The following is a 136505-nucleotide window of genomic DNA, read 5'->3' as shown; positions in this document are numbered from 1 at the left end:
TGAATGCAGGTTTCCATCCACCACCGTTATGCGATTATTAGGAGTTGGTTAATCAAGATAAGCAGAAGCTTCAGTGGACGTTAAAGTCACGTGCTTCACGTATGTCATCATTTATTCGCTAAATCTGTTTCCATTGTCACATTTTGCTTTTATCGAGACATTTTGCTTTTCCACCTCAGCCAAGTGCAAAAGCTTTTTTTGCGATATTTCAAAAATGTTTTCAAGTTTTCAGCGTTTTTTTATGCACAAATTGAAAATGCACATAAATACAGGAGGATGGAAACGCACCTAGAGAGAGTCAGTATCAAACAGACAAGAAGAGAATACATGATGATCAGATTGGAAGAGAGACACAACGACAGACAATCGTGTTTCCAGTTATTCTTTTGTAAAGATCTCCATCCACACTAAAACACCTGAACAACAGAAAAAACAACTAAATATCTTCTTCGTCTTCCCGTCTCTCATTTACATATTATTATGTTTCTGTTGTCAGACAACTGAGCAATCATGAAATAGCAGTCTGATCAGGACTGATGAATGTTACCTGTTAGCCGAACAGTAAATTCTACGCTGCTGCACTGAGATGTCAATCAAATCAATATTTCATGATTGCAAAGTCGCATCACAAAATCAACAAATATGGGTTAATTAATTAATCAATTTAAAATGAAAAGGTGATAGAAAGTTGTTGAGCAAGCCGGTACTCACCGGTACGCAGCACCAGCAATTCTGCATTTTACTCTTTGGCGTACTGTGAATTTTTCTTGCAGCAAAAATTATATTAAACATAAATGTAGCCAATAATTAATTGATAAGTCGTGACATAAATTAATATTTATGTTTCAATTTGTTTCTTTATTTGTTAATCTTTTTTTATTATTTATTTATTCTTCTGTTTAATTTCCCTTTTATTTATTTATGTATTTATTTGTATTAATTTTAAATGTATTTATTTATTTTTGCATTTATTTTATTTATCTATATTTTTTCTATTTATTTTTAAATCTGTGTATTTATTTATGTATTTTGAATTAGGGTTAGCTCAGTTTTCCAAAGATTTTCTGGCAAAAGCTCTTTTTTTTTATCCAGCTTAAAGTGGACATACTCAGAAAAAAGGGAAGGAAGAAGTTAAAGAGAAAGTGGTGACAGGAGAAAAAAGACAGAGATAAAGATGAGACAAAGACAGTGATGAATGATGGAGAGAGTGAAAAGGAGAGATGGGAATTCCTGAAGAAGAGAGAAAATTAATTTGCATCTTAGTAACTCTACATGACACTCAGTCTTCTCATATATACATACACACACATGTATATACATATCATTCCCGGTTTGAAGATTTACAAGGTCTTGATCAAATTCAACATGTTAATTAGTCAAACTAAATTCCTCCATGGAAGTGTAGCACTAATTTCAAAACAGTCTCACAACAGTTTGTGAAGTAGTAACGGAATTGAATCCATTTGCTTTGTGTACATGGACACGAATTTCCCTAAACACGACTTAGTTAGGTTTAGGAAAAGATCGACTTGGTTAGGCTTAGGCAACAAAACTACTTAGTTAGGTTTAGGAAAAGATTGTGGTTTGGGTAAAAATAACTCCTGAAGTGCCGTAACTTAAGTATGGAAGTTACGTGACAAATAAATCAACTTTGACTTCTGGTGTCACTAGGGACATGAACACTTGTCTCCTGGGCAAAAGTTCTGTGTTTTTTGACCCACCCATCCACCCCGAGCTCCTCCCTATGCAGCGTTCACCGCTCTCTATACTTCCCGGTACACAATTACGTGGATTACATTTAAATTGATTTAGTGCTGACCATCATGAAAAAAAAGTGAAATTCATGTCCCTGTACACGAATCAATACATTACATTTTGTGACTACTTCACAAACTGCTTTGCGACTGGGCTGCTAATTTAGTGCGAGGCAATTTTTGATTGCAACACCCTCCGCCCTTCTCCCTCCTCTCCTCTCTCCTCTTTCCCCTGTTTCCTGTCTGTCATCTTTTTCCTCCATGTTTTGTTCTCTCACCCCACGCTGCTCTCATTAGTTTCAAACAAATGGATTCAGATATGCAGTACGTGTATCTGTCCTGCTATTTTATTGTTTAATTCACAGCCCCGACTCTAAATTCAACCACTTATTAAGCATGAGGTTTGAAGTCGGTGCTTTTCTTAATGCCGTCTCCCTGGACAGCTGCTGTACGTCTGACAGTGTAAAGAGAGGCAGAGAGAGTTACAAGAGAGACAGAAAGGGAAGACACAAGGGGAAGCTGTCACAGACTGAGAGACAGAGAGGAAAAAAAATAAGTAGGAGACAAAGATACAAGTCAAGAGGAAAAAATGAAATAGCAAGAGCCTGTCATAGATGGAGAGAGAAAGAAACAATGCAGAGAGAAAAGGTGATAGCTACAAGAGAGAGAAAGGATATGAGACATTCCCTATCTGGGTATACAGTACATCAAGTTATTTATAGTGATTTGTAATGCATTATATTGTACAATGTGAATCTACATGCAGTGTTGAATATATGGCATGAAAGCTCATTGAGTGGAACATTTTTTGAAATGATGCAATGAATGGAAACATTAACTGAAGCTCACGTCTGTGTGTTGTCACTAAACTGTTGTGTGTAAGACATTGTAGGTAACTGCAATATGCTGAAGAGCCAACACCTGTATTATTTTACCACGATAAGCATGCTACTTCAATCAGTTATTTGGTGCGCTGTTGTCAGCTTTTAACCTTTAAGTCCTGTTTTTGCACATTGCTGAGCTATGAACTGTGTATACAAGTACTTTTGATGCATTTGTTTTTCCTTTCTTTGAAAGATTACTTTTTGGCAATTTCCGCCTTCATTTGACAGAGGACAGTGTAGAAATGGGAGGATGGGAGATGGGAATGACACGCAACAAAAGTCCCAAGGCCAAAGTCAAACCCGGGACGTTGTGGTTATATGGCATGCGCTGTAACAATAAGGTGTATTTGTGTTCCTTGCTTCTATTTCAATTCAAAAGATCTTTTCTTTCCCTTCATCTATTTTCATTTTGTAAAATGTCATCATTTGCAGATGATGTGGTTCTGTTGGCTCCATCAGACCGTGACCTTCAGCACGCACTGGGGTGGTTTGCAGCAGAGTGTGAAGCGGTTGGGATGAGAGTCAGTACAAGTCTGAGGCCATGGTTCTCTACCGGAAAACGGTGGATTGCGTTCTCCAGGTTGGGAGTGAGTCACTGCCCCAAGTTATTCATGAGTGAGGGTATAATGGGGTGGGACATGGACTGGCAGTTCGGTGCGGCGTCTGCAGTCAAGAGGGAACTGAGCTGGAAGGCAAAGCTCTCGATTTACCAGTCCTTCTACGTTCCGACCCTCACCTATGGTCATGAAGAATGAAAGAATGAGATCATGGATACAAGCGGACAAAATGAGTTTCATTTGTAGGGTGGCTGGGCTCGGCCTTAGAGATAGGATGAGGAGCTCAGACATCCAGAGGGAGCTCGGAGTAGAGCCACTGCTCCTTTGCGTCAAAAGGGGCAAGCTGAGGTGGTTCGGGCATCTGATCAGGATGCCTCCTGGACGCGACCTTTTAGAGGTTTGTCAGCTGGTAACAGGCCCTGGGGTGGACCCAGAACAGGCTGGAGAGATTATATATCTCCTCTGGCCTGGGAACGCCTTGGGGTCCCCCAGGATGAGCTGGAAAACGTTGCTTCGGGAGAGGGATGTCTGAGATTTTCTGCTAAGCCTCAAAAGCCCCAGCGAATCGACCCCAGATAAGCATAAGAAAATGAATGAATGGGTTGATGGAAATGTCAACACTGTTGCTGTTGTCATAAATTGTCCATTAGTTGCTGTTTTACTAGATTAAAGCATGAATTATGTCCAACACAACTTGCCATGTGTTTATCAGAACTTGCAAGACTGTGTCATGTGTTTGAAACATTTAGGAACTCAGGACAAGATTTGCGGTCATGTCTAGATGGTAACCCACAGTTTGTCAACACCTAACCTTCACCAATTAAGGTCAATGCCTAACCTCAACCATTTGAGGTCGATGCAAGTTTTTCACAACTTGTGGGTTCCTTCTAGACACGACCCAGTTTTACTAAGAAAATGACATAGCTCAAATGTGCGCTGTTTTTCATTCATTCATTCATTCATCTACAACACCCCATCCACCATTACATTTCATTACACAAACCAGATTTTGTGTTCATTAGTTATATCCTAATTGCTTCATATTCCTTTCTAAGATTTGATTGGTATAGGCCTATGTTTAATGCATGTTTCTGTTCTCCACTGAAACCTTCTTTGTGCAAATCCCATCTTTGAATTTTCACCACAAAACTGACAGATGCAAATTGTGTGAGCTTAGTAAATTTAGACAAATACATAATAAACTGTTCTGTTCTCCTTCTAGTTAAATACAATTCAATTTGTTTGAATCATTTGAAAACACAAACGACGCGCTAACTGCGGCCCTGTTTGATAAATACATCATAGCAAATCTGGCCCTCAATTCAATAAAAACACATTTGATTGTGACATAGGTTTGTATGAAATTGCCTTGTCAGATAGTCAGAGACAGGGTGGAAAAATAGAAAAATCAAGAGGAAAAAAATGAAAGAAGCAAAAAGTTGTCAGAATCTCAAACTACTTTGGTGTTTGACGCAGGTTAATGAACAAGCGCGTTCCACCCACGTTTGGCCCGTTCACATGAGACTGCAGCTGTCACAGGTTGTCATCATTCAGAGACCTGAGTCTGAAACTGCAGCTCCGTACACTTCACTGCTTAAACCACAGTACTGCATAGAATCACACAGACTTAATTATACAAAATAAGAACCAAATTTAAGTGTCAGTTTCAATTTTCTCTCTCACAAGATAGTGCTAGACATTATGAAACTTGTTTTTCTGCCACGAAGAAGGCAGATTGTGTGGTTCCCCTTTGACTAGTGTATAGTGTAGTGTAGTGGCCCTGACACAGTACATGCTTATGCATATTATCTATAAAAAAACAAACACCCTGCTTTACCTTCCCTGTAGGCCTAATCTCAGTTAGAGGACATTGTCAAGACCATTTGAGTTAACCTTGACTGAACTCATCCTGTCATTAAAAAAACATTCCACTCCAGGAGTTAGGGGAGCAAAGGTCAAGGCCTTAGTGTCCTTACGTTATTACTGTGGTCATAAAACAATCATGTAGAGAGAGCAGTTACAGTCAGAAGGAAAGAGGGAATACAATTAATTGGGATGAAATTAACGTGAAGTAGTCTACTTCAAAAAGTTGGAGGAAATAACTGCTGAGAGACAAAAAAACGTCTACGTCTAGAGACTATAGCCTAGGCATTTTTGGACCGGAGGAACTTCTAGGAACTTAGCTCTAAGAAGCCCCATTTTATTGTCTCCGCATCGCAAGAACTAGGAATTATCATAGTTCTTAGAATAGCGTTTTGATGGAGTTTTTTAGCTAAGACTAACCCAGTAGCCCAAAGGCTAACCGAGTAGCATTAAGACTAACCCAGTAGCCCAAAGGCTAACCCAGTAGCCCAAAGGCTAACCCAGTAGCACTAAATCTAACCCAGTAGCACAAAGTCTAACCCAGTAGGACAAAGTCTAACCCAGTAGAACACAGCACACCCACTGAGCCGAAGAACGATAGCCGATTCAAATTGAAATCACAAAAGGTACTTTCATGACCCCTATTTTGCTTGTGTGATTATGATTGATTATTTATTCTTATGTTATTAAAAAAAAAAAAGCTAAGAGTGCTTGTGAAACATAACGATCGTTCATATTGGCGGTGCGAATGCAAACAGAAGAAAAGCCCTTGAAGATGTAATTCTCTCCCTAGTGGGCAGTTCATCTCAGGGAGTCTCCAGACCTGTTTGGTCCGAAAACGCCTAAAGTCTAGAACACAGGAGCCAGAAGATGATCACTCACAAGTCAGAATAATAGAAAAAAATGCACTTTTGAAATTATATTGAACAAAATGAACTAAATGTAGTGCACTGTTAAAGCTTCTTTTTTTCCAGTGTATATTAGCCCAATTATCTGCTGTCATTTGTGCTGATTTAAAAGAGCTAAAGTAAGGAGCTTTAATTTGTTGATCGTTTTGCCTGAGAGAATAATTGACCTCTTATCTCAAATAGAAGCATTTAAAATCCGACTGAAGGGATTTGTGGCAACTCTGAGATTCTTTTCTTTCTTTCTTTTTCTATTTTGATAGATAGACTTTTTTTTTCTAGTGTCTTCTCGAGTTCCTACAAAGCAATGTCACGCAACTTACATTTTACAAAGATCCCCCACCTGGACTGACTGTACAGGCGACGCTCAATTCATCAGATATCAAAGATATGGAACTGAAATGGATAAGTAACTGAGATTTGGGCTTGCTGCGTTTCCAAACACCTTTTCATACCTGTTAGTGTTGAACGGTGTGCGTGTGCGCGCTGCGGGGGTTTTGTTTGGCTTCGCCGTTGTAATCCCCTTTGCGGCGTGACGAGATACAAGGGCGAGAAAGCCTTGCAACCTGTGGGACGTACAGAAGACTCTGCAGGTAATAGCTAGTTCATAAAAATGTTGTTTGGATTCACCCTCTCTGTTTGTCTCTGCTGTCACGCTGCATCGCTTTCGTCATGCCTCTTTCTGTCTTTTACCCTATGTCGACCCTCTTCTCCTTTGTATCTCCTCTCTATTGTCCACTCGTCTCTTAGTGCCTTCCTTCTTCTCTCCGCCCGCCCCTCCCATCCTCATCGCTCCAGTTATTTTCATTATTCTTATCCCCATCTGCCCTTTCCTTCCCTCCCTTAACCTCTCTATCATTTGTGCATTAGGTGTTTGTGGTGTCTCCCCACGGCCACGAGGCTCATTAATAAGGGATGTTCAGAGAGGCTCAACGGAGACGAGACTGACCCGCAGCCACTTAGTGCAGGTTTTAACATGAAGCGCACACATTCACCAGGGAGGGGGAAGGGTGTGTCTGAGGCTAAAAGTCTGTGTTTCTGAAAAATAGAGCAGAGTAACAAAATAGGGTCAGCATACAAAGAGAGTAAGAGATGGCTGGGAGTAATGTGTATGAGAGCAAGTGACTCAGCTCTCAACATCCAGGAAATGTTGGTTTCGACAAAGAACCTCACCGTGTGTGTTCGTCTTGAAAAATCAGCTTCTTTTACAAGATCCTCACACACTCACAGAGTGGCTGTGGAGGCCAAAAGTTCACAATCATATTAAGATAGCGACTCACTGACGGTCTGACCTGCAAACGCAAGATGAATGTAGATGGATTTTTGAATTAAAGAGTGTTTGATTAAACTTGACTCACCGGTGATGTGTCAAAATTGAGTGCATTTAAGTGCCTGTGGGGGCAAATAAGCCCTGCGGCCCAGTGTAGAGTAAGGAAATAAGTGGCTTTAGTGCTTCTGGGTGGAAAGGGTGGGGGTTGGGTTGGGGGAGTCATAAACCCAGAAGTGAGCTTAACTGCATCTGGCAGGTATCGGGGGGACATTATTATTATTTTTTTTACCATTTCTGTACGCAAATTATTAATTTGTGTGAATTTCTATGTGTAACTATGTATAAAAAACAAATATATACTGTACATACAAATTACAGTTATTTACTGTGATGTCTTTGGTGTCAATTTTCTCAAATGGCAGCTACAGAAAAAAGAAAAAAAAACTCCCATTACTTTCTTTGCAGACAGCCCCTTGTGAATCCTATCTGTCCGTATTCATGAAGAACAACTCAGCAAACAGTGCAGCGATGTGAACCAACACTTGCCTCATGTCAGCTGATTGTTCAAGACCTTCAGGTGTGAAATGTAATGGTTTATTGGGGGTAAGCCCATAAATAAATCAACCTCACCGTCGTTCCCATTACCACCAAGCAACTGGGCTTCTCACCTCGACAGATTGGACACAAAGAAGAAACAGGGAAGGAATGGATGATTGGTTTTGATGGATGTACTGCAAAATATGAACATATGGCAGTCATACTCTCCTAATACTATTTCCTGTTCATTCATGGTACCCAGTTGAGGAATTCTACTAACGTTGATGATCCCCAGACTTTCAGCCTAGCGCCACCATGAGGTTGACATTTGTGGCTTCTTTGTGAAATGTACAACTCTGTACTAACTTTGGTGAAAAATGGAGGGTCGTCCGGCATAAAAGTTGGCTTTGCTGGCAAGGCGCTGTGGTGGCCAATCATATACCAGCCCATTTGCACGAAAAGGTGTATTAATGCCATGATAATGCGCAAGGCGTTTAGCGTGCAATAAGTACGCCTTCCTTGATTTAGCGTGTCATTTGTACGCCATGTATCTTGTACTGACTGCAATGTAAACACATCTACGTATAAATGCTACGGTAAGAGTGAGTAACGTAATATAAAAAGCACAAAAGAGCATTTTCGATGGGCAGTCGGGGAGGTGGATGGGTCCAACAAACATCGGACTTTTAACCAGGAGACCATTGTTGACCGGTGTTTTGTTTTGTAAGTTACGTTAGTGACATTTGTCATGTGACGTTTGTGACGTGTTTTCCGTAGTTGTGTTACCTTGATATCCGTACATATTTTACTTAGTTTACGTACTTATTTTTAGCCCAACCATGACATTTTTCCTTACCCCAACCAAGTGGGTTTCTTGCCTGAACCTATCTGCGGACGTTTGCTTGGCATACAAATAACACACGAAAAGCGGAGTACAAATGAAAAGGCTAAAATGCGTACTCATGACACACGGAATGACCGTGTAATGTCGTGGTATTTATACGCCTTCCCGTGAGACCGGGTTGCGTGATCGGTTATAAAATCTCTCCGCGCTGGCCGTGCCATTGTTTTCCTATGGGGAGAGCGGTGTCGCCCAACCAGGTGGAAGCGCTACCCTTGGTGTGGTGTTGCCAACGAGTGCTGCGCTCCAACTTTTGACCTCGGTTGTCGCTGACCTTTCAAAGTGCGACTAATGAGACTTGAGCCTTACCATTACCAATGCAGCTTCTTGCATTCTTTTAACGCAGAGCTGTTGTCGGTCTGAATGCCCACTGCAGCTTCCCAGAGTTTCTAGCATGAATCTTAGTCTAGTTAATTGATAAATCACTACAACAAATGATGTAGCACTTGTTCAAACTATAATACCTGCAACTTTGTTCTTTTGACTTCCATGTTTGTCAGGCCACCTGCTCGATATAGTGAATAAAAGCAAAACTATTCAAAGTGCTTTGCAAGGGAACTCATGAAAAATCCACTGAATAAAAACAAAAAAACAGTCTGTTTGTTTCAGATCGTTCCCTTAACCCCCATCTTTCTTTGTCTCAGTCTCTATCAACTCCGCTCTCTGCCAGCCTCATTAACTTGGCCTTCCCTCCCTCTTCCTTTCTTCTGCTTCTTCTCTAGCTTTCAGCTCCTCTCTCTGTCTGTCAGCTCCAGTCTTTATTACCTGTCCCTCCTCTCGCTGCTCTCCTACAGTGCCAGGTTGATCCAGTAAAACATCTGTTTCTAAAAAATCTGGCACCGTAAACGGCCTCTAGCCTCTCGGTCTCTTTACGAGGGCACTCACTCTGAACTAACAGTGGCAGAATAGCACTCTGAGGTGTTGTCCTCCCTCCCATCCCCCCGCCTCCTCTGTCGCATATTCCTCACTCTGAATGGAGAGAGAAACAGTACTTTGAACGCATCGGCATCTCCTCTCCTTGCGAAGCCTCCCTCCTTCTCCCTTTGATTTCTTCATACCTCTGTGGCCTTCTTGCTCCCTCCTTGTCCTCCCACATCAGTCCCTTTATTTGTACTATAGACTCTCCTCTTAAGTCCCTGTCGTCTTACTCAATCTCGTCCTCCTCCCTTCGTTTACACTTGTTTATTGTTTTACAGCTGCTGTATTTGGCCAAGGACCTGGCTTTGGCACCTCTAGGACAACAGATGACCAGCTGCCTCTGGCACAGTGGGGGCTAACATTCAGTCTTTTCTTTTACTTTATTCTTTTTTTCCCCCCATTTCACCTATTATTCCCTCATCTATGTGTTTTTATCTTTCAATCTTTCTGTGATTTTTTTTATCTGATTTATGACTTTTGGTAGCACTTTATGATAACCATCATTTATAATTGGTAAATTGATAGTTAATTAAACTCAGTTAATAGTTATTCTACTGTTAACAAACAATGACATGATAATGAATGAGTTTTAAGTAATGCTATAATTTATGTTATAGTATCATTAGTTTGTGTAATATGAACTCATTAGTTTATAAATGATGTATTGTATCATAGCTGATAAGAGATGATACTAATTACAATGTGATACATTTACATTAGTTAAGATTTCGATTTTGATTTTTCGATTTAAAATCGGAAATATTAAACATGTTCAATATTTACGATTGTATATACTATTGTGTGTGGAAAAACCCCAATGACAGCCGATGACGCAGTCATGTGGGAAAGAACGATAGCCAATTGAGAAACAAGCTGACTGAAGAAGGAAGGACAACCACCGCCGTCATGGCGGCCGCGGATAATGCAAAACGCAAAGTATAAAGTAGTAGGATGGACCTCAGAAATGGAGGACCAACTTGTTAATTTGTGTTATTTAACATGTCTCCATGACTTTATCCATCCATCCTTTATGAATTTTCAGTACAAAGTAGTGCAAAAACTAACATTGCGGATTCCTCCTGCCGGTCGTCCGCCATGTTTGATTGCCAGAGGTTTTGCGAGATTTCTGTTATTTTTAGTCAGGACTCATGTTCATGAATGAATCTGTTAGTGTGTGGTGTGCTGTTTTGGCCCAAATCTGTTAAGTACAACAATGCCAGTACTGTAAATACTGAAACTTCCCCAACTTAACTATTAGTTAAACTATTCTTATAACCAAATGACTATGGATTGTTTAATTTCAAGCTTTTGTGCCTAAAAGTAATGTTCCCATTATTCATGTCTACGATACATATCTGCTTTTTTATGCAATTTAGTTTTGAGATATCCTTTCTCTCTAAACTACTTTTTACTCTCTTTAACTCTCTCTTTATTTATTTATTTATTTAACAGACAATGGCATTTCCAATACTGTATTATAGGAGCCATTCAATTTCCATTCTCTATCCTCTCTTCCTTCCTCTGTTCCTTCATGCTTTTGTTTCTCCCCCTGTGCACTAAAATCCTTCTCCTGTGAACCGTATCATATCTTTTCCTTTCCCTACAGAGGGTTACAAACCTTATCGGCCTTCTCAGAGTTTCCAGATACCAAACAGATGAAGAGCAAGCAGTGGCAGTAGCTGAATTTAACCACCCAGCGCGCAGTCCCTTTGTGGCTTCTGCACCAGTCCACTCAACCAGTGAGGTGACACGTCTGTACTTATTAAACCAAATGACACAGGAAAATTGCTGGGAGCAAATGCAAACACGATGCATTTGTCCAAGTAATCACATTGATGTACTCCTGCTTATTGTACATTCAGTTATTCAGAGGAGGTCTGTGTGGGTGGTTTTATTTTGCTTTTTTATTTTTTTGTCTCTCTGGAGCTCATAAATCAAGATGTAAATTAAAGCATGGGCACCGGGTGTGCAGTCAGGAAATACCATTGCATTATCTTAGCAAGTATTGCTCCATGTAAATGGGAATGAATTAGAGGAACGGATGGCTTTTGGTGCATTACAGATGGTACTCTGAAGATAAAATTATATGCAAGTGTTAAATGATTAAAATCCAATTTTCCATTATAGCTATTGTGTAAAGCATGGATATGTGTAATGCAGATACAGATTTTTCACTTGTCAAACAGAATGTCCATATCAAAACCGCACTGCTTTGCATATCCTATACCTAGAGTGTCCATTGCACCTTTAAATATTAATGCTAAAAAGATATCAATTGGTTTTATTCTTGTAGAAAAGAGGATATTATACACCTGCAGCAGTGAAGCATGAGAGTTCATGTTTGGTAATACATCTATTATAACAGCAACAACTTACGAGATCTCTTTTGTGAGATTCCTGTCCAACTTTTAATGGTTGTGTTGTGTTCGGTTTATGATGCAAGTCGCACTGAGAAGCTCTGACTTTTTGAGGAATCTAACGTTTCTTCTTCTGTTTGGCAACATAAACAGACAATAAAGAATGGGATTTGTCTCCCCTCAAAAATGAAAAGCCTCTAACGTTCCTTTCTTCTTTTTGTGGATTTACAGCCTGCTTTTACTAAAACTGCAGACAAACATCTGTTCCGTGTCTGGAAGCAAATCAATAGCCGGTCTATCTGCAATTAGTTACAGCAGCAGTAGTGATATAGCGAGCTTAAAGCCTCCCAGACGCTCTACTGCACTGGATGACTTCCACTGTTAGAAAATCTACCCCAGGAGGAATCAAAACAAGAGAATGCACGGCTCTGAGAGGAAGAGGTGGATAGAAAGACTTAAAGAATTACGCCAAGTGGGCGAGGAGAAAAAAGCTTTTTCAGTCCCTTTTCTTTAGGGAACCAAGTGAAGTAGATGTCTTTGGTCAACCCATAAACATACAGTACAGAGAAGCAATGATTTGCACGCTGTAAACACTGTATAAACAGCAGCGTGAGTACAAGGACAAGGTGTAAAGTTCAGTCCAGGACATACTGTACCTCTCTTCTATAGAAGATGTTAATGATGCTGTGTGATGTGCAGAGAGCAATAGGGCTGTTAGACTGTTTATTCAGTTCAGTTCAGGTAAGGGTGGATTCAGTGCTTATGGTACATAAATATCCTCTGCCTCAGCTGTTGCCGTCTGCTGAAGGCTCTTGCAGTCTGAGGTGTTACTATTTAGTATCAGACAGTGATGCAGCTGCTCAGGATACTCTTTGTAGTCCATGACGATGGGTGAGGGGATGTTCACTTTCCTCAGTCTTGTTTTTTAATAGTTTTGAGGTGATGCTGACAGTCTTTTTTCTAGGGCTGTCAATCAATCTAGACATCTGTTCAAAATGTAACTTAAAGGGAGATTTGTCAGGTATTTAAAACTCTTATCAACATGGGAGTGAACAAATATGCTGCTTTATGCAAATGTATGTATATATTTATTATTGGAAATCAATTAACACAAAGAAAATAACAATTATCATCCAGGAACCCTCACAGGTACTGCATTTAGCATATACAAAATACGCTCAAATCATAACATGGCAAACTGAAGCCCAACAGGCAACAACAGCTGTCAGTGTGTCAGTGTGCTGACTTGACTATGACTTGCCCCAAATTGTATGTGATTATCACAGAGTGGGCATGTCTGTAAAGGGGAGACTCGTGGGTACCCATAGAACCCATTTTCATTCACATATCTTGAGGCCACGCCATTATTTCCTCACCAAAATTTAGCACAAATTTGGAACGTTATATATAGCGTCCTTTGCGACTGGATTCCTTAAGTGTTCTAGTTTCATATGATACCAGTATTTTCTGGCTTTAAAACTGAGCCAGCTACAACCTCCGAAATATCGATTGCATTAATTCGTTAAAGAAATTAGAGCTGTTAAAACAAATTTGTGTTAACACGTTATTATCACGTTAACTTTGACAGCCCTAGTTTTTACATATAAAGCAGAAGTAATATAGTGAGGTAATTTGCCTTCCAAGGAACATACTCCTGGAATGAAGCCCAGCAGGCCTGAAAACTTTCCTCAGTTTCTTTAAACCATGACCATGATCATTCCGTAACCTTAACCAAGTGGTTATTAATGTAACCATGACGACAGAAGTCCTTTATCCTAAACGAAGTAGTAATTTTAACCTAGACCATGTTCTTTCCCTGAACCTAAGTCATGTTTGCGCTTAAACGTTCAAGTCTTAACAAATGATGGCATCCTGTCGACAGTGGCATCAGATCAGAAAATGCTTTTTATGTGTTGTTCCAGAAGGAAGTTACAAACAACTTATTTTGTTGTTTAATTTGGAGGATTTGCTCTCACATGTCATTGTTGTCCAGGTTGGTCGGGGCCAGGTGAAGGGCAACTGCTATGGTGTCATCTGTAAAACACTTGGGGCAATAAGCAAACTGCAGGGTGTCCAATGAGGTGGGAAGTGTGGCCTTAATGGGACTGACCCAAAAGGCACTTATTGGTGGTGATGGTGTAGGTTTTACGGGCCTACAGTCAGTAAGGCAGTTGTCTTTTTTGGCTCTGGGAGGATGGTGGTGGTCTTGAATCATGCAGGGACAACGGCCTCACTTGGAGAGATGTTAAAGATGACTGGAAGGACATCTGCTAGCTGATCAGTGCATCGCTTGTGCACTTGACCAAGTGCATTGTTGGGTTCAACGGCCTTATTTGGGTTGAATCTGGAAGGTCTTCCTGATATCAGCTGCGGACTAGCAGAGTCCCTGGTCAGTGGGGGGAGGGATGTCTCCATCCCAATGTAGAAAATTGGGAAAATGTATGCATGTTTTCATCCACTACTGTTATGTGAATATTGCGAGTTAAGCACATTGAGACAAATGGCTGGTGGAGCTGATTCTCCAGTCGGTGCCATTACACCACTACATAAGAAGAGGGCACAACGAGTCGAGGTGATAACAATAGCTCCAGTCAAAGCTCAAACTATGGACAACTATGTGGAGAACATGATGGAAATATGACATTTCTGTTTGTTTGACATACTAATATGAGGAAGGTTACCGTCCTCTCATCGCTTTACATAGATCTAATTTTTTTCAGCTCTCCAGTGGAAGTTTAAATCACATGCTTCATGATTTATTCGCTGATACCATGTTTTTCCATTCCATTGTTTTTATCCAACTTTTCCAGCCAAGTGAAAACTCTTTGCTGTTATTTTGAATCTTTTAAAAATGTTCGGCATTTACACTCAGGTTTTTTTTAACACGTAAATGTAACGGTTCCACTTATGGGCTTCTTTTACTCTTCAAACCATGCTCAAAGGTCAATCAGTGCATCTGGGAGGGAGGCATCAGGCTTTGCTTGTCTGATGGCTGATATCTCTGATGGAGAGTGAGTGTCAGTCAGAGCTGGACTGGTTTGTCGAGAGAATGTAGGACAGTGAAAGTGAAACTGATGGGAGAGTTTGTTTATGTATCAAGCTGAGGTCCTGCTGCTCTGTTAGTCCACTCCTTCACTTTGATCTGCCATTATCCAACAGTATCCGTTGGTTTTAGAGCACGGTGACCAAATGCACATACGTGGATGAATTCCCTCTAAATACAGGCTACAAAACAACAACCGTTCCATGATTTTTATGGACCGGGAGAGAACCAGTGTGCCAGAGAAGTTGTTTGTGCTGGATATTTATGATTGTTCATAAATAACAGGCTCTTTGTCTGCAGAAGACTCATACTGCCAGGAGTGAGAATGACTGGGCAGAGGGTAGCTGGAGGTGTTTCACTGCTGGACTATTTTTAGCAGATGGAGGTGTTTTATTGCTTACTACTTTTAGCTAGGAATGTAAACTGTAAAGAAGTAAACTGCCAGGGAAACAAAGTTAAATAGGACACAATATGTCTGCTTTACATATCTATCTGTGTGTCGATCTAATGAAGATCTAAAGAATGAAGACGACAAAGTGAAACGAGAGAGCAGAGAAAAAAAACCTGAAAATAACTCACTGACAAATTAAAATATTCATCGATTCCAGCTACTCCCCCGTCTTACTTTTTCTCCTTTGTCTTCATTTGCTAAACAGTGCTTCAGTGCTTTGCCCACCTGACTTTTCTGCATTCCACAACACTAGAATACGTGTCAGAGCGTGAAGACATTGATTTCTGCTGAAGATATGAGAAATGGACACTGTGGACTTAACCCACATAAATCATCCTGAGCAACTGATTCATGACTTGGCATCAGGCAGCAATAGATAGCCTAACAGTCAAGACACACTCAGAAAGATGTGGTCACACCCACATAAGGCATTTTCGTGACAGAGGAACTTTCTCATAGTTCTAAGAACCCCCATTTTTGTTTACTAGAAAACACGGACAAATGAACGGACATTGAAGTCCAGAAGTTAACTCGTTCATGAGCACACGCCTACTGAGCCCAAGAACAAGGGAGAGACGCTGCTCAGTGCAAACGTTAGCACAAAGCATACCCACTGAGCCTAATAGTCCTGACACACCAAGCTGACGGTCGGCCATCGGACAGTTTGGGGCTGTCGGTGAGCATTTGTTGGCCTAGTTTTTTTTGGTGTCTTCCACACCGTCGGCTCCAGTCTGCCCGTGTTGGGGTTTTTTCGGCTGATTCAGGCCGCCCGTCGGTGAGAGAAATCACTCTGATTGGCTGTTCAGCTTAAAGGATCAGTGCACACAAGGAGAAATGGATGCTAGGAAAGCAATCTAATGATTAAAGTCAAGAGGGCACACAAAGAAGGCTCTTGTCATTTTTCATCTTCATCTCATCTGATCATTCCAATACACGGATATTAAGACGATGACATGGTCATCTGGAATGAAGCTAAGTGAGTGAGAGTGGTGTGAAAATGGTCGGCAGACGCCGCTTTGTTTCATGTACGTATCATAACAACGGCATGTATATTCGCCGTCCTCGGTCTCCCTGTTTCCCTTTTTGAATGACAAATACAGACTACCGCCGCCTGCTGGGGATCAGTGCAACTTTTTGGCCAGGACAAAGGCAACACAACTGGTGGCCTTCGTTGCCGCTAGTTCTTTGACGTTGGCTTGGTGTGTCCCCAGCTTAAGAACGAGTGAGAGCCGCTGCTCAACAAGCTAACACAGTAGCACAAAGGGTAACACATTAGTACAAAGGATAACCCTGTAACGTAAGCACAGAGCATACCCACTGAGCAGAAGAAGCCGATTCAAACTGAAACCGCAACAAGTACTTTTGTGGCGGCTATTTTGCTTGACTTTATGTGATTGTGGCATGCAACAGAGTTGTTAATTTGTTCTTATGTTACTGAAAAAAAGCTAAAGAGTTTGTAGCCGTTATGCATTTCAAGAATAATTGTGTGTGTGGTTATTCTGTAGCAGTCTTGTGTCATTTGCATGTGATGTAATTAAGGTAAACCCAGTGGACCGCCATGTTTAATGGCTCTGCACTCTGAGAGGCTGCACTTTTATCAACACAAGTTCTGCTGCCATCAGATGGCTTTAATGAACTGAAGGAGAAACTTTTCATAGTATAAAGCAGCAGTATATACAGTATATATATATATATATATATGATGATATGTAAGAGTCAGTCATAATCATTCATAGATAAATGCAGGCCGCTTTACCGCCGACCCTGCTTTAAACACATTGAACATGAATATTTTATGCTGATTTTAAACACATGGTGTGGTTGGAGAGTGATTAATTAAAATGGTGTATTTACTTTTAGCATTATTCCACCGTTGCTGTGCATTTGCTGCAAGTATTTAGTTTGCTTTTTTGCTCTGTGCTGGACACCACACAAAAGGGTGCAGAGTGAATTTCAAGGTCAAGGAAATACCAAACTGGTTGTTTGCGCCCTTGTTTTTCTCTGTCTCTCTCACAGAAACTCACACATTGAACACAAATCCCAAGGGACCACGAAGCTTTGATTAGGATTCCACCCTTGGGGAATCTTTGTTTGGGAGTTAAGTGGACTAACAAGAGGAACATACATACACTGTCAGTCACAGGAGAAACAAACAAGCACATTTAGCACACTTTAGAAAGCAAGTATATGTAGGTGGTGGGGCAAAAAGTCAGCAGCTCCATCACTCAAAGCTACCTTTCACTCTCCAGCAGGCCAAAGGTTCAGCTTTTTGTGGACAGCCATGGTGATTAGCTCCTCAGGCTCATTAGTCATGCATATTTAAATCGGAACATATGCTGCCCCTGTTTTATTTGCATTCTTAAGCCTCGGCAGGGAAGGAGAAGATACATTTGCATACTTGCAGCAGCAGCCCACCAGAGATGGAAATAGCTGCAGACCCTTTTTTTAGAGTTTGTGTAACCAACAACATCATGTGGTCATTATGTTTTTCACACTCTCCTTCCTCCCCCTCCCCCTCAGTACCTCCCTTTTTTTCTTTCCATTGCCCACTCGCTCTTTAATTATGTGGTATTTCATATTTTTTTGTTTTACAAGAGCAAAGAAAAAAACAAACATGTAAGACAGTTTGAATTTTTGACTGATGGAGTTTGGATGGGTTTAAAAGTTTGTTTACTCTTCAAGATTTAGTCAAATTCACACTGTAAATCACATCCAGGATATTGGCACAGTTGTTTTTTGAAAGACAAGTTTCTTAGAGACGACTAGACAGTAATCATTAATATATATCACTCCTTTAGCCGGACAGCAATGAAAGCAAGTTGTTTTGTCAATAACCGCTACGCAATGTGAAATAAGTGTCACCCATGCTTAAAGGGATAGTGCGGGTGTCCCATGCGCGCTCGCATGTGGCTATGCTGTTCCAACACAAACTACACGGAAGCACCAAAACCGCAAAGTTATATCTAGTGAAGCCCGTCTTGCAAAAGAGTGTCAACTAATTCTGCTCCAGCTCCCTGACTGCGGCCAGAAGACAGAGGGGAGACCGTAACCCTGGTCTCCAGGGCCGGAGTCTCTGCTCCTCTGCCTGCCTGCTTGCCTTCACTCACACACCGCGCTCGTTCTCACTTGCTACACCTCTCACGTGCATGCGCGCACACTACACACTGCAGAAAAGTTAGTTTAGCTGAGAATATCTAGTGGACATTTGTGCAGAAATAAATGCTCTAGCTCCTCCAGACCAACAGAAATGTCCTGTGTCGTTTCCTGCTGCTGAGTGAATAGATTGTGCTGCGGAGCGAGTAACGTTATCGTCTCCGACCAAAACTCCGGTTTCTCAACTGTTCCTTCTTACCACGGTCGGGAGGCTGAAGCAGGAAACACAGTATTAGCATCGATTCATGGAGAGACCTTCGTCTGGTAAGCTAAAATTACTGCCAAGCAGGTGAAATATAGATTGATATTGTGGTTTTAGCTGACGTGTGTCGTTTCACTGTTTTGAGCGATGCTCGTTCATGTCTATGTAGAGCAAGCACAAGCGCGAGTGCGAGCAACAGGATGCTGACTTTCGTTGACTTAATGGCCGCAGGTGTCGCTGTTAACAAGCAATTTCTCATTCTTACATAGAGTCCCTTTAATAAATACTTTGTAAAGCATCTATAAACATTATGTAGATAGGTAATACGTTGTTAATGGTTAATAATTGTTTCTGTTCCATCTATCCATGTAATGTTTATAGATGTTTTACAAACAATTTCTTAAAAGTTTGCAAATCATTTGGTAATCTTTAACAAATACTTAATATATTATACACATTGTTATTGTGTTTGTAATAGTTAAATTGTTTAATAATGATACAATAAGTAATCAAATAATTATTTCATGTTACAGAAACAAATTATAAAATAACCATTTTTCACCATTGCCATACCATTACTAATATTTAGTAACATTATTAATAATTTCATTGTTTGTTATTAGTCAAATTTACCATTGATAAATGATGGTTATTATAAAGTGTTAACAAATAATAAATAGTGGAGCTGCTCAGTGGCCAGCAGATCAGACTGTGGTTGTACTGGGCAGCGTTCAGATGTGAATGTGTTACTGTGTGAATGTGATCAGGGTGTTCCTGAAAAAGAGAGCATTGCTCTCAGTGAATCCCCCCTGAATAAATAAAGGTTTAAAAAAAAAAAAAAAGTTCTAAACATCACTGCAATACTGTTACAAGTAATCAGTTCATCTCACACCTTGAACACACGAGAGTGGCAACTTACTTGTTGTTGAGTTCCAAGTTAGTGAGCACATAGAGCACATATTTATAAACACGTTATCCGCTCTTAATCTTTTATCCTCAATTCGTCTCATCTTAAAAGAAAGAATGAAATATTTGTTTTCTTCTATCTCATCTCGTAGAAATTAACAGATGGTTTGGGATGGATAACAGTTTTAAAGTTACAGTTTCTTCAACATGTTTTGTAGACGAATATTTTTTATTTATTTAACCTTTATTTAAAAAAATAATTGTTCTCTTAATTTTTTCATTCATACCCCCCATTTTTTAATCCAGTTTCTGGTGGAATAATTTTTTATTTTAAGTATTTTGACTTCAGAGTTCCTACATGTTTATCAAACGTATGCTTCCCACACACACAAACACACACACACAAACACACACAAACACACACACACACACACACACACACATACACACACACTGACTGCTTGATTTCCCCTGTAGACACGATCAAGAGCTGAGATTTATGAGTTGAATAAGAAGATGACATAATTCAAATGATGTAGTTAATTAAACAAAAGGTTTCAGCTGTCATCAAAGCGTGGTGCAAATTTCGACAACAGAACAAGCATTCAGTCTCCACAACATGTCATCATATGTCTTATATCAAGAAATGAGCTGCATACCCGGCTGTCATGGGAAATAATGTATGCACATACAGTAGAAGGTTATTGATCAAAGCAGTGATTTAAAATAGAGAGGCAGAGACATGCAGAGCAAAGGAGAGAGAGGACGACAGAGACAAATCTCTCTGCAGCACCTTTCTTTAGTTTTTCCTCTTTGCTGTTATTTTGCCATCTCGGCTTTGATCAAAGTTTCAGCTTTAATAACAACACATTCTCACTCCCAACTCGTCAAATACCGCCAGTGCCCCTCGGCGTCGGAGTCCGACACATGGGGTACCCCTCTTTTTTTTTTTTTGGAGGGACCAGGGATGGCGTGTCAATAAATGCTTGTCACAGGCATAGTGTCCTTTCAAAATAAACTTCTGTTTTCACAGGAAGTGAAGTTAGGTTAGGTAGGCAACACAACCACTTAGGTGGGGTTAGGGAACGGTCGTCGTTGACGTTAACTTCATTGACTATAAACTCACGGGAAAGACGATAACGACGAGTCACGTGACTAGCGACTGACAAAAATAAGTCAACGTTACTTTTAGTTTCACATGGGACACGGTCTCCTGATTGAAAGTCTTGTGTTTGTTTGACATCTAGGACCAACCCAGGCGGTTCTACTAAGAACCTTTTCATACTCCTTTCTATATTCCATAGATCTTTCTCCACCCTAGCCATGGTTTTAGTTTAACAGGATAGCCTGGGGCCATGGGAACCACGTCCAGCAGCCTTGGGCCTCATGGTCCTCCTAAATGGCCGGGGCACATGTGGTGCAGCACGACCCACTACTATCAGGGTTCACAATCACAGTTTTAGGGGGTGTGACTCAGAGGAACCATGCTTTCAACAATCCTTGAAGAACTCTTTCTTCCAAAAAGGGTTCTTTGGATGAAAAGGGTTCTAAATGGAACCCTTTGTCTTACAAAGAACCCTTGAAAAAAACTTTCTTCAGAAGCAAATGGTTCTGGGTAGAACCTTAGCCCTTCAGGAAGAACCTTTTTGAAACCCTTTATTTCCAAGAGTGTATGGTTAAGGTTAGGAAAGATGTTGGTTATTGCAAATAAACTATGGTTAAATTGTGGTTAAGGTTCCACATCTTGACGGTCCACCTCACTACATATAGGGAGGACTACTTCCTGCACGAGCACTGAATGGAATTGGATGCAAATCGATCAATATGGATGTCATCCATCGGGGGTACAGCTGCATGACTCGAAAACGTTTACACCTGCTGTTCTAAACACCCAGTGTCTCATCTATCTTTCTTGGGAACAATCCTTATGGCGCATGAATCCATTATATTTTTCAGCAGCCATACAGTGACGAAGAAGAACTTGGTAATTAGCACAAGCAACGATAGCTTCCATGGTTGACCCACACGAAAATGCTAAAATGCATTCTCACGACACGAGGAAATGTCGTGCTATTTATACGTTGAGATCGGGTTGGTATTCCTTGGGTTGATCTGACAAAGAATAAAGTGCAAGATACCGGAATTTATCCTCCATCAAAGAATGCGTGGAACATATGGCACACTAAAAAACGGACGTGTGTGATAATCAATGGCTCATGAGGGACATGGGAACCAGGGGAAAGAGCCAGTCTCTTTCAGAATAACAGGCAGTTGTGTTCAAGTACCTCACACATTCATAGCCAGAAAGCATTTTTTCTCATCCTCCAGCTCTTCCCTTTCCTTTAGTCTTCTTTTCAGTTGGACTCTGACTACTTCTCCTCACTTTCTAACACATTGTGCACCTTTCTGTTACTCTCTCCTTCTCTGTCTCTCAAGTCACTCTTTGTCAAGCCTCTTTTTCTCTCGCCAACCCCTCCGTCCCCCCTTCACTTTTTCGCTCACTTCATCTCAACATCTCGGCCGCTCTGTCTGCCTTTATCTGTCTCCCCTCTCCTTCCCGCCGCACGCCTCTCCCTTTCATCCACTCTCCAATTATCTGCTGTTTCGACCATCTTTTCCCCCGTCCAATCTGGCAGCGCAGAATGGAGCAGCAGCAGAAACAGACATTGCGGACTGCCCACAACTTCGCCTCCTTTGATTCAGATTGATGTCGAGCGCCGTCGGGTCAAAATCAGCGCCCACCACTCTTCTGGCGGTACTTCACAAATGGAATGAGGCAGAAAATTATTATTCTTGTTTTGGAAGTTGATTGCTGTTTCAAGGTTGGGGATTCAGTTTCACCGCCAGAAAGCATTTATCAATTCTTAAACTAAAGCCCCTCTTTGGTTGCTTGATAGCTGATGAATCATGCACTTCAATATGATTCATGTTTTCTTTTGTTGGGGATGCAATAGCATTTAAATATGGACTCTCCTGTAAGGCATTCATAGTCTTGCACTTGGTTGTGACAGAAATTGTTGTTTGAAGCCTGAAAAAAGAGAGCTCGAGAGAGAAGTCCAAACCCTGGCTCCGTGCAGCTCACCAATCACACTATGCAGGGAAGATTGTGGCCGACCCCTCCCATCCTGGACACCATCTCTTTCAGACTTTACCATCTGGCAGGAGGTTAAGGTCCATCAGGACCAAAACCTCACGCCACAAAAACAGTTTTTTCCCCATGGCAGTAGGGCTCTCCAATAACCCATCCGCCCCCCTGTGACTGTCTCCCCCTCACACACACACTACGGCCTCCCCCCCACCCCCCCTCCCTACCCCGACACTGACTCTCCCCCTCTCTCATACACTCTCAATACCACCCCCTACAGTATCCCTCTCTCTCCCTCTCTCTCCCTCTGATACCTGATTGTTTTGTTTGCACACCGACAATATTTGCACTATCTGTTTATACCATGTTTATTTTTATAGCTTATTTTGTAAATTGTACATTTTTATTCTTATTTTATTCTAACGTTTTATCTATTCTTTGTTATTATACTGTTTGTCTCGCACCAAAAAGCCAAAGAAAATTCCTCGTGTATACCCCTTACACCTGGCAATAAACACCTTTCTGATTCTGATTCTGATTCTGATTCTGATGAAGTGGGTGTGAATGTTGGATTATTGGCTTTGGAGGGTTCCAGAAATGGTTGGACACAACTGCCTTTAATCCAACGTCAGAAAGGTATGGGGGGGAGGAGGTTTCTGAAGTAATTCAAAGATCCAACAAGCACTTCTGAAGACGCATAGTGGCAGCTTAATGGGTAACTTCCGTATTTTTAAACCTGGACCATGTTTTCCCATGTTTTTGTCTAAGTGAGTAATGGGCACAACACTTTTTAAAATTGGTCCATTATTGAGGGATAACACTGTTACTGGCAGCCGCTGAACAAGCTGTCATGTAATCCTTTGGGGCAACCTGGCACCGACATTTTACGTTCGCTAAAAGTGCTTGTCTCTGCCAATGACAGACTCAGATTGTTATTATAAGTGTCTGACAACATAATGGAAAGGACCCTACAGAGAAATATTTTGCAAGTCATGAAAATTGCAGTTTGTCGTTGGTTTGTCGTAGTATCATTAAGTTTCTCTCGTCTCGCACATTATACGTCACCAACATTATCTAGCTAGCTGACTTAGCTATGTTCCGTGCACATATGTAACGTTATCTTACCTGATGTGTCTTATCCAGCGACTCCTGGTCTTTTTATCAGCCGGGTGAGAACGAGCGAGACCCGTTGCTCATGTTAGTACATCTCAATAAGAAACACACAGGCAACGTAGCTGCAGAGTGAGAGACGTCACTTACGTGACTTTTGGGTGTGTAGTTTTACGTATTTTCACAGTCTGATGCGACTTCTTTGACTTGCAAATGTATCTTTTAAACTGAAAAACATCATATGAGTGATTCATGGGGCAATTCAAACAGGATCAAAACATAATTTGTTTCTCGCCGTTTACCGTTCATATTTTTTTCGAAATAAGGTTCAATGGTGGTCCACCGGAAGGGGCGGGACTTCGCCTCTATATCGCAGTCTGTATCACAGTAATGAGACTCAAGAGACTCAGTAAACATGGCTAGTGCAGAGTAAAGTCAGAGCAGCAACAACACAAAGGCAGAAAGCGGCAGGAAAACAAGAAAGTACAGTGGAGAGGCAACAGACAAGACCCATTTAAAAAAAGCTCAGTGAATATTGGCAGCCTTTCCTACGCTGGCACCACCTGAAGGAGACAAAAGGTCTGAGAGTCAATACAGAGTTTGTTTGTAAATGCTTTTTGACAGGTAGGATGCTAAGTTTTTCTATGTATCATGCTGGCAGTGGTGGAATATCCCACAGAGCTCATCAGACAGTTTACCAATAGGATTGACAATAGTTGGGGAGGCTCTTGCCCAAGTGGGAGTAGAATACTTTTTTTTTTTTCTATCTATTTAATTTCTACCCCTCTTAGTTCCTCTCATCTCTGTGCTGTTGGTAACACTCCAGCAAACACTGGCCAAGTTTACCAGGCTTATAAATGTGGGCTTTTTTCTGAGCTGTGGCATATCTATGCAAACATTCCCTGCATACCGATACATGTTGACACAACCCACACACACACACAGACACACACACATACAGTAGGTACACACATGAACAGGAACACACACATAGACACTGACTGCATTATCTCTCCCTCAGCCCCGAGGGTTCTCGTGTCTGTACGTACCAGGTGATTGCTCCAAGTTTGGGCAAATACAGTTACTCCATGCGGAGACCGTTGGACACAGTTGAAAACCAAAGGGTGGATTCATACAGGATTTTACTAAGAACCCATTGGTCTTAAGAAGAAAATTAACTGAAACATCTTACTACAAAACCTCACTGATGCATTTTTTTGGGGGGAAACTGCAGTGCCACTGAATCTGTATTTGAAAAAACCTTCATTTAAAAAACACTGCTAATGAGTACAACATAACACATGATATTAGCAGGGTGCCAGCGAGGATTTAAGCCAGTGCCCCGGTGAGCGGGAGAGCAGTGTCCATGTATATATGCATATTGATATATATATATATATATACTTTTCCTTTAATTAACCGGACAAGTTCTTATTGAGATAAAAATATCTCCACCAAAAGGGCAGCACAAAACATTGTTGCAACAATAAATACAAACAACATAAACAGACATTTTGTTTTTATTGCAGGAGCATTTCAATATAGGCTCGTTATATGCATAGTGTCCTTTCAAAATAAACTTCCGTTTTCATAGGAAGTTAGGTTTAGGCAACACAACCACTTAGGTAGGGTTTCACACGGTACTCGAACACCGGTCTCCTGGTTGAAAGTCTTGTGTATGTTGTAACGCAAATTCATTTTTAACGGCACTAATTTCTTTAACGCATTAACACAACTTTCAATTTTTAGGTTATAGTGGGCTCAGTTTTAAAACTAGAGTGACAAAAGTCATCATATGAAACTAAAAACTAAGGAATCCATTGGCATCAACCATGTCCTACTAGCCTGTTGAGAAGGAGGATAAATAACGCTCTAAACTTGCGCTAAATTTTGGCGAGGAAAATCTGGCATGGCCATTTTCAAAGGACGCCGTTGACCTCTGACCTCAAGATTTGTGAATGAAAATGGGTTCTATGGGTACCCACGAGTCTCCCCTTTACAGACATGCCCACTTTTTGATAATCACATGCAGTTTGGGGCAAGTCATAGTCAAGTCAGCACACTGACTCACTGACAGCTGTTGCATATTTGAGCATATTTTTTATGCTAAATGCAGTACCTGTGAGGGTTTCTGGACAATATTTGTCATTGTTTTGTGTTGTTAATTGATTTCCAATAGTGCATAAAGCAGTATATTTGTCCACTCCCATGTTGATAAGAATATTAAATACTTGACAAATCTCCCTTTAAGGTACATTTTGAACAGATGAAAAACAATTAATTTGCGATTAATCACAATCAACTATGAACAATGTTGATTAATCGCGATTAAATATTTTATCGATTGACAGCCCTAGTAGACATGAAACGTTCTTTTTTTTCCAGAAATGTTCACATGCAATGTATCCCGTGGTTTGCAGAAATGTACACTGTCACGATTTTTCTGGGGACTGGGTTGCATCTGCTCGAACACACACACAAACACAGACGCGCACACACTTGTTCGGCTGATAAGGCTCTGTGGACAAAGTGCAAAACAGCCAAACTTATTTTCTCTTTCAGTCTCTCTCGTGGTCTGTGTCGCCTCGGCCCTTTGTTTCTTCAAGGTACCCACTTTATATGTCTTCCTCTATCTCTCTGCTCAGTGTGTCTCAGCCACTGTCTCCCTCCCCTTATCAGCTCCATTCCACACCAGCCTCGCTCCCTCTCCCTCTCTTTGTTACTTTCTCTCTCGGCTGCGCTCGCTCCCTGTTTATTTTTACATCTCTTATGTCGTCTTGCTCATCCGTAACCTGACCTATACAGCCAGCAGCTGTCTATCTGCCAGTCAGAAGCTACTCAGCCCTGCCCTAATATGTCGCCTGGCTTGCTGCTTTAGCAACAGCGGGAAGACTAGTATTATTAGAATTACAGTAACAGTGGCAAACAGTGTTTGAGGCAATCAAACTGTCTACTTACAGACTGCATGATGTGATGTGTAAAGTCACAGACATGCACATGCTCATACAAACAGAGGAGGCGTGTGTTGTAAAGCATCACACAAAGTGGCAGCTGTAGCAACAACATTATGCTGTATGTTAATATATTTTGCACTGTATTGACTTACACAGAGACAACCATTGGTAGAGTGATACAGGTAATGTCTGTATTCTGTAATATGTAAACCTGAATACAATATTGATTACATGAAGATGTTGTTCATTAGTGGGTACTGGCAGACTGTATAAGTCAACAACAGAGAGCAGACGGAGATAAAGAGAAGAACATAAGAATGTTTAAGTTTACGAGGGCATAGACAGCAGCTCACTGGAGCTCACTGGAGCTCACTGAGTGCAACATGGCACTAATATTCAGATTTATTTCCAGAACCAGAACTGCGCTACCGCTTTTGTCCACAGGGACCGCCAAAATCAACACAAAATTAACCTGTGTGCCTCACGAGGGACATTTTAGGTTTTTAAATGTTTTGATCACTCTGGCTGTGTTAATGCATATGGCATACATTTTTTCTTTAATTTTGGAAGTTCAACCTCAGCTTCTAAAATAAGTCTATAACAAACGTATTAGCCAAAATACAGACACTCAGACAAAAATGGCCCAATTGAAACCCATTAATACCACTTTTTTTTTTCCCACGCCCATAACAGCATAAAATCATGCATTCTATTATTTCCGGCTTTCAATCTAGAGGCATGGCTTCAACATTTTTGACTATTTTCCACCAGATTGAGCCAGCTTGCCCTATATGGGGCAAATACATGCTATTGTTCATGGTTTCCACAAGTGGCATTGCTGCTGTATTATGGAGCATCAATGCATCAAATGGAGCATCAATGCATCAAAATTAATGTTTTTTCTTATCATTGATATATCCCCTAAAAAAGTAAAAAAAAAAGAAAAGAAATAAAGTAATAAAAAAGAAATAAAAGGGTATTAAAAAATCCCCTTAGCATTTAGTATACAGAAAATAATTTTCATATCATTTTATTTAATAAAAAAACAACAGTGGCATTTTGTAAACAAACATTAACGGATATTTGGTAGTGATGATCAGGATTGAAGTTGGTTAAAAGATCTAACTCAGTGAAAGTGGAAAATAATATTTGTATATAATTTTACGGCATTTTTTGACACAGACCTTTTTCATCATCAGAGCAACTTTTTTTTTTTAAAGTGAGGCACAAGAGTTAAAGTTCCTCCTTTAATCTGCCTATTATTTTCTCGCTTAATCGTTTTGCCAATGAAAAGTGTAAAATACTATTCAAACTATTAAGACTAAAGCGATTAACCAATTACGAAAACAGATTTCTGTCAATCGAGTAATTGATTAACTGACTTATAAGATACTTATACTTATACGTACAAGATACATTTATTTAAAATTCAGATTAGCTAACTCTAGCTACAGTAGCTGGCTAATATAAGCTAATTATAACCGTAAAGCCACTTACTGAAGCTCAGCCAATGTTCCACTTTGCTATTCAGTGTGGAAAATCCCAAAGCACTCAGTAATGCCATACGATACTCTGATTGACTGAAGAAGTTGGACCTCCAGCATGGTATAAGCATGTTCAGTTGAGGTCACAGCACAGACAGGGTTGGTTGACATTTTCCCACTGAGGTCATCTAAGCTACAGTTTAATGTCATCAACATACTTGGCCAATAATGCTGATAACCCTATAATGTTGTATAGAAATGGAAGAAACCTCAGGAGGAGCAACAGAAGAGGGATCCCTCTTCCAGGATGGACAGACGTGCAATAGATGTTGTTTGTACAGAGTAACAACATAATGAAAATACAACTTAGACAATCCATATGACAAAAAATAATACATGTAATGTGAACATATGTGAGAAGGATCCAAGAGGATGTCAAGCAGCTTCCCGGTGTCGCCAAACAGATAGAGCCAGAGCGACACAGCCTCCTCTCGACGCCAAACAGGTAGAGCCCGAGCAACACGACCTCCTCTCCACGCCAGATATGTAGGGCCAGAGCAACACAACCTCCTCTCCAGCATGGAACCTTGAGAGAGGACCAGATTTTTGTTTTTAATTCACAGTTGCCAGTAATGTAAACGTATGTTACCCATGCCAATAAGCCCCCTTGTGATTGACAGCTGCCTCCATTGAATGAACAGCCAATAGGAACGCTCTCTCTCTGAAATTACCTGTGATTGGCCAAAGTCTCCCGTCACGGGCTTCATTTTCTAAAGCCTGAAAACAGAGCCATGAGGAGGTGCAGAAGTCTAGTTTTCGCTCAGAACACTTGAATTACAATATGCTGAAAGGGTATTATGACAGAAATATTCTGCCTACTGCCACTTTAATGTTAAGAGTCAAGTGATTTGGAGGAGGGAAATCAGGGAGCTGCATGTTGGACTCTGTGGCGTTTATATTCTCCCCTCCCTCTACAAACACACACACACACACACACACACATTCCAAGACCACCCATACTGCGGTGGCCAGGCTGGAAGTTAGTCCTGTTGGCACCTGGTGTCACCTTCCCTCACCATGTCTGCTTCGAGACACATAACGCTTAACAACATATCTCACCCCTCCCACCTCCAAACATCCTGCCACACAGCATGTACGAGAGACATACTCGCTCACAAATACTTGTGATACATACATGGATGCAGGCACACAAGTGTGAAAATGCAAAAATACAAGCATGAAACACACGTACTGTACACACACACACACACACACACACACACACAAACAGGCACAGATGCAGCAGCAATGCGAAGCAGACAGAAAAAACGAGTCTCTGCAGTGGACTTTAATGAGCACCGCAGTCAGACAGCAGTTAATAGTCATGCTAATCTCTAAGCTGCTGCCTCCATCCCTCCATTCATTCTCTTCTTCTTTTGTGTTGTCTCTCTCTCTCACTCTATTTCCCCTCTGTCTCACCCCTTCACTCTTGCTTTCCTCCTCTACTCCCTGCAGTTATTTCTATTTCTCCCCCTCTCAGGACTCCCGCCTTCCCCCATGTCTCTCCCTTCTTCTCCATCCCCCCTTTTCTTCAACTAATTTCCTCGCTCTCCCTCTGCCTCCATCACTTCCCTCCTTATCCTTTGTTTGCTCTCTACTTCATTCTCTCATTGACGTATTTCTCCCCTCCACTCTTCACTCACTTTTTTTTATTTTCCTTCTCTTCTCTCATCTCCTTATGGACGAGCACTCCTCAGAGGCCTCTCTGAAACACAATGTCAGCTCTTCAGGACAGACGGTGTGTGTAAATATGTGCGCGCGTGCATGCTTGTGTGTGCATAAAATAGACAGCTTGGCTTGACTGTTAATCGCGTGTAGCTCATATACAAACCACTTACTGACCGCGTCTAAGGCAATTTGGAGAGAGGAAAAAAAAAGGGTAACGAGACTCGTGAAAGGAGAGATGCAAAGTACTTGGATGAACAGATGGATCGACAAGCAACACAGTGGGGAGCAAATAAGGAAAGGAGAGAGGAAGAGATTGAACATTAATGACAAGTGAGCAGCTTGAAAGGAACAGAGAGGGGTTAATTGTAATGCACGCTAACAGGGCTTCTCAAGGGCTTCATACATATTGAAAGCCAACATTGACAAAGCGCGTCACATGTAGTGCCATTGTTTACTGTTGAAATGTAAAATACAGACAGCTGATGCAAAATGAAACAAGAGAGGACAAGTACTGACCCCTGAAACAGGTTTTCCATTCAGCCATTATCTGTAACCACTTATCCTGTACAGGGTCGCGGTTGGCTGGAGCCGATCACAGCTGACATTGGGCGAGAGGCGGGGTACACCCTGGATAGGTCGCCAGTCAACCGCAGGGCTGCCCCATAAACACAGACATTGATATTCACACAATGCAATTTAGAGTCAACAATTAACCTAACCTGCAAGCCTTTGGAATGTAGGAGGAAGCTGGAGAAAATCCATGCTAACCTGCAAAATGAGCATGCAAACTCCACACAGAAGGGCCCCAAGCCAGCTGACACTTAAATTAGTGTGTTTGATATACATTTTTAATTAGGGCTGTCAATCGATTCAAATGTTTAATCGTGATGCAAATTAATCACACATCTGTTCAAAATGTACCTTAAAGGGACATTTGCCAAGTATTTAATACTCTTATCAACATGGGAGTGGGCAAATGAGCTTGCTTTATGCAAATCTATGTATATATTTATTATTTTAAATCAAACAACAACACAAAACAATGACAAATATTGTCCAGAAACCCTGACAGGTTCTGCATTTAGCATAACAAATATGCTCAAATCATAACATCGCAAACTGAAGCCCCAACAGGCAACAACAGCTGTCAGTGTGTCAGTGTGCTGAATGGACTATGACTTGCCCCAAACTGCATGTGATTATCAAAAAGTGAGCATGTCTGTAAAGGGGAGACTCGTGGGTACCCATAGAACCCATTTTCATTCACATATCTTGAGGTCAGAGGTCAAGGGACTCCTTTGAAAGTGACCATGCCAGTTTTTCCTCGCCAAAATGTAAAGTAACTTTGGAGTGTTATTTAACCTCCTTCTTGACCAGCTAGTACCAACATGGTTGGTACAAATGGATTTCTTAAGTTGTTGTTCCTTCTAGTTTCAGATGATACCAGTTTCTTCACTCTAGCTTTAAAACTGAGTCCACTACAACATCTGAAAAATCAATTAGCGGCCAGGCTAAATCGCAAGTTGCGTTAATGCGTTAGAAAAATGAGATGTAACTTTGACAGCTCTATATTCAATAGATCCTCACAATCCTGACAATTTGGTAGTAGGCAGTCAAGCTCCTTGCAGGTAATTTAGGCTATAGCATAGGTAGGCTTATAGCATCAGTGTAACAACATAATTGTGCCAAGAGACAAGGCACCCACTCACTCACTCATTCAGGTGGATGAAACTGCTCAGTTCTCAGTGCACTAAGCCAATTCATTCAAATTAGAAATATTAGAAAGCGAGCACCCCCTCGAATCCGTCCGAAATCCTTTTGCTGCATGTCCCCTCTCTCTCTCCCCCTTTCATGACTATCACTATCTCTGTCAAATAAAGGCAAAAAACAAAAAAAATCATGTTAAAAAAACAGGAAATATAAACAAGTTTAGACATATTTTGAAAAATATGCTGACGGCATGGCTAAAAATGCCAGGGAACAAAATCCAGGCAGCAATTGTCACAATGTAATTGGAAAACAATCTAGTAGTAGACTGACATAAATGGAATTTCTGGGAGGCAGCGTTTGTGATCATTGAATGTGACATTGGTCAATTTGTTGAACTTGTCCCTGTAAAAATAACTCTAAAATACATGTAATCAGATTGCACTTACTGTTCCCCAACTTTTAAAATCCCTTTAGGGCACAGACACACCAAACCAGCATCAAACAAAGTTTTGCGATGAAGGCCGACAATTTCATCGCCAAAAAGTTGCACTTTAACACACCACAAAGACCATAGCCACCGGCCAACTAACACGTATGTTCTGTGCCTGCATAACAGGAAATAACTCTCCACACCAGTAGGTTACAGTAGTCTGTATTCATCATTCAAAAAGGGAATCGGCAGACCGAGGACTGCGGATATACAAGCCGTTGTTTTGATACGTACATGCAGCGTCTGCCGACCATTTTCACATCATTCTCACTCACCACTTAGCTTCATTCCAGATGGCCATATTGTCGTGAAAATATCCGTATATTGAATTGATCAGATGAGATGAAGATGTAAAATGAGAAAAGCCCCTTCTGTTGACTTTACTTGTTGGCTTGCTTTCCCCACTTACGTTTCTCTTCTCGTGCACTGATTCGTTTAAGCGGAACAGCCAATCAGAGTGCTTTCTCTCACTGACGAGCTCCGCCGCCGATTCAACATGGGCAGAGTAGAGCCGATGGTGCAGCGACTTAGGAAACCATCATAGCATAAATTCTGTATATATGAATATACTAGGGCTGTCCAAGTTAACGCGATAACGCTCTAACTTTGACACAATTGTTTTTAACGCCATTAATTTCTTCAACACATTAACGCAGCAGTTTTAAAGCTAGAGTGAAGATCTCTTTCTATCTCACAGTAGCTTGTCACGAAGGAGGCTAAATAACGCTCCAACTTGCGCTAAATTCTGGCGTGGAAAAACTGGCATGGCCATTTTCAAAGGGGTCCTTTGACCTCTGACCTCAAGATAGGTGAATGAAAATGGGTTCTATCGGTACCCACGAGTCTCCCCTTTACAGACATGCCCACTTTATGATAATCACATGCAGTTTGGGGCAAGTCATAGTCAAGTCAGCACACTGACACACTGACAGCTATTGTTGCCTGTTGGGCTTGAGTTTACCATGTTATGATTTGAGCATATTTTTCATGCTAAATGCAGTACCTGTGAGGGTTTCTGGACAATATTTGTCATTGTTTTGTGTTGTTAATTGATTTCTTATAATACATATATACATACATTTGCAGAAAGCAATCATATTTGACCACTCCCATGTTGATAAGAGTATTAAATACTGAATACTAAATACTTAACAGTTGAAAAATTATTAATTTGCAATTAATCGCAATTAACTATGGACAATCATGCCATTAATTGTGATTAAATATGCTAATTGATTGACAGCCCTAGAATATACACATAGAGCTTTTTCTCATTGCTCCTCTGCCTGCTGTTCCTTGTCTATGTTGCCTCTTGTCCCAGCAGTCGCAGTCCCATTAAATAACTGAGTTGGCACAGAAAATTCAGCGTCTTCTCTATTTCTCTCCTCCCACACTTACATGTATAAAAAAGACTAGTCGGAGGGGGAGAACACAGTTAAGACATCTGTTGGAAGCCTGAATCCTAAGTGCTACAACACTTACACTGTCACTACATACAGCACATTTGAGCTAAGTTTGGTTCCTTGTGCTGCCACACTCTTCTCACTAAGCTCCACAAGGCCATGGGGAGCATCATTGCCTTTTCATCAAAAAACAGCAAGCCTCAACCATTCGTTTCTTTTCACAGAACAAAGCAGCCTAATTACTGGCCTGAGCTTGCTCTCTCTGTCTCATCCCCTGGAATAGACTCAACATTCAACTTTAATCTCCGTAGAAATCAGGGCCAGTAGTTGTGACTCAAGCCAATATTGCTCTTTAAAGCCTACAGCCCTCAGTGTAACCTCAGCTTTAATAGGTAGTGAGTGTTGACAGCTGGAGGGATTTGGTGCTTTGTCTGAATGGTTATAGTCTGGGGAGAGATCAGTCTCTCTGATGAAGCTAAACGGGACTCCTATTACGATAAAACACGTTAAGTAGCGCTGACGACAAAATAAATGAGGCCATATGGATTGATTTTGGTTGTATAATTTCCGACCCCTTACATGAATTAAACAGAGTTGAGTATAGGAGGAGGGGACCAACACGACTCCTCCTAAATGGCCTTGGATGAAAGCTGTGATTAAAATTTTATTAACAGCGAGCAATGACCTGTGAAAAACCTGTATTTTTCTGTTGGTGTGAAGAGATCGTCACAGGCCCTTTTCAGACCTGGCAATAACATGCACCCTGAGTTATCCGATCACAAGTGGACCATTTGTGATCAGATCAGATCTCACTTCCCCGCTCTTTATGCAAATAAACACGTAGTAAACACATGGCTAATACAGCAGACGTTGCAACGTAATATTGCAGTAATGTCAGTAGTGATATCCTACATATTTGTGAATGCTGGTACATTTTATCAACATCAAAATATACGGTTATTGTACCGGCGGACCTTCATGCTGCCGACACGGCCGCCTTTCCCAGGCAACAGCGGGGTACAGAGCTTCAGAGAGCCGGGGATGAGAGCGGACGAAAACACAGACACATCTCCGACAGTATGATAGCAAAGCACTGTGCGTGCCCAGTCTGATACTCTGTAGATATGAAGCCTATAGAAAAGATATATTTTGATAAAATATAGTTGTAACGACAGGATACAGTAGAACCCAAACCACAATCTTTTGCTAAGCCTAACCAAGTTCTGTTGCCTAAACCTCACCAAGTAAACCTAAAAACGAAGTAAACCAACGCTGGAAGTTTATTTTGAAAAGACACTGTATGCATGCAACGAGTGGAAACTGTACGTTTCCTGTGAACACGGAAGTTTATTTTGAAAAGACACAGAATGCTTATAACGAGTGGAAACTGTACGTTTCCTGTGAACACATACGTTTATTTTGAAAAGACACTGTTTCCTGTGAACACTAAAGTGTATTTTGAAAATTCACTACGCATGTAATGAGTGAAAATTGTACGCTTCCTGCGAACAAGGATGTTTATTTTGAAAAGACACTGAATGCATATAACGAGCAGAAACTGACATGCTGTCCAAAATTGACGCTAGAGGGGTACCTAGAGCGTCATAGTTTGAAGCGTTGGGTCACTGACCAAGCGTCAGTATTTGGCGTGTTGGGAGTGAGAATGTGTAAGATAGGTTACTACAGTAGCTATAGGGTTACACTTATGGTACTATAGGGCTACCCACTATGGTATGACTTCTCTCATTACACTGTTCAGAGGGTTACTGTGACATAGCATCACCCAGATGTAAATACTGTAGAATGTTATAGACAAAATCAAAAACATGGAACTAATTAATTGCAGGTGCAATACTCATAAAATAAAAATTCAATTTGGTAAACAATTGGGTAAATCCTAATAAAATATGGTATTGGGCAGAAAAGTAAAGTATTCCTTAGGTAAAAAAAAACACAACATTTTCTCTTCACTTTCACTCCTTTCTGTGTCTCTCCTCCGCATCCTCTGTCTTTATCCTCTCTCTCCCAATATCCATTTTACAATTCAGCAAAGCTTAATGTCTTTTTTTCCCCCCTCTCGTTTACACCCTTAATTATCAATTCTGTGTGCCGGTGCTCATCCCCTGCAGCGTACTGAGAAGTTGGGCCGTTACATTCAGAGATGGAGGGTGACAGAAAGAGCGATGGTGAGAGATAAAGACAGAGATGATACAGCGCGAAGAAGAGAGGGAAATGAGGAAGATAAGAATGGATAAAGAGGAGGAAAGAAAGGGAAAAGGAGGCAGAATGTGCTGTACTGCATGGATGTGAGCGGGACATGCTGGAAAATTCCCAGAAGAGCTCTCCAGCGTGCACGCACACACACACACACACACACACACACACACACACACACACACACACAAGTGGCAAGGGAAGGAGAATGTAATTAATAATCACAGTGGGAAGCGTTTCACAGCTAAGTGAATGCATTTCCTCCTTAGACTCTGCATGTGAATGTGTGTGTGTATTCTGTGCTTTCTGTGTGTAAAGTGTGAACACACAGTCATATGGGTGCATATTTGTGTATGCGAGCTATTCATGTATTTCCTCTTGTGACATTTAATCCATGCTAGTCACCTTGTTTTCAGCTTGCTAACCAGTCCCAGGTGTTACAGGAGACACAGACGGAACCAATTACTTATAGCTTATTAAAAATACTCCCTTAGGGACTGTAATATAGTATCCTACAAACTAAGTTTACTTTGGTGGATGGTAAGTACTCTTATCAGATTTGCCCAAAGTATCAACAGCTTTTCACTATGGTAACCACTGGGGGAGCAGTGGAAGAGTTATCTAAAGCCCTATCGAAAAAACTAATCTATAATAATGATAGGAAGGACATAATTTGATTTTTTTTATGTCTTAGAGAGTGGATAATATTTCTTCTATAATTACGGAAGTAAATATACTTTCAAGACTAGGTTTGTAGTTTGACTATTTTGAATACTCATCCTCGCCAAGAGGCACAAACACACCACAATCTATCTGACTCAGCACAGTGAAGTCTCTCACATTGTACAACCAAAGATTTAAGATGTAAGGGTGTGACGTCACAAAAATGCTGAAAATGGAGGCAAACAATTGTGTGACCTGAATATATTAGATGGAGGTTCCAACCCTCACCTATGGTCATGAGCCTTACGTATTGACCGAAATAATGAGATTGCAGATACATGCGGCCGAAATGAGTTTCCTCCGTAGGGTGGCTGGGTTCAGCCTTAGAAGATAGGGTGAGGAGCTCGGACATTTGGACGGAACTCGGAGTAGAGCCGCTGCACCTTCGTGTCAAAAGGCCATTCGGGTTCAGGCATCTGATCAGGATGCCTCCTGGACGCCTCCCTTTGGAGGTTTTCCTGTTATGTCCAACTCGTATAGGCCCCGGGGTAGACCCAAAACACACTAGAGAGGTTATATATCTTGTCTGGCCTGGGAACACCTCGGGGTCCCCCAGAAAGAGCCGGAAAATGTTGCTGGAGAGAGGGACGTCTGGAATTCCCTGCTAAGCCTGCTGCCCCCGCGACCTGGCCCCAGGATAAGGGGAAGAAAATGGATGGATGGATGGATGGACGAATATAATACATTGGATTCTGTGATATTCATACAGTTAAGGTGACTCTGGTCATCTAGCATTGAACAGACTGTAAAATGTAACTTAAATATTCTCTTCCTTGTTGGTGCACTGGTGGATTGTGGGAAATGGTGTATTTGCATTTTTAAATCAACTACTCTTTGGGGTAGTTGATATACTCTTAACCCTTATCCTACCAACAAGTTACTGTGAGGAACTTTTAACTGGTTATGAAACAGTCCCAATTTAACCGATGCCTCTATACGACCTACTTAAGTAAACGAGACCATCAGCGAGAAGATTGGCTATTCTATATAGCTATTCTTAATGCGTGTCATCTGTGCTACCGGGTCGGATTCCGGACGAAATCATGCCGGTTGACCAGAAACTCCTTCGCCTTCTCCTTCGACCTGCAGTCGGAGCGCCGGCGGGAGGTGACCCACATCTATGGTGCTTAAAGCAAGCGATAACGCAGATTTAATGGCCTTTACTGCTGCGTTTTCATAAATCAGTGGGAAACAAAATGTGCACCTCATTTTTTTACTAGATTTGTGGCCAGGAGTATTCACTTGACTCTTGGAGGAAATACAAAATAAGGAATGAAGTATTGGAGGGTATGTTATGTGTGTCTTGAGTCAAAAACTTTTGAATTACAGTAGTGTGCCCAGTGCCATGGTCAGGTGTTTACACAGCACGATACGCCACTTGGTTTAATTGGTCACTTAACAGAAAAAAAAACATATTTGTTCACATCATGAGCACTCCTCTCTAGTTAAAGGTTTCTCAATTTTCAAAATTGCTCTGTGCTTCAGTCGCCCTGTGCAGTGCTTTTTCATAGTGGCCTCTTTCCATCAACCTCTACAATGATTATCATTAGAAAAAAGTGCTGGCAATTTAAAAAAAAGTGGATGTGTGTGAACAAACACGGTCTCGTGTTCTCTTTCTTTCTTTCTCTCTCACGCAAACACACATACGAATGTTAGGGTGTTGGAATGGAGTTGTCTGTTCTGGAGGAGTGATTAGACTGTTGTCATGCTATTAAATAGGCATTATCAGTTGCTATATGCCCAATAGGTGTGGGTCATTAGGGGCCTACGACTTTTATCATCTATTCACATGGCCGATTACTGAAAGAAGGTATAAAAGAACACAACAACGAACCCTAGCGACCATAGAAATAATGTCAGGAGCAGAAGGGGAAGTTGTGCACTGTAGTATAGACAGCATGAAACTCCATAAGGGGTTGAGGTTGGGGCCGATGGATGGGATACAAAACACAGGGTTTTCACCTAGGAGACCGGAATTCGCGTCCCGTGTGAAACCAACAAAACAGAATGTTTTTCCCTAAACATAATTAAGTTTTTTTTTTTTGCCTAAACCTAAAGAAGTTATAGTTTTTTTGCTTATATCTAAAGAAGTTGTAGTTTTGTTGTCTAACCCTAAAGAAGTTGTAGTTTAGTTGTCTAAAACTAAATAAGTTATTGTTTTGTTGCCTAAACCTAAAACGCATCATAACTACTTCACAGACACAGAGCGGAGAGAGGGCCTCAACTCAACAACGCTACCTCATGACAAGTAACCGCGGCGGTGCTACTTTTGGCTGAGTTTTCTCTACCATTCTCCAGTAAACTTGCGGCGGCGATGTGCTTTGAGTTCAGGCTGGTGCACGCCAAGAGTAGAGTATGAGCATGGAGGCAGGGAGGCATCTGATTGCTTCTTTCCAAGCGGACTGCGAGGCGGTGATTGGTAGACGTTTTTACAGGATTACAGCAGCTATAGATGATGGCTCTTTTCTGGTCCTTTTTCAGAGCTCATAAGCAATGGATCGCTGTCTGGGTGTAAAGACCATTTTACCAATATAACAAATAGTGTATACTGGTTAACATCATCAACCCTGCCATTAATGTTTTTCTTTTTGCTTAATTTTAAAGAAGCCTTTTTGTTTTTTTCGTTCAAAACATAATGTTTCATTCAGTTTTACAACATGTTAGAACGCGTTGCTTTTAAGTTTTACTTTCACTATTGACCCACATCTGTGGTTCTTATAGCGACTGATAACGCCTATTTAATGGCCTGTTAATAGAAAAATTGGGTGCGGAGTGTGTGTGAGTGTGTCTGTGTGTGTGTGATTGTGCATCACATCAACAGTCAGACAGACATTCTTGTGTTGGTGAGAGAAATTAGAAGGAAACAGTAGAGCAGAGAGCTTTTGCACAACATTTACATCAGTTTAACCTCAGCTGGACCAAGTTAACGTGGAAGACTTTCTATTTGCTATTCATAAACTGCAACCTCGGCTGGCTACAGTTAACATTATGAGCTCATTTTGTTGGGTTATAGCAGCAAAAAATTAATAAGACCATTAAGTGGGTAAGCGAGTCTCAAAAAGTCGATGAAAAGATCTGCAGTTCAACAAGGCAAAGCTACAAATCTGCTTCATTATATTGTTTTTTTTTTCATTTCTTGCTCCTTGCCCTGTAGAGAGCACATCTCTCCAAAACCTTGATGCAGTTTCTCCTCTCACTGTTCTGACCCTGGCTGTTTAGGGAAAACAAGACAAAAACAAAAAAATAAGAAGCTCTTTCAGAAATATACAGTTTACTCTGAATTCAGCAAAATGTTGGAAATACCCTGGTGTAAAGTTCCTGCAAAACTTTCAGACCATCACTTTACTAAAAAGCAGGACTTTGCAATTTTTTATGACCCAGCCCAACAGGCACAGGTGATGTGTGTGTGTGTGTGTGTGTGTGTGTGTGTGTGTGTGTGTGTGAGAGTGAGATAGAGATAGAGAGGGAAACCATGCAGATGAGAGAGACAGTTTGTACGTTGTAAGTACTATGCATGCATGTGAGGGATGATTGTGAGAAGGATACAGAGTTGTAATGGTAGTTTTTTCACTGCACTCTAATTGTGTGTGTGTGTGTGTGTGTGTGTGTGTGTTCATTAGAGCGAGAGCTGCAGCAGAAGAGTAATGCCTTCTATCTCCAGAGGCAGACTGTCTGAACAGTGAATATCTCTGCGGATATATACAGTCTGCTCTGTCTGCACAACACACACACTACACTCTAAAGCTGCCCACACATGATCAGCGGTAAAATTGCTCTGCACTGGCTGTGCCATTGTTTTCCTGGGGAGAGCGGTGCCGGCCGACTAGGCGGAAAGCGCTACCCTTTGGCTCAAAGTTCAAATTATTTCAACTTTGACTTTGGTTGCCGCTGACCTTTCAAAGCGCAACCAATGAGATAACAGCTAAACTGTTGTTGTTCCCTAGAAACAGTGACTTTAGAAACAGTACCTTTGTGCACTTTTCGATGTCATATAGACGGGTTTCTTGTATACAAACATTGCTGGTTGTGCGTGCGCAATCAGAGGGCAAAACCGCTTTTTGCAGCCAGTCACGAGATTGTACTCAACCGTCGGAATCAACGTAGATTTTGCATTGTTCGTAAATTCTTGTTACTAGACAATATCACCTGTTATGAAATGGGTAACGTTAGATCAGGCATAAATGTAATTTGACCTGGGGTACCAGGGTCTGTTTGGTTGACACTCCGGTCAGAGTTCAAGTTATGTGAGTCCCTCTTGATGGACGCTGTCAGACACCTTTTCCCTTAGCGATTCCTCAACAGGTACAATGTTAATATAGAACTGGACCTATACAGACGTCTTCCCTAGATTTGTGGCCAGGAGTATTCACTAGACTCATGGAGGAAATACAAAAGAAGGAATGAAGTATTGGAGGGTATTGTTATGTGAGTCTTGAGTCAAAAACGTTTGAATTACTCATTGCTCAGTGCCATGGTCAGGTGTTTACACAGCACGATACTCCACTTGGCTTCCCTTCGTTGCAGCAATTTAGAGCCGCAAAGACATGTGATCCCCTCGGAATATTAAACAATTTCAATCTATCTTTTCTCTCTGCTTTGGAGCTTGGCTCTGCTAGACATGCCGTGCTTTCTGCCCCCTAGCTGCGTGCACATCTCTGTGGTGACGTAGCAGATAAAACCTGTCTATTATACCTGCGCTGCGCTTTGCCACTGCAAGACTCTGCGCCTTGCCTCGCGACGGACAAAAAGCTAATTTCTTATCATGTGAAGGCAGCGTTACATACACCTCTTGCTGTGATACATCTTTACAACTACATTATTTTCCTTCTGTCTGTCTCCTCAACTTGGCTGCTTTACAATTGTGTCATTATGTAAAGGCCACCATGGTGCATCCACAAACTGTCTGATAAAATAAAAAAAATCAAGAAAAACAAGCATCAATAATGTTTTGTCGCACAACAATTGCTGCAAAACAATGCCTTTGAACAAATCGGCTAGTGGCAGGAAATTGTAGTTTATTAGGTGGCCCCTAGGGGTGAATATATGTAACTCTAGTGTTTATGTAACTACAGGGATGTGAAATAGGATGGTGGGGGAATATGAGGCAATAATGCTCAGCGAAAGCCTTCCCCTGATACCTCGTGAGGAAATGGAAATTACAAAACTAAAACAAATTGCAGCTTCTTGAGCATTCATCTCACACACACACACACACACTGTCTCTCCATCGCTTGCCCTCTCAGCTAATCTTCTCTGCTCTAATACGCGTGAGGTCATAAAATCTGATTTGCTTCCACTCCTCTACTGAGAGCCACTAATTCCCAATTTTGCTCTTCCTGTCCATACCGGCGTTCCTTTCCATTAATTGAGATTCTCTCTCTCTCTCTCTCTCTCTGTCTCTCTCTCTCTGAGTGCATGCTGGAGTGGAAGACGGTGAGAGCGTGTCTGAGCGTGATTGTGTTTTCTATCTTTTGTTTGTTTGTTTGTTTGTTTGTTTTGTTAGTTTGTTAGTTGGTTAGTTGTTAGATTTATAACTGTAGTTTGAAGTGTGTTCGGCTCCGGAGCGGTGCCGACCGGCTCGGCTGGGAGTCATGCCGGCTCTTGGAGTCGGAGGCGGGGGGCTGGAGAAGCTCACCCGCCGGCATGGAGTTAAACTCTGTCCAGCTGTTATCTGCTCCGTTGAGGATTGCAGTTTAGCAATCGGAGAAATGGTCGGTTATGGCAGTGTTAAGTCCGCATCCAGAATGAATAATGGAGTCGTGATTTTTCTGGACAGCGTTGATAAAGTGAACGTGGTTGTTGAACAAGGTGTGGTGATTAAAGACACCTTTGTTCAGGTAGTGCCGCTGGTTAATCCGGCCAAAAAGATCATTCTGTCAAAAGTCCCTCCATTCATTAGTAATGAAATGTTGCAGAGGGAACTGGTGAGACATGGACATTTAATGTCTCCAATTAAACTGATTTCTCTGGGCTGTAAATCTCCACACCTGAAACACGTGGTTTCCTTCAGAAGGCAGGTCTACATGATTCTAAAGAACAACACTGAGGAGTTAAACTTGATGTTGAAGTTCAGGGTGGAGGAGTTTGACTACATTGTTCATGTGTCTTCAGGAAGAATGAAATGTTTTGGCTGTGGAATGGAGGGTCACCTCATCCGGACCTGTCCACAGAAACAAAACGCTGGGACACATAATGGTGAACCTGCAGCACAAAGTCCAGAACAAGACAATACTCAGAGTACACACAGTACACAGCAGACTGAAGCTGAGCAGCAAGGGGCTGCTGGTTCTGGGGCTGCTGGTTCAGGTTCTGGTGGTCCGGATGCGGCTGAGCCGGTCTCTGCTGGTTCGGGTGCAGTTGGTCCAGTCTCTACTGGTCTGGTCTTTGCTGGTTCGGGTGCGGCTGGTCCAGTCTCTGCTGGTCCAGTCTCTGCTGGTCCAGTCTTTGCTGGTTCGGGTGCGACCGGTCCAGTCTCTGCTGGTCCGGTCTCTGCTGGTTCTGGGGGGGCTGGTCCAGTCTTTACTGGTCCAGTCTCTGTTGGTCCAGTTTCTGCTGGTTCAGTCTCTGCTGGTCCAGTCCCTGCTGGTTCTGGTGAGGCTGGTCCGGTCTCTGCTGGTTCTGGGGGGGCTGGTCCAGTCTCTGCTGGTTCAGGTGCTGTTGTGGAGGTTACTGATCAATCACATGCTGACGGTATTAATAGTGACACAGTCGACACACAAACTGAAACGAAGGAGGCAGAATGTTCTCTGGAGGAGGAAAGTGAGATGTTGGTGGATGAAGACTCTTCTAAAGAGAAGAAGAAGAGGAAGGTGACTAGTGACGAGGGTCAGTCGTCTGGTAAAGCGAAGAAGACCTCTCCTCAGAGTGAGCTCAGCCTGCAGTCAGGTGAGAGTGAAGGTGATGAGGAGAGTGATGTGGAGTCTCTAGCTTCCTCACAGACGTGGGCTCACAAGAGGAGTGTCTACTCTTTAACCAGTATTAAGAAGTTCCTGCAGGACACTAAGGGACTCAGGAATGTTAGAGTTGAAAGCGTGTTCCCTGATTTACAGCTCTTTGTTGATTCAGTGAAGGTTTCTCTCAGAAGTCCTAGAATTTTTGGGGAGAAAGCTTTCACTGACCAGGAGACTTACCGTATAAAGAAAATAGTTCAAAAGATCAAAAAACAGTTCAAAGATGATGAATAAATCTGATAGATATTCCTTTTTTTTCTTGTTTTGTTCACTTGCTTTTGTTTTACAACTTTTTTTCTATGCCATGGGGGACATAAGAATAGGAAGCCTGAACATAAATGGAGCAAGGGATGATGGGAAAAGGGCTTCTCTTTTCAAGCTGTGTTCTATTAAAAAGTTGGATGTTATTTTTATACAAGAGACACACAGTACCTCTGATAACGAGGCTGACTGGAGGAGAGAATGGACTGGTGAAACCTTTTTAACTCACAAAACCAGTAACAGTTGTGGTGTTGGAATTCTTTTTTCCAAAAACTTTATTCCTCAGTCGGTAGAATGTGAAGAAGTTCTTAAAGGTCGTCTGTTAAAAGTAAGAGCAGTGTATGAAAATGTAAAGATGGTATTTATTAATATTTATGCTCCAGTTGTGGGAGCAGAGAGACTCGTGTTTCTAGATGTTTTAAACGATGTGATTGAGAAGTGTAACAGCGAAGAATATGTCTTCATCGGTGGAGACTTTAACTGCACTGAGGACAGCAGGTTAGACAGGAACCATGCAGAGCCTCACGCTGCCTCTCGCACTCGTCTCATTCATCTCATGGAGGCTCAGGAGTTGTGTGATGTGTGGAGAGGCTTTCACAACAAACAGAGACAATACACTTGGACACATGTTAAGGATCATTTACTGTCTATGGCCAGGCTTGATCGTTTTTATTGTTTTAAGCATCATTTTAATGTTTTTAAAAGTTGTTTGATCAGCCCTGTTGGCTTTTCTGATCACTCGCTTGTAACAGCCTCTGTTTTTATAAAATGTGTAAAATCCAGTAGTGCTTATTGGCATTTTAACACGGCTTTACTGGAGGATAAGAACTTCAGAGAAACTTTTAGTTTTTTTTGGAAAAATCACTAAAAATATGAAACATGATTTTGTGTCTTTACAGCAGTGGTGGGATTTTGGAAAGGTCCAAATCAAACAGTTATGTCAACAGTACACTCAGAATGTCACAAGAACCTTGACGAGTTCAGTGAAAGCTCTGGAGTCTGAAGTGGAGGAACTCAGAGACTTAGCTGAGACCACAAGAGATCAACGACACATTGAGACACTTGAAGTCAAAAAGTGTGTGTTGGCCAACCTGCTGAGTGTCTCAGCTCAGGGGGCTCTGGTTAGGTCCCGCTTTCAGAATGTAGCCCAAATGGATGTCCCATCACATTTTTTCTTTGGTCTCGAGCGTAAGAATGGACAGAAAAGGTTCATTCACAGTTTAAGGTCTGACACTGGGCAGGTTCTGTCTGATCACACTGCAATCCGAAAACATGCTGTCAGCTTCTACAGTAACCTGTTCAAATGTGAACACAGAGAGGAGCAGGCTGTGTTTCAGAGCTTCTGTGCCGGTCTTCCTCAAGTTGAGCAGCAGAGTAACATGGAGTTGGAAGCAGCTCTCTCATCTGATGAACTTTATGCTGCTCTGCAGAGCATGCAAAGTGGGAAAGCTCCTGGAATCGATGGTATACCTGTTGACTTCTATAAATCTTTGTGGTCGGTGGTGGGGGGGGATCTGCTGGCAGTACTGAGTGACAGTCTTGCCGGAGGACATCTGCCGCTTAGCTGCAGGAGAGCGGTCCTTACATTACTGCCGAAGAAAGGTGACCTGCAGTTCATTAAAAACTGGAGGCCCGTGTCTCTGCTCTGCTCTGACTATAAGCTCCTCTCTAAGGTGTTGGCAACGCGGCTGAGCAGAGTGATGGAACAGGTGATTCAGTGTGATCAGACCTACTGTGTACCGGGCAGGCTGATCACTGATAACATTATTTTGGTTCGAGACCTTTTAGAGATATGTAAGCTGTTTGGCCTCAAAGCTGGATTTATATCAATAGATCAAGAAAAAGCTTTTGATCGTGTCGAGCATGAATATTTACGGCTCACGTTGAGTGCCTTTGGTTTTAGTCCTGGTTTTATTGATACAGTTAAGGTTTTATATTGTGACATTCAGAGCGTCCTGAAAATCAATGGTGGTTTGAGCGCTCCGTTTCATGTTCAAAGGGGAGTTCGACAAGGCTGCGCCCTCTCTGGCATGTTATATTCTCTAGCCATCGAGCCGTTGTTGAACAAACTTAGATCTGATCTTAAGGGGCTGATTATTCCTGGTTGCAATACACCTTTAAAATTGTCAGCCTATGCAGACGATGTGGTCATCCTGGTGGACAGCCAACAGGATATTGACACGTTGGAAAAAAACGTTGTTCAATTTGGCTCAATATCCTCAGCTAAAGTTAACTGGGACAAAAGTGAAGCTCTCAGTGTTGGTGGACTAGAGAAGAAGCTCAGTTTGCCTGGGGGGTTGATTTGGAGGACGGAGGGGCTGAAATATTTGGGAGTGTTTTTAGGTGATCAATCATTTGTTTTTAAAAACTGGGAAAATGTTCTTGAGAAGGTCAGAGGTCGTTTAGCAAAGTGGAAGTGGATAATAACAAAAATGTCATACAGAGGTCGAGTCCTCATCATTAATAATTTGGTATCGTCCACTTTATGGCATCGCCTGTCATGTGTTGACCCCCCACCTGATCTGCTGTCAAAGATTCAGGCTCTTCTTGTGAACTTCTTCTGGGACGGACTGCATTGGGTGCCTCAGAGTGTGCTGTATCTGCCGAAGGATGACGGAGGACAGGGCCTGATCCATCTGAGCAGCAGGGGGGCTACCTTCCGGTTCCAGTTCCTACAAAGGTTCCTGTGTGGTCCTGCTGATTTAGTGTGGAGGCCGCTGGCTTGCACCATTTTGAGTCAGCTAGGTGGACTGGGACTGAACAGATCTTTGTTTCTGATGGACTTAAAACAAACTGACATCAAGGAATTACCAGTTTTCTATCGTGGACTGTTTAAGGTGTGGAGCCTCCTTAATAAAAAAAGGCTGGGACATCACAGCTCAATGTACTGGCTGCTCCAGGAACCAGTTCTTTATGGGACCCGTTTCAGTGCAGTCTGTCAGGTGGGGCCGACTCTGCTCAGGCGGTTCTGTGAGTCTAATGTGGTGACTCTGGGACATGTAGTTCAGCTCGCAGGTGCAAACTTGGACAATGCAACTCCTCTTGCCTGTCGCCTAGAGGTGAAATCGACTCGAGCTATCTCTCTTCTGCTCAATAGATGGAGAGAAGCTCTCACAGTTAGTGAGCGGACTATGTTACAGCAGTATTGTGACGGCTCTGTTAAACCTGATGATAATGATGTATTCCCTTCAGTGAACATTTTCCCAGATTTTAAAGACTGTACAGGATTGTTTTTAAAGAGTGGGAGTTCCTCTGAGTTTTCTTTTCAAGATGCAAATGGAAAATTAAAGTATAAAACTTTTGTCAAAGTTTTGCACAGGGACAAATTAAATGGTAAAACTGACACTCCATGGAGAGCTCACTTAGGTCTCAGTGATAGTGTTGGACCTGAATGGAGAGCGCTGTATAAACCACCATTGGTCAAAAGAACTGCTGACCTGCAGTGGAGGGTTATACATGGTATCGTGGCTGTGAATGCTTTTGTCTCGGACATTCATGACTGACATCAGAATTAATGACAATTTTGCACTCATCGTGAGACTGTTTTTCATTGTTTCATGGAGTGTTGTCGACTGCTGCCGCTGTTCACAATGTTGGGACAGTTTTTTGGATTGTTTGGGGAAGTTTTCACCAAACTTGTTTTCATTCTGGGATACAGATACTCTCAGAAGAGTAAAGACAAATGCCAGCTTTTTAACTTCATTCTGGGGACTGCAAAGATGGCCGTGTATCTGAGCAGGAGAAACCGAATAGAGAAAGCGGTGGATGATGATGCTGTGTTTGTGTTTGTAAAAATGGTGAAAGCTCGTTTAAAAATAGATTTTAATTATTACAGAATGATGAAGGATCTGGAAAGATTTTCCAGTGTATGGTGTCATAAACATGTGCTTTGTCATGTTGTAAATGACGAGCTGTCCTTCAGAAATGTATTGACATAATTTAGATTCTGTGAATCCTTGTTTTAATGACGTGTTGTTCTTGTTAAATCTTGAATATTTATTAAAGTAGTGTTAAAATTCAATTCTCTCTCTCTCTCTCTCTCTCTCTCTCTCTCTCTCTCTCTCTCTCAGACATTTGCATAACAGCTAGTTTGGCACGCCCTCAAACAAAGCTAGTTAGAGCAAAGGTGGAGTGGAGTCCGAAGAGTTTGGTTCAGTTGACCAATCACAATAGTGGTGAAAAAAGGTATGAGAAAAGTAAAGCTTTTTTTGAACATTAAAACATGTTCTGGTCGAAACCCAAAATACAAGAATGCACCTGAAAATAAGCATAATAGGTCCTCTTTAAACTGTGTTGCCAAGTATTATGGTAGGCACAACAGGGAACGTTTGCCTCTGTAGTACTCTGGGATGGTTGAAGACTTAAAGAGTCATGTCACGTCACTCTATTTCAATCAGGAGAGACCCTGTATCGATTGAACAATAATTTATTACATGATGCATGATAAGAAGAATAGTGCAACGTCTTTGGCGAATAGACTCCATCGTGACATAGTATATAAAAGGGTGTAGTGATGCTGTGATGAGATTAGGTATATTCCCCCTTGGAGTCTAGACACTGGTGGTGGTGGTGAAGGGAGTAGCTGAAGATCCAATGTAGGGATGTGGAGCAGGGCTGGGCATTGAATATGATGAAGACTGGAGGTGATGGGGTGGAGGCTGGTTGCATCGAACCGCACTGAAATGACAACTGACAGTGGCAGAGAGTTTTAAAATCTGATTCAACGATATGATTGGCTCAGAGAGAGCGTGGCAGAATCTGTTTGGTTATCTAAGAATGAACCACCCAGTCAGCTGATAGAGTAGGAGCCAGTAGAGATGAGAGAGACAGAAAGGTTGTGAATGAAAGAGTGTAAAGACGGTCTGAACTTTCGCTTTAAGCTTCATATATATTATTCTGTCCTCTCTTATTCTATTTTCATCTTGCCTTTTGTCCCTTTTTGACGTCACACAAAGTAACCGAGTCAGCACAGCAAACTTCAGTCTCTTTGTTTTTGCCTCTGCTAACAGGACACACTAAGACCAGACTCATCAGAGCATGAGTACATAATTATAACGTTTGGTCCTGGCCTAGATTTGATGAGCACACTGATGATTTACCTTAAATACATTTGTAGCAGCGGTGGTCCCACTGGGAATCAAAGCTATAATGATGATAACAATGCTTTATTTATAGACAACACAAACTCTCTGTCTCTTTTCCCACATTGGCCTTTTTCTTTGTCTTTCTACAGGTGTGCAATTTTTGTGGTCATATAATTGTAACTTGTACCATAATTGTACCTGTTCCTGTTGTGTAATTGTAGTTGTTGAGACTGCACTGGTCTAACATGCATTAGAGTACCTATCATTTCATTTTTATTTTCAACAATACTTGTAATTGTTGAGGATTGTTGATTGTGCCTTGAATGTCTACAGTTGAGTATAACCAGTGTTGTCTTGTTTCACTTGTTTCTTTACCAATGTCTTTGTGAGATTTGCTCTCTCTTGGGAATTATTTCAAGTTGAGGTACTGAGCCTTGTGGTGATGATTGGTGATGATGAATGCATTCTTTTTGGAATAATGGGAGATGTTTCTGTCATTATTTTTAGGGCTGTCAATTGATTAAAATATTTAATCCTGATTATCGCAAATTAATCACATATTTTGTGTCTGTTCAAAATGTACCGTAAGGGGAGATTTGTCAAGTATTCAATACTCTTATCAACATGGGAGTGTGCAAATATTCTTACTTTATGCAAATGCATGTATATATTTATTATTGGAAATCAATTAACAACATAAAAAAATGACAAATATTGTCCAAAAACCCTCACAGGTACTGCATTTAGCGTAAAAAATATGCTCAAATCATAACCAAGCCCAACAGGCAACAACAGCTGTCAGTGTGTCAGTGTGATGTACTTCTGTCATGTTGTTTATGTACGTATTGTACTTAGTTAACATACTTATTTTAAACCCAACCATGATGTTTTTCCTAAACCTAACAAAGTGGTTTTGTTGCTTAAACCGAACTACGGCTGTTAACACAGTGACTGTTTCATGTTATCAGTGTAGTGTATAAATGATATGCGAAAAGCCTAAAAAGCGCAATGTATTCTCATACAACAGTTCGTATAATTTCTTACGAAAAAGTTATTCCTCTTTTTTCGTTTGTTTTCTATGAATGTCCAGCAACACATGTCAATTTCAGCTCGTTACATGTATACAGTCTTTTCAATATAAACTTCCGTCTTCACAGGAAACAAGACCTGTGAAGACGGAAGTTTATTTACCAAGGAAGACTACTTAGTTTGTAAACTATTTATATGCCTTCCCATAAGATCGGGTTGGTATATAACATAGCCACATTATCAGGCTCTGCACTTAGGCTACCTGTCTAGGCTGCAGTCTCTATACCTCTAGACTTGAATGACTAAAATTCCAATACGTGACATTGATGTTTGAAATAAAGAAGTCTTTATGAGTGTGTCATTTCTTATCACTCAAGATGATAAATATGCAGGTGGACAACTGCAATGCTCGAAAAGCACCATTAGTATGCATTATATTTGTATATGTTTATGAACATTGTTCTCACATTTGAAACAGTTATGCCTTAGTTTCAACAGAGCTTCTTATTTGTGTCATGTCTACATGTCTACAAGTACTCATCTACATGCTAATTCCATCAGTGTAAACATTCTAGTCATGCATGTTGTACACCCGACACACAAGCAGCCAAAAGGAACTGTTTTGATGTTAAAATGTTGATACATTTTCCTCCTTTCTCACTCCCCCAGTTTCTGTGTCTCCTCACATTATCACAGCAGATATGCAAATGAGACTGGAGTTGAGCCTGACCGTAGAGTGGTTTCTCAGCAACATGTGAAGTAAAGGCAGCTTTGCAATATAACAATGTGACAAAGAACAACATAAAAAATGGCAGAAACAGCTCAGATCAAAAACTACAGCACTGCACTGTTAAACAGACTCTCAAACAAAATGTGTTGTGAGTGATTCAATTCACAAAATTTACAGAATCAGGGGGCTTGTTTGAGTGATACCTGATATCGGACGAACCCTTGTTTGTAGTATAACACAGTATTGAAATCTAGACATTCATGGTGCCCACAGAATGAATCCTATGGACTTTGGTGATCCCCTGATTTTTCCTCTAGCACAACCATGAGGTTGATATTAGTGGTTATGAGTGAAACAAATTGAGAAAACATTCTTGTCTCCATCAGGATGAAAAGTCACAACTTTGGTGATCCCTTAAGGCCCTGAGTCTCCCCTTTAAAGACATGCCCACTTTATGATAATCACATGCAGTTTGGGGCAAGTCATAGTCCAGTCAGCACACTGACACACTGACAGCTGTTGTTGCCTTTTGGGCTTCAGTTTGCCATGTTATGATTTGAGCATATTTTTTATGCTAAGTGCAGTACCTGTGAGGGTTTCTGGACAATATTTGTCATTGTTTTGTGTTAATTGATTTCCAATAATAAATATATACATACATTTGCATAAAGCAAGCATATTTGCCCACTCCCATGTTGATAAGAGTAATAAATACTTTAAAAATCTCCCTTTCAGGTACATTTTGAATAGATACAAAATGTGTGATTGATTTGCAATTAATTGTGATTAATTTGCGATTAATCACAATTAAATATCTTAATTGATTAACAGCCCTAGTTTACAATTTTTTTTGGACTGTCTTAGACCTTAGGAATAACATGTATATTGAAAACGGGTGTAGTTCCCCTTTAACTCATTCCCTTTCTCTCGTCAACTGTCCCCTCTCTGCTTCAAGAAATAATCCACATTTAGTTTAAAACAATAGTGTCACGGCCTTCTGATATAACACAAAGTGTCCTATCCGCCGTTTGATAAAAGCTTTTTACGCCTGTTGTAAGGTAGGCCTTTACTAAGAAAAATCATTTGGTGCATCATCTTACAATCATTTTGCAGAATTGGCAGCTTTTTGGGAACTTGATAGTCAGCATGGTGGAGGCCAATTTGGCTGAACAGACAAAGAAAAGAGTGGCACTTAGAAAAGTGTAGAAACACCACAGCAATGAGCGCCTGCCTACCACCAAAGATGTACAAAACAAATTGAAAAGTGGCATCCCACAGATAACCACTTTCATTTCCTCGTGCTGTTTATTTTTAGTGTTTCCCCCTCCCCTCACCGCCATTGCCTGCACTCTCAGTACTTATAATTCAAAGTCACTCTTCTTCTCTCCCTCCCTCTTTCTCTCCACAGTGCCACTGCTACTACTCCTGCTGCCAGTGGTACGTTCTACAGTTCTAGACTGGAAGAACTAGGGCAGGCAGCTCCTTAATTACTTCATTAATTTTAATCTGATCCAATTAATTACATCTTTTCAAGCTCCCCCTGCTCTTCGTTCTAGTAGGTTGGAAGTTCCCTTGGACGCCAAGTGCCACTGCGGGAGACCTTGCATGTCCTCTGGTGCGTTAAAAAAAAGAAAAAAAAAATCCCCTGCCCCTCCCCTGCTAAATCAATTATTTTTTCTCCCCTGGCCAAACAAAGACCCCCTTTCCCTTGTTATTCTGTAATTATTCAGCCCGGTGCTCTGTCCAATTTTGTGCCTTGACAGCACTTAAGTAGCTTGTGAGTTTAACCCCTCTCAACCCCCAACAGCCACCACTGGCAGCCAGGCGAGTCGGTGTTGCTCCGTGGCTCTGCCTTTTATCAGAACACACGGGGGGGGGGAAATATGCTGTGTGGGCAAAATATTTTAGGGCAATCAGCAGGAGATGGCTTGAAATTTTGTCGCTTGAGGGCATGCTGCACCGTCACACTGCTAAATTGGTGAGTTATTCGCTGTCATTTTCTAATCAGCCTTAAATTTATTGGTTTTACAGGGTAATTATCTGCCTAGACAGTTATTTTTGCATTCATCAGCTACACCTTTTGCCGAACGCTTTGAGCATATTGATTCTGGTATGATGTGCTTTGGGTTATTAAAAGGACTTAGGTGGTGTTAAGTGGGTTTCTGTATGTGATGGGGGCTTGAGTAGAACGAGTGAAACAACTCTTCAGTTTAAAAACACATGTAAATCCTGTGGTGACACACTGTGTGAGATGGTCTAATAATCTTGGTTGCAGTCTGTGTCAGACTGTACAATATCAATTTGAGGCTGTCAGATTGTGGATCATGTGGTGATCATTGTGGTGAATCACTGTGTTCAGATGGAAACAGAGAGCAGAGGCCATCAGCTCGTAATCCATCTGCCTCCCATGTTTTGAAGATGCAGCTTGCCTCCAACGTTGTGTGACAACAAGTGACACGCGAAAAGCCGTTTCACAACGTTAACTCCGCAGCATGTAAATGACACACAAAAGCCTAAAATGACATGACACACGGAATGTCCTTGAAATATCTTACTATTTATACGTCTTCCCATGAGATCAGGTTGGAGGATGCTATAGGATGTTAGGTACTGTGTAGAAATAGGTGCAAAATAGTGACAATTAGTGTTTAAAGTCTATATTGGCAGGGAAATTAAAGCAATAAAGTACACCTTTCATCTCACAAATGCCTTGGTCAGTCAGTTTAGTCACTCCTTTCAATATTTCATTCATCCTCTTACATGGATTTATAATTCGACAGGTGAATCAACAAGACGGAGCTTGTTATTTTAGGAGTAAAAAGTGTAACCCACTAATCCTACTGTGATAGTGTTTAAATGTGAAGAGAAACTTTTATGGTCTCGATTCAGAGACATTCATCCAAAATTAAACTAGGTGTCTAAGCAGTCAAGAAACAGATGAAGACATAATGCAGTAATGATTACTGCAATACCTTCTGAAGGTGAATAACCAACCCGTTCTCACTCCCAAGTCTACAAATACCATCCTTTGGTAAGTGCCCCTTGGCATCGAAAACCAACGCACAGAGGCACCCTTTAGCAACAGTATGTAACGAACTGGGATTTCAACTAACTCCAATGTTAACCCACCCGTGGCGTTATTCAACGGTTGGAGCAAATTATGTAGAATTAATAGCTTGAGACTCCGTTAAGTGCGGGCGGGAGGGATGGTGGATGGTTCAAACACAACACTTTCAACCAGGAGACCGATGTTTGTGTCCCGTGTGAAACTAAAAGTCAATTGACTTCTTTTGTCACGTCAGTCTTTAGTCACATGACTCGTCGGTATCTTCAGTCCTGTGATTCTTGTGAGTCACTAGTCAGTGAAGTTAATGTCAACCGCGACCGTTTCTTAACCCTACCTAAGTGGTTGAGTTACTTAGACCTAACTTCCTGTGAAACTTCCCGTGGACACCATGCTTTGCTTTATAATGCTACCAGCACCACTTACCCTCAGAGGCAATGCAATCCGCCTAAACAGTGCATAAATTCCCCTATCCCTTTGTACATTACTGCACAAGGCGAGGCACATTAACAATTGATAGAGGGAAACACACAAAAAAACACACACTAAGCCTCCTGATCGTTCAGTAATTGGAATCCGTGTACCAATCACGTAACCGACAACTGCTTCAGTGGAGCTAAACTCTCCACTACCACCTCCATCACCGGTTCCAGGTGTCAGTGGTTACTCTTGTATCCCTCACTGCATTTCTTCTTGGTCTCATGGTATTGATACACGTGTAGTTGAAGTAAATCAAGCCACAAAACGTGGACACAAAATATGTGCCATGGTAAAATTCAATCAGTATAACAGTATGATTGACTATTCAGCCACTGTAATGTAGTGACTTCAAATACAGCTCAGTAGCTGATCTCTTCCTATCTACTGTAACACAGATACAGACAGAGGTGCGGCTGTGGCTCAGGAGCTAGAGCGGTAACCACAAGGTTGTCAGTTTGATCCCTGGCTCCTCCAGTCCACATGAAATAATGTAAAGACAATTACTTTACGCCCGAGACACCTATGACTACTGTACACTGCCCTGCGAAAGTCCACATTAGTACACCTTAAAATATAACTTGGGTATTTTTCGATTTGGACCCTATTTTCCCATGTTTTTGTGTCTAAACGCCCGGACACACCAAGCCAAAATAAAAAAACTAACTGCGATGAAGGCCGATTGTTGCGTTGTCTCACGCCGCCTTTGTCTTGACCGACAAGTTGCATTTGAACACACGGCAAAGACTACAGCCGACGGCCAGTTACCATGTATATTTTGTGCGCCTGCGTGGGAGGAAATAACTCCCCACACCAGCAGGCGTCGGTAGTCTGTACACGTCATTCAAAAAGGGAAACTGGAAGACCGACGACTGCTAATATACAAGCTGCTGTTATGATACGTACATGAAACAAACCGGCGTTTGCCGACCATTTTCACACCACTCTCACTTTGGCCATGTTGCTGTGAAAATATTTGTGTATTGGAATAACCAGATGAGATGAAAATTAAAAATGAGAAGAGCCTTCTGTGTGTGTCCTCTTGACTTTACTAATTTGCTTGCTTTCCTCTCTTCTGTTTTTTCTACTTTGTGCACTGATTAATTTAAGCTGAACAGCCAATCAGTGATTTCTCTCACTGACGTGCTCCGCCGGTGATTCAAGATGTGGAATTGGCCGAAGGCCTCACACACGAGCAGACTAAATCTGACGGTGCGTTACATACCGCAAAAAATAGGCCAACCGACGCTCACCGACGGCCCCAAACTGGCCGACCGTCGGCTTGGTGTGTCAGGGGTCTTAGGGCCTTAAGTGTCTAATGGGGACAACAGTTTCTGAAATTGGTCCAGTAATGGGGGAGTATGCTGCAGCCGCCAGTCGCTAATCGGGCTGCAATGTAATCATTTGGGGAAACCTGGCACTGTTCGCTAAAAGTGCTTGTTTTTGCCACTGACAGGCTCAGATTGTTATTATATGTGTCTGACAACATTATGGAAAGGACCCTACAGAGAAATTAAATTTCTTACCTTACACTTCCTGTTTGTTATTGTGTCATGTGACTTCTTACCGGAAAACAACGGTAGAAACGTGAGTGCAGTTGGAGAGAGGAGTGTCTCGGGACACCAGTGTAGTCAGCGTTTATTGTATTGTACTACAGAAAGCGTATCTTAGCGTTACCGAAAATATTTTCAATGTCAATATTTAGCTGATTTTGACAATGTGGAGGCAACGCAATGTTTCAGAACGAGACTTCTCTGAGCAAGACACATAAAGCGAAAGGTAAGGAAAACCTTTTATTTCTCTGTCTGGCAGAAACATTCCAGATATCTAGCATGCTAAATATTTGGACCTGTCGGGGACTCTGGCCACAAGTTACAGCCAATGAGTGTGCAAGACACGGGTTGAGGGGAAACCTGGGGGAGGGGTTCCTGAAAAAATAGGAACTTACTGTATGTGTTGTTGTTGCACTAAGAGAAATAAATAGTAAAAAGATGCGTGGAACCTGGTGGAAACAGACTATTTTGTGAACACGTGCCAACAACAACATCAGTGTATCACGTCATTTACCATGTTGGTCTTTCGCATGTTTTTGTGACAAATGTAATTTGGAGACCTCATTGGGGATTCCTCTTGGTGACAGATCTTGTAGTGTGTGACCCCCTGTCGCCGATCAGTCATGTAGTGTGAAAACGACAACGACTTAAAGACTCTGGATTACGAGACAGCAAGTTGTGAAATATGAACAGTACAGCGATCTGACGACTTTGAATGTCATGTAGTGTGAGCTTAGCTTTAGTGAACATAAACTGAGGGTGCCAAGTTGCCCAAAATGATGACATTGCAGCCCGTTTAGCGGCTGGCGGCTGCAGCGTACTCCCTCAACATTTGTCCAGTTTCAAAAAGTGTTGTCCCCATTAGTCACTTAGACACAAAAACATGGGAAAGTAGGGTTGAAAAATACCAAAATTATCCTTTAAGGCCCTGGTATGCATCAGAACCAGCCCTCCTGCTCCAGTGACAATAACCTCCCCTTGATTATATCATGTACTTAGCATGAATTAGTGCCATCAGGAATGCTCAGGTCTTTATTCCGCCACATAAGTTTTATGAAGAGAGTGAGTAAACTACCCCTTATATAACAGAGGGCCACTAAATATATCTTAACAGAGGCACTAAATTACTGAGACAAGCAAGCGCTCATTCCAAACAGGCTTATATTATAAAAGACCTGGCAACAAATGAGTTGGTGAAGGAGGGAGATAAGAAGGTTATCTGTTTGAATAATTGTGTCCTATTTAGATGAGGAAAACAAATTGAAGAGTGGGCAAGAGAAGGAGCAAGGATAACATTTAACCAAGAAATCACAAAAATGAGTGTGCACATGAACTGCAATATTTACTGAACAAATTACCACAATTAAAAAAACAGCTTCTGATGATTATAATCTCTTCGGGAGACCTTGAAGGATTTTTAAATAAGTCTTTCAATATTCACTCGCAAAAAAGTCACTACGTCATCCCTATTGTCACGATATGGTTAGGTTTAGGCAACTAAAACTAGGTTAAACTAGTGGTTTGACATTTTGGGAAATATTCTTATTTGCTTCCTTGTAGACAGATGAGAAAGTTAAATGTAAGCTTATTTAACACAAAGACTGGAAACAGGGGGAAACAACTAGCTTGGCTGTGTCCAACAGTAACAAAATCCATCTACAGTACCAACATGTCTGAAGTTCACTAAACAGCACGTTATGTTATTTCATTATATGTTTTGTCATATATTTTAAAGGAATTGTAAGGGACCAAGCAGTGAAGCAACGAGGAAACAGGAGTTGTTGAACTAATTTGGGCTTTTTATTCAGCCAAAAAATAACAAAACATTATTAACCAATAATTGAATACCTAGGTCTAACAAAAAAGAGGTTAAAGTAATATAACAATACTTATTCCCACTATTAAACCAGATGTTAACTGAACAAAACTAACCTAAACAATGAACCATGAGGGCAGATATATATAGGGCTTAGCCAAACCAAAATAGAACACAAAGGGGTAAACAAGATGGACACAAAATATAATTAAATACCAAGCAGAACTAACTACAACCAAATCCCCCCCATAACATTGCAGCACTTGGTTTGGCCCAGTTTGAGTCCTCATGGCAGCACTTGGTTTGAGTCCTCAGCCACGCCCCTATCTCCACCAGGAAGTCAGCTCCCCCAACAGCCAACTCAAACAAAGAAACAAATGATTAATATAACAAATAATAATATGTGTAACCTCACAGTGTTAATGTGTGAATCTAAACTATATAAGGTTAAACACAAATAAGTGATGTTAATTGTAAAGGTATAGTTGGCTGCAAATTAAATGAACCTGTGTAGGTAGTAAACTAATGAGATGAGAGAGTGTGAATCGGAATGATATTACCCTGTGTGGCTGTGACCATCACACACTCCCCCCCTTCAGGACCCTCGCTGGAACAGCGAGAGAGGTAGTCAGCTGTGAGGTTGTCCTTGCCTGGGATGTGCTGCACGCTGAAGCGGAATGGTTGTAGAGCCAGGTACCACCGGGTAATCCTTCCATTCGTATCCCTCATCCTCTCCATCCACTGAAGCGCCTTGTGATCTGTCTCCAGGGTGAATTCTCTCCCCAGGAGGTAGTACCGGAATGAGTCAAGGGCCCACTTGATGGCCAGTGCCTCCTTTTCCACCGTCGAATATCGAACCTCCCTGGGGAACAGTTTCCGGCTGATGAAGGCAACTGGATGACGGTCGCCTGGTGGTCCCTGGAGCAGCACAGCCCCGAGACCCCTGTCGGAAGCATCCGTTTGCAGAATAAAATGTTCATCAAAGTTTGGGCTGTACAGAACGGGTTTCTTACTTAATGATTGCTGGATGTCGTGGAAAGCTGCCACTGCCTCCTCAGGCCACTTGATCTGATTGGGACACTGGGATCTAGTCAGGTCTGTGAGTAGAGCTGCCCTGGCAGAGAATTGCGGTATGAAGCGGTGATAGAAACCTGCCATTCCCAGAAAGGATCGTAGCTGCTTCCTTGTTTGTGGCAAAGGACATGACTCGATGGCGTGGATCTTGTTGACCTGCGGCCGTATCACCCCATTTCCAATGACATAGCCCAGGTACTCCGTCTCTGCGGTAGCGAAGGTGCATTTTGATGGATTTATGGTCAGACCCGCAGAGTGGAGACCATCTAAGACAGCACGCAGATGTTCCATGTGCTCCTCCCAGGTGGTACTGTAAATGACAATGTCATCCAGATATGCTGCAGCAAAACCAGAGAAATCACAAAGTACCTGGTCCATGAGCCTCTGGAAGGTTGCTGGTGCCCCATGCAACCCAAATGGCAGGACTGTGAACTGGAAGAGACCCCATCGTGTCCTGAAGGCTGTCAGCTCCCTGGATCGCCCTGTGAGTGGAACCTGCCAGTAACCTTTGCACAGATCTAAGGTGGTCAAGTATTTCGCTTTTCCAAGCCGTTCAAGTAAATCATCAATTCTTGGTGTTGGATAGCAATCAAACTGAGAAATTGAATTCAGGTACCTGAAGTCAATGCAGAACCGTAGGCTTCCATCCTTCTTCGGCACCAGGACCACTGGGTTACACCACTCACTTTTTGAAGTCTCAATGATCCCCAGGGACAGCATCAGGTCCACCTCCTTTTTCAGTGAGGCCAGCAGGCGTTCTGGAATCCTGTAACTTAGTCGTCTCACAGAAGTACCCTCTCTAACAACAATATCATGTTCAACAATATTTGTCCTCCCAGGATTCTCCTGAAAAACTTCAGAATTACAGATTGCCCTCACCTGAAGCTGTTTGTCTTCCGAGAGGTGGCTGAGGTCATGGTCCAATGCAGCTTCCGTCGCAGGCAGGTATTGCTCCTCCACTTCCTCTTCCTCTAGCACATCTCTGATGAGCATCACTTCTGCTTTCCTTTCAGGTCGCTGCACCCACTCCTTCAAGAGATTTATATGCAGTACCCTACTTGAGCGTGGCCGCCCTGGGGTTGATACCTGATATGTGGTGGGCCCCAGTTTCTTCAGGATCTCAAATGGTCCCTGCCACTTTGCTAACAGCTTGTGGTTATCACTGGGGAGGAGCACTAGCACTTTTTGTCCCGGATTGAAGGATCTCTGTCGGGCTGACTGATCGTACCAGGACTTCTGCTGTTTTTGGGCCTCCGCCATGTGTGATTGGGCAAGCTCACCCATTTTCTCCAATCGGTCTCTCATCTGGACAACATAGGATATAATGTTAACAGATTTCATCCTCCCCTGGTCTCCCTCCCAAATCTCTCTCAGCAGTGAGAGAGGCCCTCGTACTTCATGTCCATACAAAAGTTCAAATGGAGAGAAGCCAGTGGAGGCTTGGGGTACTTCCCTGTATGCGAAGAGGAGGTATGGCAGCCACTGATCCCAGTCCGTACCAGTACTGTTCACAAACTTCCGAAGCATCTGCTTCAGGGTCTGATTGAAGCGCTCCGTCAGTCCATCAGTTTGGGGATGATACGGCGTGGTCCTCAGGCTCCTAATGCCAAGTAACTGATACACCTGTTTCAGCAGAGTGGACATGAAGTTAGTTCCCTGATCAGTCAATATCTCACAAGGAAAGCCTACTCTGGAAAAGAACTGCACCAAACAGAAAGCTACTGATTTTGCTTTTATGGATTTCAATGGAAAAACTTCAGGGTACTTTGTAGCGTAATCTGTTATGACCAGCATATAACGGTTCCCCCCCTTGCTTCTCTCAACAGGGCCGACAATGTCCATCCCAAGGCGCTCGAAGGGGGTGCCAATGATGGGCAGCGGTTGAAGTGGAGCTCTGGAGGGAGTTTTAACAGATGTTATTTGGCACTGAGGGCAACTTTTACAGAATTGTGCAACCTCTTTGCGTAGTCCAGGCCAGTGGAAATGCTGTTTGATGCGAGCTGTGGTTTTATGCTTACCTAGGTGGCCAGCCCAGGGAACTGAGTGCCCCAAGGCGAGTACAGTGGCTCTAGCTGCTTGGGGAACCACTAGCTGCAACACTGACCCCTGTTGACGGTAGAGTATGCCATTCTGCAGAATATACTCATCTCTGTTGAAGTCCAGCTCAGTTCCGGGTTCTCTCTCCTTCACTCTCTGAAAAAGAGACACTAAACATGGATCAGCTTTCTGCATGTCAGTGATATTGGCTGGTATCTGAAACCCTAAAGATAATTCCGGCTCAGTGTTTGTTAGTGGTTTCACCACTGTGTGTTGGAATTTCTCCTGCTTCTTTTGTCTCCGGGTTTTCCCAGACTTCACTTGTATTGTCTCCAACTCATCGTTGAAAAAAGGCAGGGCCTTGAGAGTCTCGGAGTGCTCAGTGCATTTGGTTGCCTGTGCTCTTGTAACCGCAGCATTACATTTTCGGCTTTCATCTTGCTCCAACAAATCAAAGAGCACTGGAAGGTCTCGTCCTAGCACAGCAGAATAAGGCAAGTTATCAGCAACCCCAATGTTCAAGAGGTAAGTTTGCCCCTCTATTTTTAAGTACATGTCAGCTGTTGAATAGCCCTTCTCATCTCCATGCACACAACAGATTGGAATGGTGTCTCTGGTGTTGATAATGTTGGGTGGTACAAACTTCCTGTGCACAAGTGTCTGATCACTCCCAGAATCAAGTAGGGCCTTGATAGTTGTTCCATTAACTTCTATGTTGATCATTTTACCAGACTGGTCATTTTTAAGCTCCGGTTCAACATGAGGGCGTGGTACACAGCACATTTGCGTCATTTTAGCTGAATTGTTAGGGCACATGGGTTTTGTATGGCCTTCTAGTCCACAGAGATAACAGATTGGCTTTTTCACAGTAGGTTTAAATGGTCTGCTAGCTGGCTGGTTCTCCCACATGGGAGTCTTACCCCCTTGATTGTACTGTTGGGCTGGTCTGTGGCTGTCCTTTGTGCTCCATGTGTTGTAGCAGTTGTAGCTCCATGATTGTCCTTTCTTCCGGGCAGCCACAAAGACATCAGCCAGCTTAGCAGCCTCCATTGTCGAACCTGGGTCATGCTCTCGGATCCAAACCTGGAGCTCAGGGGACAGCATTCTTAAATATTGTTCCAATATGATCATTTCACCAATTTCTTGGATAGTTTTACCTTTTGGCTGGATCCACTTTCCATAAAGCTCCTTGAGCCTTGCATACAACTCCTTGGGGCTCTCATCAGGGTTGACCTCTAGGGAGCGGAACCTTTGCCTGTAGGTCTCATCTAAACTATATAAGGTTAAACACAAATAAGTGATGTTAATTGTAAAGGTATAGTTGGCTGCAAATTAAATGAACCTGTGTAGGTAGTAAACTAATGAGATGAGAGAGTGTGAATCGGAATGATATTACCCTGTGTGGCTGTGACCATCACAGGAATAATGTGTAGCATTTTGGGCGATCTATTAGCAGAAATGGAACATAATATTCATAATTATGTAAACGAAGAATCTTTGTGTTTTCGTTAGATTAGAATGAGTCCTTCATATCTACATCAAAGGCGACGTTAGGCGACTCAACGGTCGGCCTTCGTCACCGCTAGTTCTTTGATGTCAGGTTGGTGTGTCTGGGCCTTAACTCAGATATAAATATGTATTGCTCTTATTCTGTCCAGCGCTGTAGGCCTATGTTGGTACAATTGACTGTATGCAGCTAGGTGTTTTACACTTACAAGGAATAGGTTTACCGACTGCCAATGCACATCACATATCAGTCACGGTCTGTTTAGTACACCAGTAGTCTGCTATCGGCCACTGATGTTATGTTGCTTGATGAAGGCCCCTCAGGTTCTTCCTGATTGATGAAACAGAAACTTTCGTAGAATAAACAATGGTACACAGATGTCTCGATTTCAAATAACTTCCACTGTATATCCATATTAAACTTTTTTTTTGTAAATTCACTATTATTAATCTGCACCTTTTTGTTAACATATTAAATATTTCACAAACACTCTTTGAGAAAATATACATTAACAGAAGCATATTTAAAATATACTTTGAAACAATGAGCTTAGGCGACTCTCAAGCACAACCTTCATAGTCGTAAGATATGGAAATTTAAATTGTGTATTTATCTTTGCGGCATTTAGCTGATGCTAGGAGCTTCTAATAACATTATAGTAAAATGAGTAGACAATCACTATGATTGCAGATGCCCTCATAATGAGGTTCTTCAGATAAGAATGTAAATGTAAGTGCATTGCAGAAGAGTGATAGAGTGATATACTTCTCTGATTCTGGCATACAATGTCATTTGTTATAACCTATTCCAAATGTGGGGTAAAGAGGCAAACAGACCAGTGTCAGTCATAATGGAATCACATTAGCACCAACCTGAGAGGAAGAGAAAGGAGTAAAGAGCAAAATAACACCCAGGGAAAAAAAATATGTTAAGAGATTGTTCTTGCTCTTATCACTGGTCCATGTGGGCAGGAAGCAAACACAGACAACCTAGACTCAATAAAGCAGACAAACCCAAACCTCAGATACACACCTGGTTGGTGTTAAAACAAAACGGCAGATTGAGAAACTGCTGCTGTTAAAAAAATTGGTTTAGAAATTGGTTTGCTTTTACAATGGGTTCTGCACATTTTTCTCTCTGAAAGAGAACCTGAACTACAAAATAATAAATCTACCTCTATCTGTTCACATTTTTTTTCTCTTACTTTTTCTTCATTGTCAGTTAAATCTTTAATGGTTAAAACCCAGAAAAATGAAATGCATTCATACTCAGTAACACTATAATAACCATCATTTATAAATGGTAAATTGATAGCTAATTAAACTATATATTATATTATATATTAATAATGATTACCAAATGATTTGTAAACTTTTAAGAAATCCTTTGTAAAACATCTATAAACATTGCAGAGATAGATGGACCAGAAACCAAATATTATTAATAGACACAGTATTAACTATGTATCTAAATAATGTTTACAGATGTTTTACGAAGTATTTATTAACCATTTAACAATGTATTATAATCACCAGTTGCAACTTTATAATAGCCACCCAAATAATGTTTACAGATGGTTTACAAACCAATTATTAACCATTAACAAAGCCTTACAAATATCTGGTCAGTCTATCTATGCAATGTTTATACTGTAGATGTTTTACATATAATATCTTAAAGGTTTAAAAATAATTTCGTAATCATTAACAAATACTTACAATACAGTTTATAAAACGTTATAATGTGTGCAATAATAAACTGTTAAAATAACAAATTATAGCCTTACTAATAATTAGCAAACATTATTAATATATATCATTTCATGGTTTGAAATTATTGGGTTTTACCATTTATAAATGATGGTTATTATAAAGTGTTACCTCATACTCCAGTGAAATTGACATTATCAGCTGGTAAATAGAGGAAACGTGATGTTTTTTAAAAAAAACTAGTTTGTAGAACAGACAAACAGGGCCCATGAAAAATGAAATAACTGTAGTCTGGTGTCAACTGCAGTTAGTTTCACTATTAGCCATTAGTATTCCCATATGCAGACACTTCTCTGAGATACACCTACTCAGACAAGCTACACCAGCTCAACATACACTCGCACAGTTGACAAGTAACACATTTTTAATAACAGCCAAGGGGAGCGGGAGAGAGTTATGCATATACACACACTCACTAAGCACTTCATCGCTTGGTTCCCTCATTTAACAGCAGCCACAGTGTGCTGCAACAATGAGAACGTCTCACTAACTTTCCCAACCCTGATGTCCCAGGCCTGTTAAGGGATTTAAACTGGCAGCCATCCGGTAACAAGCCCAGCTTTCTCACAATTAACCCCAAATGCACAGTGATGTGCATAGCAAACAGCAGCTGTATCCACCTGTTTCACTCATGGGCCTGTTTTACTTTCCTCCCACCGCTGGAGTAACATATTTTAGAAAAGGAAACCTTGTCTTGAGCATTGAGGGTGTATAAAGCCCCCAGTGCTTCTGCCCTTGCATTTCCGTCACGTTCCATTTCCCGTTTTATTCAATCATTGTGTCAACCAGTCAATCAGCTCCTCTCCTTGCCAAAAACAAATAATAAAAATGTCAGACTACAGGTAGTTCATGGATTTCTGCATTCCTTCCCAAACCATTGCTGTGGCATTTTTAATGATATTCATGCAGTTATTGGGGGAAATTATTAAATAAACGTAGACGAGGAAGCGTGTGGGAGAGGGATTATGCATTTCAAATCGTCCTCGGTGCAACGTAATAAGTGTATCCGACACCTTGAGGAGGAAACTGATTGCTTCTGTTCATGTGGGTAATATTTTCCATGTCGACCACGGCGCAGGGAAATAATTACAAAAAACTATCTTCTTCCACACCCAATTGCTTCCTCCGCATTGCCCTTGTTGAGTAAATGTGTGTGTCAGCGTGTATATACGTTTGAGAGCGAGGGATGCAGTGTACATGATGTTTGTGATGGAGAAAAAGAGATGAAAGAGGGAGAGATAGAAAGGGATCCTGTATTAGCTTGACAGTGTATGGATCATTTAGTTGTACAGCTTTGCCCAAAACAGACAGTCAATGTTCTATTCTTCAATGTTAAAGGGTCGGCTCATCCAATTACAAAAAACTAATTCTTTTTTTCTTGGCTCAGGTTTTGAGATATTCGTCTCTTATATTTCTGCATCCACCACAATACACTGGAGCTGAATTTAATTTTCATTTATAATGCTCACTGCACTAAAAATGACAAATGATAACATCACTCTGGATTATCAACAGAGCACACTGTCAAATGTTTTCAAAAGGGACTATTTTTTGTAAGAAAGTAGTTCTAATTAAAACTTTACGCTCATTCTGTTGTGCTCTCTTCACTTCTACCGCACTGCCAAAGTTTGCAAAGTTTGAAATCAGTATGCTCCCACATGCTTTTGGCATCAATAGTAAAAGTTAGTGGACATGACTGGGAATACGATACTACAAAGATGCATTTAGTTGGGACTCACACAGCTCATTGTGGCAGAGCCATTGAACTATGTTTCCCAGGATCCTTGAATCATTAACTCCGCCCATGGACTCAACATTTAAAGTAACCACTGGCTACTGTAAGTCAAAAGACCCATGACCCGTGACCCATGACCTCACAGAGTCAACAAAACCGTAGCATCAGCTGTGATTCTCTCTCTTACCTTACCTCTTCTCTTCCTCCCACCTTCACAGCAGGAGCCGCAGGTGTGCTAAGCTCTCAGAGCCCATAGAGTGGTGCAGGAATGAGCCTTAAAACCCGGAAATTAGTTAGCATTTTATCACTTCCGGTTCCCTCGTCTGGAAGTCAATGTAATTTTTTGAATGGGTTTTTTAGTTAGATGCCTGAAATAAGGTCTGTGGTCAGAGATTTTTAATGATTTGTTCTACTACTTAAAAAGCATCAGTAAATACCACACTCGTGAAATGAGACAATGAGCTAAATGAGACTATTAAACGTCATCACGCCGACTCGTCCACCTCTACAGCCTTGTTGTGTATACTCGCGTTCATGTGATCGTGGTGTAGTTTGTTTATAGCCTAACTTTAGCTTTTTACTTCTGGCAATTACATTCACGCTTCAAAAACCATACAAGTGGTGTTCATTTGTGAAGATTATCTTGCTGAACAAAACGTTAAAGTGTCATAAATGTGTGTTTGCCACAGAGCTTATTTTCTACAGTAATTTTTCTACAGTAATCCAAAACCCAATTTCCCATTGGCTTTTTTCTCGAGGGAACCCAGCGCGATGCTAACTTCCTGGTTGGCCTACAAAAATCCGTCATCCCTGGAGCACTCTATAGCAGGCCTACACTCTTGGCCCTCTTGGCTTCTTTTTCCTCACCTTTGGAATCTTCTTGCAGCGACGCAGAGCCTGCCTGAAAGTACGCGCCGCTAACGAGAGTAAGCAAGTTAAACAGTGCAATAGCATATCCTAACAGTACACGGTTAAGCACAGGACCGTTTTACTTCGCTATTGTACATGTATTTCACTGAGCTTTATTGTTGTGATATCACTGTAGTCAGGCTATTTGGATAGCTTGCTCCGGCAGTTGATGTGTTATCTATGCTTCACACAGACACAGGGTCTTGCATGAACACTAACCATCTTTTCTAACCCAGTGCATTATCCTACACATATCCAGATCGCTTATTCTCTGAATTGGCCTTAAACAGAGCTTTACAACAGAGGGGAAATTAAAAAAGTTCCCGCTCACATATTCTTTTGTTTTTTTTAACAGACCACATGTTTTCATGCTCGTGTGCGCAGGACCACGCCAGACAGAACAAAGAAACACGCCCACACCTCGTTACAGCGCACACCTGACAGACACACACACACATACTGTCATGTTCTGGCTGTGCCAGCCTCTTGTTATTTACTTTTGTGATTTTGGATTTGTTGTATTTTTAGATTATTCCGGTGTTTCCTGTTTTATTTTGGTAATTCACTCCTCCTGTGTCTTGTCTGGTTTTACTTCCCTCCTTTGTTTGTTTTCCCGCCTTTTGTTGATTGTCTGCCCCGCCCTGATTTGTTTCACCTGTGTGTAGTCATGTATGGTATTTAAGCCTGTGTGTTTCCCCTCTGTCCTTGTCGGTTCGTTTGTCTCTCCAGCCCCGTCTACCTTGTCCTCCGTGTTCCTTGTTTCCTCCTGCTCTAATCCTGGTGTTCCTCGTGTTTTCCCTGGTATGTGATTTTTGGTTTTGGTCCTCTGTTTGGTTTTTGTTGTTTGTTTCTATTTGTTGTTTTGTACTTGGTTCCCCTCCCTGCCTTTTGTGTTTTGGATTTGTTGAGCTCTATTAAAGCTCGCTTTATTTTCAAAACTACCTGTCCTGCCTGTCACTCTGCGTTTGGGTTCCCTCTGAAAACTCCACACACGACACATACAGTACATGCTCACACACTTTTTTTGGTTTATTTAGTTTTAGTTATTTAGTTCGATTAATATTGTGTGTCACCTTGATTTTCTTTAACACCTGTTCTCGTAGCCCCTGCGGAACCACCAGTCTTTCCCTATCATCTAGATTTGCTTTGTAGTACAGCACCTGGTCTCTGAGGAAATAGTCCTCCCTTGCCACCTGACTCCGCTGCACAATAACTGCTTGTTTAAAGAAGTCGTGTAGTGATTCATCCTGTTTTTGAGATATATATATATATATATATATATATATATATATATATATATATATATATATATATATATATATATATATATATATATATATATATATATAGAGAGAGAGAGAAAGAGAGAAAGAGAGAGAGAGATAAAGATATGTGCAGTGTGTGTTATCCTACAGCATGATGTTATATCCCTGTTGGACCTCATATGACCCAGTCAGGTATAAAACTCCAATAACAGAAATCCAAATAGACGTATTTGTTTATTCGGACCACTAGTTCTGCTTAAAAACTACAGTCAGCACCATCACAGATGAGGAGCCTATAAAACTCTTTTGTATGTACAGTATTATATGGGTCATCTGCCACTTTGGAAAGCAATAATGGAGTGTAATAATGTACCAGCCCACTATGGCTAATTTTGTATTTAGTTCTGCTTTATTGCATAATTTGTATTAAAGTCATCAATCATAAAGGGCCTGGCTCCTTTTGAAGGTTAGCTGCATGCGCTTGGGCACTTGGGGCGCTTCTTGTCACCCCTTGTTAACACTGCCCAACGTCTGCCGCGTAAACTGTAAGTATTGTTACGGTGGTGGTTTGTGGGATTTGTTCCTTTAAAAGTGTGTGTGTGTGTGTGTGTGTGTGTGTGTGTGTGTGTGAAGTTGGCTGTGAGGCAGCGTGTGCCACTGCACCACACAGAAACTACATGGACATTTAAAATATAACACCAAGCTGGAAGCTAAGTACCTTGCTCAGGGGCACCTCATCAGCAGCTCAATCAATATCTGCATTGATCAGTATTATTAAGCCTTCACAGTTAGGCTCTAGCAAGAAACAGGTGCACAAATTGAATTCACGGTAAAAGGTAATAGAGTATGGACTTTCTTAAACACATCTGTTATATGCACTATCATTAGTGTGGACAGGCATGACATTCTATTATGGTAATTTATTGTTTCAACTTAATTTTCCCTTCCTCTTCCCCATTGAAAGTCAGTGGAAGCAAAAAAAAAATTCTTGCTGACAACAGGCTTTTTTGTTATTATAAAGGTGATGCTCACAAACACCCCGTCTGCTGAGGACGTCTCTATCTGGGACTGCGCATTGGTCGGGAACATACAACAGAGAGCAAAAAACATGTGAATCTACCAGGAAGGGATGAGTGGGCCATCTATCTGGTCCACACAAAGGAATAAGGTGGAGTTTTGCATGTGTCTTTCTGTGATGCTTAATTAGAGTGAGCCAGTTGGTTAATTGTTTGGCTGATACGGGTGGAGGAGAAGGAGGAGGAGGAAGTGGAAGAGGAGGGGGCACTTGATTCATGACAGGGAACCGCAAGTTTGAAGGGTGTCGACAGATAAGACTGCAAGGGTAATTAACAGAAAGAGAGAGGGATGATGAGAGAAAGGAAAGAGATGGGAAAGGGAGGGCGAGAACTGCCAAGCAGAATAAATGTCATAAAACTGTCCTAGGATCCAATAATGACTTCAAAAAGAAAGGGGAAAAAATGAAGAGCTGGTGTGGAAGGAGGGAGATAAAGAGAGGAAGTGAATGTGAGCAAGAGCAGGAGAGAGGGCAATGATTAAGGGCATACTTCCATTTTATTACACAATGGCGCTTCAGCCCAGGATGCCAACTGGGCAGGAGTGGCGCTGAATCCACGGACAATTAACTTTTACACAAAAAAAAACCAAAATACAAGCTTTGATTCTTCTCAAGGTCGGCAAATGTCAAGTGGAAGACGGTGCACATAAACATTCCCATCGCAACAAGAAACAGCATGTTTGGCATATTTCTATCGAGAAGAAAGACAAGGTTGGAGGTGGGGTGGAGTTAAATCAGCTCTCAAAGCTAGAAGGATGGATTGCCAACTGCCCCGAAGGCTCCAGGGTGCATGTGTGGCAATTACTTTTTGGTAATTTGATGAATTTGTTTGGTAATATGCACAATTAAAGAGGAAAGCCCAGTCTGGTCTGATTGGTCAGCTGGCCCACTCTGTTGTGATTGGTCAACCGAAACAAACTCTTTGGATTCTGATCCAGCTCCGCTCTAACTAGCTTTGTTTGAGGGTGTGCCAAAGTAGCCGCAAGGAAGGTATTATGCAAATGTATTATTTGGTGACATCACCATGTTACAGAAGAAAGGGCGGGACTTCAAGAAAGGCGTTTCAGGCAATTCAGGAGAAGTGTTTCTGTGGGGAAGAGTAACTCCCTTTGGTGTGGACTTTTGGCTTTGTAACTTTGCAGGCCTTTTACATGCACACAAACTATTTAACACACTAAAGGAAAGGGAAAAAGCACAAAAGCATAATAGTTCCCCTTTAAAACCTGAAATGGTAAGGATACTGCATTTTTACTTAATCTTGAGACCTTGTGCCAAAATCTGCTTTTAATATTTCACTTGACGATGTTTAATCATACTATCCCAAATTAACTGACAACAAACTGGGGTGGGGGTAGTTCAGAAATATTGGTTGTTTTCTGGGCAAAGTGTGCTGTGGGGGTACACATGTCAAAGTGTCCTTGGGCAAGACACTGAACCCCAAATTGCTCCTGATGGTTCGCCAGCACCTTGCATCTGCTGCTGCTGTGTGTGTGTGTGTGTGTGTGTGTGTGTGTTTGTGTGAAGCGCTTTGAATAAAAGCACCACATAAATGCAGTCCATTTACCATTTCTTGAGGCCTGGTCTTCAGCAGCTTCACAAACTAAGGAATTAATATCATGTAATTATGTAAGCTTGTTGGTATTATTATGCTTGAGGATGGTTGGTAGTGTGGGTGGGAAGAACGGACCAGCATGCAGGCGCTGATTTTCCATAAAAACAAAATTTATTAAGAATGGCCACAAAAAGGAGAAACATAAACCATCTCATTAAGTGTATCACTTAGGGTCCTCTGCAGACAATTAATGAAAAAAAAACCTTACATTACACAAAACACTGGCCTTCTTCCATTTTCCTGGAGAGTGAAAAACACAGACCAACCTGTTTGCTGTCTTCCATGACCCTTTATACCTCGTCACCTGCTGCCTGTGGCCAATCAAGGAGGATCTCTGGAATTACTTCAGGTGGCATCAGTTTCCCCTCATTTGGAGCGAATTGGTAATCAAATGTAACCTGACCCGCCTGAGGGTTGACCCAAAGAACCATGTGAGAAGTCTGTTTGGAAAAGGGCAGGCACTTTCAAAAAATACTTGGAAGGCGATTGGATGAATGTCAATGTAAATCAAACTCTTGCCGAAGCCAGTAGCTCCTTACAAGATGCTGATTGGTCAGCCCGTTCTCATTCACAAGGCGTCAAATACAAGGGTGCATTGTGCGGCGGAGACGCACCTCGCATCCATTTTTTTTACATGTGCCCTCTCAAGAGGCATGAGCAAATAATACATATTGTTAGTGAAGTAGACAAACAAGACATAACACTACAGCGGGAAAAATTACCCACAAAGATAATTTAAAGGGGAAGTGCGCTCCTTTTTAGAGGGTCAGAAAGGTCAGAGAATTGAAGTCCCCCTACAGAAAACCTGTGTGAGCCTCAGGCATGGAATTTCATCATTTTAGGGGGAAGGCCACTTGGCCTTTGGTGTTGTCAATTTTTTGAGGGCACAAAGTTCAAATGCCAGGGCAGCAAGGCCATTAAATTAAACAATGATTAATGTCCACGGAAATAATGGAATTAACTTAAGGGTTAATTGATAATTTTATTTTTAATAAACAGTATAACTATCAGTGAAATAAATGAATAAATAAGCTGTTTACTAGTAAATTGTAAATTGTATTTAGTAGTAAATTGGTATTTACTACGGCTGTCAAAGTTAAAGCGATAACGCATTAACGCAAATTTGTTTTAACACTACTAATTTCTTTAACGTAACTTGCAAGTTTTTGTTTGTAGCGGGCTTAGTTTTAAAGGTAGAGCGAACACTGGCATCATATGAAACTAGAAAACCCAATTAATCCATTGGTACAAATCACGTCATACTAGTTTATAATGAAGGAGGCTAAATAACGCTCCAAATGTATGCTAAATTCTGGCGAGGAAAAACTCTCATGGCCATTTTCAAAGGGGTCCATTGACCTCTGACCTCAAGATACGTGATTGAAAATGGGTTCTCTGGGTACCCGCGAGTCTCCTCTTTACAGATATGCCCACTTTATAATAATCACATGCAGTTTGGGGCAAGTCATAGTCAAGTCAGCACACTGACACACTGACAGCTGTTGTCTGTTCGGCTTGAGTTTGCCATGTTATGTTTTGAGTATCATTTTTATGCTAAATGCAGTACCTGTGAGGGTTTCTGAACAATATTTGTCATTGTTTTGTGTTAATTGATTTCTAATAATAAATATGTACCTATATTTGCATAAAGCAAGCATATTTGCCCACTCCCATGTAGGGATGTACCGATCCAACTTTTTCAGTCCCGATACAGCGATACCTGGGCTTTGGGTGTCGGCTGATACCAGTGTTTAATTAATAAGCTATATGCCTCACTGTGTGGAGGTGACTGGGATCATTCTTAAATTTGTAAACCAAAATGTAACAATTAAATACATAGATATAAATGTAATTGTTATTTATTATTAAAATAAATTGTACACCAGCAACCTGTGTGTGTGTGTATATATATGTATATATATATATATATATATATATATATATATATATATATATATATATATATATATATATATATATCAGTGGCGGCCGGCCAATAGAGGGCCACGGGGCCTGGCCCCACCCACCTTGAGCCACCAAAAAAAAAAAAAAAAAAAATTATAAAATTATTAATCATAAAAATTCTAAAAATTGTCAATATGTGTGTTTTTGACCTATGGAATATACCCGTAATATTTGTAAAATAGGATAACTGCGCCAAATATCTGCTTTCCTCCTTGAACTCTCTGCTAGTGCACCTCTCAGCTGCTCTGCTGCACGTGCACTTTCTGGGGCCAAATGGATTTGGCCCAAGGAAGGCGGGTCTAATAAGCAGTACAGCCAATCACTGATTAAAGATATATAATTACAAGCATGAATGACATACAATTCATCCAATCAGCGCCGTAAAAAAGACTTCCGGGAGGGCCAAACTGATTTGGCCCATGGTGTGCGCGCGCACGTTCATGTGTGTCTCTCTCTGTTCTCGTCAGGGCTCATGTCAGTTCTCGCGTGATCTTGTCTTCTCGTCTCTCGCTTCTCTCCACTTCTCTTCTCTCACAGCCCATTTTAACGGCATGACAATGGAACAGCCAAGCACTAGTAGCGCTACTCTTGCAAGACTCAAAAATAAATGATAAAAATGTAACTGCAAAGTAGTAATGCGTTTTTGATACCTTTTTTTGCATTGAATCGTACTAGGATGTTTGTTGAAATTGATTGGCCCTACCCAAAAAAAAATCCACCAGCCGCCACTGATATATATATATATACACAGTATATGGGGGCTCAAAATGTGCCCACAGCTCATTTTTGCCCCGGCGCCCTAGCAGGTTAATGAAGCTCTGCTTACAGTTTTGAAAATTGTTCCATAAATATCTGAACCAATCTGTCCCAAGGAGTCACAACAACCTTTCCAGATGATGATAAGGCAGAGAAAGCAGCCGGTGGAAGGGAGGTGGAACAGACATGCACACATGAGAAAATTAATCCAAAACAAAAGCACGGCCTTGAGCGGAACTCAAGGAAAAAAAGGCCCACGTTTACAAAATAACAAGTAGAGAGGATAGAGAACAGAGTTGCTTCTTTTCTCTTCTGAAACACCTTGTCGTCTGTCCCCGGGGGCGACACGTGGAGAGGTGGGGGCTAACATTGATTCTTCTGTTAACCAGCACAGTGTCTGTTGTCTTTGGGTTGTGTTTTGATCTTTGACCCAGACTTACTTAGTTCACAGAGACTCATGGGATTCTGAAGTATGGCATCTGACCCTGAATACAAAGCAGGAGGCCGCACATTCCGCAGCCAAGGTCAAGGGAGCAGCGCTATTTGGGTCGACTTTTATCGCTCTGTCTGTTGGCGTGTCTTTAGTCTCATCTCTCTATAAAGTGCAATCTTTAGACTGAGTGACCCATGACCTTTCATTTCAATAGCTCGTTCTCATTATATGAGCATTCACATAACCTGAGACCTTTCATTACTGTAGGCTTTCCCTTTATCACTTTAAATTCTTTGTTTTCCTTTTTTTTCTGTCTGTCTTTCTCCATGGGGATGCAAGTCTTTGACCTAAAACCCTTCATTACCACAAGCACTCTCTCTTCCTCTCCTCTTTCTAAATCTGTTTTTTCTCCTTTCATCGTTTTTCCAATGAAATTTCTATCTTTCCTTTGTGGCATCTAATCAATCAATCCCTCCCCTTCGAACCAATGCCCCTTTTGTTCCTTTCCCACCATGGATTCCCCCGATGGGAGCCAATCTGTTTGGAGGTTTGAGAATGTTTGGGATTCAGCAGCCAGGACTTCTCGGCAAAACGGATCAGGTTTGGGTTTCTAGGTAACACAGACAAAGCTACAGATAGACACAGCTGGCCACAGGTGCCAAAAGCCAACATGAGAACACATGGGTGCATGTAGTGTATTATGGCATTAGTACAAAGTGCTGGAAGATAACTGTGGGAAACAAAGGGCTTTTCAGATTACAACGTAACAGAGAGAAAGAGTTATTCTGTTTTCTTTGGTCCAAATTAAAATGTATTCAATATTCTGTGTGAATAAGGCCTTGTCAGCTTGTTACTACTTATATGATTTGGGGTTCACTGGACCTTTTTTTCTACATGTCTATGTGTGTGTGTGCAAGACTGCAGTTATGTGTATCCTTGTGTAGCAGCATGTGTTGCATGTATATTAGCCGACGTGTCGAACAAAACACCAAGGCCGTGTCTGAAAGAACCCGGTCAGAAGGGCAGTAAGTCTGGCACGTGTTTGAGACATGAAACGGCAGTTGTCTCAGACAATCAACTGAGGACAGCATGAGACAATCGGGTCAAACTGGCTCTTAAATTATTCAAGTGCTTTGGATGAATGACAGCAGAGTGGTATATTTGTTTGATAGACCATCTGATAGCTGGAAGGGTACATGTCCACAAATGCCATGCATCCTGTTGAAGAAGCTTGAGCAACTGTGGATGATGAAGTGATCAGTCAGTCTTGCTCAGATCTGTCATTTGCAAATACTCATCGCCAGTATACGGGATCTCTCTCTAAATTGTGATGCATCATTTGAAAATAATGCCTATTCTTAGAAAATGACAAATTATAAAAAAACACTAAAAGGTTTTCTTGTTTAAAGGCTGCTTGGCAAGGCACTTTTACAGAGTGGAGACCAAGGTCCCGCCTTTTAACTAAAACCTGAATCAAAGAGCAAGAGAACAAAAAAATAAAATAAAATATTTTGGTTATTCGTAGCTAATAACCTCAAAGCTAACATAATGTAACTGAACTTCTTTCTGAGTCTTGACTAAAAGTAACTTTCTCTATTAGATCTTTGTTCTATCTTGGACCTCACTTTTATAGCTCAGTCAAGGGTGGTAGGTGTTATATTTACTGGGGTTCTTGACCTACAGTGCAACCCCTTAACCCTTACCCTTAAACCTGTTGCCACAAATCTACAGGGCTTGATAGATTCTATATACTGTAGTTGATAGAAAGTACTATAGTTTCACTGAAAACTGTTGACAGGTCTGTAGATTATTTTTAATCGTGACATTGTTCAGCCTGTTCTTATTCCCAGGGCGTCAAATACCGATGCTCTGTCACGGCCGTCGGCGTTCGATACCGGCGGTATGAGACGCAGCGGGCTTAACTACATTAACTACAATGTAAACCCATCTGCGTCAACAGTAAACGCACAGGGAAAGTTCTGTAGTGACGTAGTTTAAAGAGCAAAAGAGACACACAGGGCGAGCAGGAGGGGAGGTCGATGGGTACGAACACAAGACTTTCATCCAGGAGACTGCTGTTCGTGTCCCGTGCGTTAGTTTCACTGTCACGTTACAATCAGCATTCAGTTTCATAATCACTGTAAACACGTTGTCATTTTAAGCCCAACCATGTTGTTTTTTCCTAAACCTAAGTGGGTTTTGTTGCCTAAACCTAAGCCAGTGTTTGAATTCACAACATTAAGCGTGTGTATTGTGACTGTAAAGTAATGCCAAGGGTCTGACAAAGAAGTCAGTATATGATGAGTTTGGATGAGAACGTGTTGGAAGGTTTCATTACTGCCTGACGGATTTATAACTGATAAAAAATGCTGAAAATAACTAGAGACGTCCGATACAATTTATTTTCTTCCTGATACCGATTCCGATTCGTGAACTTGTTTATTGGCAGATACCAAGTACCGATCCAATTCCAATGCATTAAAAACTAGGCCATATAATGATAGCAATCATATATATGATTGCTATCATTATGTGGCCTAAACCCTTTTTAAAACATGAATAAATACCGGTAAACTAAAGCCTTGCATACTGTACATGCCTGTGTTGTAACGGGTAGTGGTAAGACCCAATAGGAGACCTAGAACAGTTGGTAATTACTTTTAATGCCAAACTCAGTAGTTACACAGCAGGGCAGGTAAAGGAGCGCACAGTACAGTCCAACATTCCAGCAATGAATATCCACAAAGTCTCTGACTACCGGGTGGGTATGGCGGGCCAAACCGGACCGAGAAACAGGCGAGTGGGCTGTGACGTTTTCCCTAACACACACAGTTCAGACCAGGTTAGCGCAACGGTACCATAGAGGAGCAGGTAGGAGACATTGTCGTGGAGGCAGAGGATCCGAAACCAGGTAAACAAACAGTCCAAGCAGACAAACCAGTAGGGGACAGGCAGAAGGTAAATCAAAGCCAGGCAGAGGACTGGGAAGCCAGCAGGTGGTTACTCGTAGGACACAAACACAGTGACACAGTGAGATTCTCTGGGCCACCGGGAACCACAGGTAAGTGGACGGAAACACTCACACTGTAGCATCATCGTCGGACGGAAACACCAAGCAGTCACAGGCGAACAGGAACCAAGAACGCAGAAGCAGACCTCACAGTCGGGGACAGAAAGCTGGTGGGCTTACCAGGAATCAGACAAGGCAGGTGGGTCAGAGGCAGGCAGGGTTGGCAACAGGAAATCAGTCTAGAGCAAAGTGCTGGAGAGTCTTGCATGAGTGGAAGAAAGAACAATCTGGCAAAGAGTGTCTGTGAGGCTGGGGTATGTATACTGTCAGTGAGCAATGAGGACCAGGTGAACAGAGTTGCCTTGATGAGGTGGGGCATGTAGAAATGAGCAAGTGACTGGTTTACTGGTGGGATATTCTAGCCCGTTCCATTAACTACAATGTAAACCCATCCACTGCAACAGTAAATCTAAGAGAAAGTGTGCCGGGAGTGTGGTGATGTAGTTTTAAGAGCGAAAAGAGACAAACCGGGCAGGAAGGAGGCTAGGAGGATGGGCTTTCATGCAGGAGACCAATGTTCGTGTACTGTGCATCACCTTACAATCAGTTGTTCGTGTTTGTGTTCACAACATTCAGTTTCATTTTCACTGTACAAACATAGTAGTTTTAAGCTCAACCATGTAGTTCTTTCAACAACTATAGTTGTTTTGTTGCCTAAACTTTTCCAGAGCTGATGATGGAAGTATCTGACGAGTGAGCCATCTCACTTCTTTATCATCTCTGTTTACACAGGGTTACACATGCGCAGTACTGATCGGGCAGGATGTATAGATCGGGTAGCGATTGACACGTGTTGTTGTTGTTCATGTGTAGCGTAAATGAGCTGATTAATGATATGATAACCTGATATTGGTGCATAGACTCACGTAATTGCCGATACCTGATCCAGCATTTCTTATACTGGTATTTGCATCGGAACAACTTGTTTTGTTGACACATTTTTCTTGACCTTGATGATGACTTTGGTTTAACTGTGGTGACAAATACATTGTGTATTGTGACTGCTTCACAATAAAAGCCACCCAGCGTTTGGCCAGTTGAAACCTTTTAATGTGAAGCAGCAGCAGTAGGAAATGTGGTGTTAGCATTAGCAGTAACTTAATTCAGCTCTGATTCAGCAGCAGAAGAGTGAGCAGTAAACAGTGAGGCTGATATCAATCAGATCAAATTACAAACAGCAACACTGGATTACATGCTGCATCATTTTCTGTCAACCCCTTGTGCGTAGGTGGTTAATTTGAATTCAATGTGGGAATGGCGCAACATAGAGAGGAAATTACAGGAAGTCAATACATTGAATGACTATTACTGAAAGTATGTACATCATAAATAGTATCATTTGATTTCATCAAAATCTTAAGGACTTTAAGGTTAGAGGGATTATGGATACAGTTTTAAAACACAAACATTAATTGCAGAAAACTCAAGTCTGTTGCACACCCTCTCTTTCAGCATATCTACATACAAGGAATATATATCCCTCGCAAAATGCTGACAATGGATAACAATTGCGACCTGTGAAACCATCAGTTTAGACGTAATGGCCATAGGATGCTAGGGTGCACTCGCCACACCAGCCACTCTATCAAAAACCAAACTGTCTCATATCAATAATTGCCTTAGCTGAAGGTCTAAAATCTGAAAGCTCAGAAGCACAGAAAATGAGAAGAGGGGAAAATGACTGAGAGTAGAGAAGAAAAGGCAGAGAAAGGAAGCTGTCTTGTGGAGATTAGAGTTTATGTCTAAGGGTAGGTCTGAGTGATGTGAAGTGATTTGGAGAATGTTGCAGCATGTAAAGCTCTCATCTCCAAGACTTAAATTTATTCTCATCGGGTTCTCCCTCATTGAGCACTGCATTACAGAGGAGTAATCGTTCCTTCTCACTATACTGTTGTCTTGCTTCAAAGCCCAGCCCTCTCATTCCCTCTCTTCTCCCTGTCTTTCCCTTTTGCTTCCAGTTTTCTCTAGACCACTATTTTCTTTTTCTGTTTTTTTCTTCACCTTTTTCCTTTTTTATCTTCCTTCTTGTTACACCTGTAATACAATTCATACAGGGCAGGTACAACAGACTGACTGAAATACATATTTGAAGGTACATTGTAGCAGGGCTCAACACACTTTGACCATATGCTTTAATTCGGTATTGTTAACGATCGAGTGTGGTCGCATATGCAGTGATAAACACTCTTATAGCATTAGTTATTACTTTGGCATGGCCTGAATCTCTAGTGGGAGTCTTTCTGAATGTTGTGGGGAGAAGGACACACCGTCCAGTCTGTTTTTGTTTCCCTCTGCTAATTGACACATTTGGGTGATGGCGACGTAAATTAAATGTTTGAAGTGTATCCACAGATACACTGGACTACAGTTTAACAGTGTCGGCATACAATTTGATATGAAACATTGTCCACGAGCTTGATTAAACCGGCGAACCGGGCTAAACCACCTAGTTTACAACGCTGCTACTCCAGAATTTCTGTTCCATGTGTGCGAGTAGTAGACATAAACAGCTGTTTGGGTCATAGGGTGTACCGATTAGGCAGAAAGATTCAATACAATTACACATATTGTTACACCCCTTATACACCTAGACTTGTGGGTACCCATAGAACAGGTCAAGGGACCCCTGTGAAAATTGCCATGCATGTTTTCCCTCACCAAAACAAAACTTTGGAGCATTATTTTGCGTTCTTCTCGACAAAATAACATGACATGGTAAGTTTCATATGATAACAGTATCTTCATTCTAGCTTTAAATATGTGCGCAAGCACAACCTCTGAAAGATTTTGAGAGGTTAACACATGTTGCACAGATTAAATAATAAAATAGGGAATATTTATGTTGAAATATGCACTAAATTAGACATTGTCCTGGATTATTAGTCACTAATTGAAACATGAAAAGCAGAGGCAGACAGTAGACAGACAAAGATTACACATAGAGTACATAAAGGCAAGGACACAGTAAAAGACAGGTATCTAAGCATATTCACTTGTCTTCCAAAGAAAATAAATAGGGACAACATTGTCCTCCCGCTACCACTAATGTGATCAGTCTTCGCCATGATGCTACACTTCAGGTGTACACTGCTGAAAATGTCTACCATCAGTTACCTCTCAGTGCTATTTGGGGTGACAAACACTGTTATGTGCAAGTTTAAAGGATCAGAATCAGAGGATTCTTTAAGTCACTACACTGCTCAAACCACAGAGCCCTTCTTTTACTCAGTGTAAGCCCTCTCATCCACGGACTCTGTATTTTTTTATCTCTTTTTTTTTCAACCCCCCCCCCTTCCTGAAAGCCCACTGCATCTCCCCTACTCACCCTCCTCATCCCTCTCTTTCTTCAAATCCCGCTATATCCCAGGTAGGTAAGTAGAGCTCTGCTGTGGGCTTAATGAGCTGAGGAAGGGGCCCTGCTGGAGAATACCAGCGTGATCACTGCTACCTCTGTTCCCATTTAGGGCCAGGTTTCGCTTCAAGGGACACACAGAGAGAGGGGGGAAGGGTGGAAAAGGGAGATAGAGATAAAGATAATATGGTAAAAGAAAAAGGAGAGGGAGTGACTTTAACAATGGCAAAGTAATACCATCCACCTGCTGCCTTGCTCATCTGTTTCTCTCTTCTCTCTTTCCCTTCATCACCCACAACTTCATCATAATTCATCCCCATCTCTCTCTCAGCAACCCCACCGCAATCACTGCATCTCTGTTTTCTTATGTGGCTCTTCAGGATCGGACAAGCTTCATTACCCCGTCTTTGATGTATTTCTTTCTTTTTCCTATCCCCCCATCCCACACACACACACCAACTTCATTTCCCCCTGCAAGTTTCAGCTCTCAGGTTTGTGGCATCTAGAGATCTTCTTGTGAGAGTTGTGTTGTTTTTGATGTTATTTTGTGTCATTTGTTGTATTATGATTCATATTTCTTTGCTGTGGCATGCCATCATTTGCTATTGCAATATTTCAGATTCATTAATTTGGTCAAGTTCAATCATACTTCTATCTTATCGTACCTTTGTCATGCACGTGTGGCTGACAGGCTGCCATTACGCCAATGCCAATACGCATGTAGACGGCTGCCAGATCAACTTAATGGCTCGTCAGGTGACTTAGTGATTAGTTGCCTGGTTGTTTGGCTCAACACGATGATTGGCTAGTTGGACATCCATCTGACTGGATTGACGTCTGGCTAATGGACAATTAAAAATATCACTCTTACTCTCAGTGTATTTTAGGTAGTATGAATGCTCCCTCTTCTTAAAGCATTACATACGTATATTTCTGTGCATCTGTTGTCCCTATTCAGTGGTGGTATGCACAAATATATATATTATTGCTGTCAAAGTTAACATGATAATAACGCATTAACGCAAATTTGTTTTAACGCCACTAATTTCTTTAACGCATTAACGCAACTTGTGATGGGGGGTTGTAGTGGGCTCAGTTTTTAGGCTAGAAGATGAATATACTGGTATCATATGAACCAAGAAAACCTAAGGAATCCATTGGCCAACCATGTCATACTAGCTTGTCTTGGGGGAGGCCAAATAACTCTCCAAACTTGCGCTAACTTTTGGCGAGGAAAAATGAGCATTTACCTCTCACCTCAAGATATGTGAATTAAAATGGGTTCTATGGGTACCCATAAGTCTCCCATTTACATGACCACTTTATGATAATCACATGCAGTTTTGGTCAGTCAGCACACTGACAGCTGTTGTTGGGCCTGAGTTTGACGTGTTCTGATTTGAGCATGTTAGGGGTGTTACGATTCTCCAAATCCACGATTCGATTTGACTTTTGATTTTAAGGTCACGATTTGATTCGATTGATTTTATACCCTGTCAACTGTCATTTACACTTTCAACAAAAAGAAGATCCACTAGATGGCAGTAGTGTACTTTACAACAACAGCTAGAGTTTCTCAGAGTTTACGAGGCACACCCGAATGCACCATGACTTTCCTGTCTGCGACTACATGCTTTACACCACGGCGAACCCTGCTTTACCGTACAAGGCGGTGTAGACACATAATCGATTTTAAGTGGAAATAGCGCGACCACGGCGGAAATTGGCAAACAGTTCGATGAGCGCTGTTTTCTTTGGTTGCTGCAGTCTCTAAATCTTCTACAGCCTACAAACTGTAGTTTTACCGCCAACGACAGGTTTGTTGTTTAGATAACTCACATGGGAGGCAAAATATCGCCGAACCGGTGACTTCAGGGAATCATGGAGATTTCCCAGTTCTGTTGTTTCTCCGTCATCTCCGACTTCGGCAGTGGCCATGGTGTCTCAAAGTGCTGTGTCACCTTTAGTTGCAGGCTACCAGTAAGATAAGCTGTGTCGTCTTTGAAGTGTTGTTGTTTTTTCCTTCAGACGCACGCAAGTAGGCAAGGATGGAGAAAGAAAACAAAAGCATCCTGCTTTTGATTTTGATGGTTGAAATCGGACGCTAATTTTGATCAATTTCCGATTTAGAATTAAAATCATCATTTGCATATTTAACATCAAATTTCAGAAAACTAAATAATAAAAAAATAATTGCCTAAATGTAAGTAATCAACTGAGGAATATGGTTATATATATAATACTAACGTTTTTTTTACCCTATCCACCTCTAGTGTTAGCAAAAAAGGCCAGTCGCCAGGAAAAAATGTTGGCATTGAACACTTCTGCAAACCAAGAATACGTTGAATGTCAACTTTTTTGCATTTTGTCAAAGCAAGTGACGTAGTTCAAAGAGCAAAAAGAGACACACCGGGTGGGCAGGGAGAGGGATAGGTTTCTTTGTGTCCCGTGTTCACAACATTCAGTAATTTTCACTGTACAAACGTAGTAGTTTTAAGGCCAACCATGTAATTCTTTCTTAAACTTAACTATAGTGGTTTTGTTGCGTTGATAAGGTTGTTATGTTGGTATGTTGTTCCATTGTTATTTGAACACAAACCTTTTTTTTTTTTCTAACCTTAACCAAGTAGTTTGTTGCCTAAACCTAACCAATCGCTTCACGTTAACCACGTGCCAATGCATTTCTGCAAGCATGATACGAGGCTGATATGAAACGTATTTATGAAACATATTTTTGGTTATGAAACGTCGCCAAACGTCTAATTTCCCAAATTTTTCTGGTGACTGGATTGTGCAAAATGTATGGAATTTTACAATGCCAGCCGTTTTCTTAAAATTAGGTTTTTCTCAAACTCTGAGCCAGAAATCTCCACTTCAGTAGCACTTACATAGATGAGACTTTCCAGTTTCATTCCTATCTATATTATGACATTTTTTACATAGGGGTTTGTTTATATATCATTCATAGCCTGATTTATGGAACATTTATTCCTAAAAACATGGCAAAAATAGATTTCCTTATGGCTGTAGGCAGTATTTTGTGATTTATGATATAATGTGATATCCAAAATTCCCTCTGTAAAAACCTTTGACTATAATATGTCAATAAAATGAAACATTAATTTTGAACCTGGCTTTATTCAATTTCTGTTCTGGAAATGTATGCAAATAACCATATATATCAGAAGATAATGCCTCATTTGCATATTTAAGCATACATTTTCAGAAAACTTGTAAAGCTATCTATTAGTTATTGTGTCCTCCCGTTAAATGTTTAAAAATGATAGCCATGCCATCTTAGTTTAGCATGTTGCTATTTCCCAGTGCTAATTCTCAAAATGCAACTGAGGTTGATGGGAATGTTATTAGTTCTGCAGACATTTGGTCATAAACCAAAGTACAGGGCAAATTGAAATTTGAGCTGGTGGCACAAGAGAAAAGCTAGGGGATCACAAAGTAATTAGGTTACATCATGTGCGAACCATTAATATGTGTTCAATATGTTGTGCCACTCCAGCCAGTAGATGTCGAGATATTTCACTGAATGACTAAAAATTTGACCTGCAGGTGGCGCTAGATGATAAGTAATCATCAAATATCTCTTACAGTAGTTGTTTCATTGGAACAACCAGGTGAGCTACAGCGGTGCCCCGAAAATACATTTACGTTTAAGTAAACATTTTAGGTACTTGTAAATATTTAAAGTATTTCCATTTTATGCTACTTTATACTTATATTCCAAATATTAAATAAAATAATACATTATGAGGCATTATTATATATATATATATATATATACTGTATATAATTCTGAAATGGGCAATTCTGCATAATGAATACTTTTATTTTTTGCACTTTAACTATATTTTGATGCTAATACTAGAAATTTTACTTGTAAGGAAGTTTTTCTACACTTTAGTATAACTATTTTTATTTTAGTAAAAGATCTGAGTGTCATGGCTCTGGCCTTGACTCCAGTAGTTTTCCGGTGTTCTGCTTCCCCTGGGTCTCCCCCTCCCCTGCCTGTCTGTGTGGGTGTGGCTGGGGCGCGGCTTCCTCATCAGGCACCTGGTCTCACTCTCCACTCTGCACCTGTCAACAATCACCTAATCAACTCACAGTACAAGAACACCAGCTTTCCTGCCAACCAGTTGGTATTCTCTCGGCCGCTCTGTACTATAATTACCAGAGTAATTATTGTGTTTCCTAGTGCTTCTCATATTTAACATTGTGTTCTGGAACACAATGTTAACAATGTTAACACTGTCTTCTGGATTCCAGTGCCATCCTCCCATCGAGCCATCCTCACGCCGCCGCAGCTCATTCCTCCAACTACTCCACCCTGCTCAACAGCCTGCCTGTCCCCTGCCTTCTCCAGCGCCCTCACCACCTTTATTATAATAAATCCACCTGACTTTCAACCACCATCCAGCTATGTCTGCTTCTGGGTCCTAAACCAAAGCCCTCACACTGAGTACTTCTTCCACAACTGGTCACTTGTGTCCCAAATGATTATTATCAGATCAAAAGTCAAAAAGTAGAGTAAATGCCTCATACTCCCATGTATTCCCATACAGTAGATCACACACGTTATTGACAAAATCATTCAAATTACATGTTGTATTGCTCAGTTATGCACACACCAGTGTTTCACTTTGACATGAGCATTTACAATGTGTTACAATAAAAGTTGATTAATATTTTACACATTTAACATTTACATCTCTACCTGTGTAAGAGGACACGACATGTTGTGCATCTTGATTTGTTGTTGCAAGTCCCAACACTAAACGATAGAGGTCAGCACTGAGGCAGCAAACACTCACAGACCCGAATGGCAACATATAAGGGAACCTTCAAAATGTTAAACTAATGGGATATCAGCAGGGACACGTGGAGGTCTTCCATGATATTTATACTATTCAACACTGTTTATACCATAACAACAGCAAAGATAAAGTGCTTAAAATGTAATGTGTGAATTTTATGTGTTGAAGGTTGGTCCACCCTGGTGTTAAATTCACTTTCTCATTGTGTTGTCAGAGCTTTTGTAAAAGTTGGTTGCATCATTGAAAACACCTGCTGGCATTAAAGTTTAGCTAGGAAATTAGTTGTTGTCTCTTGGAAAGACTCACCATCAGTGTTTTGCAAAAATGTGACTATCAATGTGTCTCCTTTTATAGTTAATATATGAATACATCGATGTGAGGACTGTTTATTGACCCAGAAGATTAAGCCCAGAAACTCAGATATTATAATTCATTTTGGTTTTATTTCAAAGGAAGTACAGTGAAACACAAATGCAGTCTTTTGTCCAAGTCGAGATATCTATGTACATAAAATACAATACAGTAATCAGTATTTAAATCCACAACTGAATGTTAATCATTTACACATATTTACATAAATACTATGGAGACATCAAAGTATTCAAGTCATGTCTGGTTGACATATAACATCTTACATCACAAAAGCATGTTTCACCTGAAAGAGAATGACCTAGTGATCTAGATCAGCAATTAATTACAAAACAACATTAGTCAAATATTAATGTTACAAACCTAATAAAATGTTAAACATACACAGCCCACCAACCTTAGATACTGTGTGAGAACATTGAGCATTGCATCAACAAACTGTAACCATATTGAGGGTTTTGTTTTCTTTCACAAGTGCATCAGGATTGCATCTCTGAGACCAGTTTCTCTGTTCAGGTCATTATAATAGGAGAAGGCCAGGGGCACTTTCTTAATAATCTTACATCAGCACTTCTAATCTTTATGAATGGAGACCAGTACTTCCCCACGAGTGATGGTTATAAAGTTGCTACTATATTTAAGTACAAAGGGTCTGTTAAATGTACGACTCTAACACAGATGGACATTGGTAGCAATCTTTAAACTGATTTTTTTCCCCACATATTGTCCAATTAAAATATTATAATGCATCTGGTACACAAAACAGATGCATCATGCTAAACTTAGAATCTTTCAATGACCTTTCTGGTCACGGGTCTTAGTTGGTGCTGCCAGCAGCAGCAAACAAATATACCATTAGAAGGGGCTCAATCAGAGATGTCTTCAGACAGGCTAAAAACAACAGCAATAGATTTGGTAAATTATTGCGGCACAGCAAAAAATCTTGTCAGGGAACTTCTCATTCATGGTATCTTCACTGAGTGTTCCCCTGGCAGTATGTCAAAGTCCATCGACGGTCGCTGTCAACGAGAAACAATAACATTATGAGAGCATTTACAAACTGGTAATTCCATTGTTATTAAGAATAATTGGTAAAAAGGTTGGCGTCTAAGAATCACTGTAAGTGGGAGGTGGATTTATGCCTGTGATAAACTGTTACAAATTAACTTACAGTTTTACATAATCAAAGGAGCTTTTCACTCCTGTCAGGTAATGGTTGCTGGGGACTGTCCAGCTGAAGTATTCCTTAAAGTAGTTGATCCTTGTTGCTTTTTGGCAGTTGGACGTGGTAAAACCAGAATCACTACAGCAGTAAAACTTCCACCTAAATTAGAAGAACAATGTGTTAATTTACATTAGCTTTCAAATATGTTAATATAGAATACAACTGAATTGTTTTACTCAACCTGCACTTAAAGTTGCATTGGTCAGTTGGTTGATTTTTTTTTAGTAATAAAGGCAAAAACAAATGACTTACTTCCTATCCTGGAAGAGGCTGCTGCGATCACTGTAGGCCCCTGCAATCACTTCATTGTCCCCACATTTGAAGTCCATTCCTCCCCAATATTCGTTCACATCAGCTGACCACTTGCATGTTCTGGTTACTTTGAAAGCCTTGCACGAAAACGACCAAAGTCGATCTTTTACGTCATGATTGAAGAGACTATTGTGGAAACAAATCAGCATGTTAGAAAACATTGTTGTATATTTAACAAAATAAGAATAAATATATGTGTTAAATTAATCTATTTACATAAAAGAGACAAAGACAATAACTTGTCACAGGAAATGTTTTCATGATATCACTGAAAATATAAGAATGTAAAAGGTATTGTTAGCTCTTGCTCAACAAACCCTAAACTACAGAAGGCCCATGGCTACTTTAACTCTTTACTATTTAACCCAGGTCTTGTGTTATCCCATATTTCAGTGTTCAATCTTGAAAGAGCCTAGGCTACATATCATGTGCTCACATAATGTAAATTTGACATTTGCTCCAACCCTGATGGGAGTAAATGTTTAGGAGACATTATTATTACGACATAATGTGAAAATCTTAACAAAGATGACTTAATTATGTACTGCCCACCTTGTGATGCCAGAAACAGCTTGTCCAGAAGGACACGTGCGACTAAATGCGTTGTTCAACTCATTGTCCCATTCGCCATATTTAGGGCGGTAAGCCTCTGTAAGAAAAAAGGTTAGTTTACTTGGTGAGTTGCAGGCAAAGATGTAAACATAAAAGGTCTTAAAGACTGGACAAGTTGCATTTAGCCAGCATGGTTACGACTCATGAAATAAAACAAAATACTACTTTGTGAACTGCGTATTCCCTATTGCTGTATCTGCTTGAGTTGTATACTTACTGCATTCGTAAAGCTTGTTGATCTTCAGAATGTCATTTTCTGACATGTCATCCCTCTGGAATATTTGTGCTGAGGAGTCGATGGGAATGATGGTATCTCCTCCATTCTTTGAGAAGTCCTTTAGTGCATAATGCATTACAGAGGAGTAGTCATATGGAACATCGAGGTTGTTTGTGTCATGTGTTTCGAAGTTTCTAAGGTGTTCTGGCCGGATGTTTCCATAGTTGATCAGGACGTGAACATCCCTGTCACTTCTACTTTGCTCATGCCAGAAGCCAAGTGCGTGAATGAGCTCGTGCTGAATGATGCCATTGTGAATGCATCCCGTACCCAGAGATAATTTTTGAGAGCCTCCAGTTCGACCAACCCAGGACCAACATCCTTCTTTTTTCACAATCACGATGTAGTCGGTCTGGGCTTGACGAGCTACAAACCGGATGCAGGTGCTCATGTGGAAGGTATTTATTGCGTTTTCAATCGTCATCTTATCGGCGGTGGAAAAGTCATCACTTATGGCATATGGCACCTGAACAGTCTCACTTAACTTTGGCCATCTGCAGTTATTGCATTTTCTTGCATTCCTTGCGTTTGCGACAAAAACGTCTCCTTCGGTAAAAAGGTCTGTCATACGTTCGTTAGTAGTAAGGATTTGTGAATTGATTGTCTGGGTATCTAAAAAGAGAATAAAGAAGATTTTGTCAAATTCAATGTATCTGAGAAAAAATGTTAATCTTTTTAATATTCATATATATATATATATATATATATATATATATATGCAATAAAGTACAATAAAGCTAATTACCTTTTGTTGTTCCTTTGCAGTAATTGAAACTCCAGCGATGATCTCTGTCAATAAAAAAACTGTCATTATTTTATGTTATAATAAAGCTGAGTTTTCTTTACTGACTTCATCAATAATATGCCTACTTTCTGGTGTCAGTATATTTACCCATTGATATTTTTTTGGTGGGTCTGGACCCCTGTTAGGAAGTGGCCTGAAGGGAGTTCCCAGTTGAAGTCTTCATTAAAGTAGTTGACCATTGGGGTTTCCCGACATTCAAATGTAATAAAGTGTGGAGCAGAGCAGCAGAGTAATTTCCAACTGAAACAATACACAATCAAGCAAACAATTATACATTTTGAATTATGCCGTAAAACCATTCAGAGTTTAGCATTTAATCAAGTAGTGAAACTTGACTATGATATGATTGTAAAGAGCAGGGACAATTTTCATCAATAACAGCATCAGTCCTCCTTGAAATGCTGTCATGAAGGTGTGTGCCAATGGATTTCAGACCTCCCCTTATAAGTGGAAACATGTTATTTTTTTAGTCTCATTCAAAAGGCAATGCCCTAAAAGTAGTGTATTTTGTTTTATGGTTCACAAATAAAAGTTATGCACACACATTTATCAGTTTAATATTTACCTTTAAACCTTTGTATTTAACAAGCTTGTAATAGATTGATTAATTAATTACATTCATAAGCGGAAAACATGGATATGTTTTTTAAAATAAACTCATCATCTCAGTTTTAATGACATATAACTGTGCTTGTATATTATTTAAATTAAAATTCCTATAGGAATTCATCATACAATAGTGTTACCATTTTAATGCTAAACTTCAACAAGCTACCAACCTTCTGTCTCCATGTGCGCTGTTGTAATTGCTGTGGACACCAGCAACTACATGATTGGTCGGGCAATTGTAGCTGAGTTCTTTGTCATATAGGTTCTGGGGACCGGACCAGGAGCAGCCTGAGGTAGCACCGAAAGCCTTGCACTCAATCTTCCATTGGCGATCTTGGTCAATGGAACTGTAGGAGCTTTGACATGAATCAAAATGATTTAATGGAATGATCAGAGGTACCAGTGAAATATACAGTGTAAAGGTTGTATATGTGATTTCATCTTTATGTGCAACTTACCTATTAATCTGAGACACAACCTGTTTATCTGGACAAGCATGACGCAAAATGCCTCTGAAACTGTTGTCATAGTTCTGCGCTCTTTGTCCAGCTGCAAATAATATGTGGTTAAATGGATTAATAATCAACATCAACATAATACAAACACAGAAGTGCTACTGTTGACAGTATTTTCAGGTGATTCAGTCTTATCTTTACAAAGGTATACACAGAGATATAAAAATAAAATCCCTTCTCTAAGCACTTCATACACATCTCCTTTAGAGTCAATTACAAATAAGAGGTTGATGTTCTTACCTGTCAGAAGGACGAAAACCACGATGAAGGTCCACATTGTGTATGATGTGTAAGTGTCTAACCTGTGAGGAGACTGCCTTCACTGACTGCAAGTGCAGCAATTTATACGCTTGAAACTATGAGACTACGTCATTTGTGGGTGTGTTAACACGTTCGCATGAGGTCATGTATTCATCACAGCTATGTGTGTCACTTACTTAAAAATAGAAGAGAAATTCCTCTCTTCTTCTCACGCCATAATTACTTAAGTTATCTACTGACCTTCATAATAATTCCAACATCATCCTCATAACTGTCAGATCATTTTCTAGAACCACTGTGTAGTATAATTATGAAGAAAAAGATAAGGGGAAACATGTCACCGCAATTTATTTGTTAAATAATGCTACAAAGGTACTCATTTTGCTATGTCTGCATTGAGGACACATAAAGTTACAGGGAAATAGGTCCTGCTTGGGTAAACATAGTATCATGTACCCTTACCATCAGTGCATTAACATGGTAAAATTTAGAATGAAATAAATCAAATAAAAAGCACAACTTTAAAGACTTGATGATCTTATAGTCATGATACACCAATGATAATTGTTTAACAGCTACTGCAGAGCATCTGATTGTCCTGACATGCACCTGTAACATGACCTGGGTTTACTCCAAAGGCTCAGATCCCAGCATCTTAAAGGAATAAGCCTGAAACAAATACTATGTTTTTAAGGTATATATTATTAATTTCTAACAACAATCTTGTACCAAATCACATGCAGCGAGACAAATCACAGTAAATATTTGAGTGTACCTGTATATTTCCGTTGGACGTTATCCAGACTTCACAGCAGACATTGCTTTGCTGGAATTTTCACAGGTGAGTCAGTTAATGATGATAATTTGGTTCTAACTTCTAAGCAATGTCTACACCACAACAATTATGTGTCATTCTATGTGTGATTGACATTTACTGGCAGCTGTATGGATGATTAATCTGTTCTGGCAACGACAAAGTCACGTGTAGGTTTTCGGTGCTCTAGTATCTTCTAATTACTCTTGCAGCTTGAAACCTTTAATATGAGTGTTTAAAAAAGGATTTGACCCAAATCAAATATTTTAAAAAGTGGGTGCTATGTATGTCAAGTTAAGTATGTCAAGTTAAGTATGTCACCTTGTTTTGTTAACAATGAATAGCTCACCAATCCATTCTGCTGAAACAGCAGCAGCACCACAGTCATTCACAAGTATCCAACCCTTGATATTCTACATTTTAGATGTGTTTGTCAAAAATTGAAGTCTATTTCTGTTGATCATTGATGAAAGCTTGAATAATTCACTGTGATTCAAAGTATAAAATATGAAAAAGTCTAAGGATGGGGAAACTTTATGGACTGTTTATCACTCCAGGTGCGCCAAAACAATCCAGTAGCTGTGGACAAAAAAGTGTGACTCTTCTATTTATTAATCGTGTCCAGTTTTAAACACTGCTTTCCACAATTCATAGTCATAAATTATAGTCATGTGAAAAAGCATGCAAAACTAAAGAGCCAGAATGATGATACACGTGAATGCAAGTAATAGCTTTACAATGACGAGAAAGTCATTGTGTGTGTTGTTGACTATGATTCATGGTTAGTGACAAGTCATTCATTGAGGAATCTGTTGCAGTATTTAGGTGAGTCACTTATTTGTATTTACTAGAGATATCTTTCTGACATCTGGGCTCAGACTGGTTTTGTATGATAATTAGGTCACAGTAATAATCAGCATGTCTATCATAGAGGAACTCAGCCAAGGGAAACTCATGCAACATGAGTTATTAAATAACAGCGGACCAGAGTCTGTTAAACTACTGAACTGCTTGCAAAGAAAGAAAAACGGATGTGAGTCAATGAGGTCACAACCTTTTAGCAAAGAGTACAGAAGCAAAGAGGCAAAACTCCAGTGCTTTTTTGACAATAGCCACTAGATGGCGCTGCGGCACCTCTTTCGCCATTTTGGAATGAGTCCATTGCCATGGATGTATAAAGAGACGTCTGTAAATCAGAGGATTATTGTTTTTGAGATAAATCAACTTCCCAGTACAAACAGTCAATAACCCTCATTTAAATCATTATGTCCTAAAAGTTGTAAAATGAACTAATAGCCAAATCCAGAGTTATTTTCCTCAGCGTAATGGATGTGCATTAGACCCATAGGACTGCACCACCCTGCATGCTCATATGACATATCCGGTTCTGCCAGCTTCCTGCTAGCTGTATGCAGCTGTAATAATGGATGTACTGGCTGTAATTCATCACTTTTATTACACCCATGGGCTGTATGCTGTATGCCTGTACCGTTTAATTTGCGTCAGTATAGACTAGGAATTGAAAGTCTGGATTTGGGTGACCCAAGATACTGTAGGTGGAGAGATCAAGCAGGACTTTCATCTGGACTCAAGCATGCTGGCATGCTCGAGTCCAGATGAAAGGTCTTCCTTTTTTTTAGGTCATTCAGGGGTTGAGCAGTTTTCGAGAAGTCTGGCACAAATTTATGATACCATCCAGCAAGTCCTAAAAACCTCTGAACTTCCTTGATACTCATCGGTATGGGATAGGATCGAATTGCCTCAACTTTGTCAGGATCAGCACTGACTCCTTTACCATAGACAATATGTCCAATAAATCTGATTTTTTGCATGCAGAATCTAGACTTCTTGAGGTTGATTGTCAGATTGGCTTGTGGAGTCTATCCATTACAATCTGCAGATGCTCAAAATGCTGAATCACAGATCACGAATAAACATAATGTCATCCAGATAGACTAGACAGATTTATCCCCGCAGGCCGTCCAAGACTTTCTCCATTTGCCTTTGGAAGGTGGCTGGAGCATTCTTGAGACCAAAGGGCATGACATTGAAATGATACTTAAATAGTGGATGCTGGCAAGTACCAATGGATACGGACAGTAAAGCAAAAACTTCCTTCGTCACTCACTCTGGACTGTGTGAGTGACGAAAGCAGTTTTTGCTCTACTGGCCGGATCCATGGGTACTTGCCAGTATCCACTATTTAAGTCAATTGTGGAGAACAGGGCTGCTGCAGAAAGGGATTCCAGGATTTCGTTGATGTTTGGTAGAGGATATGCGTTTGTTTCTGTGACAGCATTAACTTTCTGAAAATCTACACAAAATCTGTGGCCTCAATCCTTCTTTGGTGGTAGAACTACAGGAGATGCCCAACCAGAATGGGAGGGTTCAATAACTCTCGCAGTAATCATGTCTTTTATATGTTCTTCCACAATGGCTTGCTTAACAAGGGACATTCGGTAAGGCCTTTGTTTGATTGGCACACAGTTTGTGATGTAAAAGGTGTGCTGCAGAAGATCAGTTTTTCCAGGCTGATTAGTACAGACCTGTGGGTTAGACTCCGGGAGTTGTCATTGTTGTCTCTTTTCTCCATCTTGTAAGTGAGCGTCAGACACAGCAATGTCAATGTAATCTTTGACTTCCATTCTTACAGGCTCCAAAGAGAGAATAGGAGGTGGAACTGAGCTCACCAGTGAAAGATTCCAAACTAGATGGTTCTTTGTCTTTTGTTTTTGTTTTTTTCTCTCATGATCTCTATTCTGTGGGAGGTTGGCACTATCTGGCTGGAATGGATAAGTAACAGAAGGGTTGGACTTAAAACTATATGTTATATCGGCCACATTGATTACCATTCCAACCCCAGAAATTAAATTGAGGCCAAAAAAACATACCATAGGCTACACCTTTCGGCCCAAGTACAGCTATACAGAGAGTGGACACTTTTCCTTGAAGATCCACAGAAAGGTTTCCCCATCCAATGGGAGTGGCTGCCTCTCCATTAGCCAGATACAAAGGACCTTCTTCCCATAGCTGGAGGTCAGCCTTTGACCCCTTTGACTCCACCCAGAGATACTCATGAATGAGAGTGTAACTGGCTCTTGTGTCCACTATGGCTTTTCCATACCGTGTACGTATGGAAAGTAGTTGTTAGAGACCAGAGGAGGTACCAAGTGGATAGCATTCAGTCTCCAAATTTGACTCACTTAATGTTTCCTGAGCTTGTTGTGATGGCGATTGGGCAGATTTCTTGCTTTCACAACTGACACGGAGCCATTACCAGGCTGCCTTTTTGGTTTAGAGACCCATGGTGGTGCCTGGGAGCCTGCTGCCTATAAGGACTAGGGGTAGTGCCAGGTGAACTGTAGTGTGGGCAGGAACCAGCGGGTTGGTTACCTTTACATATCCAGAACAAAACAGACAGTTGGGGTCTATCAACAGGTTGATGTTGTTTCACACAGGATATCGTGAAGGTTAACCTGTCACCACAGCCGGGGATGTAGCTGCAGCTGTAGATGATTTATCCACTGGACAAGCGCTCGAACTTTAAGAAGATGAGGTAGATTTGTGTTCCCCCATAAGATATGCCAGTTTTTCTTGGAGACAAGAAGTTATTTAATCAAGGCTTTGTAAATGTTCTCTACTTTCTACCTCCGTTTTCCTAAGGTTTTTAGCCAATTTCATGTGTCAGGGGACACAGTGAAAAGAAAGTTCAGCAAAAAAGAGCTTTTTATTTTATGGGATTAGATTTGTTTCATAATAATTAAACAAAATCGTCCTAGAATCCAACAAAAACATATATTGAAAGTAAATACAAGTAATGTGAAATTAAAAAATACCTAAAAAATTTTTTGCAAAATTGACATTAAAACCTTACAAAACTTTCGATTATAAAATTCTACACTTTCCTTTCACTGATCAGGGGTCTCATTTATAAAACAGTGCGTAGGATCCATACTAAAAATGTACGAGCGCACAAAAGCCGAAAATGGCGTGCGCCAAAAAAAAATCAGACTTATAAAACTGTGCGTATGCACACCTGCACGCAATGTTCCCTTTATAAATCACAGTCCACCTGGAAATGTGCGCACGTGGATCCGCCTCATATTCCGCCCACTACACGCCCACATTCAACCATAAATGGTCGATGCAAAGCACCTTATGAATGTTTCTGCATGTGAATGAGCCTGTTGATCAGTGGATCTTTACGGTGAATCACGGCGACTCCCGAGAGGAAGACAGAGAAAAGGAGTTTTGCTGACACAGAGATGGAGGTGCTTGTTGGTGAGGAGGTCTCTGAACACTCGTTCCCTCCTGATTCTCTCATTCACGTCACATAATCCTCACGGTGACGGTATATCCACCAGCACCATGCAGCATGTTCCGAGTGTCACCGCTGTGTTTATATGTTTACAGCAATCAGACTGATCCATTCACTTAAAATGATCAAGACAATCAGCAGTATCCCCCTGGATATCATTAGAAAAAGGAAGTTTGACAGGTGTACACTATTTATTTATTTAAGTTTTATGGTGAACTTGTCCTGCATTATGATTAGGACTGATAATGATAATGACGATATGGAGAGTAACAATTGTGTGAGAGCTGTCACTGGCTTCATTTACACACTTTGTTAATTTACACAATCCATACTGGTGAAGATGTGCCGGGTGGAGGTGACTGGTGAAGCAGAGTGTGTGTGGCGCACTGCGGTGGCACTGGAGACAGTCTGATAGTTGCATCGGATAGATGTTTTCATTTTGTCTATTTATACTGTATCTGTCCCTATCTAATAAACCATAAATAAATTAATAAGTAATATCATCACTGCAGCGATTTTACACAACAACTTTATGAAAACTAATATGGTACTTGGTGATATCTGCACACTATTAGAAGATCTTATTAAAACTATTGGCGCTCTGTTCTGCCATTCTTTAATGCTATTTGATATAATCCTGGATTTCAACAGCTGCTCCACAGCTGATTGCGACTGTCGGTAGTCCGGTCCTCTCCTCTGCGCTCTGGAGGACGTGATGGAGACAGCGCTGATGAGATACTGAGCGGAATTTGCTTTGAGATTTGAGTTGATCTTTTACATTTGTAAGGTGCTTATGGAATAGTTATGGCTGAATAGCACAAATAACACTGCTGTTTTAAATGTTTATGATAAAGTGGATATAAGTATGAAGTGAAGTTAAATGTGTGAGAGGCATCATTATACGTATAATGACATTTAATGTCTACAGTCTGGCTTCAATTCATCTGCGTCTCCATTTTCCTCTGCCTCGGTTCCTCCATAATGTACGTACGCACGGGTCAAAGTTTCCGTACCGGTGCGCACATTCTCCCGTCAAGTTTGTTTTTATAGATCACAACTGTTGCGTGGGAAGTGGCGTACGCACATTCAGGCCCCGTTTTGTGCGTATGCAACGGTTATAAATGAGACCCCAGGACCTCTCTCGTTTTCAGTTTCATAACTGAATTTTTCAGTTCAGTAGTCTGGATGAGCAACAAGTGGTAAAACTCAGCAGTAAAACTGAAAAAAATGGACAGCAAAAGATCAATAATAATTTGGTGAAGACAAATTGAGAATTATGTAATACTATACAGATTAGTATAGTTTTATTGTAAATTTTGCCTTTAGGCTCATTTGTTTTTGGTTTAAAATGATTTTCATTCACTTCCAATTAAACATATTTTTGTCAGGTTTAGGTTTTGTTTGGACCCCAAAGCAGAGACGGACACAGGTAAGTAAAAAATTAAAACAGTTTATTTTCCAACCAAAAAGAGACGCAGGCAGTGGAGGCAGGGAGCTGGCTGACTTGTGGAGATATCACCGGTGAGGAGAGAATGGACACGAGGTCTGAGCACATGGAAAAACTCACTCACTGAAGACACGGAAGCTAGCGAAACAGCGAGGCACACAGAATAACCTGAGCAAAGGAAAAAAAAAAGGTAAGTACGGGAAACATGGGCAATACTAAAAAAATAGCAAGCTACAAAAACACTGGGAGAGAATGCACGCATAGCACTACTGGACGAGACGGCATTATCTGGCAGTAGTGAGAGTGGCGGAGTGAAGACCAGGCTTTTATGGAGAGGTTGATGAGCTGATTGAAACCTGGTGTACCTCATTGCTGCCCTGGGAGGAGCCAGCCACACCCCTGCCACACACATGCCCTGCCATGAGAAAAAGACAGAGGGGAGAGCAAACACAAAATAACCTACCAACAAAACCAAAAACTAACAGATTCATCACATTTTTATTTTTGTTAAACAAATCTAATCCCATAACATTGGTTTCGTTGTTAGACACCTACAGCTGATTTATGAGAGTGGCGAGTTCACTTGTCTTTTACTCAACATTGTCCTCTCAAATAGTTGATTCAGCCTGCTTAACCTCCACCTTCATACAGTATATATACATATATATCATTTATCTTGATAAATAAAATAAAATAATAAAACAGTTGCTTGATCTTACATCATTGTTGTGGACATTTTAAATAAAGAGACGTCGTACCCATGAAAGGGTAGTAAAGTATACATATTTTAATTGCAATGGAGATACACAGACCTTACTATCAAGAAGACAGGCAGGGCATCTCATGGACTCTTTTACACAGTACAATAAATAGTACTTCAGAGAACATAGCACTGGAATAATATTGGCTCTTAGCCAAAAGCAAAAACACTTTCACCTAATCCTAAACGTCCAAGTGAACAAATGATTATTGTATGTACTGTCCATAAAGGTCATAACCTCAGCTCATGTTATTAATCTTTGTGAACACATTCATGAACATCGTAAAAACAGTCTCCAGATGGGCTAAGTGACAGTCCCATCACAGTAATCAAGAGTGAAATCATGATAAACTAATGTTGCATGCACACTTACTTTCACATCAGCACTTCTGATCTTCTGATGAATGCAGGCCGGTACTTCCCCATGATAAAGTGCAAGAAGTCTCTAAAATGTATGACTCCAACTTGCAGGTGGCAGATGGGCATTGGTAGCAATCTTTAAATTGATTTTTCCCCCTATTGTCCAATTAAAACATTATAATGTGATTCTGATTCTGATTCTGATGCATCTGGCACACAAAACAAATGCATCATGTTAATCTAAGAATCTGTCAATGAGTCTTCGTTGCTGCACCCAGCGCCAGCACACAAATATAACTTTAAAGGGCCTCAATCAGAGATTGGCTAAACAACTCACTCTTGTAAGATAAAATATTTTCAGAGAAGATAAATAATACACTTAAAGAATATACAAAGATAAATAATACTTGGGGCACTAATCCAATTATTATATGGGAGGGAGCTAAAGCTGTTTTATGGGTACACAGAATAGCATACTCTGCATTTAAGAAAAGACAAAAACAACAAAAAAGACACTTCAACAATTAAAAAAAACAACATAAAAATACAAATGAACAAGAAAATCTAATTAAAAATAAATACAAATAGTTGTATTGGATCCACACAGAGGAAGTGGAGAATCCAATGAAATATACAAAAAAGAAATATGCAGGGCACATTTGTTCAAACTTTTAGCAATTAGACTTAAGAAATAAAGCAGTACCGCTCATTATACTAAATTAAAAACATGAGGCAGCCCAATAATACTAACCACTAACCAGATATCACCGAGCTCAAAGATGGATTTAAAATGAAATGGGACTTAAAGAAAAAATAAATATTTTGGAATCTATCTTACTGGAGACATAAAAACCCTGTATATACACAATTGCCAAGTTTTGGAAAATAAATTGAGACAAGACCTCAACAGATGGAAAACAGTACCAGAATCAATACTGATTAAAGTAGAAAGCGTGCAAATGATGATTATTCCACAATTATTTTTCTTATTTCAAACCTTACCTATTAACATTCTACATAGTAATTTTTAAATGTGTAATACAACGCTTTCAAATTATATCTGGATTTATAAAAGGAAAGGGAAAAAAAATGTATGCTAACCCAACCTACAGAAAAGGGAGGTATTAGTTTCCCAGATTTAATGATCTATTTCTATGCTACTCAAGAAGATATACTAATGAAATGGACAAACAATGAAGTAAAACCTAATTTTAGTTTCAATTTAAATTTATTTATATTGTGTCAAATCATAACAGAAGTTATCTAGAGATACTTTTCATACAGAGCAGGTCTAGACCACACACTATAATTTACAAAGACCCAACATGAGATCCCCCATGAGCATGCACTCGGTGCAACAGTGGCAAGAAAAAACTCCCCTTTCACTGGTAGAAACCTTGGGCAGAACCAGGCTCTGGGTTTGCGGCCATCTGCCTCGACTGGCTGTGTTGAGAAAGAGAGAGAGAGGGGGGGGGGGGGGGGAAATGCACACCAACGACAACAATGACACAACAGCTATAATAATAATAATATAAATAAGCTCAATAAGATGAATAATAGTAGTGGTGGATCTAATAGAATGATAGTAATAATAGAAATAGTAAAAATAATAATAGACATAATAATAATAATAGTAGTGGGGCTGCACGGTGGTGCAGTGGTCAGCACTGTCTGCGACTGTAGAGGGTTGCAGGTTCGAATCCAGCTTTGGGAGTTTGCATGTTCTACCCGTGTTGGCGTGGGTTTTCTCCGGGTTCTTCGGCTTCCTCCCACAGTCCAAAGACATGCAGGTTAGGTTAATTGTTGACTCTAAATTGCCCGTAGGTGTGAAGGTGAGTGTGAATGGTTGTCTTTCTCTATGTGTCAGCCCTGTGATAGTCTGGCGACCTGTCCAGGGTGTACCCTGCCTTCGCCCAACGTCAGCTGGGATCGGTTCCAGCGCCCCTGAATGGAATAAGTGGTTACAGATAATGGATGGATGGATAGTAGTAGTGGTGGATCTAATAGAATAATAGTAAGAACAGAAATAACAGTAGATTACTACTACTACTAATAATAATAATAATAGTGGTGGATCTAATAGACAATAGTAATAGCAGAAATAATAATACAAATATGTCTACAATAATAATAGCAGCAATGGATATCTATAGAATGATGATAATAGTAGCAGTAATAATAATAGAAATATGTCTGATAATAATGACAGTATTAGGGGGTGTCCAGTAGAGCCACAGCAGCAGGCGCAACTATGATCCAGGTGTAACCCCAATCCATGGATACCTGCGAGACAAGACTACGGGGAAGAAACCAAGTCAGCTGAATAAAGCCTCAGTTGGAACACTAACTTACATTAGTTTAAAGGAAATGCAAAATATACAACGGAAATAATAGCAGTTTGGAAAATACATTCATAAATTGTAGATGTATCCGTAAAATATATAAATTTGATAAAGAATGCATATATTTGAGAGAGATAGTGAGTGATCCAGATTTGTTTCCTAATAGAATGGATAAATTACCAGGAGATGATTACAAATTATATGATAGATTCATTCGAAACATTAGCAACTAAATTTAGTATAGGTAACAATAATTGCTTTAGATATTTACAAATAAGGAGCTATCTCATGAAACAGCAGAGCAAAGAACAGTCAGAGAATGCATTGGTTGCTGAAATTTATAAACAGAAATAGAAACAGTGAAAATGGTAAGATCTTAAAACTGTATAAGATCCTACAGGAAACATAGCTAAATGTGGAAAACACCAAAGAATAAACTGAACTGGCAATAGTAATTCTGGAAGAAGATTGGAAAGACAACATAATCAACATATTTGAAAGAATTTGCCAGAAAAATTAACATGAGGTCTTCCTAACACAAAATATCTACCAAATGGTGGAGGAAATATGCAGAGCACACACATTTTAAGTCTGTTCAGGGTTGAAGTTGTTGAAAACACTCTGGGGGGGCAGTTCAGGATGACGTCACAAACATACATACGTTACAACCGTCCAAAATGATACTAGGTACCACACCATTAGGAATAGAAATGGAAGGAGATAAATACCTGTATGCAATAAGACGCATATCCGCATTTAACACTAGAACCGCCAACATTCCATTACCCCCTTAGAACCGCTGGGACATCAGATGAAGACTCCTCATCCAGTGAAAATGACGGGTCATTGATCTCTCTCGCATCTGATTCTCCCTCACTCGTGTCTGCCGTTATCTCTCGCCCATCCGATTCTCCCTCACTCATGTCTGCCGTTATCTCTCCCCCATCAGATTCTCCCTCACTCATGTCTGCCGTTATCTCTCCCCCATCAGATTCTCCCTCACTCATGTCCGCCGTTATCTCTCCCCCATCAGATTCTCCCTCACTCATGTCCACCGTCATCTCTCCCCCATCAGATTCTCCCTCACTCATGTCCGCCGTTATCTCTCCCCCATCCGATTCTCCCTCACTCATGTCCACCGTTATCGCTCCCCCATCAGATTCTCCCTCACTCATGTCCGCCGTTATCTCTCCCCCATCAGATTCTCCCTCACTCATGTCCTAGAGCATTGACAGAGCTTTTTGGACATTCATCCATCTTCTGCTCCGATTCATGTTTCCAAATCCAAAATCCAAATCTGACTATCTTGCTAGCTAGCAAGCTCTAGCTCGGTAAAAATGGCCCTTCAGCGGTTCTATGTATAAATGATATTTTTTTTTTTTGTCTTTATCCCACACACCCCATAATTCACTATATGATTAATAACCCCATTTTACTAAAAGTCATGCACTGAGAGATATAGGGGTTTCATTTTAACAAATTGACATGCATTTGAAAACGCTAGGGAGGTTAAAATGACCCTTTGGTGGTTCTAGTGTCAAACAAATCACACCAACTTGGCTGGATGTTTAACCACAATCTATCAGCACTTGAAAACTAACATTCAAAGGGATAAAAGAAATGGAAAGAATCACCTATAAGTTAAGAAACAGAGAAGAGGAATTTAAAAGAAACTGGAGTACGTTGGTCACGGAATAGATGTAGTGGAACAGCGAAACTAAGAGTACTACAGACACCTTCTTTTTAATGGTATCTGCATTCTTGCATCTGAGTGTTTCCCTCGCAGTATGTCAAAGTCCATTGGCGGTCGCTGTCAACGAGAAACAATAACATTTTGAGAGCATTTACAAACTGGTAATTCCATTGTTATTATGAATAATTGGTAAAAGGTTTGGCATCTAAGAGTCACTGTAAGTGGGATGTGGATGTATCCCTGTGATAAATTGTTACAAAGTAACTTACCATGTTTTATCATCAAAGGAGCTTTTCACTCCCGTTAGGAAGTAGTCGTCGGAGGCTGTCCAGCTCAAAGATTCCTTAAAGTCGTTGATCTCTGTTGTTTTGCAGTTGGACGTGGTAAAACCAGGATAACTACAGCAGTAAAACTTCCATCTGAAATAGAAAAACAATGTGTTAATTTACAGTAGCTATCAACTATGTTAATATTAGAATGCAGCTGCATTGTTTTACTCAACCTGCAATTGAAAGTTAAAGGTCACCTATTATGCAAAATGCACTTTTCCATGTCTTTTAAACATCAATATCTGTCCCCAGTGTGTCTACAGGCCACCATAGTATCATAAAAGACCATCCTCTCTCTTTTTCTCCTCCTCCGTTTGTCCGGAAATGGGTGCAGAAAAAAAATTTGCTTTTTTTCCTTGTATTCTGACGTCATTTGAGAAATGCAAGCCATTTAAGGGTTTCCTGGTCGAACCAGAGAGAACCTTCAGTAGCTGACCCCGCCCCACAGCACGTCACTGTCTCTCCTCCTCAACCGAACTTGAGCAAAGTAGCTCCTGTTAGTCTGCAAGAACCAGCAGAACAGTCTTCATGTACTCCCATCATCTAAATATAACATGTTCATTCACAAAGGCTTTATGTAATTACACTGTTTAAACAGATGATATTTATATATTATATATATTTGATGTCATGCATGTAGCAGATTACAGGTAGTAAATAGTGACTTGTAAGCAACACAACACATTTCTGTTTCACAGTCAAACTTTATTTGAGTAGACAGATGACAATATTAATTATTCACAGCATTTGTAATCATCTCACCTGTTAGTTAGTTAAGTTAACATGGTACAGGAGAAAGTCTTCAGCTCTGGTAAACTATGGTAAACTAAGCTCCGGTGGTCTGTAGTCATGGTAACACAGAGACAGCTATATACCATTACTCTGATCTTCCATACATTTATCTTTTAGCAGAAATAATGAACTGACTACTGTTTCACATCTTCTATTTTCCACCCTGATGGTCGCTGTGTTTACACACCGTGTCATAGCGGTAGCATGTAGCTAACCCGTTAGCATGTAGCTACATGCTAACGGGTTAGCTACATGCTACCGGGTTAGCTCTGTATCTCCATGTGAACAGAGCTAACCCGTTAGCATGTAGCTACATGCTAACGGGTTAGCTCTGTATCTCCCATCTGCCCACAGCTGTCTGCTCTCAGCTGTCTGCTCTCCTCTGGGATGATTCTGTCGGTCATTTCTCACAGATGGATCTGTAAAGACAGACGTAAAACAGAGTGTATTTTTACGGTTTACAGAGTTGATGCATGAGGTAAACACTGAGCTAACTAACAGAGATATAAATAGTATTATTTACCTGAGAGAAACCGTCAGGAAAACCTGGAATCTGGACCGCAGATGTTCATCATGTGTCGCCGATTTCTGATCAGATTCCTCCGGTAACGTGCGCTGGGTGAAGTTTCTGGTTTATAAACTTTAAAGTGGTTTATAAGCTCTATTCTAGCTCCTCTCTCTCCACTCCTCTCTATCCCTGCTCTCAGGCCGCGAGGGGGGCGGGGAGGGTGACGCTGTGTTGTTGAGGACGTTTGATTGACAGAAAACGCTGACCAATCAGAGCAGAGTGGGAGGAGACAGAGGCTACAGACACAGAAATCAGCACTTTTGGAAATGGGCTGAAACAGAGGTTATAGAGACATGCTGGAATGCATGATCTGATTGTTTTTTTGAAAAAAAAACTTCAGAGACATGGTTTGGAGGTGTCTGAGACCTATAATAACTAGTTTAAATGGAGTATAATATGTGACCTTTAATTATAACTCTTTTTTTTTTTTGGTGAAAATTAAGAATGGGTCGATTTTTATTTAGTGAAAAGAAAAAAAAATGACTTACTTCCTGTCATGGTAGATGCTGCTGTGAGTACTGTTGGTCCCTGAAATCACTTCATTGTCTCCACATTTGAAGTTGAATTCTGCCTCAAATGCGTTCACATGAGCTGACCACTTGCATGTTCTGGTTAACTTGAAAGACTTGCACGAAAAAGCCCAAAGTCGATCTTTTTGGTCACTATTGTAGAGACTATTGTGGAAACAGAAAGAGGAATAAAGATATGGGTAAATATGGGTTTGTATTATTCTGTTTCCATAGAAGAGACAAAGACAATTACCTGTATTTTCATGATATCACTGAAAAGGTAAGAATTGAAAGGCACTTGTTTGCCCAAGAAATCCTAAACTACAGATAGCCTATGGCTACTTTAACTGTGTTTAACAGGGGTACTTTTTAACCCAGGTCTTGTATTAACCCAGATTTCGGTATTCAATCTTGAAAGAGCCTAGGATACACATCATGTGTTCATATAACATAAATTTGACATTTGCTCCAACCCTGATGGGTGTAAATATTTATAAGGCATTATGTAAAAACATTAATTCTATACTGCCCACCTTGTGATGCCAGAAACAGCTTGGCCAGAAGGACACGTGCGATTAAATGGGTTGTTGAACTTATTGTCCCATTTGCCGTATTTATGGAGGTAATCCTCTGTGAGAAAAAGGATAGTTTACTTGGTGAGTTATAGACAAAGATGTAAACAGAAAAGGTCTTAAAGACTGGAAAAGTTACATTAAGCCAGCATGGTTAAAGGGACTGTTTGCAAGAATCAGAAATTGCTTGTTAACAGCGACACCTGTGACCGTTAAATCAACGTAAGTCAGCGCACTGTTGCTCGCGCTCACACTTGTGCTCGCTTTACATAGACATAAACGAGCATCGCTCAAAACAGTGAGGCGACACACGTCAGCTAAAACCACAATATCACTCTATATTTCACCTGCTTGTCAGTAATGTTAGCTGACCAGACGGAGGTCTCTCCATGAATCAGTGCTGATCCTAGTGTTGGCTTTTCCTGCCTCAGCCTCCTGACCGCGGCCGGAGGGAACAGGGGAGACACCGGAGTTTTGGTCGGAGACGATAATGTTTCTCGCTACGGAGCCCCATCACTTCACAAGACACATAGTGGAGCGGCTAACATCCATTTTTCAGTCAAATCGTGCAAATAGTGATACAAGCACCAAATTTGGCATGATGATTCCCGAGGGGTCACTTAGCAAATATAAACGATCGGCCACTTGAAAATCCAAGACGGCGGCCATTTTTCAAGATGGCCGCCAAATTGACCTGCCGTTAATGGTTTCTCTCATAGAAATTCATCTACTTGGTCAATTTGAGTGATCTTGGTGTCAAATTATGTGTTTTCTAGCATGCTGGATCTTATTTTGATAGTTTTAATAATTTTGAACTGCAATATGGCGGACATTTTTAAGATGGCTGTCAAATTTACTTGCAGAGAATGCTTTTCTTAAAGAAATGCATGTACTTGGTCAACTTGAATGATTGTGATGTAGAATTATATGTTTTCTGGTATGCTATCTAATCTAACAATTTTTACAGCTTTAACATCCTCCAATAAGTTTTTTTTTTTTTACTTTTGGCTGTCCGGTGAGTCTTTGCTTTGTGGTGTTTGCAAGGCTCAATTGGCTTGTAGGCCTACTGTTGTAGATATCAATAGCTGCTGTTGCCATAGGTGTAGGGGCTTAGTGGTAGAGGTAGCACCTTTGTTTCAGAAGTCAGCCACATCCTCCAGGATGGACTACTCGCACTGGTTCACACTACTTGCCCAACTCTCATCTATGGCTCCATGAAGTTGCCAGTGCACGGCAATGACCACACCTCGGACACCATGTTGGCTCATGGGCTGAACTAGGTGAGGGTAAAACACAGAGAGTCTCTGTGTGATGGAGTATTTCTAGCTCCAAATTTCAAAGTGCATAGAGTCAACGAACCAGCCATCTTTATCCATGAGGTTCCCACACCAACATATCTATCAGTTGCCTCTTTCTGGTCTTGGCAAACACAGACAGGCCAACATACATAGCAAAAGGTGTCTTCCTGTCCTTGGATTGCCTGTGGACCTGCGATCCTTCCCTGTATTTGGCAAAACAGCTCTACTGTAACAGTTGCAAGGTCAGATTTTGATGTGCCATTTTGGAGTTGTGACTTGATATCAGCCCCATGTTCAATCATACATACAAACTGAAGCAGTGATGGTGGGACGGTATCTTGCTGTTGAATTCTGATTTATGCTGAAACATGTCACGACGTATCATCTGAGCAGCCTTTGCCAGGTGGACTGCTTCTCCATATTTGCTTCCTTCTTCTGGGACAGCTCTTCTTTCTTCTGCAGCTGTTGGGCATTCAGATAGGCTCGTTCTCGTTTGTACAGAGCAGCCAAGCAAGCAGGCTGACATCTCCAGCACTCAGATTGGGAAGGAGCTTTCCATCACTGAACGGGCACTTGCTTGCATGGGATACAGCTAGGTTCATGCATTATTTTACGCAATCTGTACACTATCTGGATAACTGAAACCCCATTATCCTTGGCTCGGCTCTCCCGCGCTTGCACATCCTGTCGATTCAGGTTTTGCTGCCTTAAACTGATCAGGGGTTGGTAGTAAGCAGCATTTTGGACACTAAGTATAATGCTGAATCCTACTTAGCTGACGTTAAACCCCATTCTGAGTTACACAGCAGCGATTGTCACCAGTGTGCCCTGGTAGTGCCCGACAATCACTCCTTTACAGTTCTTTGCTGTTTTTCCAATTCTGGCAGTTGGGTTGGAACCTCATGGATAAAGATGGCTGGTTCGTTGACTCTATGCACTTTGACATTTAGAGCTAGACATACTCCATCACAGAGATACTCTCTGTGTGCTACCCTCACCTAGTTCAGCCCGTGAGCCAACATGGTGTCCCGGGGTGTGGTCATTGCCGTGCACTAGCAACTTCATGGAGCCACAGGTGAGAGTTGGGCAAGTAGTGAGGACCAGTGCCAGTAGTCCATCCTGGAGGATGTGGCTGACTTCTGAAACAAAGGTACTACCCCTACCACTAAGCCCCTACACCTATGGCAACAGCAGCTATTGATATCTACAACAGTAGACCTACAAGCCAATTGAGCCATGCAAACACCACAAAGCAAAGACTCACCGGACAGCCAAAAGTAAAAAAAAAACGTATCGGAGGATGTTAAAGCTGTAAAATTAGATAGCATACCAGAAAACATATAATTCTACATCAATCATTCAAGTTGACCAAGTACATGCATTTCTTTAAGAAAAGCATTCTCTGCGAGTAAATTTGACAGCCATCTTAAAAATGTCCGCCATATTGCAGTTCAAAATTATTAAAACTATCAAAATAAGATCCAGCATGCTAGAAAACACATAATTTGACACCAAGATCACTCAAATTGACCAAGTAGATGAATTTCTATGAGAGAAACCATTAACGGCAGGTCAATTTGGCGGCCATCTTGAAAAATGGCCGCCGTCTTGGATTTTCAAGTGGTCGTTCGTTTATATTTGCTAAGTGACCCCTCGGGAATCATCATGCCAAATTTGGTGCTTGTATCACTATTTGCACGATTTTTCCACTATCCGCTCCACTAACAGGAAACCTCTGTTGGTATGGAGGAGCTGCATCATTTATTACTGCACAAAGTCCACTGTACATTCACTAGATATTCTCAGAGCTAAACTAACTCTTCTGCAGGGTGTAGTGTGCGCGCATGCATGTGAGAGTAGAGTGAAAGAGCAAGTGAGAACGAGCGCGGTGTGTGAGTGAAGGCAAGCAGGCAGGCAGAGGAGCAGAGTACAGCAGAGACTCTGGCCCTGGAGACTGAAGCCACGGTCTCCCCCGCGTCCTCCGACCGCGGCCAACACTGTTTTGCAAGACGGGCTTCACTAGATATAACTTTGCGGTTTTGCTGCTTCCGTGTAGTTTGTGTTGGAGTCTGAGTCTGAACAGCGTAGCCACACGCGAGCGCGCATGGGACACCGACCCCCAATGATTTATACGTGTGAGAAGTTACGAACAGTCCCTTTAAGACTCATGGAATAAAACTACTACTTTGTAAACTGAATATTCCCTATTGCTGTAACTGCTTTAGTTGTATACTTACTGCAGTCGTAAAGCTTGTTGATCTTCAGAATGTCAATTTTTGACATGCCTTTCCTCTGGCCTATGTGTGCTGAAGGATCGAGGGGTTCGATGGTATCTTCTCCATTCTTTGAGAACGTTTTCCGTGCATAATGCATTACAGAGGAGTAGTCATATGGAAGATCGAGGTTGTTTGTCTCAAGTTTTCTGAAGTTTTTTATTTGCTCTGGCACGATGTTTTCAATGTTGATCTCGACGTAATCATCCCTGTCACTTCTGTTTTGCTCATGCCAGAAGCCAAGTGCGTGAATGAGCTCGTGCTGAATGTTGCCTACTTTAACGCAACCTTCACCCAGAGATAATTCTTGATCGCCTCCAGCTCGCCCAATCTGGGACTCACATGTTGCTTCTGTTTTCACAATGCTGATGTAGTCTGTGTCGTCTGGCTGCACTTTATGAGGAACAAACCGGATGCAGGTGGTCATGTCAAACACCCTGATTGCACAGTGAATAGTCGTCTTTTCGTGGGAGGTAAAGGCATCACTTATGGTATATGGCACTTGAACCTTCTCATGTATCTTTGACCATCTGCAGCCTTCACAGATTTTTGCATTCCTTTTGTTTCGGACAGAACGATCTCCTTTCATAAAAAAGTCTTTTACTGGTTGCTTCATAGTAAGGATGTGTGTGTTGCCTGTCTGGGTATCTAAAAATAGATTGAAAAAGATTTAGTCAAATTAAATGTATCTGATAAACTATGTTTATCTTTATCATATATATATATATACAAATAAATAAACAATTTACCTTTTGTTGTTCCTTTGCAGTAATTGAAACTCCAGCGATGATCTCTATCAATAAAAAAAACAGTCATTATGTGATGTATTTAGAACGTTGAGGTATTCATTACTAATTTCATCAATAATAGCTCTACTCAACTGGCAGCAGTGGTACACAATATATTGTAAAGATCCTTGGTTTAGATGCAGACTGTTTAACTTTGCCGCTTTGTCACGCCCACAGTCACAACTGGTTACACCTAGCGTCACTTTAGGATCAGGCAACAGAACCACCATAGTTAGGTTTAGGAAAGAACTACATGAATGTGCTTAAAACTTCTATGTTTGTACAGTGAAAATGACACTGAACATTATGAACACGGGACACAAACAAACAACTGATTGTAAAGTGACACACAGGACACAAACAGAAGTCTCCTGGATGAAAGCCTTGTGTTTGTTGGAACAATCCATCTCCCCTCCCGCCCGCCCAGTATGTGTCTTTTCACTCTTTAAACTATGTCACCACACTCCCGGTACTTTCTTGAAGCGCTTACTGTTGGGTTTACATTGTAGTTAATGGAACAGCTTCATACCGGCACTAAGTGGTTCCTCGTGCGGCGGTATCGAACGCCAATGCCCGTCATTATTTGATGCCCTGGGAATGAGAACGGGCTGGACTTTCTGTTGTCAGTATATTTACCCATTGGTATTCTTTTGGTAAGTCTGGACCCCTGTTAGGAAGTGGCCTGCAGGGAGTTCCCAGTTGAAGTCTTCAGTAAGGTAGTTGACCATTGGGGTTTCCCGACATTCAAATGTGATAAAGTTTGGAGCAGAGCAGCAGAGTAATTTCCAACTGAAACAAGATTAGATCAAGTTAACAATTATACATTTTCCAATATGCCTTAAAACCATTTAGAATTTAGCATTTAAGATATGTTAGGGGTAATTTGCATTAATAACAGCATCAGTCCTCCTTAAAATGCTGTCAGGAAAGTGTGTGCGGATGGATTTCGGACCTCCGCTTAAATGTGGAAGGTTGTCATATTTTAGTCTTAATCAAGAAGCAATGGCCTTAACCCTCCTGTTAGGCTCATTTTATGTTTATTTACCATGTGTTCCTGATCCAAAATGACCGTCCCATTATAGCTGATTATAAATCCATAATAATACATGTATTATCACCCAATGTTGTGTTAGATCATTTTATTATCAACTTAAGTTGTTTGGAACATTACACGTTTTGAACATCTATTTGTTTCAAGGTCCTGGGTTTTTGCTAAAGTTTGTTTCCTGATTTAGTTTGAAAGTCCTCTCATCTTGTGTGTTGTCTGTTTTGACTTCCTGCCTTTTTGATTGTCTGCCCTGCCCTGACCAGTTTTACCAGTCCCTAATTAGTTCTGTACTCAACTCACCTCCTGCTCACCTGTTCTCACTTTTCCAGTTAGCCAGGTACTTTTTACCACGTCACCTTTTTTCTTTGTTGTTTCGTCTTAGTTCATTCTTTGTATCTAGTGTACCTGCCTTGCTCCTAGTGTTTCTGGTTATTCAGCATTCCATTGTTTTGGATTCATTTCTCTTCTCAACCTGATCTTGGACTCTGAGCTGTAAGTCTTTTTTGTTAATAAATCATCAAACTGTCCCTGCCGCCACATCTTCAATTTGTTCTGAGCTTAAGGCCAAACCTGCTTTCCGCAAACGTGACAATTTGCTATTATGGCCTGTAGGCCTCATTGACCTGAGCTCATACAACTAGCTTTAGACTAAAAACAGCATAATGTATGGATTATTTTGACTATAACAAATACTAAGATGAAACCTGTTGTACTATTTATCACCGACTACTTTATGTTAAAGTTTAAAAAGGATGATAGGCATTTTTTTGTATATATATTTGCATTTTTTTAATATATATTTATAAAGCCCTTAATGGCAACTTGCCGTCATACATCATGCCCTTATTAATATGGTCCTTTAGTCATTACTCAACTGAAGTCCCGTGTACAAACACAAAATTTGGGGAAACTGCTTTTGGTGTTTGTGCTGGAAAAACTTGGAACATTTTACAAAACACATATAAAGTGAACACATTTTTAACCATAGGTGATTTTAAATCCATGATTACAAACTACTCCGCTCTTGAATGTAACTGTTTTTAACATTGTTCAATTGTCGTCTGACTGATTGCTTCTTGTGATTCGTTAATTATGTCCTGTGTATATTTATATTTATTTTGTTTTATTGTACATTCTGTTTTATTGTACTCTCGACATCATTGAAAATGAGGGCATGCCCTCAGTGATTCCTCAAGATTTAAATAAAGGTTGAATGAAAAAATTAAAAAGCACATTTGTTTTGAAAACATTTAAAATTTTTAAATAATGGTACAAAATAACATCTGCTGTGTTCCCGGTCAAAACTGACCACTATTACTTTATTAATAAAGAAAGGACATTGGTTGTCTCTTGGTGTGGATCATATTCTGTGTTGTCTTCACCATGACTTCACCCTCTAATGCATCTTAACTGTTAAGTTTCCTGGCCTCTCTCCTCCTCACCAGTGCCATGATCAGAGATATGATCAAGAGCCTCACTTACAATATATAATTTGGTCATTGTGCAGCCACAGAACAAATTGTGAGCAAGGCCTCAAAAAGCTTTATATACCAGAGCTGCGAGAAAAGTTATATTGCAATTGTGAGAATGCCAACAGGTGTGATTCCCAAGGTGGAAAGATTCTCTTGGGGAAAGGTTTCCGTGGGGGTTGCCACGAAGGCCAAGAAGGAGAGTGTGGCCTTATCCGAAACCGCATACTATGCACTACATACTCAATATGTGTACTATCGTTCAACTTTTGTGTAAATAAACAGTAGTATGTATCTTTTCGGATACACTGAGCAGTAATTTACATTGTCACTTCCTGAGAGCCTCCTTGCCGGTTGAGACGTGTAACCATGGTAACCCGTGTCAACCTCATGTAACCAAAACAATTTGTGTGATCAGAACGGTTTGTGAGACTCAAAGTCTGAATTAATTCAATATATAATTCCTAGCAAAGTGAAATCTTATACTTACAGTTAAATTAAAGCTGTCAACGTCCGATATGAACATTGTCGTCACTACCGCAATGCATTGTTGGATATTTATGCCGCCGTAGTGTCCAGTGCTGGGAAATGGTATGCAATGCGCATACTATTGGTTTCATACTAAGGTTTTGGACATACTAAAATATCTCACATACTGTTTTAGCATACTAAATAGCATGTTAGTATGGAATTTCAGACTGTTTGTGTGTATGTGCTCACCTATGTAGTCTCACCCTATTTATAATGGCCTGGGAACAGCACAGGTGTACAACACTTAAATAAAACACCCAAAACTTAATGATAATTACCAACATTTATTTTGTGTGTTCAGATGCCCTGTGTGGACAAAGTCATGGAATCTTATGACAATCAGATTACATGAACTACATTTTTCAGGGAGAAAACTTTTAAATAAATCAACTTCGACTGGAACATAACAGGAGGGTTAAGCTTGTGTACGATTTTTTTATGCTTCAAAATGTAAAGTTATGAGTTTAATATTTACCTGTAAATATTGGTATTTGACAAGCTTTTAATTGATTAATTGATACATTTACAAGTGAAAGCATCAAGTATGGATATGTGTTTGAAAATAAACTCATCATCTCAGTTGTAATGACATATAACTGTGCTTGTATATTATTTAAATTAAAATTCCCACAATAATTCATCATACATCTGAATGCATAATTTCAACAAGCTACCAACCTTCTGTCTCCATGTTTGCTGTTGTAACTGCTGGAGACGCCAGCAACTACATGATTGGCCGGGCAGTTGTTGCTGAGTTCTTTGTCCTGGGTACCCGACCAGGAGCAGCCTGAGGTAGCATTGAAAGCCTTGCACTCAATCTTCCCTTGGCGATCTTTGTCAATGGGACTGTTGACATGAATCAAAATGATTTAATAGAAGGATCAGAGGTACCAGTGAAATATACAGTGTAAAGGTATGATAGTAGATAATATATAGTTAAATGTGCAGGATGATTACTCTCCTGAATCATACAGAAGTTGTATATATGATTTCAACTTTATGTACAACTTACCTATTAATCTGAGACACAACATGTTTATCTGGACAGGCATGATGCAAAATGTCCTGTGCTCTGTGTCCACCTGTAAAAAACATGTGGTTAAGTGGATTAATAATCACCATCATCAACATAATCAGGCTGGCTATGAAAAGTAAAGCACTGTAATTTGTGTATGTCCCAAGAAATTAATTTTTCTGTAATTTTACATAATCGCGAACCAGGAAATACAAACTGCAAATGCCACGTAGGGAGAAGGTCAGGGTGGATAAAAAAATATCGGCCTTTTACCCAGGAGACCGCCGTTTGTGTCCCGTGTGAAACAAGAAGTCAATTTTGATTTATTTGTCATGTAAGATACGTATTTACGCCACTTCTTGAGTTATGTTAAGCCAAACCACAATATTTCCTCAGCCTAACTAAGCAGCTTTCTTGCCTTAATCTAAGGAAGTTGTTTCTAATGAAGAAGGAAGTTTATTTTGAAAAGCCTGTATGCATGTAACGAGTGGAAATGATCCAAAAAGGAGGAATACTTTTTTTCTAAGATATCATATTTACGAACTGTTGTACGAGAATACGCTGACATAATACAATCACAGAATTAGTGCTGCTGGCATGATTTTGAGGTGATTCAGTCTTATCTTTACAAAGGTATACACAGATATGTACAAAGAATATCCTTCTCGAAGCACATCATACACATCTCCTTTAGTGTCAATTTAATATAAGAGGTTGATGTTCTTACCTGTCAGAAGGACGAAAACCACGATGAAGGTCCACATTTAATATGATGTGTTAGTGTCTAACCTGTGTGGAGACTGCCTTCAATGACTGCAAGTACTGTAATGTGTACGCTTGTGACAAGGAAACAATAACACTGTGTCTTCTTCTGTGGGTGTGTCAGTACACTCTGGCATGAGAACATGTAGTGCTTCCTTGTACAAAACAGCAGAGTACCTTGGTCACTTGTACAAACAAAAGACAATAGAAGAGAAATTGCCCTCTCTTCTTCTAGTGCCATAATTACTTATATCTACTAGCCTAAATAATAATTTCAACATCTCCCCCTCGGATCCTCGGCAACAAGTCGGACTCGTTTCCGGTGGGGGTTGGCCTCCGCCAGGGCTGCGCTTTGTCACCAATCCTGTTCGTGATATTCACGGACAGGATATCGAGGCGTAATCGGGGGGAGGAGGGTCTGCAGTTCGGTGTGCTGAGGATCTCATCGCTGCTTTTTGCAGATGATGTGGTCCTGTTGGCATCATCGGTCTGCGACCTCCAGCACTCACTGGATCGGTTCGCAGCCGAGTGTGACGCAGTCGGGATGAGAATCAGCACCTCTAAATCTGAGGCCATGGTTCTCAGCAGGAAACCGATGGATTGCATACTCCGGGTAGGGAATGAGTCCTTACCCCAAGTGAAAGAGTTTAAGTATCTCGGGGTCTTGTTCGCGAGTGAGGGGACGATGGAACGTGAGATTGGTCGGAGAATCGGAGCAGCAGGGCCGGTATTGCATTCGCTTTACCGCACCGTTGTGACGAAAAGAGAGCTGAGCCGGAAGGCAAAGCTCTCGATCTACCGTTCAATCTTCGTTCCTACTCTCACCTATGGTCATGACCGAAAGAACGAGGTCGCGGGTGCAAGCGGCCGAAATGGGTTTCCTCAGGAGGGTGGCTGGCGTCTCCCTTAGAGATAGGGTAAGAAGCTCAGTCATCCGTGAGGGACTCGGAGTAGAGTCCTTGCTCCTTTGCGTCGAAAGGAGCCAGTTGAGGTGGTTCGGGCATCTAGTACGGATGCCTCCTGGGCGCCTCCCTTGGGAGGTGTTCCAGGCACGACCAGCTGGGAGGAGACCACGGGGAAGACCCAGGACTAGGTGGAGAGATTATATCTCTACTCTGGCCTGGGAACGCCTCGGGATCCCCCAGTCAGAGCTGGTTAATGTGGCCCGGGAAAGGGAAGTTTGTGGTCCCCTGCTGGAGCTGTTGCCCCCGCCACCCGATCCCGGATAAGCGGTTGAAGATGGATGGATGGATGGAACACCCCCCCCCTTAACTCCCATGATCATTTACCAGAATGAATCAATGTCAGCACAATGTATTTGGTAAATAATGCTACAAAGGTACTCATTTTGCTATGTGTGCATTAAGGACAAATAAAGTTACAGAGAAAGAGGTCCTGCTTGGGTAAGTACAGTATCACGTACCTTTGCCAGCAATGCATACACATGTTAAAATATAGAATGAAATAAATCAAATAAAAAAACTCAACGTTAAAGACTTGATATTCATGATACACTAATGAGAATTGTTTAACAGCTGCTGCAGAGCATCCAATTGTCCTGACATGCACCTGCAACATGACCTTGGTTTACTCCAAAGGCTCAGATCCCAGCATCTTAAAGGAATACTCCACTGAAATGATGAGGAGAAGCCATATCTCCACCATTGATCCATGAGCTCAATTTGTTACAATCATTGCTTCACCAGTAAATCACTGAATATGCTACTCCTGGTGGAGGATTTGATGTGATGATGTGTATTCAACTCTATCGAAAATCCTTCATAACACAGAGGTGGAATAAAATTAGGAGGCTGCTGGTGATGAAGTCGTGAATGTACAGCTGGATGCAACTTTCACAGGTGAGCCAGTTCATGAAATATTTGGGCGTAGCATCTGTGTGATGGCCACACCTCAACAAATAATAGTCATTATGGATGTGATTCACATTTATGGGCAGGTGTTTAAATGTGTAATCTGATCTGCAATGACGTGGAGTCACGTCATTCATGTTACTTTTCAGTGCTTTAATATCTCTTGTGGCTTATGAGCTTGAATGATTTGAACCAAATAAAGTCAAATAAAAAGTGGACGTTGTATTTTAAAAGTATGTCACATGTTTTTTGTTAACAAAACAGTTTACAGTAAATAGTTAACCAATACAGTTTGCTCAAACTTTTTTCAAAATAATTTGTTAAGGAGTATACAAAAAAAATGCATATATGGAATATAGATATAGATTCATTAGATTATATTCAAGTAAAAACATGTTACCCGTGTGCCCTTATCAATTAAATGGAAAATACCACTAAATTGTGAGGGGAATGTCTATTTTTTTATTTTGATAATTGAGTTCAGGACATCTATAACTACAGCCATACTGAAAATCAAACATTTTACTCTATCAATTTAGAGATTTTCCCATGTACAAGTCCCATATTTTTACCCTCACATAGCTAATTTCTGGATATTTGAGGTACTATAAAAAGACTTTGCTCAATAATTCAATGACTGATATATTTGTGTTCAGGACATCTCTGACTAAAGCCATACTGAAAATAAAATCTCCCCAAGTAAATATCCCACATTTGTACCTTCAAATAGCTAATTTCTGCATAACTGAGGTGCTCTAATATGACAGTTTCAATAATTCCAGACAATGACTGAAATACTGTATTTGTGTTCAGGACATCTGGAAGAAATGGGTTTTATCCCACATCAAATTTTCTTATAAGTAGTTCAAGCCACTTATACTGCTGGATTTAGTACTTGTTAGACTACATGCACAAATACTATGAACTACTTTTACTGTGTAGGTTTTTAGTAAATCCAATGTCAAATTCCCTTCCAGAGACCAAGAATAAGCCTTTTTGTTTAACTTTGATGTGGGATAAATCCCATTTCTTCCATAAGTAGTTCATGAGCCTAATATTTTTGGAGAAAGCATAATTAGATATGGTATGGCATCCTGGTATGGCACCCTCACAGTCTAGTTAAAATCGAGAATCAATAACATGGTGAAAGCAGCAATAAAAGTGATAGGGCAGAAAGGCAATCTGTCCCTTCACACTATCTATGAAAGTACTGTTATCAGACATGCACATAGAATTCTGAAGGACCCGTCACACATTCTGTACTCTGAATATGAAATAGTACCTTCAGGGAGACAATACAGAGCCAGCAAATGTAAAATCAAACGCTTCTAGCTTTCTGTCCTCCCAACGTCTATAACACTACTCAACAAGAAAACAGGTGAATCCTTGTTTTTGTAGTTCACTGGAAGGAGGCACAGTGATATTTTGTCTTATGTATTGTCTTATGGCTTTAATGATTCTCTCTTTTTTATAATGCCTATGTATTCATATTAGGGCTGTTAATCGATTCAAATATTTAATCTAAATTAAACCTGCAGTAGGCAGAATGTTTTTGGCATCATTGGGTAAAAATGTCATAATAACCTTTCCGCATATTGTAATTCAAGTTTTCTGAGAGAAAACTAGACTTCTTCACCTCATCATGGCTCTGTTTTGAGGCTTTAAAAAATCTAGCCTGGGACGGGAGACTTTGGCCAATCACAGGTCATTTCAGAGAGAGCTATACTATTGAGCGTTCCTATTGGCTGTTCATTCAAAGGAAGCAGCTGTAAGTCACTCACGAACTCCGATCACGGTCAAACTAGGCAGCGCTGATCAAATATGAATCAATATTCTGTTACTGTAATGCCTATTCCCTGCCTCAAATGTTTTCAGAAATATCTTGTAGTGTTCTGCTTAGCTGTAAAATGAGAAAATTTGCTCTGGCCGGTGGGCGGTGCTTGGTATTTCCTTAACTTCTCAACATGGCTGCCTGGTCACAAACTTTCTCATTTTACAGCTATTTTAATATGCTATTCAATTAACAACACAAAACAATGACAAATAATGTCCAGAAACCCTCACAGGTACTGCATTTAGCATAAAAAATACGCTCAAATCATAACATAGCAAACTCAAGCCTGACAGGCAACAACAGCTGTCAAAACTGCATGTGATTATCATAAAATTGGCATGTTTGTAAAGGGGAGCCTCGTGGGTACCCATTGAACCCATTTTCATTGATGTCAGAGGTCAAGGGGAACTCCTTTGAAAATGGTCATGCCAGTTTTTTTCTTGCCAAAATTTAGTGTAGGTTTTGAGCATTAATAAGCCCTCTTTGTGACAAGCTAGTATGACATGGTTGGTACCAATGGATTCCATAGGTTCCTTCTAGTTTCATATGATGCCAATATCTTCACTCTAGCTTTAAAACTGAGCTGCTACAACCTAAAAATCACAAGTTCCGTTAATGCGTTAAAGAAATTAGTGGCGTTAAAACAAATTAGCGCTAACACATTATTATCGTGTGAACTTTGACAGCCCTAATTTATATCTATTTTTTTCAGAGAATATGCAATATTTGACATTTTTCTACTACATCTGGTAAACTACTGTAATGTCTTGTTGGCTATGTATTGCTGTTATTGTATTTTCCCTTTTAATTGGTAAGGGACATGGATTACATGTTTTATACTTATTTTGATTTCCACTTTTTTGTATACTCTTTGTTAACACCTCATTTAGAAAACCAAACATAGTCTGGTATACTTCCACTAACTTCACCACGTCCGTCACTAGCTCTCAATCTGTGCCATTTGAATGTGTTTGTGCAAAGGTTCACTACAATTTTAGCATTGGCTAGCGATTTGACTATGGACATTTTATCCTGCATCTAAAGCAACACTGGCACACTGGCAATCCTACATTTGGCCAGCGCGCTTGCGTTCTGACTACATCCAGTCTCAGAAACAAAAAAAGGCAAATTTTGTTCATATTCTGTTTGCCGGTGATTCCATTTTTGTTATACAAAATAGAAATCAAACCACTTTGCTCATCCCTTTTTGACCATGAAAAAGAAAAATGCCTTGTATTTTAATTTTAAGTTTTGTATTTTAAAATGAAAATCAAATAACCACTAATTTTTTTGTTTTTAATACCCATTTCTGAAAGGAAAATCAAATGACCAAGAGATAAATTGACCATAAATATCCAGCCTTCGATGTTCTATATTTTAGATGACTTTGTCGAAATGTTTTTACTTTGAGACTCTTTCTGTTGATTAATGACAAAAGATTGAACAATCGATTGCGATTCAAAGTATAAAATAGGAAAAAGTCTAGGAGTTAGGAAAATGTATTGACCATTCACAGTTGTAAACATAAACATTCCAAATGTGTCCCAGTTTATTTCCTGTTGCAGTGTATGTGAATGATATCAGCTGACAGGAAGTAAACATGGACCCACGTCTTCATGTGGATATAGAGACTAGCCTGATGCTGCTTCTGCTGGTTTCTCAGTCTGTGAGGAGAGTCTGGTGGGTCCAGGAACACCTCGTCAAACAGGAGCTTCAGGGCCAAGCATCAGGTCACTCAGATGACCTGTAAAACATGGCAGATTCACTGTTAGATTATACTGTCATGTAATAATATCAAGGTTTAGGACAGTAAGTGTGACAGAAAAAAATATATATACAGTATGTTACACTGTAACTGCAAAGGAGCTGCTACAGTGTGTCACTAATATTACTGTGCATCTGTGAATCCTAACGGTCGTAGTAACTTCATGCATACCGTCCTGCTGGCCGCGACAGTGAGAGAATCAGCACTGACTCTGTGGGCGGGGTCACCTAGCTAGAGGTTGTTCTCCGGTTCAACCCAGAAATCCTTATATGGCATACTAAAATTGTTGACGTCAACAAGGGAGACAAATCTGATTGGTTCTATTTTAGACCAATTTTCTGATAGATGGAGCTGGAGAAAAAGAGAGAGGATGGTCTTTTCTGACACTTTTGGGGTCTTTAGACACACAGCAGGGATACATATTGACAGTATGTTTAAAATACATTAAAAAGTGCATCTTGCATAATATGGGACCTTTAAGGGCTCCGGTGTCCGCTAAACAGGGGTAGGTGCTGCTGGGTCCGGCACAGGGGAAAGTGATTTGTTAATCGTGGTGATTTTGTCGGCGAAAAATTTAAGGAATGAGTTGAATTGATCCTGTGTAGAGGTAGAGAAGTCATCAGCATGGGGCTTGAGAAGATTGTTTACTGTAGAGAAGAGGGGTTATGCTGGAGTTATTGATGATTTGGCAGGGTGGAGTTGAGGTTATTGGCGAGATCATCAGGTGAGGTGTGGGTCGATTCCAGGGGGAGAACACTAGAGAGCATATCTGAGAGTTGAAGGAGATTGATAGATCTATTGATTCAGAGGGTAATTTCTCTGACGGGTTGGGGATGGAATAGTGAACTGTATGAGGTTATAATCAGACAGAGGAAATGGGGACAGGTGGATGTTGAGTACCGGTAGACTGATAAAGCAGACCAGGTCAGGGATACGTGTATGTCTTTGACAGGTGGGGAAGGTGACGTTCTGAGTGAGGCTCGAGCATGTGATGAATTCATATGCAAACTTACAGATGGGTAGGTCAATGATACAGCTACAGATAGCTTTATTTATCCCCTAAGGGCAATTTAGTTTCTGCAGTCCACCGAGACATATACACTTTCATACTGCACAGTCATCAATAAAAGAGGGGACACAGTAGATGGCATATGGGGAGGTGCAAGATCAAAAAAAGTACGAGAATAAAAATATTTGAAATAAAAACAATAAATACAAGAATAAAAACAAGACGAGATAAAAGAATAAATAGAGGGATGCGGCTAGTGTGAGGAGTTCGGACAGTTCAGACAGGAAATTTGAGTTAGGTTTGGGTGGCCGGTTTGGGTGGCCGGTAAAGGACAGTCACTGAGCAACAGTCGTTAAATGCTAGCAATTCAAATGATGAGAACGTGGGGAGAGTGAGTTTTGTCATCCTGAAATTCTGTTTGAATAGGACGGCAAAACTGCCTTTGCGATGAGAGGGATTAGATTTGCAGATATTGCCAGAACCAGGGGGGGTTGCTTGATTAAGGGATAAAAAATTATTGGGTTGTTGCCATGTTTCTGATAGCAGGAGAAAGTCAAATGCGTGTTCCAGGACTAGTTCATGTAGAATGGGGGCTTTCTTTGTTAATGATCGGGTGTTGAGGAGCATCATATCGTCATATTATACTTGTTATATTTTGTGAGTAAAATCTGAATCTGCAATGTAACCAGTAACATTTCTCTGTCAGGTAAATGTAGTACTACAATGTTTTCCTCTGAAGTAGCAGTGCACAGTAAGTAGTACAGCTACAGTTGAGTTGCATATTTGTTTAAGTGCTCTGGGGGCATTTTGTAAGTTTTTTCGGGTACAATGAGTTAGAATAGTAGCATAATTCAATACTTTTCATATCTTAACATCATAACAAATCTACAGGTAAAGGTCTGCCCCTGGTGTTTTTTTTCCGTGAACCAGAGTGTATTTCACCGGTGTTTCTGACTGTGAGTAGCTGCAACTTTGTCATAGCAGGGGTATTGCTCAGAACCAAAGGAAGCGCAGGATCGAGTGTGGAAATTGCAAGCAGCAACATCACAGGCCAACCATTCAGTTTTTGAGCGGGCACTGCACTAGTGTAAATAAAAAAATAAAAAAAAAAGATAACATCATCTGCAAACAGAGCTATTGTATGATCTTTATGTCATGATTCAGGAAAGCAGGTTTGGACCTAAATGCAGAATAAACTGAAGAGGTGGCAGCAGGGACAGTTTGATGATTTATTAACAAAGACGTATAGCTCTGAGTCCTAAATCAGACTGGTTACAGAAATTATTCCAAAACAACGGAATGCGGAAACACTAGGAGAACAAAAACAAACAAAGGAACTGAGGTGGTATAAATAGTGACTGACTAACTGGGGAAGTGAGAACAGGTGATGTGTGTGCAGAACTAATTAGGGACAGGTGAAACTGATGAGGGTGGGGCAGACGATGTCAAAGGCAGGAAAACACAGATGCAGGAAGTAAAATGAGATATGACACGAGGAGGGAACCTACAAAATAAAACAGGAAACAAAATACAATCAAAACATAAGATCATGACACTTTACTTACAGTTTTGATTCCATTCATTTGTTTGTGTTCTTATTGCAATTGTCAGAGGCTCAATCGCCAATGGATATAATAATTGAGACAAAGTGAGCCTCGGGGACACCACCTGGTGATCATAAATGGTCCAGAAACTAGATCGTTATTCAGAACTTCAGCTTTAAAACTAGTATGTAATAATCTAATGCAATTACAAAATTATTTTCCAACACCAAAAAGACAAATGATATCAGAACTAGATCAGAACTATCTGGCATAACACCACTACAGGAAAGTGAGAATGTGAAACATTTGAGCTGTATATTCAGGGGACAGACACACCTTTAAGTCACTCGTGTCCCAAATGCTTATTATCAGATCAAGTTATGAACACATCGGTGTTTTACTTTGGCATCTTAATTAGCATTTAGGTCATCCCTAACTGTGCAAGAGGACACATCATGTTGTGCATCTTGATTTGTTGTTGCAAGTCCCAACACTGAAAGATAGAGGTCAGCACTGAGGCAGCAAACACACACAGACCCAAATGGCAACATATAAGGGATCCTTCAAAATGTTAAACTAATGGGATATCAGCAGGAAACCATACACAGGTCTTCCATCACATTTATATTATTCAACACTGTTTACACAATGTGTGTATTTTCAGTGTGGGAGGTTTGGTTCACCCAAGTGTTGAATTTATTCATGAATATGTTTTCATGATGTTTGTGTTGTCAGACATTTTGTTGAAGTTGGCATTAAAGTTTAGCTAGGCTATTAGTTGTTGATTCTTGGAAAGACTCACCATCAGTGTTTTGCAAAAATGTTAATATCAATGTGCTCACTTTCACAGTTAAAGGGACTGTTTGTAACTTCTTACACATATAAATCATTGCGGGTCGGTGTCCCATGCGCGCTCGCGTGTGGCTACATTGTTCAGACAAGAATCCAACACAAACTACATGGAAGCACCAAAACCGCAAAGTTATATCTAGTGAAGCCCGTCTTGCAAAATTCTCTGCTCCTCTGCCTGCCTTCACTCACACACCGTGCTCGTTCTCGCTCGCTCTCTCGCTCCATCTCACGTGCATGTGCGACACTACACACTGCAGAAGAGTTAGTTTAGCTCTGAGAATATCTAGTGAATGTACAGTGGACGTTTGTGCAGAAATAAATGCTGAAGCTCCTCCAGATCAACAGAGGTTTCCCGTGTCTTGTGAAGTGTCTTGTGGGCTCTGCAGCGAGAAACATTATCGTCTTTGACCAAAACTCCGGTTTCTCCCCCGTTCCCTCTGACCGGAGTCGGGAGTCTGAGGCAGGAAAAGCCAACACTAGGATCAGCATTGATTCATGGAGAGACCATGGTCAGCTAACATTACTGCCAAGCAGGTGAAATATAGAGAGATATCGGGGTTTTAGCTGACGTGTGTCGCCTCACTGTTTTGAGCGATGCTTGTTCATGTCTATGTAGAGCGATTACAAGCGCAAGCAGCAGGACACTGACTTTCATTGACTTATCGGCCACAGGCGTTGCTGTTAACAAGCAATTTCTGATTCTTACAAACAGTCCCTTTGATATATGCATATAGGAGTGTGAGGACTGTTTACTGACCCAGAACATTGAGCCGAGAAACTGAGATATTATAATTCATGTTGACTTTATTTGCATTTAGTACAGTGAAAAACACTTCAGCAAGTCTTTTGTCCAAGTCCTGATATCCATGTACATACATTGCAATACAGTAATCACTATTTAAATTCACAAATATTTTTTTTTGTACATTTGTACATTTACACATATTTACATAAATACTTTGGAGACATCAAAGTAATCAAGTCATGTCTAGTTGACATATAACATCTTTCATCACAAAAGCATGTTTCACCTGACAGAGAATGATCTATTGATCTAATCTAGATCAGCAATTAATTACAAAACAACATTAGTCAAATATTAATGTTACAAACCTAATAAAACACCAGGGGACTGACATTACAAGGAGACATAAAACAGAACTATCGACATATTTACACTGCCAGCTATGTTAAACATACACAGCCCACCAACCTTAGATACTGTGTGAGAACAGGGGACAACTAAGAAATCATTGAGCTTTGCATCAACAAACTGTAACCATATTGAGGGTTTTGTTTTCTTTCACAAGTGCATCAGGAGTGCATCTCTGAGACCAGTTTCTCTGTTCAGGTCATTATATTAGGAGAAGGCCAGGGGCACTTTCTTAATAATCTTACATCAGCACTTCTGATCTTTTATGAATGTGGACCAGTACTTCCACACAAGTGATGGTTACAAAGTTGCTACTATAATAAAGTACAAAGGGTCTGTTAAATGTACGACTCCAAGACAGATGGACATTGATAGCAATGTTTAAACTGATTTTTTTTCGCCACATATTGTCCAATTAAAACATTTTAATGCAACTGGTGCACAAAACAGATGCATCATGCTAAACTAAGAATCTTTCAATGACCTTTCTGGTCACGAGTCTTAGTTGGTGCTACCAGCAGCAGCACACACATATACCATTACAAGGGCTCAATCAGAGATGCCTTCAGAGAGGCTAAATGCAACAGCAATCAATTTGGTAAATTATTGCAGCACAGCAAAAAGTCTTGTCAGGGATCTTCTCATTCATGGTATCTTCACTGAGTGCTCCCCTCGCAGTATGTCAAAGTCCATCGACGGTCGCTGTCAACGAGAAACAATAAAATTTTGAGAGCATTTACAAACCGGTAATTCCATTGTTATTAAGAATAATTGGTAAAAAGGTTGGCGTCTAAGAATCACTGTAAGGGGGATGTGGATGTGTGCCTGTGATGAACTGTTACAAATTAACTTACAGTTTTACATAATCAAAGGAGCTTTTCACTCCTGTCAGGTAATAGTTGCTGGGTGCTGTCCAGCTGAAGTATTCCTCAAAGTAGTTGATCTCTGTTGTTTTTAGGCAGTTGGACGTGGTAAAACCAGAATCACTACAGCAGTAAAACTTCCACCTAAATTAGAAGAACAATGTGTTAATTAACATTTCAAATATGTTAATATAGAATACAACTGAATTGTTTTAATCAACCTGCACTTAAAGTTGCATTGGTCAGTTGGTTGATTTTTTTAGTAATAAAGGCAAAAACAAATGACTTACCTCCTGTCCTGGAAGAGGCTGCTGCGATCACTGTAGGCCCCTGCAATCACTTCATTGTCTCCACATTTGAAGTCCATTCCTCCCCAATATTCGTTCACAGGAGCTGACCACTTGCATGTTCTGGTTACTTTGAAAGCCTTGCACGAAAACGACCAAAGTCGATCTTTTACGTCATGATTGAAGAGACTATTGTGGAAACAAATCAGCATGTTAGAAAAGATTCTGTTGTATATTTAACAAAATAAGAATAAAGATATCCTTAAATCTGATTATATTTTTTTCTGTTTTCATAGAAGAGACAAAGACAATTACTTGTCGCAGGAAATATTTTCATGATATCAATGAAAATATAATAATTTAAAGGTATTGCTAGCCCTTGCTCAACAAACCCTAAACCACAGAAGGCCCATGGCTACTTTAACTCTTTACTCTTTAACCCAGGTCTTGTGTTATCCCATATTTCAGTGTTCAATCTTGAAAGAGCCTAGGCTACATATCACGTGCTCACATAATGTCAATTTTACATTTGCTCCAACCCTGATGGGAGTAAATGTTTAGGAGACATTATTATTAAGACATAATGTGAAAACCTTAACAAAGATTACTTTATTATGTACTGCCCACCTTGTGATGCCAGAAACAGCTTGTCCAGAAGGACAAGTGCGACTAAATGCGTTGTTCAACTCACTGTCCCATTCGCCGTATTCATGGAGGTAATCCTCTGTAAGAAAAAGGTTAGTTTACTTGGTGAGTTACAGGCAAAGATGTAAACCAGAAAAGGTCTTAAAGACTGGGAAATTTGCATTTAGCCAGCATGGTTAAGACTCATGAAATTAAACAAATATTACTTTGTAAACTGCATATTCTCTATTGATTTAACTGCTTTATTTGTATACTTACTGCAGCTGTAAAGCTTGTTGATCTTCAAAATGTCATTTTCTGACATGTCATCCCTCTGGACTATTTGCGCTGAGGAGTCGATGGGAATGATGGTATCTCCTCCATTCTTTGAGAAGTCCTTTGGTGCATAATGCATTACAGAGGAGTAGTCATATGGAACATCAAGGTTGTTTGTGTCAAATTTGTTGAAGTTTCTAAGGTGTTCTGGCTTGATGTTTCCATAGTTGATCAGGACGTGAACATCCCTGTCACTTCTACTTTGCTCATGCCAGAAGCCAAGTGCGTGAATGAGCTCGTGCTGAATGATGCCATTGTCAATGCATCCCCAACCCAGAGATAATTCTTGAGAGCTTCCAGTTCGACCAACCCAGGACCAACATCCGCTTTTTTTCACAATCATGATGTAGTCGGTCTGGGCTTGACGAGCTACAAACCGGACGCAGGTGCTCATGTGAAAGGCATTTATTGCATTTTCAATCGTCATCTTTTCGGAGGTGGAAAAAGAATCACTTATGGCATATGGCACCTGAACAGTCTCACTTAACCTTGGCCATCTGCAGTTATCGCATTTTCTTGCATTCCTTGCGTTTGCGACAAAAACATCTCCTTCAGTAAAAAGGTCTGTTATACGTTGGTTAGCAGTAAGGATTTGTGAATTGATTGTCTGGGTATCTAAAAATAGAAGAAAGAAGATTTAGTCAAATAAAATGCATCTGTAAATGAAATAAAATGTAACAATGTTAATCTTTGTCAGTATAAAGTATATTGCAGTCACAGGCAATGAAGTACAACAAAACTAATTACCTTTTGTTGTTCCTTTGCAGTAATTGAAACTCCAGCGATGATCTCTGTCAATAAAGAAATGTAGTTATGTGATGTAATTAGAAAGGTGAGGTTTTCTTTACTGATTTCATCAATAATAGCCCTACTCGACTGGCAGCAGTGGTACATAATGTAAATATTATGAAGATCTCTGGTTTAGGTGCAGACTGTTTAATGTATACAAATTTGGTAAATTAACAACTGTTGGAAATAGAGGTTTGACCATGTGACTTTCTGGTGTCAGTATATTTACCCATTGATATTCTTTTGGTGGGTCTGGACCCCTGTTAGGAAGTGGCCTGCAGGGAGTTCCCAGTTGAAGTCTTCATTAAAGTAGTTGACCATTGGGGTTTCCCGACATTCGAATGTGATAAAGTGTGGAGCAGAGCAGCAGAGTAATTTCCAACTGAAACAAGATCAGATCAAGCAAACCATTATATATTTTCAATTTTGCCTTAAAACCATTAAGAATTTAATATTTTAATAGTGAAATGTGACTATGATGTGACTATAAAGAGCAGGGACAATTTTTTTTTGGTTCCAAAGTTATGGGCACACATTTATCAGTTTAATATTTAACTATAAATATTTGAATTTAACAAGCTTTTAATTGATTGATGGATTAATTTACAAGTTGAAAACAAAAAAGTATGTATAATTTGAATATAAACTCATCTCATTTGTAATAAAGTACAACTGTGCTTGTATATTATTTAAATTCAAATTCCTACATGAATTTGAATTAGTTTACCGAATAGTGTCAACATTTTAATACATAATGTCAACAAGCTACCAACCTTCTGTCTCCATGTGCGCTGTTGTAATTGCTGTAGACGCCAGCTACCACCTGATTTGTCGGGCAATTGTAGCTGAGTTCTTTGTCATATAGGTCCTGGGAACCGGACCAGGAGCAGCCTGAGGTAGCGCCGAAATCTTTGCACTCAATCTTCCATTGGCGATCTTGGTCAATGGAACTGTAGGAGCTTTGACATTAATCAAAATGATTTAATGGAAGGACCCGAGGTACCAGTGAAATATACAGTGTAAAGGTATGATAGTAAATAATGCATGGCTAAATGTGCAGGATGATTACTCTCCTGAATCATACAAAGTTGTATATATGGTTTCATTTGTATATGCAACTTACCTATTAATCTGAGACACAACCTGTTTATCTGGACAAGCATGACGCAAAATGCCTCTCAAACTGTTTTCATAGTTCTGCGCTCTGTGTCCAGCTGCAAATAACATGTGGTTAAGTGGATTAATAATCAACACCATCAACATCAACATAGTACAGTCTATATAAAAATAAAATCCCTTCTCTAAGCACTTCATACACACCTCCTTTATAGTCAATTACCAATAAGAGGTTGATGTTCTTACCCGTCAGAAGGACGAAAACCACGATGAAGGTCCACATTGTGTATGATGTGTTAGTGTCTAACCAGTGAGGAGACTGCCTTCACTGACTGCAAGTGCTGCAATTTATACGCTTGAAACTATGACACTATGTCATTTGTGGCATGTGTTGACACGTGAGAGAACGTGTATTCGCTTCTTCATACCAAACATCAGAGCTATGTGTGTCACCTATTGTAAACAAAATAGAAGATAAATTCCTCTCTCTTCCTCTCATGCCATAGATACTTAAGTTATATACTGACCTACATAATAATGCCAACATCTTCCTCATAACTGTCAGATAATTTACCGGAATCACTGTTATATAATTAAGGGAGAAAAAAAAATCCCAGTACCAGATCACGTGAACTGTGGGGAAACATGTCAGCATAATTTATTTGTAAAATAATGCTACGAAGGTACTCATTTTGCTATGTCTACACTGAGGACAGATAAAGTTACAGGGAAAGAGGCCCATCTTAGGTAAATACTGCATTATGTACCTTTACCATCAGTACATTAACATGGTAAGATATAAAATGAAATAAATCAAATAAAAAACACAATCGTAGATCGTATACTCGTACCAGGTTGCTCAGTACCAATGAGAATTGTTTAACAGCTGCTGCAGTGCATCCGATTGTCCTGACATGCACCTGCATCATGAACTTCGCTACTCCTTATGCTACTCCTGATTGAGGATTTGATGTGATACTGTGTGTATTCAGCTTTATCCAAATTCAACATAACACAGAGGTGGACTAAAGCACTTGGGAGGTTGCTGGTGATGAAGTCATGAATGTACAGCTGGATGATGTCTCGATACCTAAACACTCTCGTCCGGTATAAAAGCCCTGCAACAGATACTATGTTTTTGAAGCATATCGATAAAAAATGCCAATGTGATCTCAGAGAAATATGTGAATTGACCACAACCTTTTAAAGCACATTAGGTGATGGTGGCCACCACAGAAAAAATTTAATATCAGGTTTAGGCAACAAAAGTGTTGTGGCCTGGCTCTGAGGCCACAACAACAGAGGAAGCATACACGCAGGACTGGTTCGGAATGTGTTAACCCGAACTACACAACAAAACCAAGCTGGCCTAGCACCCGGTGGTGCCAGGGGAATGACGTCCATCGACCATGAGGATGGGGCGGGTCTTATAGTCAGGGAGACAGTGGCCAGCTGTCTCCAATCGCCTGATCAGCACCTCCTCCTCAGCTCCAACCCACCATGGACCACTGCAACACACACAGGCACAGCACAACACCTTAGCCCTGGACGAGGCCCTGGGGCCGCCACAAAAGTAATGTTAGGTTTATGCAACAAAACTACTTTGTTAGGTTTAGGCAACAAAACTACTTGGTTAGTTTTAGGAAAGAAAAGATTATGTTCTGTTTTGTGTTCTGACTCCGCCCTCTAAGACTATCGCTTTTGGGTTTATCCCATGCTTGCAGGCCTAGCACTGAAAGACTTTAATCTATGCCCACCTTTGTGCGGGCCTCACCTTTGGGGGGGCCAGACAGTCTGCTCCCATTTTTCTACAGCATCTGATGAGAATGGTTCTACTCGCTGAGAACAGTAAGAAAAACGATATCTTCTGGCAGAGGTGTCCGTCTTTGTCCGGCCTGTCAGATGGGCTAAATCATGCCTGAGGATCTCAAAGGCAGGAAAACACAGAGGTAGGAAGTAAAACGAGATATGACACAAGGAGGGAACCTACAAAATAAAACAGGAAACAAAATACAATCAAAACAAAAGACCAAGACACTTAACTTACAGTTTTGATTCCATTCATTTGTTTGTGTTCTTATTGCAATTGTCAGAGGCTCAATCGCCAATGGATATAAGAATTGAGACAAAGTGAGCCTCGGGGACACCACCTGGTGATCATAAATGGTCCAGAAACTAGATCGTTATTCAGAACTTCAGCTTTAAAACTAGTATGTAATAATCTAATGCAATTACAACATTATTTTCCAACACCAAAAAGACAAATTATATCAGAACTAGATCAGAACTATCTGGCATAACACAACTACAGGGAAGTGAGAACATCAACCATTTGTGCTGTATATTCAGGGGACAGACAAACACAGTTGCATGAATGCAGACACACCTTTAAGTCACTCGTGTCCCAAATGCTTATTATCAGATCAAGTTATGAACACACCGGTGTTTCACTTTGGCATCTTAATTAGCATTTAGGTCATCCCTAACTGTGCAAGAGGACACATCAAGTTGTGCATCTTGATTTGTTGTTGCAAGTCCCAACACTGAAAGATAGAGGTCAGCACTGAGGCAGCAAACACACACAGACCCAAATGGCAACATATAAGGGATCCTTCAACATGTTAAACTAATGGGATATCAGCAGGAAAACATACACAGGTCTTCCATCACATTTATATTCTTCAACACTGTTTACACAATGTGTGTATTTTCAGTGTGGGAGGTTTGGTTCACCCAAGTGTTGAATTTATTCATGAATATGTTTTCATGATATTTGTGTTGTCAGGCATTTTGTTGAAGTTGGCATTAAAGTTTAGCTAGGCTATTAGTTGTTGTCTCTTGGAAAGACTCACCATCATTGTTTTGCAAAAATATGAATATCAATGTGCCCACTTTTACAGTTAAAGGGACTGTTTGTAACTTCTTACACCAATGAATCATTGCGGGTCGGTGTCCCATGCGCTCTCGCGTGTGGCTACGCTGTTCAGACAAGTCTCCAAAACAAACTACACAGAAGCAGCAAAACCGCAAAGTTATATCTAGTGAAGCCCGTCTTGCAAAACAGTGTTGGCTGCGGTCGGAGGACGCGGGGGAGACCGTAGATTTGGTCTCCAGGGCCAGAGTCTCTGCTGTACTTTGCTCCTCTGCCTGCCTGCCTTTACTCACACAACGTTCTAGTTCTTGCTCGCTCTCTCGCTCCACCTCACGTGCATATGCGACACTAAACACTGCAGAAGACCTCGTAGCTCTGAGAATATCTACTGAATCTACGGTGGACGTTTGTGCAGAAATAAATGCTGCAGCTCCTCCAGACCAACCGAGGTTTCCCGTATATTGTGAAGTGATGGGGCTCCGCAGCGAGAAACGTTATCGTCTCCAACCAAAACTCCGGCGTCTCCCCTGTTCCCTCTGACGGCGGTCGGGAGTCTAAGGCAGGAAAAGTCACCACCAGGATCAGCAGTGATTCATGGAGAGACCTTCATCTGGTCAGCTAACATTACTGCCAAGCAGGTGAAATATAGACAGATATTGGGGTTTTAACTGACGTGTGTCGCCTCACTGTTTTGAGCGATGCTCGTTCATGTCTATGTAGAGCGAGCACAAGCGCAAGCAGCAGGACGCTGACTTTCATTGACTTAACGGCCACAGGTGTTGCTGTTAACAAGCAATTTCTGATTCTTACAAACAGTCCCTTTAATATATGAATATAGGAGTGGGGGGACTGTTGATTGACCCAGAAGATTAAGCCGAGAAACTCAGATATTATAATTCATGTTGACTTTATTTGCAATTTAGTACAGTAAAACACAGTACAGCAAGTCTTTTGTGCAAGTCCTGATATCCATGTACATACATTGCAATACAGTAATAATCACTATTTACATTCACAAATAGTTTTTTTTGTACATTTGTACATTTACACATATTTACATAAATACTTTGGAGACATCAAAGTAATCAAGTCATGTCTAGTTGACATATAACATCTTTCATCACAAAAGCATATTTCACCTGACAGAGAATGACCTAGTGATCTAGATCAGCAATTAATTACAAAACAACATTAGTCAAATATTAATCTTACAACCTAATAAAACACAAGGGGACTGACATTACATGAGACATAAAACAGAATTATCGACATATTTACACTGCCAGCTATGTTAAACATACACAGCCCACCAACCTTAGATACTGTGTGAGAACAGGGGACAATTAAGAAATCATTGAGCATTGCATCAACAAACTGTAACCATATTGAGGGTTTTGTTTTCTTTCACAAGTGCATCAGGAGTGCATCTCTGAGACCAGTTTCTCTGTTCAGGTCATTATATTAGGAGAAGGCCAGGGGCACTTTCTTAATAATCTTACGTCAGCACTTCTGATCTTTATGAATGGAGACCAGTACTTCCCCAGAAGTGATGGTTACAAAGTTGCTACTATAATAAAGTACAAAGGGTCTGTTAAATGTACGACTCCAAGACAGATGGACATTGATAGCAATCTTTAAACTGATTTTTTCCCCCACATATTGTCAAATTAAAACATTATAATGCATCTGGTACACAAAACAGATGCATCATGCTAAACTAAGAATATTTCAATGACCTTTCTGGTCACAAGTCTTAGTTGGTGCTGCCTGCTGCAGCACACAAATATACCATTAGAAGGGCTCAATCAGAGATGCCTTCAGATAGGCCAGATGCAACAGCAATCGATTTGGTGAATTATTGTGGCGCAGCAAAAAATCTTGTCAGGGATCTTCTCATTCATGGTATCTTCACTGAGTGTTCCCCTGGCAGTATGTCAAAGTCCATCGACGGTCGCTGTCAACGAGAAACAATAACATTTTTAAAGCATTTACAAACTGGTAATTCCATTGTTATTAAGAATAAATGGTAAAAAGGTTGGTGTCTAAGAATCACTGTAAGTGGGATGTGGATGTATGCCTGTGATAAACTGTTACAAATTAACTTACCGTTTTACATAATCAATGGAGCTTTTCACTCCTGTCAGGTAATAGTTGCTTGGGGCTGTCCAGCTGAAGTATTCCTCAAAGTAGTTGATCTCTGTTGTTTTTAGGCAGTTGGACGTGGTAAAACCAGAATCACTACAGCAGTAAAACTTCCACCTAAATTAGAAGAACAATGTGTTAATTTGCATTGGCTTTCAAATATGTTAATATAAAATAAAACTGAATTGTTTTAATCAACCTGCACTTAAAGTTGCATTGGTCAGTTGGTTGATTTTTTTTAGTAATAAAGGAAAGAACAAATGACTTACTTCCTATCCTGGAAGAGGCTGCTGTGTTCACTGTAGGCCCCTGCAATCACTTCATTGTTTCCACATTTGAAGTCCATTCCTCCGAAATAATCGTTCACCTCAGCTGACCACTTGCATGTTCTGGTTAGTCTGAAAGCGTTGCATGAAAACGACCAAAGTCGATCTTTTACGCCACTATTGAAGAGACTATTGTGGAAACAAATCAGCATGTTAGAAAACATTCTGTTGTATATTTAACAAAATAAGAATAAAGATATCCTTAAATATGTTTATGTTGTTCTGTTTTCATAGAAGAGACAAAGACAATTACTTGTCGCAGGAAATATTTTCATGATATCACTGAAAATATAATAATTTACAGGTATTGCTAGCCCTTGCTCAACAAACCCCAAACCACAGAAGGCCCATGGCTACTTTAACTCTTTACTATTTAACCCAGGTCTTGTGTTATCCCATATTTCAGTGTTCAATCTTGAAAGAGCCTAGGCTACATATCATGTGCTCACATAACGTAAATTTGATATTTGCTTCAACCCTGATGGGAGTAAATGTTTAGGAGACATTGTTATTAAGACATAATGTGAAAACCTTAACAAAGATATCTTAATTATATACTGCCCACCTTTTGATGCCAGTAACAGCTTGTCCAAAAGGACACGTGCGACTTAATGCGTTGTTCAACTCATTGTCCCAATCGCCATATTTATGTTGGTACTCGTCTGTAAGAAAAAAGGTTAGTTTACTTTGTGAGTTACAGGCAAAAGTGTAAACCAGAAAAGGTCTTAAAGACTGGAAAAGTTGCATTTAGCCAGCATGGTTAAGACACATGAAATAAAACAAAAAATAATCTTCTTAACTGTATATTCCCTATTGCTGTTACTGCTTTATTTGTATACTTACAGCATCTGTAAAGCTTGTTGATCTTCAGAATGTCATTTTCTGTCATGCCTTCCCTCTGGCCTATTTGTGCTGAGGGGTCCGTGGAAATGATGGTATCTCCTCCATTCTTTGAGAAGTCCTTTGATGTATAATGCATTACAGAGGAGTAGTCATATGGAACATCGAGGTTGTTTGTGTCCAATTTATCGAAGTTTCTAATGTGTTCTTGCTGGATGTTGTCAAACTTGATCTTGACGTAAACATCCCTGTCACTTCTACTTTGCTCATGCCAGAAGCCAAGTGCGTGAATGAGCTCGTGCTGAATGATGCCACTGTGAATGCATCCTGTACCCAGAGATAATTCTTGAGAACTTCCAGCTCGACCAACCTGGGAAAAGCATCCATCTTTTTTCACAATCATGATGTAGTCGGTCTGGTCTTGACGAGCTACAAACCGGACGCAGGTGCTCATGTGGAAGGTATTTATTGCATTTTCAATCGTTATCTTTTCGGAGGTGGAAAAGGAATCACTTATGGCATATGGCACCTGAACAGTCTCACTTAACCTTGGCCATCTGCAGTTATCGCATTTTCTTGCATTCCTTCCGTTTGCGACAAAAACATCTCCTTCAGTAAAAAGGTCTGTTATACGTTGGTTAGCAGTAAGGATTTGTGAATTTACTGTCTGGGTATCTAAAAAGAGAAGAAAGAAGATTTTGTCAAATAAAATGTATCTGTAAATTAAATAAAATGTAACAATGCTAATCTTTGTCATATATATATACAGTATATAGTTTATGGCAGTCACAGACAATGAAGTACAGCAAAACTAATTACCTTTTGTTGTTCCTTTGCAGTAATTGAAACTCCAGCGATGATCTCTGTCAATAAAGAAATATAGTTAGGTGATGTAATTAGAAAGGTGAGGTTTTCTTTACTGATTTCATCAATAATAGCCATAGTCAACTGGCAGCAGTGGTACACAATGTAAATATTATGGAGATCCTTGGTTTAGGTGCAGACTGTTTAATGTATACAAATTTGGTAAATGTACAACTGTTGGAAATAGAGGTTTGACCATGGGACTTTCTGGTGTCAGTATATTTACCCATTGATATTCTTTTGGTGGGTCTGGACCCCTGTTAGGAAGTGGCCTGCAGGGAGTTCCCAGTTGAAGTCTTCTTTAAAGTAGTTGACCATTGGGGTTTCCCGACATTCAAATGTGATAAAGTGTGGAGCAGAGCAGCAGAGTAATTTCCAACTGAAACAAGATCAGATCAAGCAAACCATTATAGATTTTCAATTTTGCCTTAAAACCATTGAGCATTTAACAATTTATTAGTGAAACTTGACTATGATGTGACTATAAAGAGCAGGGACAATTCCTCCTAATAACAGCATCAGTCTTCCTTAAGATGCTGTCATGAAGGTGTGTGTGAATGGATTTCGGACCTCCACTTAAGAGTGGAAACTTGCCATTTTTCAGTCTCAATCAAAAGGCAATGCCCTCAAGCTGGTGTAAAAAAATGTTTATGGGCACACATTTATCAGTTCAATATTTAACCATGAATATTTGAATTTAACAAGCTTTTAATTGATTGATGGATTAATTTACAAGTTGAAAACAAAAAGTACGTATCATTTGAATATAAACTCATCTCATTTGTAATAAAGTATAACTGTGCTTGTATATTAATTAAATTCAAATTCCTACATGCATTTGAATTAGTTTACAAAAAAGTGTCAACATTTTAATACATAACTTCAACAAGCTACCAACCTTCTGTCTCCATGTGCGCTGTTGTAATTGCTGTAGACGCCAGCTACCACCTGATTTGTCGGGCAATTGTAGCTGAGTTCTTTGTCATATAGGTTCTGGGGACCGGACCAGGAGCAGCCTGAGGTAGCGTTGAAAGCCTTGCACTCAATCTTCCATTGGCGATCTTGGTCAATGGAACTGTAGGAGCTTTGACATGAATCAAAATGATTTAATGGAATGATCAGAGGTACCAGTGAAATATACAGTGTAAAGGTATGATAGTAAATAATGCATTGCTAAATGTGCAGGATGATTACTCTCCTAAATCATACAAAGTTGTATATATAGTTTTATTTTAATGTGCAACTTACCTATTAATCTGAGACACAACCTGTTTATCTGGACAAGCATGATGCAAAATGCCTCTCAAACTGTTGTCATACTTCTGCGCTCTGTGTCCAGCTGCAAATAACATGTGGTTAAATGGATTAATAATCAAGATCATCAAAATCAACATAGTACAGTCTATATTAAAATAAAATCCCTTCTCTATGCACTTCATACACACCTCCTTTAGAGTCAATTACAAATAAGAGGTTGATGTTCTTACCCGTCAGAAGGACGAAAACCACGATGAAGGTCCACATTGTGTATGATGTGTTAGTGTCTAACCTGTGAGGAGACTGCCTTCACTGACTGCAAGTGCTGCAATTTATACGCTTGAAACTATGACACGTCATTTGTGGGTGTGTTGGCACATGTTTGCATGAGAACGTGTATTTGCTTCTTCATACCAAACATCAGAGCTATGTGTGTCACTTCCTTGTAAACAAAATAGAAGAGAAATTCCTCTCTCTACCTCTCATGCCACAATTATTTAATATATCTACTGACCAAATAATAATGCCAACATC

The 136505-nt window shown here is 40.5% G+C and overlaps 4 protein-coding genes across 7 annotated transcripts; all 4 read right to left on the bottom strand.

Annotated features, from left to right (window-relative positions):
• Positions 1 to 85738: 85738 nt before the first annotated feature.
• LOC141776508 (uncharacterized) lies at positions 85739 to 90175 on the bottom strand. The gene is made up of 10 exons (XM_074650130.1): positions 89919 to 90175; positions 89622 to 89712; positions 89334 to 89519; positions 88642 to 88794; positions 88495 to 88538; positions 87690 to 88361; positions 87413 to 87509; positions 86801 to 86986; positions 86495 to 86647; positions 85739 to 86342 (listed from the first exon to the last, which is right to left on the bottom strand). The coding sequence occupies exons 1-10, from the start codon at positions 89953 to 89955 to the stop codon at positions 86297 to 86299; spliced, it is 1665 nt and encodes a 554-aa protein (XP_074506231.1). The 5' UTR covers positions 89956 to 90175; the 3' UTR covers positions 85739 to 86296.
• Positions 90176 to 100084: 9909 nt separating this feature from the next.
• On the bottom strand, positions 100085 to 113676 carry LOC141768394 (astacin-like metalloendopeptidase). Of its 4 annotated transcripts, none has more exons than XM_074636695.1 (11): positions 113593 to 113676; positions 112863 to 112932; positions 112529 to 112696; positions 109439 to 109591; positions 108764 to 108807; positions 107979 to 108662; positions 104405 to 104501; positions 103851 to 104036; positions 101943 to 102092; positions 101120 to 101790; positions 100085 to 100999 (listed from the first exon to the last, which is right to left on the bottom strand). In XM_074636695.1, exons 1-10 carry the CDS (start codon positions 113627 to 113629, stop codon positions 101724 to 101726), a joined length of 1656 nt encoding a protein of 551 aa, XP_074492796.1. In that variant the 5' UTR covers positions 113630 to 113676; the 3' UTR covers positions 100085 to 100999; positions 101120 to 101723. The 4 variants fall into 4 exon arrangements, with proteins under 4 accessions (XP_074492796.1, XP_074492801.1, XP_074492790.1 ...); XM_074636700.1 differs by having other exon boundaries at positions 100085 to 101001; positions 101129 to 101790; XM_074636689.1 differs by having other exon boundaries at positions 100085 to 101024; positions 101152 to 101790.
• A 9741-nt stretch (positions 113677 to 123417) lies between these two features.
• Positions 123418 to 136286, bottom strand: LOC141768387 (uncharacterized). The gene is made up of 10 exons (XM_074636680.1): positions 136202 to 136286; positions 135963 to 136053; positions 135613 to 135798; positions 134941 to 135093; positions 134670 to 134713; positions 133854 to 134525; positions 133576 to 133672; positions 124809 to 124994; positions 124510 to 124662; positions 123418 to 124357 (listed from the first exon to the last, which is right to left on the bottom strand). Exons 1-10 carry the CDS (start codon positions 136236 to 136238, stop codon positions 124312 to 124314), a joined length of 1665 nt encoding a protein of 554 aa, XP_074492781.1. The 5' UTR covers positions 136239 to 136286; the 3' UTR covers positions 123418 to 124311.
• Positions 125638 to 127745, bottom strand: LOC141777311 (hatching enzyme 1.2-like). The gene is made up of 5 exons (XM_074651454.1): positions 127678 to 127745; positions 127328 to 127513; positions 126784 to 126936; positions 126513 to 126556; positions 125638 to 126380 (listed from the first exon to the last, which is right to left on the bottom strand). Exons 3-5 carry the CDS (start codon positions 126873 to 126875, stop codon positions 125653 to 125655), a joined length of 864 nt encoding a protein of 287 aa, XP_074507555.1. The 5' UTR covers positions 126876 to 126936; positions 127328 to 127513; positions 127678 to 127745; the 3' UTR covers positions 125638 to 125652.
• Positions 136287 to 136505: the final 219 nt, after the last annotated feature.

This window comes from Sebastes fasciatus, chromosome 1 (genome assembly GCF_043250625.1).
Source record: "Sebastes fasciatus isolate fSebFas1 chromosome 1, fSebFas1.pri, whole genome shotgun sequence".
Classification (NCBI taxonomy): domain Eukaryota; kingdom Metazoa; phylum Chordata; class Actinopteri; order Perciformes; family Sebastidae; genus Sebastes; species Sebastes fasciatus.
This window is presented reverse-complemented; position numbering and strand designations above follow the sequence as displayed.

Bases quoted from the DNA above. Each gene is read 5' to 3' on its own strand.
- LOC141776508 (XM_074650130.1), bottom strand. From the start codon at position 89,955: ATGTGGACCTTCATCGTGGTTTTCGTCCTTCTGACAG. The intron at 89,713-89,918 runs GTAAGAACATCA...TATTATTTGCAG, and splicing joins GGTTTTCGTCCTTCTGACAG to CTGGACAAAGAGCGCAGAAC. The intron at 86,987-87,412 runs GTGGGCAGTACA...TTTCCACAATAG, and splicing joins GCTGTTTCTGGCATCACAAG to TCTCTTCAATCATGACGTAA.
- LOC141768394 (XM_074636695.1), bottom strand. From the start codon at position 113,629: ATGTGGACCTTCATCGTGGTTTTCGTCCTTCTGACAG. The intron at 108,663-108,763 runs GTAAATTGTTTA...ATCTATTTTTAG, and splicing joins CTGCAAAGGAACAACAAAAG to ATACCCAGACAGGCAACACA. The intron at 104,037-104,404 runs GTGGGCAGTATA...TTTCCACAATAG, and splicing joins GCTGTTTCTGGCATCACAAG to TCTCTACAATAGTGACCAAA.
- LOC141777311 (XM_074651454.1), bottom strand. From the start codon at position 126,875: ATGGTCAACTACTTTAATGAAGACTTCAACTGGGAACTCCCTGCAGGC. The intron at 126,557-126,783 runs GTAAATATACTG...CTTTATTGACAG, and splicing joins CACCAAAAGAATATCAATGG to AGATCATCGCTGGAGTTTCA. The intron at 126,381-126,512 runs GTAATTAGTTTT...TTCTATTTTTAG, and splicing joins CTGCAAAGGAACAACAAAAG to ATACCCAGACAATCAATTCA.
- LOC141768387 (XM_074636680.1), bottom strand. From the start codon at position 136,238: ATGTGGACCTTCATCGTGGTTTTCGTCCTTCTGACGG. The intron at 136,054-136,201 runs GTAAGAACATCA...TGTTATTTGCAG, and splicing joins GGTTTTCGTCCTTCTGACGG to CTGGACACAGAGCGCAGAAG. The intron at 135,799-135,962 runs GTAAGTTGCACA...TTCATGTCAAAG, and splicing joins GTTGTGTCTCAGATTAATAG to CTCCTACAGTTCCATTGACC.